This window comes from Grampus griseus (assembly GCF_964374135.1).
Source record: "Grampus griseus genome assembly, chromosome: 3".
NCBI classification, from domain to species: domain Eukaryota; kingdom Metazoa; phylum Chordata; class Mammalia; order Artiodactyla; family Delphinidae; genus Grampus; species Grampus griseus.
In genome coordinates this window covers 157,597,252-157,741,430 of record NC_139019.1, presented here as the reverse complement: position 1 = coordinate 157,741,430, position 144,179 = coordinate 157,597,252, and the positions used below count along the sequence as shown (strand labels likewise).

General features: G+C 41.2%; 2 protein-coding genes and 1 pseudogene across 8 annotated transcripts; 1 reads left to right on the top strand and 2 right to left on the bottom strand.

Moving 5' to 3' along the window:
* Nucleotides 1–16,548: 16,548 nt before the first annotated feature.
* Nucleotides 16,549–19,689, top strand: LOC309819940 (UDP-N-acetylglucosamine--peptide N-acetylglucosaminyltransferase 110 kDa subunit-like; the record flags this gene model as incomplete). The annotated part of the gene is made up of 2 exons (XM_082650374.1): nt 16,549–19,211; nt 19,467–19,689. The coding sequence occupies 2 exons, from the start codon at nt 16,549–16,551 to the stop codon at nt 19,687–19,689; spliced, it is 2,886 nt and encodes a 961-aa protein (XP_082506500.1).
* A 12,129-nt stretch (nt 19,690–31,818) lies between these two features.
* On the bottom strand, nt 31,819–46,113 carry LOC309819939 (ferritin light chain-like; annotated as a pseudogene). Its single transcript has 2 exons — nt 46,054–46,113; nt 31,819–32,355 (listed from the first exon to the last, which is right to left on the bottom strand). The product of its transcript is annotated as a ferritin light chain-like (transcript).
* Nucleotides 46,114–48,980: 2,867 nt separating this feature from the next.
* On the bottom strand, nt 48,981–139,771 carry LOC309820495 (uncharacterized protein). Of its 6 annotated transcripts, none has more exons than XM_082651288.1 (8): nt 139,654–139,771; nt 135,061–135,142; nt 133,022–133,112; nt 125,944–125,986; nt 77,605–77,715; nt 57,035–57,178; nt 52,852–52,941; nt 48,981–49,216 (listed from the first exon to the last, which is right to left on the bottom strand). In XM_082651288.1, exons 3-8 carry the CDS (start codon nt 133,101–133,103, stop codon nt 49,171–49,173), a joined length of 516 nt encoding a protein of 171 aa, XP_082507414.1. In that variant the 5' UTR covers nt 133,104–133,112; nt 135,061–135,142; nt 139,654–139,771; the 3' UTR covers nt 48,981–49,170. The 6 variants fall into 6 exon arrangements, 5 of the variants coding, with proteins under 5 accessions (XP_082507414.1, XP_082507413.1, XP_082507417.1 ...); XM_082651287.1 differs by lacking the exon at nt 125,944–125,986 and adding an exon at nt 89,085–89,136; XR_014296519.1 differs by lacking the exons at nt 52,852–52,941; nt 125,944–125,986 and adding an exon at nt 121,344–121,472.
* Between the last annotated feature and the right edge of the window lie 4,408 nt (nt 139,772–144,179).

The window sequence follows — 144,179 nt, the reverse complement described above, 5'->3', positions numbered from 1 at the left end:
TCTTTTGCTTGTTTACTGACCTTTGTAGTGCATTTTGCCATGAGGAAAATTTTAATTCTTATATAATTAAATATATCCTTTTTTCTTTGTATCTTAGAAAGGTATTCCTCATGAATAATTTATTTCAAGTCTCCCAGGTTTCTGATACTTTTACACTTTCATTATTTTTTAACTTTTAACTAGTTGCTGTATCTAGAATTTAGTAATTCTATGATAGCTATATTTTCCCACTTTTGTTGAATAATTTTTGCTACTGATCCAAAACGTGAATTTTATTTTAATCTCAATTCCCTTATGCTCTTGCATCTAATTTTAAGATGCTTCCTATTCCACTGGTTGTTTTGTCTATCTAAAACAAAATGCTACCTTAAAAATAATGTAATTATAATATAATAAATGTCATTAGTAAACAGAATACAATATATAATAAATAGCATAATATAAAATAACAAAATATAATTTACCATATAACAAGGTCAAAGGGGAGCAAAAGTATACAATCACTTGAAATATCCCCCAAAAGATATTTTATAAAATTCAATATTCATTTGTAATTTAAAAGAAAGAGTAAAATAGGGATTGATGAATGCTTCCAAAATAAGAAGAAATTATATGTCTAAAAGAGAAAGAGGTAAGTGATAGACTTTAGTAACACTGGCAATAAATGCAGGACAAGATGAGGATGCCTGATATAATGTTAAAGAAAAAGTATTATGTAACGTTGTTTTTGCAGCACTGATGAGTTCAGTGAAAAGAGAATCTCATAGAAAAGAGTATCTCGTTCTTCTTAATGTATGTACACTTGTCCATTGCATGAACATAACAGCTTATTTAACCAATATGTTACTGATCTGCATCTGGATTTCTAGGTTTTCATGGAATTTTATTATGCACAGTTGCTTCAAACACTAGGACTTCCTCTTATGTTTATATCTTTTGAAAGAAACAATATCTCCACAGATGATTTATCTGTGCTGGCTGCTAGCTGACACTGGGTACTTCTCAGTTCTTCCCTTTACCTTCCTAGTCAATATGAAAAGGGAAGGCAAGAAGGTCTCCTGTTTCGAGACTGTAAAGGTAGTTCTTGGTGATAAAGTCTTGGTGGTAAAGGCTAAAAGTATTAACCCAGAACAAATGTTTTTCCAGCTGTAACTGTGTGTGATTCCCTTGGCTTGATTCCGTAGAGGATGTAAGACAAGACTGTAGAATCTGCCCTCAAAGTGCTTCCAGTAGGATGAGCTAAGTCAAGTATGGTGGCATATCTAATTCAAGACAAAATATCACGTCTCCTTTTCTCTCTTGGCAAAACTTGGTGGAGTGAATGTAGAAGTCACTGTATGCTTTAAATTAAAGCAACACAATAAATCGTGTATTGGAAGGTGGTTATTCTGGTCTCTTTGTGGAGACGAATTGGAAATTGTCTAGATGAAGGAAAATTAGGTTAACCGAAGTTAAACTCATAAAAAATTGAGCATTAATTAAATATCTGTGGTCTATGTTTCTCTTTGATCATAATTTCTCCCAATTTATAGACCTCTTTGACACCTGATTAATCCTTGTCAAAGATACAGTTAACAATGATTATTACTGTGTATTAGGTTTTGCCTGGGCCCTGAAGAAACTATCCTAAATCACCAGCTATAATTGTCACTTGATTTCCTCACAGAGAACAATCAGAACTCCTTGTCTTAAGTGGCTTGGGATGAGAAACTAGTTAGTCTCTTAGATACTGTTAGAGGACCCTGCAGAGCCCATTGGTGAAAGTTTGGAAAACACTGGGCTTCTTAAAATTGATTCTTGTAGTGCTTCAGGAAAGATCACTGAACCAAAAGGATAACGGTGTTTCTGGTTCTGTTGTTAGTGTTCTCCATGGAAACATTGCTGAAGCTTCTGGACTCAATTTCCTTCCCCATGTGTGAATGTCACTGAAAATATCCAACTCCATTCTATCCCCATGTAACTTCAGAAACTAAGCAAAATGAAGACTCAAAATTCATTTCAACTAATGAAATGAATATATAACATAGAATGGAACTGGGAAAATACCTGGTTTATATTCTGGAAAGTACCAACTATACAATTCTGGATAAGTTGCTTCATCTTGCTTAGTCTAATTTAATGCCCATCTCCCAGGATGTTATGATGATTAATTTAATATCTTTGTATAACATACAGTGTTATGTAATTTCTTCTTGTTTTTCTTGAGTAAATTCATATCCTTAAGCAACTCACTGTAAACAATAGTTACTTACTTGCTTAAATTACTCTTATCTTCTATTATCAGCTGAATTGTGTCCTGCTCAAGTTAATATGTGGAAGTCTTAACCCCCAATACCTCGTAATATGACTGTATTTGGAGATAAGGCCCTTAAGTAGGTAACTGAGGTCAAATGAGGTCAAATGGGTGGGCTCTAATCCAATATGACTGGTGTCCTTATAAAAAGAAAATATTAGGACACAGACATGCACAGAGAGAAGACCATGTGAAGACAAAAGGAAAACATGGCATCTACAAACCAAGAAGAGATACTTGAGAAGAAATCAATCCTGCTGACACCTTATGTCAGATTTCTAGCCTCTAGACCTGTGAGTGAGTAAATTTCTGTTGTTTAACCTCCTCAGTCTCTGGTACTTTATCATGGCAGCTCTAGGAAAGTAATACAACTTTTTATGGCCTCCTTGTCTCAAGTTGAAAGTTCAATATTTGGCATCATAGCTAGGAAACAAAAATATCATCTACATTCCTTGTTGTAGTCTTTTCTTCCCCATTCTCATTGCTAGTAATTTCCATATTTGGGTCTGTTTGCTGTGCCTTGTAAACAGAGCGTTACGCTAATTTCTGGTCTTACTGCTAATATACAGTAAATGTGCAGATACTGAATAGATTTTGGAGAAGTGCAGCATATAGTTGGCACATGTGTGTATGTGTGTGTATTCATATAATTTATACCTTTTCTCTATTTTCTTCCTTTGGTGTGAGCTAAGATTCTCTGCTTTTGTGACTAGTACTCCTGAATACTAATCCCTGCATTTAATTCACCAAAAATTGCCAATAATAATAATAATATGTGGAAAGAGAGAGTGATAGAGGGAGAAGAAGAAACAATCAGGCAAGGGCAGTACTGTGAATTATTAGGGTCTTATTAATAAGATTATGTTAGTCTAGAGGAAATGACTGTAAATATCATAAGTGAGCCCAGTTGGTCTTTACTGACTGCTAGACACATCCCTGAGTTCTGTTCTTACTCTCCAACTGTATGATTACTACTGTCTGGAAGTATTATTTGAACAACTAAAGTCACTTAATGGAAAAGGAATATGTCTTTAGAGAATCAACAGTAAGTTTTCTATCTGATTAAAAAGGACTGTTGACTGTCTGGAAACCTCAGTCATATTTGTAAGCAGGAAAGCATTGGCTATTAAAAGTGGATGATGTAAAGAGATGAGCAGAAACTTTGGCGATAGGTATACCTGGATTTAATTCTCACTGCTACCGCTTGGTAGCTGGATCGCCTTAGGCAAGTTTCATACCTCCCTGAAATTCACTTAATTCAGTCTGTAAAATGGCATAATAACTTATTATAGCATCCTTTTAAGAATTTTAAATCAGTTATTGAAATAAAAGTACACAATATATAGACAAGTATGGATTCCTCAATAGGTGTTTGACCTTTCATTTCTCCAGTATCCCACCCGCATCAAATAAAGAAAAATACTTTTTAAAATTTACGAATATTTCATTGTTCTAAAGTTAAAGCCATAAAAATAATCAAATGGCCTACTGTCATACCATTAGAAGAAAAAAAAAAAAGGTGTTCATGAGAGTTCCATATTAGAATACAAGTTTTCCTTAGGCACCTGTTTATGTATGCTATTCTGCTCTTTACAATAAATAATTAAATTTAAAAGACTTAATTCCTCACTTTTAAGACCTTATTAGTTTACAAATTACATATTGACCTATGCTAAATTTTATACCGACCCATGCTAATGAATTCAGTACAGAAAACAAAAAACACTGCACTCAAGCAAACTACATATATATATATATATATATATATATAAATATATATATAACTTAAATACATTTATATCCTACCGTGTCTCATAAAGCATTGTGGTAACTCACCGGAATACAGACAATCAAATATAATGGCAAAAGCACTTAATATAAACAAGGCCAAGGAAACATAGAAGATGAAGAAAAGATGAGGGAAATGTGAACAGGAGGACGTGTAGTTAATCGAGTTGTATGTTTTGACCTTAAGATTCTCTGTATGGGGACTTCCCTGGTGGCACAGTGGTTGGGAATCCTCCTGCCAGTGCAGGGGACATGGGTTCGGGCCCTGGTGTGGGAAGATCGCACATGCTGCGGAGCAACTAAGCCTGTGCGCCACAACTGTTGAGCCTGTGCTCTAGGGCCAATGAGCCACAACTACTGAAGCCCGCGTGCCACAACCACTGAAACCCCAGCGCCTAGAGCCCATGCTCCGCAACGAGAGAAGCCACAGCAATGAGGAGCCCGCACACCACAATATAGAGTAACCCCCACTCGCCCCAACTAGAGAAAGCCCATGTGCAGCAACAAAGACCCAACACAGCCAAAAATAAATACATTTATTAAAAAAAAAAGATTCTCTGTGGATAAAACAACATGTAAATAATTGGTTACAAAGCCACATTATTTGAAGGTGCCAGACTGCACATTAACAGTCTGACACAAAGGGACAGCACAGGAAAACTATTCAAAGATAAAGATTTTTAAATCTTTGCAGTTTGAAACCTTTTAGAGCAAGTATAATGAGCTCGACACACATTTCAACACTCAACATGTTAATCGCATTGTTCAAAGCATGTCTCAAAGTCATTGGATATAGTTGCTGTCTCTGTCTCTGATATGTAAAACAGATCTGTGATGTGTCAAACTCAGGAGGTATTGATATCCACTTTTTGGCATCTGAACAGCAAACTAAGTTGTTTCGCAGTGATAATAAAGAATGAAGTAAATGCAACAGTCAAATAAAAGACAAAGTACTGAGGGAATGTATTAACAAAACGAATCCAACTAAATTCTGGTGACCTGGGGCCTACGGTTGTACACACTGCATGGAAATACCCCAGCCTAAATACTGGCATAGGAGGAAGGGTACTGCTAAGCCCATCACAGTATAATCCTTTTAAATGTCCCTTTCAAGGTTGTCTCCACTCAACACTGAGTATAGGAAATCTTCCCATCAGGCAGAAACACTGGCTGCGCAATGATTGACCAAGAAATTAACACACTAATGAATAATTGATGCTAATTTATTTCTATCTCTGACAACGGGAAACAGCACACACTCTGTGTCAATGGTATGTCCTCTTTCCCACTTTTCTAAATGGTCAATTATGTTTTTCCTTTCATTGCTTTATATCATGTGTGGCAGGCATGATGGGAAATGGCTACCAATGGTTCTGTTATTGATTTCTACCTTCATTTCACTGTGGCTAAAGAAGATACTTTGTATGATTTCAGTTTCTTAAAAAGGTATTGGTACTTGTATTGTGGCGTAACATATGGTCTTTCCTGGAGAATGTTCCATGTGTACTTGAGAAAAATGTGTATTCTGCTGTTGTTGAGTGGAGTGATCTATATATAGCTGTTAGGTTTAGTTGGTTAAATGTGTTCTTCAGTCCCCCTACCTCTCTACTGATCCTCTGTCTAGATGTTTTATCCATTATTGAAAGCAAGGTATTGATCTCCAACTATTACTTTAGAACTATCTATTTCTTCCTTGAATTCTGTCAATGACTGCTTCACATATTTGGGGGGATGTTTGGTACATATATGTTTATAGTTGTTATATCTTCTTGATAGATTGAACTTGTTATCAACATATAGTGGCCTCCTTCTCCTCTTGTGATAGTTTTTGATTTAAAGTTTATTTTGTGTGATATTAACGTGGCCATCCCAGATCTATCTATCTTCCTTCCTTCCTTCCTTCCTTCCTTTTTCTCTCTCTCTCTTTCTTTCTTTTTGTTACTATTTGCATGGGATATTTTATTCTGTGCTTTAACTTTCAACCAACTTGTGTCTCTTGAAATCAAGTGAGTTTTTTGCGGACAGCATATACTTGGATTATGGATGTTTTTAAAGTCCATTCTGCCAATATTTATCTTTTTTTTTTTTTTTTTTTTTTGTGATACGCGGGCCTCTCACTGTTGTGGTCTCTCCCGTTGCGGAGCACAGGCTCCGGAAGCGCAGGCTCAGCGGCCATGGCTCACAGGCCCAGCCGCTCCGCGGCATGTGGGATCCTCCACGAACCTGTGTCCCGTGCATCGGCAGGTGGACTCTCAACCACTGCGCCACCAGGGAAGCCCGCCAATATTTATCTTTTTATTGGAGAGCTTAATCCACTTACTTTTTCAAAAATTACTGATGAGGAAGAACTTAATTCTGTCTGTTTCCTGGCTGTTTTCTGTATGTCTTATGCAATTTTTGCCCCTCATTTACTCCATTACTGACTTCTTCTGTGCTTAGCCGATTTTGTTGTAGTGAACTCTTGATTCCTTTTTCATTTCTTTTTGCATATAGTGTATTGATATTTTCTTTGTGGTTATCAAGAAGATTACATTTACCCTTCTAAAGTTCAACCAATATCATTTGAATTGAAACCAACTTCAATAGCACACAGAAACTCTGTTCCTCTACAGTTCCATTCCTCCTCCTTACATGATTGTTGTCACAAATTACACCTTTATACTTTGTGAGCCCAATAACATGGATTTATGATTATTTTATGCATTTGTTTTTTCAATCATGTAAGAAACAAAAAGTAGAGTTACAAGCCAGTAGCACAATACTGGCTTTAGTATCTGCCCATGTATTTATCTTTACTGGAGATTTCTATTTCTTTATACAGCTTCGAGTTGCTGTCTAGTGTCCTTTCATTTCAACCTGAAGGTTCAATTTAGCATTTGTGATAGGGCAGTGTTAGGAAGTTGTAAAACAAACGCCCTCAGCCTTTGTTCATCTGGGAATGTGTTAATTTCTCCCTAAGTTTTGAAACCCGTTTGGCCAAATATAGAATTCTTGGTGGACAGTTTTTTTCTTTCAGCACTCTAAATATGTCTGGCCTCTTGCTTCCGTGGTTTCAGATAGGAAATTAGCTATGAATCTTCTTGAGGATCCCTGCTTTGTAACAAATTTGTTTTTTCTTTCTCCTTTGGGAGTAAAGATTCTTTCTCTGTCTTTTGGCATCTGAGAGTCTGATTATACTGTTTCTTGTTGTGGCGTTCCTTGAGTTTCTCTTAGTCCTGAAATCAGGCAAAGATTTACAGCAACCAAACACATACTGAACCAGGGAAGAGGCAATTTGAAAATGGCAGGAAAGCTTTGTGGCATTTTTACTTGCCCTTGCCCCATCTACTGTTAGTGTAGTGGTGGTCTTAAAGTGATGGGGTCTTAATGCAGTGATAGTCTTAAAGTAGCAGCAGACCATTCGTAGTATGGGACCCTCAATCCTGCTTCAGGAGGGAGCAGAAGAGACCATACTCTCGGATTATTATGTGTATCTGTTCTAACCTGTCTGGGAGTTACCTGAAGGACTGACACAAGATGCTTATCTCTGTCTTAGCTAACCTGGAACACAGGCTGGAAAAGCAGCGGTCATTGCTCAAAAAAAGTGCAAGGTGAACTAACAAAGCACAGATGGCTGGGGCAGAAGACTGTGCATTGAAATACAATAGACCACATAAGATGCAGGAGCAAAAGTTGGGGGAGATTCTTTGGGAAGTTAGAACATACAAAAAGTACACATGTGTCCAGAGAAATTAAGAAAACCACAAGCATACTCAAGATAAGATGCATGTTCTGAAAACACCAGAGGAGTCTCTAAGCTTTTACCATGAGCTGAGCCCTGAACTCAGTGCAGGTCAGCTAAATGTTGAAGGAGTGATCCAGCAATCTGCACAATGGGGAGAGGTGTGTGGTTTTGAGTGTGCATGTGGATGTGCTTGTGTATATTTGACATCTCTTATGTCATTTAATAAAGACACCAGGTGGGCTGCTGAAAAAAGAGTGGGAAAAATCAATCCCTCACATCCAAAGGGCGCCTCTTGAAAATATGTGTGTTGTTGTAGTTATTTTGCTCTTCTGGCCTCAGAAGTTCTAATCTTAACCTTAGCCCCTCATGGAGAGAGACTTTGTAAACCAATTCCCACATTACTCATTATGTGACTGTTGCCTTAGGTGCAGGAATTCAAAGACATCTCTGTCAAAACATTAGCTAAACATGAACTAAAGGAAGAGAGACTTCAGTGCCTACATACGATAAGGAGTACACTCATTGCAAAACTAGTTTGGAAAGGTCCCTAAACAAACAGACTACTACAGCCTTCAACAATCCAAAGCCCAGAAAACCCTGGGAAAGTGGGAGAGTCTGATTTCCATAGACACCACATTATAATATTTGAAAGCCAAATGTTCAACTAAAAAACTCACAAGGTATACAAAGACATGGAAAAGTATGATCCATTTAAGAAAACAAATTAATTGATGAAACCATCCCTAAGGAAGCCCAGACTTTTCTCCATTGCATATTCTTGCCTCCTTTGTCATAGATTCATTGACCATAAGTGCATGGGTTTCTTTCTGGGCTCTCTATTCTGTTCCAGTGATGGATGTTTTTGTGCCGGTACCATACTGTTTTGATTACTGGAGGTTTGTAGCACAGTCTGAAGCCAGGGAGCATGATTCCTCCAGTTGTGTTCTTCTTTCTCAAGACTGTTTTAGCTATTCAGGATCTTTTGTGTTTCCATACAAACTTTAAAATTATTTGTTCTAGGTCTGTGGAAAATGCCCTTGATATGTTGATATAGACTGCATTGAATCCGTAGATTTCCTTGGGTATGATGGTCATTTTAACAATATTAATTCTTCCAATCCGTGACCATGGTATATCTTTCCAGCTGTTTGTGTCACCTTTCATTTCTTTTATGAGTGTCATATAGTTTCCTGGGTACGGGTCTTTTACCTCCTTAGGCAGGTTTATTCTTATGTATTTTATTCTTTTTATGCGATTGTAAATGGGATGTTTCCTTAATTTCTCTTTCTGATAGTTCACTGTGAGTGTATAGAAATACAAAATTTATATATAGAAATCTATTGTATCCTGAAAATTTACCAAGTTCATGTTTGAGCTCGAATAGTTTTTTGATGGTGTCTTTCAGATTTTCTATGTATCATGCCATCTGCAAACAGTGACAGTTTTACTTTTTCCTTTCCATTTTGGAGTCCTTTTATTGATTTATTTTTTCTTGTCTGATTGCTGTGGCTAGGACTTCCAAAACTCTGTTCAATAAAAGTGGTGAGAGTGGGCATCCTTGTCTTGTTCCTGATCTTAGGGGAAATGCTTTCAGCTTTTCACCATTGAGTATGTTAGCTATGGGCTTGTCATATATGGCCTTTATTATGTTGAGGTATGTTCCCTGTATGCCCACTTTCTGGAGAGTTTTTACCATGAATGGATATTGAATTTTTTCAAAAGCTTTTTCTGCATCTATTGAGATGATCGTATGGTTTTTAGTCTTCAATTTGTTACTGTGATGATAAGAGACCTAAGACAGCTACAGAGGCTAAGTGACCTTTCCTTCCCTGAATGGGTAGGTATCCTTCTTCTGCCTTCTAATTGAGTTAGTATCTGAGTAAAGAACTGCCAGGTGTCATTTAGTTCACAATACACTGCTGTGGCAATATAGAAATGAATTTGCCTAAGTCATTTGGCTTTTCTCAATTATAGTAAATGAATATACTGAATGAATACTTCAACGTAAGGAAATGTTCTTAAAAATATATTAATGTAGGCAACTTCAGTGGAGAACTGGAAACAAAACAAAACATTCAGGTAAAGGGCTGAAATAAAAGTACACTCAGTTGTATCCAGTTTCCTCTTGTAAATCTCTCTTTTTAATTTGAGTGGACAGTCACTTGAGAATATCTGACTTGGGGCTAAGGAAATCTAAGCCTTCTTGGCCACACTGTATTCTCTTATGTCATTTAATAAAGACACCAGGTGGGCTGCTGAAAAAAGAGTGGGAAAAATCAATCCCTCACATCCAAAGGGCGCCTCTTGAAAATATGTGTGTTGTTGTAGTTATTTTGCTCTTCTGGCCTCAGAAGTTCTAATCTTAACCTTAGCCCCTCATGGAGAGAGACTTTGTAAACCAATTCCCACATTACTCATTATGTGACTGTTGAAAAAGAGCAACCCAGCTCTTTTCCTGTGCTTTCAACCAGTTATCTTCTTCAAAAATCTGTTTGGATTGTTATACCTTAATCTTGCCTGGCAAGGGACTTATGGGAAGGTTCTTATTGTTTGAAAGTTTGGTGCCAGTATCTGCAAAGAAAGAAGAAAGATGTGTTTATCAAACATCCCAATAGTGAAGGTGTGTGAAAGCAACTTTTGAAAAAGTTAACCTGTCAAAGTTTAGCCGTATTATTACATTTTATTTTATTCATTGAAAATAAATAATTATCAATGAATCCTTTCTAGATTTTCTAGTTTCCCAAAGTTCCCTGTATTCACATTCTAAGAGGAAAAATGGTATTTTAAGTCACTGCTCTCCACCTTATATTATTTATAATCACTCCTCGTGACTTCTTCCTTCCAAGAAACGTGATCCTGAGAAGTGTCCTTTGTTTGTCTTTGTGGAATAAGTGATGAGGATGCGTCCTGGAGACCTGTGAGATGTTTAACTTGTGGCATAATGAAACTAGGATGGAGAGTTCTGGAAAGATCTGGAAAGGTGGGTGGTAGAGTGTGGCCAGATGTGGGAGAAGAGAGACGTACAGAGAGAGGGAGAGGAAATTTTCAGAGAGAGAGAATGAAACAAATAATTAAATAAGTTTTGTTGTGTGGTGTGGGATGCAAGCCTTTCTGTCCCCCTTTCCTTCACAATGTCTTTGTTAAAGATTGTGTTTTTCATTAGTTTTACTAAGATAGGATTTGCCGTTTTGTTTGGATACTGAGAATGGACCCATGGAAACAGTTACATTTGGGTTATCTCTGACTGTCTTTAATGAAGAACATAAATATTGGCCACACTATCTATGCACATGCTATCACCATGCCTTTTTTGTTCTCTGTTCATGTATCTAAGTCCTCTTCTTTCTTTAAGGTCAATCTCAAATCTCATCTGAAATGTACATTTATTCATAGATTCGACCCATAATGAACTGTCCCTTCTTTGTCCTCCTTAGGCTCTGATTATTTATAAAAACTCATTTTTGAACTTAGAAACTGTCCAATGTGATATATTAGTTATTTCACCAGCATATGTTATATCCTCAACACAATTATACGCTTTTGTGGGAATGGGATCATACATTCTGTAATTTTTCTCAGTACTTACACTTACTTTGATAAAAAGCACATTCATTCATCTAAACATCATTTATTGGGTGTTAATTAAATATCTCAACTCAGTAAATATTGTTTGAATGAATGCATGCATGAATGAGGGAGTGTGCAATAGGTAGCCTAATGTACTGCCCAGTGTGAGAAAACCAAAAACATAAACACAAAAGCAAGCCAAAAAGTGGACCAGGACTTTCTGTAAAATATCCTGCTTTTTGTTGGATGATGCCATGAAAATCAAGATGCTCCTGAAAGGTCTTAATAGCTGACCAAGAATAGTAAACAATTGAAATTCTCTCAGGCTTCTTCAACCCTATCTCTGGACACATTTATACCTCTCCGGAATGGTATTAAAAGAAGAGATTAATAAAGCTTTTATAGATGAGTTGATAAATCTCTAAAGATTTAAGTCTTCATTGCCTCCTAGGTTTTCTCTATTTTGGGTTTCCAAAAGATTTCAATAAACCACAGGATAATTAAAAATTAGACATTATCTTTCTTACCTTGACGTTTTTTGATGGTAAACACCTTTTTATTGTCTCCATAGTGCTGCCCATTTTTCACCAGTACAGTACTTAAGTGAATTTTGCTCTGGTTGGTGGGATATATAAGATGTAAATGAATTGTTTGTATATGTTTTCGAATTCTTCAGAAGGGCCTGGCCATGGAAATGCATTGAATATTACTTAAATAACTAAAGTAACTTCCTGAGAATTATTATTCTATTCTGATTAGGATACTATCTGCTCTGGTTTGTTAAAATTTCCCTTTAGAGTGGTTTTAATTTTGTTTCTGATAGGGTCCTAGGATTTATTGCCACGCCCATCCTGCATCTGTTTTTCTTTGAATTACTCTCCTTGCAGTTTCTGATTCATACAGGGCCTTACAGGTTAGTGACAACCTGGCCATCACAACGCTGGGAAGGAGAGGCCTGCTTTTCAGAGGTGTTGATGTTTTCCGTACCTGAAGGTTTTCAAGAGATATCAATCTTCCTCACCACCGCCCTTGGCCCTCTTAATGGACTAAGCAGTTCCTCATGAAATTTCTGTAGGATATCTGTACCAACTTCTCAATATTGTTCCATCCTGAGTCTATAAATTCCTGGCCTCAAGGTAATGTTAGATTTCTAGCTCCAGCCCCTATTTACATAAGGCCTATACTAAGGAACGGAACCCACAGACATCAGTCCGCTCTTCTTTCTCTGGATTTAATTTCTCTGTTACTTTCTGAAACATGCAGGTGTTCCTTTCTTTCTTTTAATCTCAGCTATGTGCTTTTAACTTTTTCAAAATTGACCCAGAATGTACATGTGTCTCCAGTAAGAGTACATTAAATTGAGCTTAGTCTGCTATTCTACTGGCATATTTGAGATCCAGATAATTTGCTACTTAACTGGATTCAATGACCTGTATATTTCAGGCATCTAAAACTCACCATGTTCCAAATTTCCCTCCTTATAGTTAGTAATTTTCTTGGGAATCTGGATGACATTAAATGGAATAAAGTTAGTGAGTGGCCCAGGAATGCCTGAAAGTTTGTTTGTCAGAGTGGCCAGGGAAAGTTAAGCAAGGAAGAAAAGCAAATGCAAAACAGAATCCCATTATTATGGCTGAGTTTACTCCCAGGATTCCATGCAGAGCTCTCTGTAGAGCTGGGTTGGGTTATAACTTATGCCAGAGCTCTACGTGGGGCTGACACCATCTCATGCCAAGCTCTCAGTTCTGGGCTCACGTCATCTCTGCTCCACTCTGTGGAGTGGAAACTTTGGAGGAATGGCCAATGTGTTCCGCGGCGTAGGAAGAGGGAACTTGTGAATGTGACTTTCTAAATTGTGGAGGAACTAACCACTGTAAATGTGCCTTGAACTATGTTGTTTAATTTGACCAGTCAGATCAATGACTTTCCCCTTGAATGAAATGCTGCTACGTATATGAGCAGAAAAACAAAACTGGTATAAGGAATAGATAGCTAGTGGGAAGCAGCCTCATAGCACAGGGAGATCTGCTCGGTGCGTGACCACCTAGAGGGGTGGGATAGGGAGGGTGGGAGGGAGGGAGATGCAAGAGGGAGGAGATATGGGGACACATGTATAACTGATTTACTTTGTTATAAAGCAGAAACTAACACACCATTGTAAAGCAATTATACTCCAATAAAGATGTTAAAAAAAAAAAACTGGTATAAGGAGATGGAGAGACTGGGAGTCTTATTTTCCCACCAATTAACTTTGCCTCTGACCATGACCTTCCCTTTGAGTCTCCTAGACCTTGGGGATGATCGCAACCCCTTGGGTTGGGTGACGGCAACCCCATCTTCACTAGAACCTCTATAGTTAACTTTGATTTTTCCCACTCCGTCTATCCATCCCATGTATGCAGTCAGACATTTGATCTTGGACTTTTCCTGACAAAATATGCTTGAATATAACCATTTCTTTTCACTCCCACTGCTACTGCTATTGTCACTGCCTTAACTAGGGCTTTATCTTTAAGTTCTTTATATAAATATATAAATATCTATATATAAATATAATATACAAATAAATAAAATATAATATTAATTCTGATGATTTTAAAGTCTTTTCTTGATAAAGACTTTTCCTGATAAACATACACAATATCTTATATAAATATTTTTGTATTATCTGTTCTTTTCTTAGAATTTTAGTCATATGATTCTATCCCTTGGTTTGTCTAGAACTTTTTGATTGAATGCTGGCTATTTTATTTGGCTTTTTTTGTTTTTCTCAGTGGAAACGTTGTTTTGCTTCAAAATATTTTATTCTACCTGGAAGTAGCAAATCTTCAAATTACAATTTTTTAAATGCTTTCAAATATCAATACTATAGGTGTCACAAAATCTAGAAAAATGACATTTAAAAATGAACTACTGCCAGATGTGTCTCTATAAAACTTTTCCCCCACTCTTTTAGCTATATATTCTTTAACTGCCTCCTCATACGACAGTTTATGTATTTTCGAAATCAAATTTTAAGAAATAAACTTTGTAGTTTTTAGACATAGATTTCTTGTACCATGGTTGATTAGAATTTGCTTCTAGTTATTAATAGTTTAGAAAAGTTTATTTCAGCTTCACAATTTATTATTGATAATGTCACATTAATTTTCATTGTTAACTTTGAGAAAACCTCTATGGATTACTTCCTCATAAGTATTTACTATTATAAATGCATTACTGATTTCAGTACTGCTATAGGTTTGTGCATTACAGGAATTCTGATAAGATACTCATTCACACCATTCCATTACACACATTGTTGATGGAGTATATTTATTTATTTATTTTTGGCTGTGTTGGGTCTTCGTTGCTGTGCGCAGGCTTTCTCTACTTGCAGGGAGTGGGGGCTACTCTTTGTTGTGGTGCACAGGCTTCTCATTGCGGTGGCTTCTCTTGTTGCAGAGCAGGGCTCTAGGCATACAGGCTTCAGTAGTTGTGGCTCGCAGGCTCAGTAGTCGTGGCTCACGGGCTCTAGAGCGCAGGTTCCGTAGTTGTGGCACACCGGCTTAGTTGCTCCGTGGCATGTGGGATCTTCCCGGACCAGGGCTCGAACCCTTGTCCCCTGCATTGGCAGGTGGCTTCTTAACCACTGCGCCATCAGGGAAGCCCCTGGAGTATATTCTTGACAGAAGAAAATTTCCGTTTTGACTAAGCATTGATGAGAACTGAATCTTTGACTTATCTTTCACATGCCTGATGATTGAAATAATTTTCCACAGAATAGCTTCTGGTTTCGTACTTTTCAGTTCTTTTTTTCTTCTTCAAACGCACATGCTTTGAGAGCTGTGAAGTGCAAGACATGGCTATATTGTAAGGTGGTTTTTGTCCTTATGCTTCTGTGTCTTGTGCTAGTTAAGTCAGTAGAGTAGTCAGTATGAGTACTGGAAGTTATTCCTGTAATGGGATAGTATATAGTCAATTACATATGGTGATGTCTGAAAATCACATAATAGCCTCACTTAAAACATCTCCTTAGGGCTTCCCTGGTGGCGCAGTGGTTGAGAGTCCACCTGCCGACGCAGGGGACACGGGTTCGTGTCCCGGTCCGGGAAGATCCCACATGCCGTGGAGCGGCTAGGCCCGTGAGCCATGGCCGCTGAGCCTGTGCGTCCAGAGCCTGTGCTCCACAATGGGAGAGGCCACAACAGTGAGAGGCCCGCATACCACAGAAAAAAGACAATCTCCTTAGCCAGATTTCAAAAAAGCCTGTGGCCATTCCAATATGATCCAACATAGCGGAATATGATAGAAGGAAAATTGGCAAAGAAAGAGACGCTGGTCTTACCTGATGGAAGTTAAAATATCTCACTTTTGACAATTTTGCAAAAACCTATAATTCCATGAACTAATTTCTAGGGTTCTTCATAGGACCTAAAAAGGAACCCATAGACTTGTGGAACAACAATAGAAGCTGCTGTGATGAGAAGCCCAGGCACCGCAACAAAGAGTAGCACCCGCTCGCCGCAACTGGAGAAAGTCTGCACGCAGCATTGAAGACCCAACGCAGCCAAAATAAAAATAAATAAATAAAGATAAATAAATTTATTTTAAAAAAAGTAATACTCAGGTTTGAGGCATGAGAAGTATGATGAGGAGAAATTAGCTAATCCTTTCAGAACTTTAAAAATATCAAACTCAGTCTGTAAGATTTTAGCATTATATACAACATCGGTTACTTATTAGTGGTTTGGGAAGGCCAATTTAAAATGTTCTGAACTTACTGTATTGAAATTCACGGCCCTAATGTTTTCCACATTGACTGTATGAATGATGAAGTAAAGTCAATCATGTATTTCCTTTCCAACTGGACAGAAAACAGAATTTTAAAAAGTGTTTGGACTACTGACTTTTGATTTCTTCTAAGGCAAGTGTATAGGTAATTTTTATTCCCTGATTAGGAGAAAAATGATGGAAGAGGGCAGGGTTAAGAATGAAGATTTCAAGAGCGTGAGAGTTAGACGACCAACCAGAGTTCCTAAGGTTCGGTGCCTGTAACTGTCGCCGCCGCTTAAGCCTGCCAAAGCAGTGGTACGGCTGCTGCCCTCATATTTGCTACCTCTAGAAACATTCTTGCCAGTAGTGGCGGCAGCGGGACTCAATTAACCTCTTTTCTCACTCTCTGCAGAAGCTCCAGATGGCGTCTTCTGTGGGCAACGTGGCCGACAGCACAGAACCAACGAAACGTATGCTTTCCTTCCAAGGGTTAGCTGAGTTGGCACATCGAGAATATCAGGCAGGAGATTTTGAGGCAGCTGAGAGACACTGCATGCAGCTGTGGAGACAAGAGCCAGACAATACTGGAGTACTTTTATTACTTTCATCTCTACACTTCCAGTGTCGAAGGCTGGACAGATCTGCCCACTTTAGTACTCTGGCAATTAAACAGAACCCTCTTCTGGCAGAAGCCTATTCGAATTTGGGGAATGTGTACAAGGAAAGAGGGCAGTTGCAGGAAGCAATTGAGCATTACCGGCATGCATTGCATCTCAAACCAGATTTCATCGATGGTTATATTAACCTGGCAGCCGCTTTGGTAGCAGCAGGCGACATGGAAGGGGCAGTACAAGCTTACGTCTCTGCTCTTCAGTGCAATCCTGATTTGTACTGTGTTCGCAGTGACCTGGGGAACCTGCTCAGAGCCCTGGGTCACTTGGAAGGAGCCAAGGCATGTTATTTGAAAGCAATGGAGACGCAACCGAACTTTGCAGTAGCTTGGAGTAATCGTGGCTGTGTTTTCAATGCACAAGGGGAGATTTGGCTTGCAATTCATCACTTTGAAAAGGCTGTCACCCTTGACCCCAATTTTCTGGATGCTTATATCAATTTAGGAAACGTCTTGCAAGAGGCACGGATTTTTGACAGAGCTGTGGCAGTTTACCTTTGTGCCCTAAGCTTGAACCCAAATCATGCAGTGGTACGTGCCAACCTGGCTTGTGTATACTATGAGCAAGGCCTGATGGATCTGGCAATAGACACCTACAGGCGAGCTATTGAATTGCAACCACATTTCCCTGATGCTTACTGCAACCTAGCCAACGCTCTGGAAGAGAAGGGCAGTGTTGCCAAAGCAGAAGATTGTTATAATACAGCTCTGCGGCTGTGTCCCACCCATGCAGACTCTCTGAATAACCTAGCCAATATCAAAGGAGACCAGGGAAACATTGAAGAGGCAGTTCGCTTGTATTGTAAAGCATTAGAAGTCTTCCCAGAGTTTGCTGTTGCCCATTCAAATTTAGCAAGTGTATTGCAGCAGCAGGGAAAACTGCAGGAAGCTCTGATGCATTATAAGGAGGCTGTTCGAATCAGTCCTACCTTTGCTGATGCCTACTGTAACATGGGAAACACTCTAAAGGAGATGCAGGATGTTCAGGGAGCCTTGCAGTGTTATACTCGTGCCATTCAGATTAACCCTGCACTTGCGGATGCCCACAGCAATCTGGCTTCCATTCACAAGCATTCAGGGAATATTCCAGAAGCAATTGCTTCTTATCGCACTGCTCTGAAGCTTGAACCTGATTTTCCTGACGCTTATTGTGATTTGGCTCATTGCCTGCAGATTGTCTGTGATTGGACAGACTATGATGAGCGAATGAAGAAGTTGGTCAGCATTGTGGCTGACCAGCTGGAGAAGAATAGGTTGCCTTCTGTGCAGCCTCATCATAGTATGCTCTATCCTCTTTCTCATGGCTTCAGGAAGGCTATTGCTGAGAGCCACGGGAACCTCTGCTTGGATGAGATCAGTGTCCTTCACAAACCACCGTATGAACATCCAAAAGACTTGAAGCTCAGTGATGGTCGACTGCGTGTAGGATACGTGAGTTCTGACTTTGGGAATCATCCTACTTCTCATCTTATGCAGTCTATTCCAGGCATGCACAATCCTGATAAATTTGAGGTATCCTGTTATGCCCTGAGCCCAGATGATGGCACAAACTTCCGAGCGAAGATGATGGCAGAAGCCCATCATTTCATTGATCTTTCTCAGATTCCATGCAATGGGAAAGCAGCTGATCGCATCCATCAAGATGGTATACACATCCTTGTAAATATGAATGGTTATACCAGGGGTGCTCGAAATGAACTCTTTGCTCTCAGGCCAGCTCCTATTCAGGCAATGTGGCTGGGCTACCCTGGGACCAGTGGCGTGCTTTTCATGGATTATATCATCACTGATCAGGAAACTTCACCTGCTGAAGTTGCTGAGCAGTATTCTGAGAAACTGGCTTATATGCCCCATGCTTTCTTTATTGGTGATCATGCTAATATGTTCCCTCACCTGAAGAAGAAAGCAGTCATCGATTTTAAGTCCAATGGGCACATTTATGACCATCGGATTGTGCTGAATGGCATCGACCTCAAAGCATTTCTTGATAGTCTCCCAGATGTGCAGATTGTCAAGATGAAATGTCCTGATGGAGGAGACAACGCAGACAGCAGTAATACAGCTCTTAATATGCCTGTCATTCCTATGAATACTATTGCAGAGGCAGTTATTGAAATGATTAACAGAGGACAAATTCAGATAACAATTAATGGATTCAGTCTTAGCAATGGACTGGCAACTACCCAGATCAACATTAAGGCTGCCACTGGAGAGGAGGTTCCCCGTACCATTATTGTAACCACACGTTCTCAGTACGGGTTACCGGAAGATGCCATTGTGTACTGTAACTTTAATCAGTTATATAAACTTGACCCATCTACTTTGCAGATGTGGGCAAATATTCTGAAGCGTGTTCCCAATAGTGTACTGTGGCTGTTGCGTTTTCCAGCAGTAGGAGAACCTAATATTCAACAGTATGCACAAAATATGGGCCTTCCCCAGAACCGTATCATTTTTTCACCTGTTGCTCCTAAAGAGGAACATGTTTGGAGAGGCCAGCTGGCTGATGTCTGCTTGGACACTCCACTCTGTAATGGACACACCACAGGGATGGATGTCCTTTGGTCAGGGACACCCGTGGTGACTATGCCAGGAGAGACTCTTGCTTCCTGAGTTGCAGCTTCCCAGCTCACTTGTTTAGGCTGTCTTGAGCTTATTGCTCAAAATAGACAAGAATATGAAGACATAGCTATGAAACTGGGAACTGATCTAGAATACCTGAAGAAACTTCGTGGCAAAGTCTGGAAGCAGAGAACATCTAGCCCTTTGTTCAGCACCAAACAATACACAATGGACCTAGAGCGGCTCTATCTACAGATGTGGGAGCATTACGCAGCTGGCAACAAACCTGATCACATGATTAAGCCTGTTGAAGTCACTGAGTCGGCCTAAATAATGACTGTGTGCACAGGAGAATTACCCTGTACCTGAGCCTCAACCTTCTGGGGGAAAGGGAACTACTTTTTCCTTATCTGTACAATACCATGCTGCAGATGGGTGACAGACAATGATAAGAAATAGCCCAGCCAGACTTGCTTCCTGCATGATCACGATAGGGAGAGACACAAGAGATGGGAAACTGCTGTTCCACAAGGAGTCTCCATAGAATTTTGCAGCAGCCAGATGTCTGGAAGGTCTGGAAGGTAAGTCTGGAAGGTCTGATCTCCCATGGTCTTCCATGGGATGGATGGTTAGTGTGGAAGGGAGATAGAGATTGCCCAGCCGTTTTGTGATTATCATGGATTGATTGAGTCTTCTGAATTAATATTTTTCTTTACATTTTGGGTATCGGAGCTTTTAAAAATGTTTGGTTTCAGGTATTTTTATTCATGTGAAGTGTATATGATTCTCTTGAGATAAGGTTTTAAGCTGAAATATTCCTTGTTTTAGTTTCTGAACTCTACAGATAAATGGGGACTTTGCTGGTGTAGTCTTTTTATAAACCACTTGAGCCTATGTCAGTCATTTTAGTTTCTGACATAATGTTTGGAACTATCAGTGCTTTGTTGGTTTATAGATGATGGCTTAAATTCTTTTCCTGGTCCGTTTCCTTCTTCCCTTCCCCCCACTTTAAAAATTCTCCTGTAACTTGGCTAACAAAAAACCAAGTCTGATTCAAAACCTCCCAGAGTGTTTCTCTTAAACGCATCATCTGGTGCCAAATGAAGATCCTTAGGAGTGATTATTAATTCTGAAGGGCACAGTTGTGGTACTGTCACTGATGATAACGATAATGGATTTTTGGCCTAGAGTTGTGACCTATTTCACCAGTGTTTTACCGTTGACTGCCCCTCTATGCTGCTTCCAAAAGTGATAGTGTGTGTTAAGATTTTTACGTTCACTTCTAAAGTTTGTTTTTTTTTTTAGTGAGTCCTGTTCTTCCTTTTTCTTTCAGCAGAAATGAAATCCCAGGTAAGTATAAGTGTTCAAATATTTGATCAGTAAGTCACAGTTATCTCCAGTACATTAAATAACTTTCATCAAAAAACATGTTATAGGTAAAAAGCTCTGAAGGACCAGCTATGTATATGATAATTATGTTTCAGACTTTCTACGGTATTATATATAATAACGTGTCTTCTGGACGTGGTCTTGAAGTCTTTATGGATCCAGCCTCAGTAGTAGTGAACTGCACTGCTACTTGCTTTGGAGTACAAATTAGACTTTAGCCCTCCTGGAGGTTGAGTTTTTGGTATTGAAAACCATAGGAATGAAATTATTGTATTTCAACAAAGGATCGAGGGCTTGAGGCTTAAACAAGGCAACATATGTGAGGGAAGCAGTCAGCCTTGAGGGCAGGTAAGGACATGCCAGGCACGCGGCCGCTGCTCGAAGGGACTGTCCCTACTTCTTCCCCTCCTTGTTCCATTCCATGGGAGATAAATCACCAGGGCCCAGAGATCAGAAAGAATGTAAAATGAGACAAGCAAAGCTGTCTCCCCCCTGCACATGCAGGTTATTTTTGATGCTTCTGGGTTTATGGGTTTCCTCCTAGGGAAGTTAACCTTGAGCCGAGACAGTCTGTAGGTAATGTAAACCACCATCTGGCAGCCTTCCGATTTCTAGTCTAGATAATCTGCAACTGTAGCGCAATAAAATTTGCCTTGCAACCATCAGTTGTCTTGGTCCTTCTGACCCCATCCGTCGGTGCTACTTCAGTTCCTTACCCCTTCCCTTCTGACCCTGGGCGCTGAGATCCTCTTTCTCCGGCTGGTCCGCAGCAAGTGGCACTCGAACAGGGACCTGAAGCGTGAAGGCAATTAAAAGAAAAAGAAAGTGCAGGTAAGAGAACGCTTATGCAAAATATGTGTGGCCACCAGGAAAAGTGAAACTAATAGAGACATAAGGCAATAGTCAGTAAAATAAGATGGAGCAAAAGGGCTCAAAGGTGTATGAATTATTTGCTCAGGTTTTGCTTTTGATGCTTAAAGCTCGGGGTAATAAAGTTTCTACCTCACGGTTGACTGAATTTTTACAGCATATCCATGGTGTATCTCCCTGGTTTCCTGATGGCGGCTCTGTTGACATAGAAATCTGGCAGAAAGCTGGAGAAGATTTAAAAAATTATTATGAGTCTCGAGGGCCTACTCATACTCCTGTTGTTACATATAGTTTGTGGAATCTGATAAAAATATGTTTAGATGCTTCTCATGATAGTGTTGATTTGAATGTAAAGTCAGAAAAACATAAGCCTCTGACAGAAGGAGAGACTGTATTATCAGCTACTGTGTCGCCACTTCCTAAACCGAAAGAGCTAATTAATTTAAATAGTTTAGATGAAGAGGAACATTTTGACTTAACAGATGAGGCTTGTAAACATAAAAGAGAGAACTATCCTGAGGATGATTTTCTAATGGCTGTGATAGATAAGTCAGTGAAAAAGCTTCAGGTTAATAAGGACTGTCTTCCTCAAAAATCTACATCTGTAAAAATGCTCAGTCCCTTGCAGCGCGCTGTACAAGGAGCAATAAAACGAGAAGATCCTATTTTCTGTTGTCCCGTCATAGAAAGACCTGGTCCTAATAATCCTCAACAAGCTACTAGGGAGCATCAGGCTCTCCCTTTGAAAGTTTTGAAAGATTGAAAATCTGCCTGTGCTCAATATGGGCCCACTGCTCCTTTTACTGCTGCTATGGTTGACAGGAGAAGCTCTTCCCCCCGCTGATTGGAAGTCTATTGCACGAGCTTGTTTAAATGGTGGAGATTATTTAATATGGAAGTTTGATTTTTATGAACGGGCTGCTGAACAAGCAGAAAAGAATGCTGCCCATAATATTCCAGTTGATTATCATATGCTGATTGGGGAAGGACAGTATCTTTCTTTACAAGATCAATTAACTTATCCCTTTGTTGCTTATCCTCAAATAAATCATTTGGCATTACAAGCCTGGAGGAAATATCCTTCTACACACAAAACAGGATCTTTCAACAATTAGACAGGGACCTGATGAAGCATATGCTGATTTTGTAGATAGGTTGTCACAGGTGGTGGGGAGACTCATTGTGGACGGACTCACTGGTACAATTGTAGTTAAGCAGCTTGCTTTTGAGAATGCTAATAATGCATGTCAGGCTGCGATTCGATCTTGGAGAAAACGGGGAACATTGGAGGATTATATTCGCGTTTGTGCAGACATTGGGCCTACTTCTATACAGGGTGCTGCTGTGGCTGCAGCATTAACTAAAGTGGGGTTCAAAAACAATCAAAAGAAAACAAAGACTTGTTTTAAATGCGGAAAGGCAGGTCATTTTGCTAGAGAATGTAGATCTTTTAATTCTAACCCTAGTCCTTCCTTCCCTACTCAGAAACCTCCAGATGGTCAGAAAATCCCTGGTTTATGCCCTAAATGCAATAGGGGAAAACATTGGGCACAAGATTTTTGCTCAGTGGCCCACAGGGATGGGCCACCACTGTCGGGAAACTCCTCCCGGGGCCTTCCCCGGCCCCAACAAATAATAAGGGCAATGTCTGTGTATCCTCCTCAAATTATCAATCAGACATTAACCAAAAACAGAAACATACAATATCCTCGCTCTCCAGAGCAACACCAGGAAACGCAGGACTGGAGCTCAGCACCTCCGCCCGATATGTATTAACTCCTGAAATGGGTCCTCAGGCCCTCTCTACGGGCATCTGTGGACCTTTACCCAAGGGTTTGATGGGACTATTATTGGGAAGAAGTAGTGTCACCATGAAAGGTTTAACTATTATGCCAGGAGTCACAGATTCTGACTACGAAGGAGAAATAAAAGTCATGGCACAAACTATTAAAAATATAATAACTATTTCTCCTGGTGGTAAAATTGCACAATTGCTACTTTTGCCCTTTGAACCTCATGGACAAATTTTACAACATCAAAAGAGAGAAACAAAGGCTTTTGGATCGTCTAATGCTGCCTACTGGATTCAGAAGATAGGGAAAGAACGTCCAGAAATGAAATGAACCATTAATGGAAAGGTTTTTTCAGGTTTGTTAGACACTGGAGCTGATGTCTCTGTTATGACGCAGATACACTGGCCTAAACGTTGGCCCATTAGTCCTACTATTACAGAACTTCACGGAATAGGACAAAGTTCTTCTCCTATGCAAAGTAGTCAGTTTTTATTATGGCAAGATAGTGAGGGCCATTCAGGATACTTCCAGCCTTATGTTTTGCCTGGGCTGCCTTTAAACCTCTGGGGCCGAGATATATTAAAAGAAATGGGAGTATTACTTTATAGTCCAAACTCTCAAGTCTCTAATATGATGTTGGATCAAGGATTTCTTCCCACAAAAGGGCTGGGAACAAATCAACAAGGAACTGTCTCTCCTATTGATGTGAAAATAAAAAATGATAGACAAGGTTTGGGTTTTTCTTACGGGCCTTGGATTCTCCTCCACTCACTGCTGATCCAATTACTTGGCTGACTGATGACCCTGTATGGGTGGACCAATGGCCCCTCACAAAGGAGAAATGAGAAGCTGCAGAACAATTAGTACTGGAACAATTAGGGCATTTAGAAATTTCCAGTAGTCCTTGGAATACTCCTATTTTTATTATCAAGAAAAAATCTGGAAAATATAGGTTATTACAGCATCTAAGAGCTGTTAATAAAACTATGCTAATAATGGGAGCTCTTCAACCAGGCCTACCCTCTCCAACAGCCATACCACACACTTATCATCTTTTAGTTATAGATTTAAAAGATTGTTTTTTCACTATTCCTTTGTTTCCTGAAGATAGAAAACATTTTGCTTTTAGCTTGCCTGCCTTAAATTTTAAGGAAGCCATGAGGAGATTTCAATGGAAAGTATTGCCTCAGGGCATGGCAAATAGTCCTACATTATGCCAAAAATATGTGGCTCAGGCCTTGACTCCTGTGAGAAAAAGGTTTCCATCGTTATATCTCATACATTATATGGATGATATACTTTTAGCCACTGATAATATTTCTTTATTAGAGACTGCTTTTCAATTTTTACAACAGTCCTTACAATCATTTGGCTTGGTCATTGCCTCAAAAAAAATTCAAAGACAATCTCCATTTTTATATTTGGGAAAATATATTGATAACACTACTATTAGGCCTCAAAAACTGCAAATTCGAGTTGATAATTTAAAAACATTAAGTGATTTTCAAAAATTACTTGGAGATATTAATTGGCTAAGGCCTTCCTTAAAACTTACTACTGCTCAATTACAACCTTTGTTTGATATTCTTAAAGGTGACTCAGATCCTTCTTCTTCACGCTCTATGACTCCAGAAGGATTTCAAGCTTTACAAATAGTCAATAGATCTATCAGTTCTACACAATTAACTAGAATTCATACTCACCTTCCAATTTTCTTAATAATTTGTCCAACTCCTCATGTGCCTACTGCCGTCTTATGGCAAACTGTTGGAATTATTGAATAGATTCATATGAAAACTACACCCTCTAAAGTTATTAACCCTTATTATGAACTTACTAGTAATTTAATAATGCAAGGTAGAACTAGATGCTTACAACCTATAAGTATAGAACCTTCTCAAATTATTATCCCTTATTCAGTTAGTCAACAAAATTGGCTTTTTCAACATAGTAATGAATGGGGTCTTGCTCTTGCAGGATTTTCAGGTACCTTGGAATGCCATTACCCTGCTGATAAATTGATCCAATTCAGCAAACTTAACTCATATCTTTCCTTCTATAATTAGGCAACAGCCTGTTCCTCATGTACCTTTGGTTTTTACGGACGGTTCTTCTTCAGGAGTGGCTACTGTAATCATTGACGACGGAACAAACCTCATTCAAGAAACTTCCTTGACTTCAGCTCAAAGTGTTGAACTGTATGCTGTCATTATGTCTTTTAAACATTTGCCTTCTATATCTTTTAATTTGTTTTCTGATAGTAAATATCTTATTAGCTTGTGATTTCTTCTGGAGACTGCGACCATAGGACATACTAATGACCCTGAATTATCATCCTCTTTTCGTTTGCTTCAACAGCTTATTCATTCCCATGATGGTCCTGTTGCAGGTCTGTATATCCGTGCTCATTCTAACTTGCCTGGTCCATTGACTAAACTTAATGCGACTGCAGATGTTTTAACTCGATCTAAATGTGATCTTTATCCTGTACATTTTCCTCCCAAGAATAGAGTTGAAGTTACTTCTCCTCCTCAATCTCTTTTCCCTAAAGAGGACATGTCCCAATTTACCATACTCCTCCTTTCCGTTCCTCATGCTGTCAAGAATGGCTAATGTACTGCATTCATTATCTTCATACTCTTGATACTCATGGTCCATGTCCTGGACACCCTCATATTATGTTAAGTTATGATCAAACTGCTTCACAAGCAGCACAGCCGTTGCACGCTTTACATCGTCAGTCAGCGGCTACATTACACACACCATTTTCCCTTACTGGTGAAGCCGCCCGACAAATTGTTTAGCAATGCCCACAATGCTTACCTCACCTTCCTGTTCCACATTATGTTGTTAATCCTCGTGGATTATTACCTAGACATTTATGGCAAATGGATGTTACTCATATCCCGTCTTTTGGGAAATTACAGTTTGTTCATGTCACTATCGATACTTATTCTGGTTTCCTCTGTGCTACAGCACAGACCGGAGAAGCTACTAAACATGTTATCACTCATTTATTACACTGTTTTGCTTTCATGAACCTTCCCAAAATTATTAAAACAGATAATGGGCCCGCTACTTTTGCAACATTTTGTAATTCATTACAAAATTACCCATATTACAGGCATTCCATATAACCCTCAAGGACAAGGTATTATAGAACGTGCAAATAGATCTTTAAAGCTAACTATTGAAAAAATAAAAAGGGAGGAATTGTATAGAACAACGCCACATAACCTTATAAATCATGCTCTGTTTATTTTAAATGTTCTCACTGTTGACAAATTTGGCTGCTCTGCAGGGGGAAGGTTGGTGGCTGAGCCAAGATTGGCCTCTCAGTCTCCGGAGGTCCTCTGGAAAGATCCGTTAACCAGCACTTGGCGTGGTCCTGATCCTGACCAGGATCAGGATTTGGGGACGTGGTCACGTGTGTATCTTTCCCAGATCAGCACCTGGACCTTGCTGGTTTCCTGAGCGCTTAGTCAAGCAAATAGATGGCTCGCCACAGCTCACAACTAGTTCAGAAGATGAAGAAGCTCTGCACCTCTCCGGAAATCTGACAGTGTTGATTCAGAAAAAGAAGAAGAAGAGGAGACCACTTGCCAGGACGACTCAAAGGAGTGATGTTCCAACTTGGGGACAAATTAAACAACTGGTTTCACGAGCTCAAGAGTCAGTGAAACAACAGAATAATCTTGTTACACCTGTAACTTTATTTTTGGCTATGTTGGCAACCATTTCATGTGTTCCCTCTGTTAATGCAGCAACTTACTGGGCCTATGTACCTGGTCCTCCACTATTACAACCCATATCTTGGTCTGAAGCAGAGTTTCCTGTATTTTACAATGATAACTGTTTATGGGCCTCTTATTGGGAATATAAAACAAATCAATATGTCTGTAAATTATACTAACTGGTTTAGTACCCATCCTGTCTGTCTTAGCCCATTGAATCTGGAAACTGGACATGTCAAGGCTATTAGTTATGAGCATACAGATGTTTATGAGGGAACGGATCAATCAATTAGTTTGTCAGGCTCTCCAGGCATCCTTCGTTTTACAGGAACCAACATTACTCTTACATGCCCGGCTACCAGCCGACGAGAGGATCTTAAGGATACCATCATTTGGTATAAAATGGGCAAGCTATTAATATTAGAGGTCAAATCTCATACGCCTCACCACTTAGGGATTCCGCTATTACTATAGCCAAGGTTACAGGTGAAGATTCAGGAAATTATTTCTGTATGAAGCGTTTACTTGGAGGACAAGGGATACTTATAGCTGGACATAAGGTTACTATGCTTAACAGAAAATCAAAAAATCAGTTGCCTCCCCTTATGACTGTTAACTTTCCTGGATCCACTTTTGAACGTTGCAGTGCATCTTGGAATAATAACCAAATATGGTGTACTATAGATTATACCAAGGTGTCAATTCTTATCTCTTCTTTTCCCTTCATAGATAGGTTTATCACATTTCAAAAGAACTGGGATATATGGAAACTAGCTCTATCTTATTCCAATACACCTGTTATAACTTGTGTTGCTCCTCCATATACACGTTTGTGTGGTTCTATTAACATTGGTAATTCTTCCAAAGGAGGATATAATATTAGCTGTGTTAATTGTACTTTTAGCAGTTGTATGTTCCCTTCTGCAGGAATGCAATCTGTGCTTATACTAAAGCAACCCATGTATGTTATGGTGCCTGTACATCTGAGAGAACCTTGGTATGAAGATACTGGAGTACAGGCATGGGTGGAACTCTCTAAAGCCTTGCATAGAAGGAGACGCTTTCTTGGGTGGCTAATAGTAAGTTTACCTGCCTCGGCTGCTCTGTCTGCTACCGCGGCTACTGCCGGTCTTGCTCTTTCACAGAGTATTCATCATGCTCACTTTGCTAATCAGTTATCTCAACATAACAGTCTTGCTTTATCTTTACAAAGTCACATATATTTACGGATTAATAACAAGTTAGATGAATTTAAAAACGCAATTTTGGGGATTGGAGATCAGATAGAAGCATTAAAATTGAGGATGCGTTTAGCTTGTCATGCAAAGTATACATGGATGTGTGGTACTCCTTAAAAGTACAATGACTGTATTTGGGAATGGGAAAAAGTAAAAATGCATCTGCTGAGTGTTTGGTCAGATAATAATATTAGTCTTGATCTTAAGAAATTAAATGCTGAAATTCAGGATATACAAAATACACATCTTGATGGTATTTCGCCAGAAGATGTAATTCAAACTTTACTGGATCATTTAAAGTGGTTAAACCCTCAGTCTTTGATTACCGGAAGGTTGTCAGGATTTATTACCCTGGCCATAATTTGCCTATTATTGATAATAATCTTCTCATGTCTGTTTCGTATCCTCATGCAACAGTATACTACTCTGGGCACTAAACTTCATGGAATTATTTTGCAGCAAAAGTTAAAAAATAAAAAAGGGGGACCTGTGGGAAGCAGTCAGCCTTGAGAGCAGGCTACGGACATGCCAGGCATGCCGCCGCTGCTCGAAGGGACTGTCCCTACTTGTTCCCCTCCTTGTTCCATTCCATGGGAGATAAATCACCAGGACCCAGAGATCAGAAAGAATGTAAAATGAGACAAGCAAAGCTGTCTCCCCCCTGCACATGCAGGTTATTTTTGATGCTTCTGGGTTTATGGGTTTCCTCCCAGGGAAGTTAACCTTGAGCCGAGACAGTCTGTAGATAATGTAAACCACCATCTGGCAGCCTTCCGATTTCTAGTCTAGATAATCTGCAACTGTAGCGGAATAAAATTTGCCTTGCAACCATCAGTTGTCTTGGTCCTTCTGACCCCATCCGTCGGTGCCACTTCAGTTCCTTACCCCTTCCCTTCTGACCCTGGGCGGTGAAATCCTCTTTCTCCTGCTGGTCCCCGGCACACATGAATATATGTTTTTGTCTTGCTGTACTGCACCTGTGCTGTCTAGTAACAGATATTTTGTCTGCTAGTAGTGTTCTAGATTATGTCTTTCCAAAGCGCTGAGGCAGTGCACCTATCCTGTAGTTGCAGCTGATGTCTGAATGTAGCCTAGCTGACAAATTATTGATTAATAAGAATTTGAATTTCTGAAAGATTTGTACTGTTAACCAAAATCTGAGCAAGGAGTCTCAAATGTAATTCTTAGCCAGAATTACATGTTAATGAACCATTTAACAGTGTGAATCAAGGAACATCAGTGTAAGGATTTCTTTTAATTTATTTTTTACCTGCTTGAAATATCAGTTAAAGTTTGCCAGCTTGGTTGCAGATGAACGGACGTTGGAAGTTCACCAAACTACTTAATGTGGGATAGGATAATAGACTTCCAGCGCCCTCAAGGCTGTGACCTTGCAGCCATTTTACATAGCACATCCTCCTCCTATAGGGATGAACCTTTCCCTGGCCCGAAAAGTAGCAGCTCTGTTGAAGCTTTGCTTATTGTAACAGGCTTTTGTTTCCAGGTTACATGTCTGTGGAAGACTTAATTCTGAATAGAGATATAGATATTACTGGAAACTAATTGTTTTTTCTATTATACTCTGATTTATCAAAAAAGTAAAACATTTAAACTGTGCTACAGAAATTCAGAAGTTGTCTTGCAATCTTTAAACAATAAATGAATGAGTTGCCCTTAAAAAAAAAAAAAAGGATTAAGCATTTAAGCTCTTGGTCCCACATCAGACAAATTTTCCTATACCTTCTGTCAATATTGTTAACAGAGACTGTTATTTTATTAATCCTTATGATCCCATGATTCTTTCTTTCATGTTTCCGGGCACAGCAGGTGAGAGAGTGGATTTGTTAAGCTGGGTGGGTTTATCCTTCTTTTATGCGTTCATTCAATTTTATGTTCATTTACTTATTGTACACACATGGCAATAGAAGCTGCTAAAGCAATCATTGCTATTCTGCAAAACAACAAGGCACAGAAGCAGATGTCTTATTTCTGAGATTTCTCCCCGCAGGATTATTATGATTAAAGATCCTTTCCCCCACTCCCTGGAGAGGACAAGGGGCTGCTCGCTGGAGGAATGGCTCAAATATCCCCCCATTATGGTAATCCACCCCAGGGGCAAACCACACAAGAATATTATGAATTTATTTTATTTTTCTATCCTTGCAAAGGTAATACTCAGCTCATTAGAATATGAAAACTATACTGTCAAATTTCAGAATTACATGGATGAAGAAAATCACCAAAGTGGCATCATATCACGTGTGTTATAGTTGTATTTACTATATTGACTATATTAACTATGTTGTGTTAACAATATATTGTATAACTATATATTGAAAAGGCAAAATGCTGTAACTTATTTCAGAGAAAATAATTATGTTGGCAAACCCCAAACTGTACATTGTAGACAGGTCCTAGGAAAAGAAGATTTAATTCATAGTGGACAAGAGGTTAGCTTCTGTTTTCAGCCATGTGCTATTTCAAGAATTAAACGTCATGAATAATACAGGATATAAGAGTAATAGTCTAAAGACGGAAAAGCACATTTTGATTAGGAAAGAGAATTTATGGCTTAAGTCTTTTTTTTTTTAAGGAAAACTGCCTTATTACTATGAGATAAGAAAATTGTTTCCTTCTTTTCTTCCTTGCTTCTTTTTCTTTTTTTTAACCTTTTTAATTTTGGATATTTGACCTCTAAGCTGAGATGACTGAAAATGCCTCCTCTGGGCATCAACCTTTTTGAAAGACTTTTTTTTCCCCCTCCCTAAGGGCTATTTGTCTCTTGGAGGCATTGCCTACATTACTCACCAAGAGGCAAGCATTTGTCCTTGCACTAAATGCTGACATCTCCTGATAAGAGGGAAGCTGCAAAGTAGAAGAATTGAAGGTCAATATGTTGAACTTATCCATGAAACAGAAACAGACTCACAGACATAGCACACAAACTTGTGGTTCCCGGGGGGAAGGGGGAGGTGGGGGAGTGATGGATTGGGAGTTTGGGATTAGCAGAGGTAACCTATTATATATATGATGGATAAACAACAAGGTCCTACTGTATAGTACAGGGAACTATATTCAATGTCCTGTAATTAACCATAATGGAAAAGAATATGAAAAATTATATATATGTATAACTGAATCACTTTGTTGTACAGCATAAACACAACATTGTATATCAACTATACTTCAGTAAAATAAATTTTTAAAAAAAGAAAAACATGAATATATATATACACACATATATATATATATATTTCTTTTTTTCCTCTTTATTCTGTTTGTGTTTCAAATAGGCTTTTTTTTTTTCCTTCTGCAAAAAGCGTTATTGTTTCCATCTGGTCCAAGGCTTGGGAGAGGGCTCCAGGGCGGTTACAAAGCTGCCTAGTAGCTGCAGAGCAGGGCTTCAGGCGGAAGCTCTGATGCCAGAGGGGCTCCTCAGAGGCGGCTGGACTTCAGAGACTCCTGTTTGTGCTCGAGGGTGAGCCTTTCAAAGAGATACTCGCCCAGCACAGCCTGCGGACCAGCCAGCCTGCGGTCAGGTGGTCAGGTGGTCGCCCATCTTCTTGATGAGTTTCACCTGCTCCTCCAGGAAGCGGCTCTCCAGGAAGTCACAGAGGTGGGAGTCTGCGCGGACGGAACCCAGGGCGCGCAGATCTGATAGTGCCTGGTGCAGGCTCTTCTCCCTAAGAATGGCGGCTTCCACAGCGTCCTGGGTTTTACCCCACTCATCTTGAGAAGGCTTCCGCGCATCCTGGAAGAGGGCGCGGCCACAGCACTGGTTTTGCATTTTCAAGAGACGCTGGGCGCCCTCACACTTCTCCTCAGCCAGTTGGCGAAAAATGTGGCCCACACTGTCCAGAGTCCCATTGTTGCTGTCGAAATAGAAGCTCAGAGAGAGGTAAGTGTCCCCAGATGCATGTTGAACAGGCGGTGGACGGCGGCCTCCACCTCGATGGAAGAATTCTGACAAACCTGGGAACTCGTGGTTGATCAGTGATAAGGAGCTAAGCTCAAAAAACGGTGTTGGCCTGTCCTGGAGGCTGGGGATAGCTGAGTGGCTGATTCCAAAGGTTGCGACAGGAAGAAAGGTTGGAGGGTGGTCGGGGGCTGGAGCAAGGAGCGTCCCTGGGTCTGTTCATTCCAAACACTGTTGAAGCAAAAGACAGAACTGCAGGACTGCCGAGCGCACTGCCTCAAATAGGCTTTGATATAAATGAACAAGAAGTCCAAGCGAGGACAAAACTTACCCTTCCCCCCACCAAAATAGCTGGCGATACTAGAATCTAGACCTGAGAAGGGATTCTTCCATTACTTTCTGAACATTCCAAGCCACTAGAGCAGTGGTTCTCAAAGTATGGTCACCTTGTAACCAAGCAGTACCCTATGGGGCCTTCCTAGGACAGACCCATCCCCCATATCCTCTGCTGTAGTTCCTCTCTGAAATACTCAGATAATAGTATCTCAGGCATATTTCTTGAGTTTTCAGATGCTAAAAACCACCACCCAATGGAAGAAATTAACTCCTTGATGATCATGAGCATGTAGCTCCCAGACCTTCTGGCACCTAAGGATGGATAATGTTACCTGCCCTGTGGCCTCAACATAACCAATCAGAGGATTGTGCACGAGCTGATCACATTCCCTGGGACGTCCCTCCCTCACCTGGCCTTTAAAAATGCTTTACTGAAATCCTTTGGAGATTTCAGGGTGTTTTGGAACACGAGCCACCCCTCTCCTTGCTCGATCCTGCAATAAACCTTTCTCTGCTCCAGACTCCAACCTTTAGTTTTGTTTGGCCTCACTGTGCTTCAGACACACGAACCTGCATTCGGTAACAACCTGACCAGTTTTACCAGCGTCCCCTGATAATGTGTCAAATATTCAAGTTTTAGGGCCCTGTCCCAGCCCTGTGGAATCAGCAACTCTGGTGGGGCTCAGTGATCTCTGTTATAACAGGCCCTCCAGATGATTTTTATTCACCTTAAAGTTTGAAAATATCTGCATTGTCAGCTGGCCAAAGCTTCCACCAGCAGGTGAAGGGGAGTGGTGCCTGGAAAAGATAGGGACCAGCCAAGGCAAGTACGGCAGCATTTGCCGTGGTAGTAATGGAGAATGCCTTTTCTCCACTGGTTGGCACAGACTAGGATCTGGGAGCAGTGGCAGGGTTATTTAGGGTGCTTTACATTTCAATGTAGAGGGACCGCTGTCCTGGTTTGCCAGGGACTTCCCCTGTGTGAGCACTTAAAATCTCATCCTGGCAAACCCCTTAGCCCTGGGTTTGAAAAACGTAGGGAATAACATGAAATTTAGGGGAAACATGATCTAGGTTTTGGGCAAGTCACAAGTGCTAATTAAAGCTAAGCAAGTATGGACAACATCTAGCGTTCTTTAGCCCTTTGCGGGGAGGTAAATCTGATTGGGTGGAAGGACTTATTGTTAAGAGATCTTTGTAGAAACATCCCCTTCTGCTTAGTCCGCTGGTTCTCAGTTCTGGCTAGACATTGGCATCGTCTGAGGAGATTTAAAATGATTTTATTGGTCTACGATGACCAACCGTCAGTGTGAGGGTTTTTAAAAAGTGCTTCAGATGATTCTAATGCACAACCATATTTAGGTGCCACTGCTTAAGCTTTTGAACCGCTGCTGCATATTTGCACCTCATCTTCCTATGAGAATATCCAACTGTAGTTGAGGTTTGTTTTTTTTTCTTTTTCTTTTTTTAACTGTCTTATTATAAGATTTACTGTCTTAAATAAGGTTGAATGTACAGAAAATCTTGCTAGTCCATCTGGTATAGCTGGATACTTAGAATAATATCATTAAGATATATACCATTTAAGTATTGTGACTGGCCTTATTTGAAATTAACATATGCATTGAATTAGTATGTTCTCTTTTGAAGTTGTTATGTTGGGGAGCTATACCTCTAATCTGCCATTGCTAAATATCTGGACACCTCTTGTTAGGAATTGCTTTTAGAAATCTTTAGGGATTAAAACCAAGATTGCTGTATTATTTGTACTGGAACCACAAAAACCTCACAGAGTTCCCCCGCTGTACCTTCTACCCCCATCTCTAACCCTTGGCAACTTGTAATCTGTTCTCCATCTCCACAGTTTTGTTATTTTAAGAATAATATGTAAACATAATCATGAATTACTTAATCTTCGGAGATCGGCTTTTCAAAATTTTTCCCTCGGCATCATTCCCTTGAAGTTCATTTCAATTTTTGCGTATATTAATAATTTGTTCCTTTTTGTTGCTCGGTAGTATTCTATCATAAGATTTTATCACAATTTGTTTCAACATTCATCCACTGAAAGACATTTGGGTAGTTGCCAGTTTTTGGCTATTATAAATAAAACTGCTATGAACATTTATGTGTAAGTTTCTGTGGGAACTTAATTAAGTTTTTGTTTCTTTTGGATAAATGCTCAAGAGTACAATTACTGCGTTGTAGGGTGAATCTACTTTTAGGATTAAAAGAGACTGTCAAGCTGTTGATCAGAGTGGCTAAACCATTTTATTTTCCCACCAGTGATGTGATATAATTTTTCTATGTACTCGCCAGCATTTGATGTTGTCCCTATACTTTAATTTTAGTTACTCTCTGACATCTCATTATGGTCTTAGTTTGCATTTCCCTAATGGCTAATGATGCTGAGCATCTTTTCACGTGCTCCTTTGCCATGTGTATATTCTCTTCCATGAAATGTCTGTTCCTGTCTTCTGCCTATTTTCTAGTTGGATTTTTTTAAGTTGTTTGGAGAGTTCTTTGTATATTATAGATACAAGTCATTTGTCTCATATGGGATTTTCAAATATGTTTTCCTACTGTGTAATTTGAGTTTTCATCCACTTAAAAGGATCTTCTATGAAGCATTTTTTGTTTGTTTGTTTTGTTTTGTTACGCGGGCCGCTCCGCGGCATGTGGGATCTTCCCGGAACTGGGCACGAACCCGTGTCCCCTGCATCGGCAGGCGGACTCTCAACCACTGCGCCACCAGGGAAGCCCTCTATGAAGCATTTTTAACTCATTTTGATGAGATCCAATTTATCAGTTTTTGCCTTTATTGATCATACTTTTGGTGTCAAGTCTAAGAATTATTCCCCTAGTTCTAGATGTCAAACATTTTCTCCTATTTTTTTTCTAAAAATGTCCTGCTTTTACATTTAAGATTATGATCCACTTTGATTTAATTTTTGTGTAAGGTGTGGAGGTTAAGGTTCATTTTTTGTTTGTTTGTTTTTGTCGAGGGATGTCCAACTGTTTCAGTACCATTTTTTGAAAAGTCTATTCTTCCTTGATAGCTTTTGCACTGCTGTCAAAAACACGTTATATGTATTTATGTCAGTCTATTTCTGGGTTCTCTATTCCATTCCATTGATCTATGTATCTACCCTCCATCATTACTGCAAAATCTTGAAATTGGGTAGATTAATTCCTCCCATTTTCATCTTCCTTTACAAGTTGTTTTAGCTCTTCTTCAGCCTCTTCTTACCATATAAATCTTAGAATAAGCTTGTCTATATCCACAAAAACCTTGAGGGCATTTTAAGAGTAATTGTGTTAAGCCTCTTAACTTGGGGAGAATTGACATCTTTATCATGTTGTGTTTTCTAATCCATGAACAAGGTATGTCTCCCTATTTGTTTGGGACTTAAAAATTTTTCTTCGTCAGCATTTTGTAATTTTCAGTCTAGAGGTCCTATAAATGTCTTATTGGGCTTATATTTAGGTATTTATTTAGGTCAGTTGTAAATGGCATCACATATTTTTATTTAAGCTTCTACACATTTGTTATTAATATATAATTTGATAAAATTGTGGTGATCTTGTACTCTAAATCATTTACAAACTAATATTATTTCTCAAGCTTTTTGTGGATTCCTTGGTATTTTCTCCATTTAGATTATCATCTCATCTTCAGATACAGACAGTTTTACTTTTCCTTATTCAGTATAATAGGATATATTACTATTCAACATTCAGTAGGATATGTTCCTTCCTATGCAACGTACTAGGAATAGTCCTTTTATCTTTTAAATAAACTTTTTAAAAATTTAACTTTTAAATTTATGTATTTATTTATTTTTGTTTTATTTTCTTACTAGAACCTCCAGTGATATATTTAATAAAAGTGGTGAGAGCAGATATCGGTGCCTTGTTTCTGATCTTACAGAGAAAGCATCCAGTCTTTCACAGTCAAATATAATGTCGGTATAGGTTGTTTGTAGATCATCTTTATGAGTTTCAGTATGTTCCTTTTCTATTCCTAGTTTGCTTGGAGTTTTTTTTCTTCCTTTTTTAAAATCATGAATGGGATTGGATTTTGTCAAATGCTTTCTCTGCATTAATGGATAGGATCACATGACTTTTCCCCCTTAATCTATTGGATATGGTGGATTACACTGTTTAATTTTCAAATATTTAACCAACTTTGCATAACTGGAATAAATCCCACTTGGTCATGGTATATTATTCTTTTCATATATTTCTGGATTTAATTTGCTAATATTTGGCTGAGGGTTTTTCAGCCAATTTCATAAAAAATATTGGTCTGTAGGTTTCTTCTTTCTATACTATCCCTGTCTGGTTTTGGTATCAAGGTAATACTGGCTTCATGAAATTAATTAGAAACTGTTCCCTCTACTTCTATTTCTTATCAAATCATGTAAAATTGGTGTTAATTCTTTAAGTCTTGGGTAAAAGTGAAACATCTAAGCCTGAATATTTCTTTTGGGAGTTTTTAAATGAAAAACCAGTGTTTCTAATGGTTACAGGAAAATTGAGATTATCTATTTCATCTTGGCTGAGTTTTGGTAGTTTTGGGTGTAGAAACATTGGCCCATTTCATCTACATTTTTGAATTTATAGTGTAGACTTGTTCATAGTAACTTGTCCCTCATTAACCTGCAGGATATGTCATGGTATCCCTGGTTGCATTTCTGATATCTGTGATTTGTGCCATCTCTCTGTTTATCTTTATCAGTCTTGCTAGATCTTTATTGGTTAGATTGTTTATTTCAAAGAAACAGCCTTTTGTTTCATTGATATTTTTTCCCCCCTATTTTCCTGTTTTCAGTTTCATGGATTTCTGTTTCATCTTTATTATTTCCTTCTTTCTGCTTGTTTAGTGTTTTTTCCTCTTCCTTTTTTACTATTTTAATATAGAAAATTAGATTATTGCTTTGAAATATTTTCTTTCCCAATTTAGTGCTATAAACTTCCCTTTCAGCATTGCTTTCACTTCATTCCGCAAACTTTGATCTGTTGTATCTCCATTTTCTTTTATTCTATGCATTTAAAAATTTTTCCTTGATGCTGTCTTTTTTACCCATGAGTTATTTGGAATTGTGATGTTTAGTTTTCATGTGATTGAAGATTTTCCTGTTGTCTTTCTCTTATTGATTTCTAGTCAGATTCCATTATGGCTAGAGAACATACTCTCTATGATTTTAATTCTTTTAAATCTGCTAATGTTTTTTTATCACCCAGTATATGGTATATGAGTGAATGTTCCATGGACACTTGAATATGTATTCTGCTCTTACTGAGTGTGTTCTTTAAATGTCAGTTATATCCTGTTGATTGATGATGTTTTCAGTTCTTCCATATCCTTGCTGATTTTTCTCTCTGGTAGTTGTATAAATTGCTGTGTTGAAGTCTCAAATAATAATTGTGGATTTAAAACTTTCTCCTTTTACCTTTTTCAGTGTTTGCTTCATGTATCTTGAAGTTCTGTTGTTTGGTGCACAATTTAGTATCACTAGGTCATCTAGGTGGATTATTCCTGTTATCCTTATGTAATGACCCGCTTTGCCCCTAATAATTTCCTTTGCTCTGAAGTCTACTTTATCTGATATTAATATAGCCATTCCTGCTTTTTCTGATTAATGTTCACATGATATATCATTTTCATCCTTTTACTTTGAACTACCTATATCATGATGTTTAAAGTAAGCTTCTTATAGACAGTATATAGTTGGATCATGCTTGCGATTTTTTAATCTACTCTTCCAATCTCTGTCTTTGACTTTGTTATTTAGATCATTTACTGTTAATGTAATTATTGCCATGTCAATGATTTGGTCTACCATGTTATTTTTTGTTTTGTCTTTTACCTTAGTTTCTCAATCCTGTGTTTCCCTTATTTTTCCTTCTTGTGGGTTACTTAAACATTTTTTAATAAGTCCATTTTAATTTAATTCATTTATAATCATTTGTGTATACTGTTTGTATAGTTTTCTTAGTGGTTGCTTTTGGCATTACAGTATACATATGTAATTTATCATAGCCTACTGGAATCAGTGTTTTATTACTTCAAGTGAAGTTTCAAAATTTTACTTCCATTTAGGTCTCTTAATATTCCCCAGTTTTAAAGTATGATTTTCTGTAGTATTTCCTTTCTCTACATTGAGAACCCCATCAGATGGCGTCATCATTTTTGCTTTGACCATCATATAGAATTTAAGAAACTCATGAGGCTAATGATAGTCTCTTATATTTACCCCATTTGTTTTCACCCATTCCATTGTTCCCCTTTTCTTTCTGAAGTTCCCAGTCTTCTGTTATTGTTTATGTTTTCATAACAGTAGGTGATATCTTGGATTTCCAGTGCAACTGGATATGAGTTTCAGGAAACACTGAGCCTGGCTCACTTAATGCTACTGAGTTGGAGGGTTTGTATATGTTGGGCCTGTTGGCACAGCAGATGCTAGCAGATTAGACTAATGTTGATGGGACTAGTGCCACAGGAGGATGGGTTCCCATTCAGGCTATGCTGCTGCTACAGTAGATCAAGTCCCCCTCTACCCCAAGTGTGGGGCAGTGACCTGCTGCTGTCACTGCTTTGTATTAGGCTCCTTTTGCCTCAGGTGTGTGGTGGGATCCCTTGGAAGCTGCTGCTGCTGCTGCTGTCAATCACAAGGTTAAATTCATTTCAGAAATACTTAAGTGTAAATATATAGCCTGGCTCTTGTAGGACCTCTGTATTTTTTTTTATTGCTTTCATACAAATTATCCCAAATTTAGTGACTCAAAGCAACGTAAATTTATTACCTTACAAGTCTGACATTGGTCTCAATTGAGTAAAGTAAAAGTGTTGGCAGGATCGACAGATGAATGGATAAAGATGTGGCACATATATACAATGGAATATTACTCAGCCATAAAAAGAAATGAAATTGAGTTATTTGTAGTGAGGTGGATTGACCTAGAGACTGTCATACAGAGTGAAGTAAGTCAGAAAGAGAGAAACAAATACCATATGCCAACACATATATATGGAATCTAAAAAAAAAAGAAAAAATGGTTATGAAGAACCTAGGGGCAGGGCAAGAATAAAGACGCAGCCATAGAGAGTGGACTTGAGGACACAGGGACGGGGAAGGGTAATCTGGGATGAAGTGAGAGAGTGGCATGGACATGTATACACTACCAAAGGTAAAACCGATAGCTAGTGGGAAGCAGCCACAAAGCACAGGGAGATCAGCTCTGTGCTTTGTGTCCACCTAGATGTGTGGGATAGGGAAGGGAGGGTGGGAGGGAGATGCAAGAGGGAGGAGATATGGGGATATATGTATATGTATAGCTGATTCACTTTGTTATGAAGCAGAAACTAACACACCATTGTAAAGCAATTATACTCCAATAAAGATGGTTAAAAAAGAAAAAAAAGTGTTGGCAGAGCTACATTCTTTTCTGGAGGCTCTTAGGGGTGTTTCTGTTCCCTGGACTTTATCCGCTTCCAGCGGTCACTTGTAGTCCTTGACTCAGAGTCCCCTTTCTCCACCTACAAAACCCAAAATGTTGCATCTCTCTGATTCTGCTTCTATTAGGACATCTCTCTCTTTCTCTTTCTACAGTTGGGAATGGTTTTCTGCTTTTAAGGACTCATGCAATTAGATTTGTTCCATGAGGTAATCCAGGATAATCTTTCTATCTCAAGGCCTATAACTTCAGTCATATCTGCAACGTCCTCTTTACCATGTAAGGTAACATATTATTGGGTTCTAGGGATTAGGGTGAGGGCATTTTTAGGAGCCATTATGCTGCCTACCACACCCTTAACAAGTGACCTTGAGAAAATTACTGAGACTTTAAAGCCTTACTTTCCTCAAACATAAAATGGAAAGAAAGATAACTAGTTAATATCATGAAAGTGAAACAGTATATATGAAATTAACTAATTCAAAAAATAAGATTTCTTCTTTTTCTTTATGATTTGCATGATTCTCAGAGTTCAGTTACTTGAAGAGTTCCTTTTTCTTAAACAGAACTAAGGAATTTCAGGGTTCAGGTGCTGTAAGATTGTCTGAATTATCTGAGTAACAATTAGCTAAGCACAGGTGTAAAGCATTTGATTTACTCCCTGGTGTCCTTTATCTTCTCATCCCACTAAATCCATATGCCTTGTCTAGCTCCAGCCAGTAGAGTCAGAGCTTGTTTTACTGTTTAACTAAAGTTCAATTTAAATTTGCTCTACATCTCCAGATTCTCAGCCCTGGTTGCATATTATAATCACCTGGGGAGATTTCAAGACCTACTTGATGCCAGAGTTTTACCTATCATGGGTATTTGAGGAGGGACCTGGAATGAAATGCTCTAGCTTATGGTTTGGGGAGCCAAATCATAGTCTACACTGAGCCAAATCATTTGCGAGATCACCTCTAAAAAGCAATTTATCTGTGGTGACTAATGCTCTTCCTTTGTCAGTATGCTTGTCCCTCTTTGGGGGAAAAGAAGAAGGGGAAAAAAAACCCAGCGGTTGGGCTCCCTGAATTATAACCTGATGCTGTGGAATTAGTGTTGGCTCAGAGCGCACATCTTCGGATACCCATTCTCTCTCCTGCTTCCTTGCATGAGCTTATATCCTTGGGCAGTTTTTCATCCACCACCCTCTTTTGCTTCTAATCTTAGCAAGTAAAGTCTCCCCTTAATGAAAAAGCATTTCATGAGACTTACTGGGAGCATAGGTCTGTTCCAGACCTATCCTATGTTAGCTAAAGCAGATATAAGTGATGTATTTTTGGCATTCATCCTTGTGGGTTGGAGAGAGAAGACAGAATTGTATCCTTTAGGTGTCATCTGACTGGGCAAATGGGCTCATTCCCTCTACTGCCTACCATGTAAAATACTGAGGGTGTTACCTCTAGAAGGTATCTTCTAGGTATCAAAATAGCTCAGATAAGTCATATTTCTCAGTAACAGGTGACAAAACTATGGCTTAGGTGGTGAATTTTCCATGTCAATTTGTCTGGGCCACCATGCCCAGTTATTTGGTCAAATATTATTCTGGATATTTCTGTGATGGTGTTTTTGTGTTTTTTTTTAATTTTTATGTTTTATTTATTTATATTTTTGGCTGCATTGGGTCTTCGTTGCTGCACGTGGGCTTCCTCTATTTTCAGGAAGCGGGGGCTACTCTTTGTTGTGGTGTGCGGGCTTCTCATTGCGGTGGCTTCTCTTGTTGCAGAGCATGGGAGCTAGGTGCACGGGCTCAGTAGCTGTGGTGCATGGGCTTAGCTGCTCCATGGCATGTGAGATCTTCCCAGACCAGGGCTCAAACCCGTGTCCCCTGCATTGGCAGGCGGATTCTTAACCACTGTGCCACCAGCGTAGTCCCTGTGATGGTGTTTTTGGATGAAATTCATAATTAAATTTGTGGTGGACTTTGAGTAAAGCAGATTATCCTCCATAATATGCATGGGCCTCATCCAATCAGGTGAAGCTCTTAATAAAACAAAGACTGACCTCCCTGTCGCAAAAAGGAATTCTGCCAGAAGACTTACAGAAATTGAACTGCAACTCTTCCAAGAGTCTCTAGAAGCCTAACCTGCAGATTTTGAATTTACCAAGCCTCTATTATTGTGTGAACCAATTGTTTAAAATCTCTCTCTCTTTCTCTATCTTTATATAGATATGGATATAGATCTAGGCATCAATATCGATATCTAGATCTATATCTGCCAGTATATATGGGCACATTGTATACACATGCTGTTGGTTCTGTTTTTCTGGAGAACCTTGACTAATACAGTGGCCCATATAAATAAAAGGACGAACCCAAGTTCACCCAGGTAGAAAGTAGTACAATGAGAACTGGAACTTAAGGCCTCATGACTCATTCAGCTGTGAACACTGACCCAGAACTGGCGTCCGCACACTCTGGCCCACTGATCAGATCTCGCTTGACTCCTGGTTTTGTACCTAACGTTTGGCTTGAACACAGCCGCATCCATTCATTAACGTATTGTGCATGGCTCTTTCTGTGCTACAGCAGCAGATGGGCAGTTGCAATGGAGACGTATGGTACAGAAAATCCAAAATATTTACTATCTGACCCTTTACAAAAAAGATCTGCTGACCCCTGCTCTACGATGCCATCTGATTTCTGATAGCACCGAGGAGAATAATTCATGCACATTGGGATAGATTGTTAATCTCATGTCCTCCTTAGGTCAAAGATCTCTTAAATGCTCACCCTTGCAATAGCCAGCTTGGGGAGCACTGTCTGAGGATGCAGAAATATTTCTTGCCAGGTCTTTCCAATCCACACTGCTCCCTGACTATGGTTCTTAAAACCTATTTTTTTGGTAAATTTTTATTGGAGTATAGTTGATTTACAGTGTTGTGTTAGTTTCAGGTGTACAGCAAAGTGAATCAGTTATACATATACACATATCCACTTTTTTTTTTTCTTTTTTCAGTGCGCAGGCCTCTCATTGTTGTGGCCTCTCCCGTTGTGGAGCACAGGCTCCAGACGCGCAGGCTCAGCGGCCATGGCTCACGGTCCCAGCCGCTCCGCGGCATGTGGGATCTTCGCGGACAGGGGCACGAACCCGTATCCCCTGCATCGGCAGGCAGACTCTCAACCACTGTGCCACCAGGGAAGCCCCACTTTTCCAAATAGCCCATTACAGAGTACTGAATGGAGTTCCCTGTGCTAATAAGAAGAGCAGGTTCTTATTAGTTATCCATTTTATGTATAGTAGTGTGTATATTTCAGTCCCAATCTCCCAATTTAGCCTCCCCGCCACAATCCCCTGGTAACCCTAAGTTTGTTTTCTACGTCCGTGCCTCTGCTTCTAAAACCTGTCTATTTTAACCAACTACCACTCATTGCTTACTGCCTCTGGCTTCATGTACTTGATAATAAATCTACTTCTTGTTCTATCCTGGATGACATGTTCCAAGGACTGAGATAATATCTTATTCTACATAATTTGTCCTTGATATTGTCTATCTTGGGGTGTTCATCTATGTCCCAAAGAAGACAGTCACTCTGTCTTCTAGTACTACTACTAATACCACATTTTATGGCATGAATTTGACCCAATGCACTGAACTATCCCTTTAGAAGCTGTATGCAACCTGTCACTGGGTTTTAGCACAGGGGTAGGACTCAGATGAGTGATCATATTTAAACAAATCTACTTGACCAGAAACTTTTTGTCTCACCATTTATTACACAAGTAACTTCTGTCTTTGCATCTATGATGTAAATATTTTTAATTTCCTAAATTATCTGAAAAATTATTTAGAGCTTCCGTTTCAGTAGGCATTGGAATTGCTGTGTTATGACTATTTCATTATTTTATTTCCAAATTTTAAATTAAGCTTCAAGCTTTGGCCAAGAGTAGACAGGAAAGGGCTTCAAAGAAATGAAGAGTGGGAAAGACTTCTGATGCAAGGGAGACTTAATAAAGATTTGATTTTGAATCAATAATTTATAATAAAGGTTTGAGTTTGAATCAATCATTTATGTCATTGCAAAATAGCTCCCTGGTAAAATTCCATTCTTTGGTAATCATTAAGTACAGAAATTAACAATCAAAATATGCAGTGATCTTCTTCATTTTCTAAAAACAAACCTATATCTAGATGAGAGGAGAATTCATCTCATAACTCAGGCTCTGGACTTACGACTCCAAGTCCTGTCTTCTTTCAACCGTACCTGCTAAGTTTCTGTCTGACTTCTTGAGCATGAGGTAATGGCATCAGCTTTCATCCCCTTCCTCAGTATATAGCTTGGTGAGTATGAGTAAGGGATCTAAAACTTGAGAACTTGGGTTCAAATCTTGACTCTAAAATTTACTTGTTGAGTACTTTTGAGCATGTTATCTGTTTTTGCCTCAGTTTTCTCATCTATAAAATAAAGATAACATTACTTCTCTCAGGGAGTTGCTATGAGGGTTAAAGAGAAAATTCATACAATGCAAGAATTTATCAGTTCTTGGAACACAATAAATACCGAAAAATAATGTTAGCCATTATCAAGGCCCCCTCATTTTATGGATAATATAGATTATTTATATAGGTCTAATATTTACATATACATAAACATTTTGTACCTATGTGTGTGTATACGTTCTTCTTAGAAATTGAGCAGTCAACATTCACATCTAAAAATCTGTGCTCTGTGAAATGTAGAGCTCCTGTGTACAGACACAGTGCTATAGTTATCTATTGCTACATAATAAAGAAGTCCAAACTTAGTGGTGAAATAAACAAAAATTTTAATATGTGCCCAGATTCTGTGGGTCAGCAATTCAAACAGTACACAGAGGAGATGGCTTGTCTCTACTCCATGACTGATGTCTGGAACCTCGGCTCATGAGGATTCAGATGGCTGGGGCTGGAATCATCTAGATAATTTTAATTCACACGTCTGGCCCTTGAAGACTGGGCCCAACAAGGACTGTTGACTGGAGTGCCTATAGATGGCTGCCCATGTGGCTTGGACTTCTCATAACGTGGTAGTTAGGATTCAAGATAGAGTATCCCAAGAGAATGAGTGTCCAGGGTTGAAGCATTCCACGAGAATCATGCAAAAGCTGCATGACCTTTTATGACCTAGTCTTAGATGTTACATAGCATCATGTTCATTATATACTATTGCAGGCGTTGGAGACCTTTTTCCATAAAGTGTCAGACAGTCAATATTTTAGGCTTTACAAGCCATACAGTCTCTTTTGCAACTACTTAGCTCTGCTGCTGTGATGTGAAAACAGACACAAACAATACATATACTAAGGAACATGGCTGTGTTCCAATAAAGCTTCATTTATAAAAGCTGGTAGAGGCCTAGACTTGGCCCACCAGCCATAATTTACTGACCCCTGCTCTATTGTTTGAAGCCATGGAAAGCCTGCCCAAATTCAAGGGAAAATGCTCACATCTGGATGCGAAGAATGGCAATGAATCTGAGACCCTGTATTAAAACCACTACATATGGGATATTTATAAGAGGATCTGTCTGCATACCTTGTTGCTCCCATGTATGGTGGATATGAGGTATTGGGACATCTTACATCTCTGTAAGCCTGGGTCAGGGTCAAAGCTGGAATCTGAACTCAATGACCTTGATTTCTGGAATAACTGGTAACTCTAATTATGATTTGCTTACACTCCTTACCCCAATAAATATACCACAAAAGATAGATTTCAAGTAAACAATTGCTTTATGGCAGATTTTTATTAAGTCTCCATTGACTGAATTATTCCATTTTGGTTGGAAAGCATGAGTTTTTTTCTTTCCTAAAGAGATCTGCAACTTTTCAGATGTGGCATTTCATTCTACTGAGAGGATGATGTAGGTTTTTATAAATGGAAAAAGCAGGGCAGGCTGAGTTCACTCAGATCGTACTAATGCTTACAGGAATTACCGAAACTGGAACACAGGCTTCCAGGTTTTCCTGTCCTGTGCTCTTTCCTGTAGGTGCCATTGTCTGCTGGGTCTGGCAGTAATAATTTCTGACCTTTACCTCTCTACGCTATTGTGAAGTGGTTTTGGGCTTTGTTAACTTTCTTATGAGTGTGTACTAAATTGTGTCCATAAAGTAGGCTGAATTCCTCAGGGAAGGATGATAGCTGTTACTGTGTTATTACTGCAAATGTTGTGTTGGTTACCTTTTTTTCTTTTCTTTTCTCCAGTTGTATCCTGAACTTAAAAGTTATATTATCCGAAATGAAAGATGTGCATCTGGTAGAAAAGACTAATTTAAGGGATGAAAATTCCTGATGATTGCTTCAGTCAACCCTTAATACACACTGAGCTTCATTAGTAAATAGACAACTCTCAGACCATTCCCTTGGAAGAGGTCGCATAATCAGGCTTTGTGTTGATTTCGCATTCTGTTCGGTAGAGACAGACAAATTAGAATAATTAGCTGGTACAGGAAAGCACAGAGAACTTTCTTCTGTTTTTGTGATGCATCCTGTAATAAGGGTTGAAAATGAGACTGGAGGTAAGAACGTGAAACTCAAAAGAGCAAAGGAGAGAGGATATTGTTTCTTTGAAAATATTCTTTCAGTGTTGGCCCAGAAGAATATGAAGCTGAGGAAATTTTTTTTATGATGATTTTTGTGTTAATGATGTGAGTGTGGAATTAGTAAGAATCAGAAAGCAAGCATCCTTTTCCACCACGGACTTGGGAGCAAATGAAACCATAAATACTCCCCGCTCTTGGAAACCCTTTTGGAGCAGTAATCAGAGAAGGGTAAAGGCAGAGCCTCAGGGCAGAGGTGTTCAGAGCAAAGGGATAGGAGGAGAACAAAAGGAGAGTGGATATGTTTAGAGCTGTCATTTTGAAATTTACCTGCTTCTGATTCAGTGCTGCTTTGCTGCTGTGTTGGTCCAGTGGAAATCCTCAAAGCAGGAGCAGCCGTATTTTAAAATAATGTTAGAGCAAGTGACTTTAATCCAGGTCTCTTTAGCTCAAGAGCACAGAGGAGAGTATGAGGAAAGAATGAGGCCACAAGGAATTGTTCACTGGGTAATTTTCCCCAAACCTCACTAACTGGGAGAAACTGACCACTGGATTATATGCCTTGAAGGAAAGCAAAAATGTTGAAAGCAAGGAGTGTGGAGCTTGTTTAGAAAGCAAGCTGTATCATTTGGTCACCTGCTGATGATAATAGCATTGGCTGAGACCTGACCGTTTACAATGAACGCACTTCTGTAGGTAATAAGTTCCAGGAGGGCCTGAACTGAGTATGTCTGTTTCAGCATTTAGCATCGTCTAGCATCTGAGAGGCCGGTACATTATTGGCATATAGTAGACTTAAAAATGAATATTTGTGGATTGTCTGAATGAGTGGATGTGTGTGACTCACCTCCTATTTGCAGGTCCTATGCCCTGCAATGGATTTTCAGTGTCAGGTTGTGAAAGTATTTATGACGGGGATTGGCATTGTTCCCTATCTAATGGATAAAGATTACACACGAAAGGACTTTACATTGACATCCCAAAAGCCTCATAGAAATTACTTAACAAAAAAATAAAATTGGATTCTGTATAATTTCTAATTTGTAAGCTGGCCAGAACACTGGTATTTCAGCCAGTCCTCTGGTAGTTCCGATGACGTCCCCATGATCACCCAGGCATAATCAGAATGGCTTTAGGAATTGGGAGCCAAAATGTTCCTCAGTATTTACGGCTTTGCTAGTCCATTTAAGAAAATGGACTATTGAAAAAATAGCTTCAGACACAATATGGCATTTTATGATTTAGCATGAAATCTGAGAAATATAGAGGTTATCTGAAGCCTGCAATGGTAACGTTCCCTCTGCTATTGAAATTATTGTCTTTCAACAAAGATTCTACATCACTAATGCTATATATATATATTTTATGATATTCAGGTTAATTTCCAATTCTAAGGAAGTAATTGGTTGGTTGGTATGAGAGATGGTGTGGCTTCCAAAGGTGAAAAGTATTATTTTGTTGTAATTTCCAGCTACCTAAGGATGGGAGAGGCCCAGGACACTGCAGTCAGTATATTATGTGGAGCAGGTTATATTGTGGTTTATTTATGAACTTTTACATGTTTATTTTCTTCTGTGCGGTACGCGGGCCTCTCACTGTTGCGGCCTCTCCCGTTGAGGAGCACAGGCTCCGGAAGCACAGGCTCAGCGGCCATGGCTCACGGGACTAGCCACTCCGCGGCATGTGGGATCTTCCCAGACTGGGGCACGAACCCGTGTCCCCTGCATCGGCAGGCGGACTCTCAACCACTGTGCCACCAGGGAAGCCCACGTTTATTTTCTATGCAAGTTTGTGTGCTCCTTTTTGAGTTTTGGTAGATAAGTGTTTTGTAACTTTGGAATACTTGGAGTTATATACATACATATATATATATATAAAACATATATATATATATATATATATATATATAAATGTAGTAGTTAAAGCCGTGGAGCGTGTACTAGTCTTCCTAGGTTCAAATTCTGGCTTTACCCTATGACTTCCCTGTGGCTTCCTCTGCTCACCTATTAAAAAGGAGGATAATAGGACGGCTGTGGTGAGTTATATACTAAGCGCTATTAAAGCATTTGCTATAATGATCATGTATACTCGAAGGCAAGGAACTTGCCTCTTGATCGTCTCTGTATTCCTAGTGCTTAAGAATTCCTAGTGCTTTCCTAGTGCATTGTCTTAGGATAGAGATAGCTCAGTATAGTTCTTCTCACTATAAAGTACTGTTACGTTGAAAGTCTTTGCTTGTGTACTAATAATCTATGATATATCTGCTGAGGACAAGGAAAGGAATGGTTTCAAAAGTGCAATGGATAACAAAAGATTGTATGATGTAATGCCTTTATTATGTAATTATAAAACTAACAAATGATCGTGGTAGAAAATTTGAAAAACTAGACAAAAGAGAGGTCAACAAAATTTGGAGTAACTTTCAGAGTGTAGAGTTGTCCATGAATATTAGTGCTTTCATATTTTCCAGGACTTTAAGTAGACTCTGCTTCTTAAGAGTCTATTCATGATATTTTACTTTAATGATGTTTTCATCATGGGGTCACACACACACAGAAATCTGTCAAAAAAAAAAAGGCATGTAAATCACTGATGTTTCAGATAGCCACATGAAATAGTGAGAAAGGTCAACAAGCTGAAAGAATGTGGAGTAGCATCTCCTTAATTGCTTACATAACTCTGATAATTACCTGTTTGTGGATAAAGTTATTAATGGGGAATCTAATTCAAGAAAAATGTATGAACTTCAAGCCTTCTCGAAGCCAAGTATTTCTTTCCACAAAAGGTTACTTTCCACGGCCATTCTTCCTTATTACCAGACAGGGAAAGAGTATTGTATGGCAAAGGATCTTCCTGAAGGAGGGTGCTTCCCACACTGATTGTGATAAATGACTTCGGAATTACTGTTGCTGTATTACCAAAATCTTAAACTAGGATATTTTTGACAAATGCGGTCCTTAGTTAATTTTTAGAGCTACAAACTGTCAGATGGCTCTGAAATAACAATTGTCTGGCTATTCTTCAGGGTGATCACAATATGGTAATGACCTTGAGGTATCACTAAAAAGAAGGAAGGTGTGAGTCTTCCTTTGGTGCCAGAGTGAAATGCGAGTTGGAGTTGGAGTTGGAAAAGAGGCCCACAACCAAGTGATAGAGAAGGAAATGTGAGGTCGTTAGTGAAAAACCAGGTTGAAGTTAAGGTGAGGAGGCATGAGGAAATGGTCAACTGTTCCAGTATTACAAAGATCATCAAGAAGCATATCCATGAATGTGGTTTGTATTGCAATCTGCTGAAAAGGAGACAAATATCCTGGCCTGGCCTGCATGGAGATTATATTTTATTGATTCTGATAATAGATTATTGTTGAAAAGGGCCTCCTATAAATTATAACCATGCAAAGGCAGCAAGATAATTTTTTTTTCTTTATGTATGTGTTTCTCATTCCTACTCACTTCTCTCTTAGGGGAAGAGAAAATCACACACACAAAAAATGTCAAGTCTCAGCTATTCCTTTTCAAAATAATTTTTTTCCAAATTCCAGTGGAGGCAATAGGTTAACTGTTAAGATTTGTAAGGCTCAGAAAGCTAGATTTTTACAAAGTGTAGCGAAATTTTATTACATAAATAATAGCTTTGGAAAGAATATGTGGTGATGCAAAGTTGGAAAAAGCTGTTTTTTCTTCCGTGAATGGCTTCCCTGTGTTGGGAGAAGAGGCAGAGAAGAAATCAAAGTAATTAAACATGGGGTGAGTTTTCCTGATAGGGGACTCTAGTGCTTTAAAATAGACTAGATAATCCTAGGGATAATCTGAGGGTAGAACAGACCAATGCCTCATTTCCAATCTGGTACCCTGGAAGAAAACAGTGTATTTCCTTTGAGGTCTTGAGAGGTTTTTCTTCTGCTTTGTTTTGGTTTTGGTTCATTTTGTAATCAACCTTATTAAGGTATCATTTACATACAATAAAATGCAGACATTTTTAGTCAACGGTTCAGTGACTTTTAATTAATGTATACATTTGTTTAACTACCACCCCCATAGATAACAATTCTAAAACCCTAGAAAGTTTCCTCCAGGCTTTTGCAAAAGTATCCCCATCTCCCACCCCAAGGCCACCACGGATCTGTTTTTTATCTTTAGAGATGACTTTGGCCCAGTTTACAATTTCATGTAAGTTGAATAATACAGTAGGTGCCCTTCTGATCTGGCTTCACTTGCTCAGCATATGGTTTTTGAGATTCATTCATGTTGGGATGTTTTAAACCAGGACTTTAGCCTGGGTGGCTGATGTTGTCTGAAGGCCCCTATAGGTACATCTGAGTCTCTAGCATTGTCACTGTCTGTTCTTGGCTCCGTATTTTCAACTTTACTAAGAAGCACAAGGTTGAAGTAAGGAAGATCATTGTCAGTATAATGGAGGTGAAGTGGGTTCTGTTATATAATATTCTCAGCATAAATTGATCTGCTTGGAATCATTGTGTTGATAATGGACAAGGATACTCTTCCTCCAAAAACCTTGATACTATAAAACTTCTAAAGGACGCTGTCCTAGGACTCTTTTAGTTTTCATGTTTTGGGAAACATTTCTGGAAAATTCAAATGCTCGCAATCTGAAAGAAGCAATTATTCACCTGAAGGCTGACTCTGCTAAAGTTGAGTTGTCCGACCTTTACATGCTGATAGAACCCAAATAGCCTTGCAAAACAATGCTCTCTTATTGGGTATAAGCATATAGATTGTTTAAGGTGGACGTGTATATGCAGTAAAGTGAAAAAACAAAGAATCTTTGAGTTTCCCTTGCTGGGTTTATTTTTTCACTTCAGTTTCTATAGCATATGCTAATAATTCAGGGTAACCTCAGGTTAGTTTTAGGTCCACTCTTTACATAAATGTTGAAGTACTCCATACCCACCTTTTTTCTACCTTCCTTCTTTTCTTGCATCTTTCCTTTCTAACTTCTTATAATCCATTATACTTAATCCTGCATTTGCTGAGGTGGCAATTAGTGTAGGAAAATTGAAAGCACTGTGAAATTTTGCTGTTCAGAATGCATGTTGACCAAATTCTATATTGAGAAAAGGTCTGGATTTACCCAGAGTAACCCTTTCTCAGCGTCTTTGAATAAAGGGCATAGAAACTGGGCTATATATAGTATCCTGACAGGTATGTAGAATTCATAGCAATTGCCTTAAAGAGCTTACCTAGCATAGATGCATATGAATGCATTTAATGATTGCTTTATTGGCAGCAGTGCCAACATACGCAGTCTGTTGGGTTTTATATCATTCTCATTACCTGCTGTTTACCACTGTATACATTGCTAATGGCGTGGTTTCTATGGCTTGTGAATTTCACGGCCAAATAATATGTAATTTATTGCACACTTTAGTGTAGAAGATGGAGACTCCATAACTTTTCGTGTGCTCTTTGCCCCTTTGGAATGTATTACACTGCGATCAGTCAAAGTAATAAATTTATTTCAAATGTGCGTGATAGCTAAACATCAATTAGGACTGATGGGCAATATTTCTGCTTCCAGCAAGATAACAGTTTTTAAAGACTAAGCCATTGAACGTGGAGTCACTGAACATGGGAGTCAGTTCACTGGCATCCTTCTTAGAAAAATAAAGAACAACTTGAATTGGATTTGTGTGGCTTATTCAAGTAGTAACTAATCAGCTACATCTTGGTGAACTTAATTTGTCACAATTGTTTGGTATTTTATTAACTCTCTTCCCCTTCTTCCCCCGACTCTCAAGAGAACGGATCATGGGTATCTTAAAACATACTAAGTCGTCTTCCATCCCTCTTAATCTAACTACAAAAGCACATTTTCCTTATCCAATGCAACTTACTGTCTTTTAGAGTAGCTGTGGTTTTAATTCTCTACAAAATTAAAACCAGCAAAGAGAAACATTTTCAAGGAGCCACACATTGTAGAGCTTTAGAAAGAAGACTTTAGAATTAAGGGCAACTATATCAATTTATAGCTAAAGCACCTGAGGCCTAAAGTAGGAAGGTAACCATCCAGGTTAGGGAAGGGGTGGAAGATCAGGTTTCAAGCTGAGAAAGAGTCTAGAGGAATTCAATCTGAGCAGGTCAAAAACTGAAATGAGGCCACGAATGTTCTGGGAAGGCTGGCATCTGGCCTCAAGTGTGGGATTCAGACAGGGAGTGGGCCCGGGGGGAACTGACCTTCTGGAGTAGGCAGAGAAGTCCACCTCATCTCCGGAAAGTGCCACTGACATCGGAGTTGAGGGGAAAGAGCAATGATTTTCAGTCCACCTGAGAAAGCAGGCCAGTCTGATTAAATCTGAATTTAGGCTTATTTCAGATACTTCTTGAGAAAGAACTTGGACAAGAGCAAGTCCCACGCAGCCTCTTTTAAATCCATGCCCAGTATTTTCTGGTGGAGCTGCTAAACCCTCCAAGTGACTCCAGTATTTTAATTTCACTCTGTATTTAATTCCGACAGTTCTATGATTGATTATTTAATGGGCAAATAAGTAGGGTCACAGAAGAGTGTGAATGTATTTTACAGGATGAGGATGGGCGGAGTGGAGCAGTCTGGAATAGGACACCAATAAAAAGGGATCTTGGTAAAGAAAAACGTCTATTAGAAATGGAGAGGAATTCGCAAGGAAATTAGTGCCTGACACCACGCCCTTCTCTCTGCATGTTTAGAAGCTAGTTTCTAATTTTATTTTCATAGGAGATGTCCCTGTGATGAATTCTCTTTTACCTCCACACCATTTATCACATGGACATATTGTGAAGTTTGTGTGAGAGAAAGCAAGTATTAGAATTTGTCCTGCAAGGAGCTATAATCACTTCCTGGAACAATATAGCGTAGAAGGAAAAGGAAAGGAAGGTGGAAACAAAGGAGAAAGACAGCTAATGATGCTGGAGTCTCTCGCTAGGATTTGTGGTATCTCTTTTTGAAACTAAGTACAGAAAGTCAGAACTTGACTGATTGTTTCTTGATCACGGTTTGTTTTCAGTTTTGCTTTTTTCTTGCTCTCTCATCAGTTATTCCAGCCATTGCTATGTCATTTTCAGTTTCAGTAAGCATGCCTGTCTTGTTTCCATTCGCATTATTCATGCAAACGTTGATTGAACTGATGACCCCGAGTTATCAAGGAAACATTAGATACACCAGTGGATACATTTCTTAATTTTAGGAAAAAATTACCGAGTGAAGGTTAAAATAACTCCTCTTCAATTTGTCATTTTAAAAATACTTCTCCTAACATACAATACTTCATTGCCTAACAATGCCAGATAAATGAAGAATTCCTATGTATTCATGAATACAGGCTAGTCTGTATATTTTTTGGCAGGTATGACCGTTACCGAGGGTAACGGCCTGGTTTGCTGGCCATGTCCTGTCTCCTAGAAAGTTGTAGTTTCTGTTGTCTTTCAGTTGGTCCATTGGATATCAGAGGTGAATTTATAAAACTATACTTCCCTTTACACTTAGTTTTTTCTTTTGTTTTACTTGAAGTATAGTTGATTGACAATGTTGTGTTTCAGGTGTACAGCCAAGTGATTCAGATATATGTATTTCTTTTTCAGATCCTTTTCCATTATAGGTTATTACAAGGTATTGAATATAGTTGCCTGTGCTATACAGCAGGACCTCGTAGTCTATCTACTTTATACATAGTATACACTTACTTTGTGTGATCCACGCTGGTCAGACCACATGATTATTTTCACTTCTGATATAATTTTTTCTGGTCCAACCTCAAATCTTTGATAAGATATTTTTTTAGCATGTGTGTGCTCTAAATCCAACAGTAGTTATTAGAGATATGGTTTTGCACTAGGTATTCTTCGTTCTTTTGTTCTCGGCCAACCAACTGAAAGTTAGCTTTTATTTTCTGGTTGGTTTGCTAGATGTGTCTGACTATAATAAAAGTCTTACATTTTGCCTCATATCTTAAAACACAATCTGAATTACCAATGGGTATTGTGCTATACATAGGCGCTGTGATATAAATATAGTTTCTAACTTCAAAAACATATAGCCTAGAAGGGAACACAGACACATATGCAGCAATTATGGCAACTGCATTTGTTTACTAAGTGAAATAGTACTCAGATGGATAAAGTGCTAGCAAGCCTTGAACAGCCAAATCAGCTTCAAAAATAGATGTGCAGTTCTTTAAAAATCTTTTTAACATTTTTCCAGCTACATGTAGAATATAACTTAGCATAAAAACGGTATGGGTTTTATTTTAAGTAATTTAGCATTTTGACATCCTCATAATGAAATTAAATCCAGAAGGAGGTTTCTCTCCATGATCTCTTGAAATGGTCCTTGATCATCCACAATATTTCCCATCATCACAAAGGTGGTACCAAGGGCAGAAAACTCCAGCATTATTAAAGTTTCATAAAGCAAAGTCAATTTTAAGAATATAATGTCCCCAAACTGATAAAGGTCTTGACAGATAATTTCAAGGGAAGCATAAATTATTTTTTGTTTGTCAGAGGGCAAAAATATTTAGGTTGAGTTAATGAATGGTAGAGTTTTTGAGTGGAGAGTGTCCTTAAAATATTACGTAGATCTGTACTGTCAACAGATGCTAGCCACGTGGCATTATTTATATTTAAACAAATTTAAAAATAAGATTAAAAAATCAGTTCCTCAGTTGCATTTGCCATATTCCAAAGATGTTTATTAGCTCCATGTAGCTATTGAATACTGCATTGCATGGTACAGATATAGAATATTTTCATTATCACCAAAAATTCTATTGAGCAATACTAAAATTATACCCAGATATTCACAGAGAAGGCAACCAAGTCTCAAGGAAATACTTCCCCAAGATCACCCAGCTATGTTTTTAAAGAAAAAGAAAACGACACAAAGGAAATAGTAAGAGAGGCATTAACGAAACCCAGTAAGTTTCTGGAGCAGTCAAAGTAGGGTTTAACATTGCATACTTAGCTGTTAGCAGGGCTGAAGCTCTTGATGGTTGCTAAGATCTACCTGCCTGAATTTGGACATTAGCATTTTATGCGATGAATTAAAAGCAAAAAATCATTTCAGCGAATGGCTACCAGCTCCATATTTTTAGCCACTGCCGTGCTTCCAGGTTATGTTTATCACTTTCATGTACAGGGCACCACTGTGAGATGTGATGGTTTATCTGACCCCAGAGAAATCAAGAAATCTTGTGGGGGTTATGGCTATATTTGAAAAGGTTGATTTTTAAATGCATCATGCAGACTGGCCCTGTTTTAAAAGGGATTCCTGCCATCAAATAATCAAAATGTAAACTCCCTTCTCACCTTGCAAAAGTCAAAGATAGCCCCTGCATCTTTATTATTTCGTTGAAATCCAAATATTATTTTTCCATTCTCTAACTTGTTTTCCTCACAGTGTGATCAACTATTGCCAAGGAAGGAAAGGTTAGATTTATCAGTCAAAGTTTCCTAAAGGCCCCCTATGTAACTGAACCCTCAGGAGAAACAATCGTCATGTATTCTTTTTCTGTTGTTTCAGTATCTTCGTAAAGAGTCATTTCAATATGTTTGGTTCTGTAGCAGAGGTTCTGTGAAGTGCTTATCTTCCTCAGAGGTCCAGAAACCCTCGAGTCTGTGGGTAAAGATGGGTAAGGAGAGAGAGGGAAGGAGGCTAGATAGAGGCTCAGTGCTGAGATAAGGACAGTGTTCTAAAGCCTCCTGGGGGTGAGGCTGGGGTGCACAAACAGCCACGACTAATCTAGACAGAAACTGAATAATCAAGGGGACGACCAGTGTGAAGTCATGTGGTCACCTCTCCCTCTAGAAATAAACATTGCCTTCAGTAAGTCTCCCCCCTGCCCCAGAGGAGCATTAGGAAGGTCTGGAGAGGGGGATTATTGGCAGAAATGGGAAAAGCAGGTTGAAGGGATTGGCCTGGAGCAGAGAGCCCAAGAAACCCAAGCCAGTAGATGGAAGGCAGACTTTTCATGGAAGTCTCCAAGCCCACGTCAAGTTCTGGGACCACCAAGTACAAGTCAAAGAGTGCTCATTTAACCCCTTTGGGCCCCCACGGGAGTGGAGGAAGGCTGGACAGAGAGGGAGAAGGGGCCATTGAAGGTACAGTATTTACTATGGGATTTAACTCCTCAAAGGCCTCCCAGTAGCTTCAGATCTGCTCAAGAATCCTTCATGTCCTGCTGGTTTGCAGCGAGTGGCTCACAGCTTCAAGGCCTCCTCTGCCAGATGGAGAACTATTTCAAACATCCTGCCTCTATTTTGTACTGTAGCGATGCAGACCGGAAACCTGACCCCATTTTCAGGTTCTAAAGAGAAATTCTAAGTACCTGACAGACTGAGGAACATGGTGGCTTTTATTTAAGATGTGGAGATAGAGAGCACATACCTGGACTTGGGCCTGCAGCAGCACCAAATTGCACCAAGAGTTCCCTTTATTTTCTCTCGCATCTCTGTTCCTCCTTTTCTCTCTGCTGGATTAGCCATGGGGACTCCAAGTTCTTCATTGTGTGGTCCTGGTACCAAGATTCTCCTGGGAATTATAAAGCTATTCACCTTCTACATCGAGCACTTCTTATTTTTTCCCCAGCAACGTAAGTCATCCTTAAGAGGGGTCAGGGTGCTAGCTCTTAAATGTATTTTAGTCATCCCTTTGTACATTCTCTTTCTTGGAGACTGCTCCTGACATGGTGTTCACCGTGCTCCCAGCTGGCCTCCTGAAGCTCTGCCCTGCCTTCCCCAACAGGTACAGTTCAGGAGCTGCCTACCTCAGGGTGATAGGTTATCTTCTAGTTGCTTTATTCCTTTCCGTTTTACATTTAGAGAGTATAATTGGAATACATAAACTTCTCTGTGACCACAGCTTTATTTGCAACCCACAGGTTTTGTTATGGCATATTTTCATTATCATTCAATTAATAAAATTCTAATTCCCATTGCGACTTTATCTTTGACCTACATAATGATCAGAAGTATGTTTTTAATATCCATCTATTTGGGAAAATATTGGTTATATAGTTTTAGATTTCTTGCTTATTCGAAGTCTTGTTTTATAACCAGAATATAGTCAATTTTATAAATGTGCCACGTGCACCTAAAAATTTCTGCGGGATATATATATTCCATCATTGTTGGTGCAGTGTTTTATGTAAATTTAGGCCAAAGTTTTTAATGATGGTATTCAGATCTTGTATAATCTGCTGATTTCTTGTTGTGGTTCTATGATACTGATCTAGGTAATTTAGATTTTTCTATTTCTACTTAGATTTTTGGAATTTCCCTTCATATATTGCATTGAAGTTTAGATTTATAATATATTCCTTGTAAAGTAACAGTGGGTTTTATTATCCTGCCTTATCGCCAGTGATACTTTTTGCTTTCAAATCTATGTTAACATTAAAAAATCTTCTTCAATTTTGCTTATTGTTGTTATGCCATAATTGTTGAATCGTTTCATTTTCAATCTGACTCTTGTCTCTTGTAGGTGACATAGAATTAGGTTTTTTGTTTGTTTCAATAATCCTTGTCCTTTAATTTGAGTATTTACAGTTAATGTATTTTCTTACAGACCGTATACTCCTTGTTTACTATTTGTCCCACCTTGTTATGTTCCTTTTGCTCTTCTTCCTTTGAGATTTCTTCAAATTCCATTTTCCCTTATATTAGCTTGTTACTTTTACATAAGTAGCAGTTACACATGTACCATGACTTATTAGCTCTTTTACTGCTTCTCAAGCAATGCTGAGATCTTAAATTTCTTTTACTACTTTTTCCTCTTCCATTTGTTTTAATGCATTCTAATTTTTGATATATTTTATTATTACCCTTTTGTGTTGTTAGATTTTATTTAGGTTTATCCACTTATTTATCCTTTCTGTTATACATAATTCTTTATAAAGTCCTTATTTTCATCTGTGATAATCTTCCTTCTGCCTGCAGGTCTCCCTTTATAATTTAATTCAGTCAGTTCTGATGAGAAAATATTTTCTAAATTTTGTTTGTCTGCAAATTTCCTTATTGCATCTTTCCTTCCAAACAACATTTTCTCTGCCTCTAGAATTCCCAATGGGCAGTTCTTTTCTTTAGCACTTAAAAATGTTATTCCATTATTTTCTAGTATCCATTCAGTTTCACTGAGAAGTAAACTGTAATCTTAATCCTATTGTTCCTTTGAAAGTAATCTCTCTCTTTTTCATCGGGCTGCTTTTAAGATGTCATGTTTTTCTTTGCTATTCATGAATTGTACTGTGGTGATCTTAGGTGTGGTTTTCTTTGTATTTGTTCTTGTTGCATTTTTTTAGTGCTTATTGAATTTATGGCTCCATATATTCCTTTTAGTTTTAGAGAACTCTCAGCTGTTAATATTTCTGAAATATTGTTTTCATCCCAATCTCTGTCTCCTTTTTTCTTTGGACTCCAGTTTACACATATGATAAAAATGTTTACTGTGGCCCATATGTCTCAAATGCGCTTATGTGTACTTTTTATTCTTTTCGTTTCCCGTGCTTTAGTCTTAATATTGTTACTACTCTATCTTCCAGTTCACTTACCTCTCTTTACCTGTGTCCAATCCACTACCGAGTTTTAAATTTCATATAATTTTTAATTCTATCAGTTCAACTTCAATCAGTTTCTAGTTTCTAGTTGTCAAGTTAAATTCTTCACCTTGTCATCTATTTTCTTGAACTTGATAATATTTACCAAAATATGTATGAAATTTAATGTTTAGGTCATCTATGATTCTGATTCTGTTTTGTTTTTTATTCTAATTCTCCTTTTCTTGGTAGTCTTGGTGGTTCTTCAGTGAATACCAGACTTGGGATATGACAAGTTGTAGAGAATCTGAATGACATGACAGTTGCCCTTTGGACAACCTGGGTTTGAACTGCACAGATCCACTTATACATGGATTTTTTTTCAATAAGTAATACAGTACTACATGATCTGTGGTTGGTTGAATCCTCAGATTCAGAACCACAGATAAGAAGGGCCGACCATAAAGTTATATGTGGATTTTTGACTGCACAGGGAGTCAGCGTCTCTAACTCCTACATTGTTCCAGGGTCAATTGTATTTTCTTGAGGAGAGAATTTCCTATTCTTAGGTAGGGAGCAGAGGGGAAGATCACCTCAGTCACCTGGACCAACTTCATACTCATTTACCTTCTTTATAAGGTTCAAAGTAGATGTTGCCTCAACCTTCCTAACACACAGACACACACACACACACACGTAGAGACTTCCAATGTCCTAATTCATATCATTAGTTTTCCATTGGGCCACAAATCTTTCATAGGTTCTGAACCCCAATTTTGTCTCTTCAGCATTATGAGCCAACTAAGTTTTTGCTTTGACTTCAGTTAGCTTTTGTTTGACTTCTTAGCATCTTGTCTTGTCTACCTTTTATACATGGAAAATACTGCAAGGGAACACTGTTGCTGAATGCAGCTCCGTTCTCTGCATCTTTACTCTCTCTGTGATTTTGGTCCTTAAAATTCTAGCTGCCTTGTTATTTCTCACTTCCAACTCTGGTTTCCTTAGTCCTATGACATTGTCCTAAGTTCTACTGGCTTTTCTACCTCTTAGGAGCCACATTTGGTTTCTCAGACTTTTGCTTTTCATCAGTAGTTTCTAAATGACTGGGCTAGAAACGCATGTGCAGAATATTGTTCTCACTTCAGTGAGTTTCTTTCTCTATTTCACTTTTCTAGGTCATGGCTACCTCAGTAGCTTTCTAACGCTCACAGTCAAATGTTGCTTATGATTTATCTGGCCTTTCTAGTATGTCTTCCTAAGGTAAACTGACATAGTTGGAAACAGAAGTTCGTACCCACCATTTAAAAAATTCTGTTTTGTCTTTCTATGAATTCTCGTTTTGTCCCATCTTCTGTCACTTTTTCCTACCCAAAATTCCCATTCTCACAGATAGATTATTTTAAGATTAAAAATTATTATTAAGCTAATATGTTAATTTTGAAAGGAATTAATTTTGCTTTGAACAAGAACACAGATTGGTTAATGGAACATGGAAGAATCCTTAAGACCTTTTTCATCTCTAAGAGTAGTATCCAACCATCGGTACCATCATAAGTTTGTCAACTATGGAAGAAAGCAGTCTTTATAAAATCAGCATTTTTTTTATTTTTTTAATTTTTTTGGGTGTCACCAGGACTTGCCTTAGACCACAACTCCTGGCAACACCAAATATAAATGAACCCTGTTACCCATGCGCGTTTACTTGGCTCTGCCACCCTAAGATTGGCCTCCTGGCTCCTTAACCCCAGGGGACTCTAAGCCCTGGGCCACATTCTTGAACCCAAGCCCTGCTCCTCTGTCAGTGGGCAGAATAGTCCTGATACCCCCTGGACCAGGGACTGGGCACATGGCCCACGTCTGCCACCACACGGGTCAGGGCGAGAGGGAAGAGGGACCTTGACATTCTCTTCTGGTTTCCCTCTGGGGCTTGGAGTCAGATCCAGGCAAAGACCCCTCCCTTCCGTGTGGAGCTCCTGGCCCCTCATTGGCAGCGCCCAAAACCTGCCTCTGGGGAACCCCTCATTTTGCTCCTTTCTTTGGCTGAGGGTGCTCAGGAAGGAAGCACTGCTGAGACCCAGAATCCCAGGCCAGAAGATGCCCAACGAAGTAGGCTAGGCCAGCCCCAGGACATGATACCGGAACTCCCTCCTAAACAAGACTGAACTCATCACACAGATGGGGAAACTGAGGTCGAAGAGGGCAACGGCTTACTGGCGGAGCCTGGAGCAGAGTCTCTAATGGACACATTCCATGTTACCACCAAAACATGGGATTTCTAGAGTGCAGCTCAGCCCGTGCTGACCCCCCCCTCTTAGCCTGGCCACCAAGGTCTCGCCTCCATAATCCCATCCCACGACACCCCCTTCCTGTGTCCCGCACAACAGCCGGATTAGACCCCTTGCCCTCAGGCTGTCGTTCACAGGGCTCCTTCTCCCACCTCTGCCTGCCCAAGTTCAACCAGCCTCTTTAGGGTCCGGCTCAATGCCAGCTCCTTCGTGAGCCACCCAGAGCCCTCATGCGCCTCTAACCTTCCGAGGTGCTTTTCCTCCACCCGCATACCCCGCACTCTGTTGTCCACGTGAGCTGTGGTTACGGTGTATGAGCTTCCTGAAGCCGCAGACCACCTCCCCTCTGGGCCCCAGCACCTGGCGCAGTACCCAGCACTCAGTAGGTGCTCAGTAAAATCTCCTCCTCATCTGATGCCCTGCCGTGTCCTACCGATAACTGACAATAATGGCTATTGTTTATCGAGCATATACCATAAGCCCGGCTCTGGTACTGTCTCCCATCCTCATGTGATGGACCCAGGTCACAGAGGTTGTGTGAATTTCCTGAGGTCACAGCTCTGGAACTGGAACCCCACTGGTTCTTGTGCCTATATGAGTCTCCTTTCCTTCCCACTCACCTCTTCTAGGTCAGACCACCATCATTTCCTCACCCTGTCCTGTCACTAAAGACTTCCCATGACTCCTTGTGGCCCACTAGACAAAATCTAACCCCCTGAGCATGGCATCTAAACTCTGTGACATCTGGCTTCTTCCCTCTTTGCAGCTTCTCCTCTAGTCTCTGAGCATCATCTCAGTTTCCAGCCTACTGTACCTTGATTTACTTGTAGGCTCTGCACATGCTTTGCCCTCTGCCTAGAACACCGTTCCCCTACTTTTCCTCCTGTGAACTCCTACACATCTCTCAACATCCAAGATCAAGGGTTACCTTCCATTCTAGTCAGATGAGACAAGCAGCAAACGAATTGGACACAAAATTGAGAGCTCTACGAGGGAAGGACCTGTGTCATCATAGTATCCCCAATGCTTAACCCATAATCAGTGCTCAGTCAACATTTGTTGAATGAATAAATGAATACTCTCTATATTCTTGTTGACTAAACGGAGAAATGGCAAAAGAATACAAGGCCACAGTATGCAGGGCTGGAGGTGGAAGGGAAGAGACTGAGGCCAGGAAGGCCAAGGCCATGGTGGAGTACAGTGACAAGTACTTCAGGGGCTGCTCTGCAGCAGAGCCACGCTCTTGGCAGAGGGAGTGTTTGTGAGAGACAGAGGAAGGAAAGTGATGGTGTGAGGGAGGCTCTGAAAGTATGTGTGTGTGCACACACACGCGCATGTGAGAAGGCGGTGGGGATGTATGCGGGGGAGTGTGCGTGTGTGAGTGTGCTGCATTTGTGAATCAGTCTGAGAGCGGTGCTGAGGAAGTATGTGAAGGAGCGCGTGTACGTGGCTTGTGGGTCTGTGGTGGAGAGCCCGTGCGTTCTATTTGTGCATGGGGGTCTGCGTGAGAAGGCGAGGGTGTGGGCCACGAAGGCTGTGCCGGAGGTTGTGCATGTCTGCGGGGCGAGGGGGTGGGGACAGTGATTGAGAAAGACAACAAGGAGGGGACACCTGAGGGGGGTGTGAGGGAGAAACCGTAAGTGTGCGGGCGTGGAGGGTGTCGTGAGCACGTGCAGGAGGAGACGGTGTGACCGTGAGTGTGCATGACGCAGAGGGTAAGGTAGGATGTCAGGGCGCTGCTGAGGGTGTGGCTGCATGGCCTCGGCCACGGGCCGGGAGCCAGAGGTGGGGGCTGGCCCTGGGCCCAGGGTGGGGGGCTCTGACCGAGCAGAAGGTTCCTCAGAGTTCTCCCTGGGGCCACGGGCGCCAGATCACCACGTCCCCAGGTAGAGAGGTCGAGCAGGAGGCCCAGATGTGTGTGTGTGCCTCACATTTTGTCCACAGCAAAACCTCTGGGCATTTATTTGTCTTTGTCTGTGTCCGGGTGTGCAAGCCTGTGCTTGTGTGCGTGCTGCCGGCTGTGTGTCTGTGCCTGTCTTTGTCTCTGTATGTATCTGGGCCTTTGTCTCAGTGTGTGTGGCGGTTGGTCTAGGCTTGCCCACAAGACTGTGTCTGGGGTTGTGTCTACGTGTATCTGTGCCTGTGGGGCACCGGGCATCCTTGATCTGTGCATGTCTAAGTAGGGCTGCGAGCATCCCCCTGGACCGCCTGTTTGTATCTCTGTCTGTGTGGCCTTAGTGTGAGTGGGAGAACGTTGTGCTTTGGAGACTGTGGACCTAGATCTCGGTGTATCTTTAAGTGTGAGTGTGTGCTTGTGTATCTGCATGTGAGAGTCTGCCATGCGTTGTAGTATGGAAATGCTTATGTGTGTCTGTGGAAGGTGCGTTTGTGAGACCAAGGATCTCCGTGTGTCTCTGTGCCTCTGTGTGCGTATGTGTGTGTTGGGTGTGAGGGGTTTGTCACAGACTGGTGAGCAAGTTTATCTCAGACTCCGTGACACGTAGAATAAAATCACGCTCCCATAATGGAAGAGAACCAACTCTTCACCCTCCGCCCTGGGGGAGCCAGTGGGGGCCAGGCTTAGGCCCCTATGCAGGGCCCCCTGTGGCCTCAGCACCCTACCCCTGCCTCTCCTCTGGCACACCAGGCTCATTCTGCCTCCAGAGTGCCTCAGTGCCCACTGCTGGCTGGGCTAGGCTCCAGGACATGTGACGGAGCCTTAGAGGCCTGTCCTGGGCCCCCCAGCCCCACCCACTGCTGAGGAGGGCCCTGCCCCAGATGGGAGGGCGGGTGCAGGAAGGAATCTTTGGGCCCCTCCTCCTCCCGGAGGGGAGAGATGAGCTGCAGGCCCGACCTGGATCTTCCATCTCTCAGCAACAAGATTCCTAGTGAGCAGGCTGCGAGGCTTGGCAGGGCGCCTGCCGGAGACCCGCCCTCACCCGCCAGGACGCCTGGGTCCCCAGGGCCGGGCAGCAGCGGGTTCCCTGGGGAGCTAGGAGGGCCCCAGAACTTCAGGCTACAGCTGCCCGGGACTATGGGAAAGCCAGACCCTTCCAGGCTCCCACCCCCAACCACAGACGGCTCCTCAGCCCCCCAGGCAAACCTCCACCCTTCTTCTGGCCTCTCCCCAGCCTCGGCCTTTGCTTCAGAAAACAGACCAGCCACCCAGCACCACCCACTCCCTACCTGAGCCTCAGCGCACACCCAGCCTGAGTTCAAGACCTCACCTCTGGGTTTGAGGGCTCTCAAGGCCAGGACTGTGCTGCTTATCTCAGAATGGGGCTTCTGAGGACGGGGCCATGTGTCCCGCAGCTGTGAAATCCCTCTTGGTCTTAGCACTCCTTCCTGACTGAGCAGTCAGGCACCAGGAGAGGATTTCAAACCCAAGGCTGGGGAAACTGAGGCAGTGAAGCTCTCTGCCCTGCCTACTGTTATGAATCAGAGGCCAAATCCAGTAGTCTAGACACACAAGTTCTTAATTCTGTCCAGCGGCAGTGGCTGCAACTTGTTCTTCCCCATAGGGGGTGCAATTTCGGGGGGGGGGAGGCATCGGTTGGAGGGAGAGGGGAATGGGCAGGTGGACCCCCCTCCACCCTCAGACTTGGATGAGCAGCCGGAGAGCAGGTTTGGTAAGAGATTAAGGTCGAGGAGAAGAGAACCCAGACGCTCCAAGATTTATGACCCTAATTCTTCTCCCTTAAATTCCCCTCCAAGCCCCCCAGCCCTAGCCTGGTCCCTCCAGGGTCATGCTGTGGCCCCAGGCCAATGTCAAGGCCTTAACGCATCCATCAGTTGTTGCCAGGGAGTTTCCACCCCAATGGGTCCCAAAGGGAGGAGATCAACTGACACTACGGGCCCAGACTGACGGGAAAGGGGCATGGCCCTAAAGAGGTGGCCAACAGCCCCCTGCACCCTCCCAGGATGTAGGGGCTCACAACCTCCAGGGAAGAAGCTAGGCTGGTGGGTGGGGTCCAGGAGGAGGTGACCTCCCAGCTCTGGCACCACTCCCAGCCCCGCCCTTCCAACAGGCCAGGAGACCTGGGCTCCCACGGGGCCCTACAGCTTACAGGGTGTGTGGCCTTGGGCCCTTGTTGCTCCTCTCCAGGCCTCAGCCTCCCCACCAAACAATGCAGGAAGTGGTCTGGATACCCCAGGCATCCCCCTTCAGCTCCGCTCCCTCAGTGCTAAGCCCTGCCCTCTCTCCAGTCCAGGGGTGTCACCTAGAATCTGGGCCAGATGGGGTGAGGCTTTGGCAGTTAACTGGAGGAGCCCCTGAAGCCACCCAACTCAGAGCTGAAGAGCGTATGCTGCTCACTCCTCCACCGCACATCCATTTTCCAGAAGAGTGAAACTGAGGCCCTGAGAGAAGGTCGGGGTCTGCGCCAAGACCTGAGTGTTACTGGTGGGATGGTTAAGAGCACGGGCTCTGGGGACAGAAAGACTTAAGATTAAAATGTCAGCTGCAACAGAAACTTGTTACGTGAAGTCCCTTGCCTTCTCAGCCTCAGATTCCTCATCCATAAAATGGGCAACAGTGCCTCCCTCCTACGACTGCTGAGTTGAAATAAGAAAACGCATGTAAAGGGCTCGGCCAGTGTAGCAAACGCTTGGACAATGGTAACTATCATGACTGTGGGTAGTATTAACACAAAGCCAAGTGGCCGGGGGGAAGGGTAGGTGGGGTCCGACCTGGCTCATCCTCCAGACCAGGAGGGCCAGCCAAATTCCTCAAAGCCCCCCAGCTGTCTCCCCTCTTCGTTAAAGGCCTCTCATTAGTGAGCCTGGGCACCTGCCCCCCCACACGTAATAAGCCTCATTAGTATCTTAGCCCCAAGCTCTGAGCCCAGAGTCTGTGCATGTGCACACGCGTGAGGGTGGGGGGCTGCGACAGGCCACCAGCCAGGAGACAGCATCCCCGCCAACCACACCCCCTGCCTGTCATCAGCAGGGCCCGTCACCACCCAGCTTGTCACCTGCCTGCCTCGCACCCGCACCACCTGTCACCCACCCAGCTCGTCACCCACCCAGCCCATCACCTGCACCACCTGTCACCCACCCAGCTCGTCACCCACCCAGCCCATCACCTGCACCACCTGTCACCCACCCAGCTTGTCACCCACCCAGCCCATCACCTGCACCACCTGTCACCCACCCAGCCTGTCACCGGAGCTGCCTGACAGGCCTCTGGGTGGGGGACAGGAGATGGGGAGGAGAAGACCACAGGGGTGTGGAGCTGGGGGCCCCAGAGACCCTGTAAGACCCCCACTTCAGCTCGGCATCCTGCAGCATCGCCATGGCAACGTCTTGGCCGCAACCACTTTCCCAAACATCCCCCCCCCGCCCCCCAGGCCCTGCTCTTAGCTGAGCTGAGGCTGAGAAGAGCCTTGACGGACAGTAGAATGGGACAGGAAGGAGGTGCTCATCAGCTGGCTGGCCTTGGCCATCCCTGCCCTCTCTGGGCTTGGTTACTCCATCTGCAAAATGGAGGGGCTGGAACTAGGGAGGCCCCTGTACAGCGGGTCATCCCTTCCCAGCCTGGATTTGCTGAGCCAGTGGCCAGTTAACCTGTGAAGGCTGGTGGGGGCGGGGTACAAAAGGACAGGGGGTTCTGGGTTCTTCCACACTCCTTTGCCCTGGCCCAGCTCACACAGGCTGGGCCTCTGGCCCAAACTCACATAGCAAAAGAGGAGGAGCAGGCTGGAAGGCAGAGGGGCTCTGCCACAGGACTGCCAGCTGGAGATGATGCCACAGTGGGTGACCCAAGGCTGAGTTGGCCCCCACCTCCAAGTTGCATTATTTATAAAACCCAGAGCTCCTAGCTCAGCAACAGCTGCGGTGCCGCCCCTCCAGGGGGCACAGGCAGCGGTGGAAGGGTGGTGCCTCCCCGGGGGAGCCCCCTGGGGTCCCGGGCTCCCTCCACAGCTGGCTGGGGCAGGGGCTGAGGTGGGAAAGGGGCAGCTGCACCATCCTTCCCCTCCCAGCCCCCTCTCCTCTCCTCTCCTCCAGGCAGGCAGATGGCGATAGGATTACTTCTGCATGACTGCCCGCTCCACAGGGTTCCAGAGACCCTCCTGCCTGCAGCAATCTAAAATTCCTGTAGCCCGGCCTCTCTCCCCTTCTCCCCACAGTGAATGCTCCAGCTTCTACCACAGTGTGCCCGCGGCCGCCACCACCACCAGCGAGCTGGCCGGGGCCCCAGGTCCCCGGAGCCACAGGCAAAGGTAGACCCAATCTCGGGGTGTCCCTCGGAACCCTCTGAGGCCCAGGCCCTGGCTCATCCCCTCCGGCCCCTGGTGCCCGTCCAGCCCCACAGGGCAAGGCTCAAGCTGGGGTCGGGCCTGCCAGCTGTGCCAAGGAGGACCGGCACATACGTGCAGACACACCTGGTGGGTCCTGGCGTGCCTGGCCACATCCTCTGCTGCCAAAACCTGGATGTCCCCACCTCTGCTCTAACCGCCCCCTCCCTAACCTCACTAATCCTTGCTACCCTGGGGTGGGCAGACAGCTGGGCCAGGCCAGCGCCTGTGGCTCCCCAGGGCACAAGAAGCAGGCAAGAGATCGATCCACTGAATTTTTTAAGGCTCTAATGAGCCTGCCTCCCCAGACTTGGGGCCTGGGACACAGGCGATCTCTCAGGGACCCCTCCCTCAGCATTGCAGTTGCCTCCTCTTTCAGGTCTAGGGGGTCAGGGCACCTTTCTAGGAGCCTTTCCCCCAACAAGAGAAGAGGCACGAGGGGCCCCTGGGAAAGAGATGGGATTGGGGGGCTGTGACCAATACCCAGAGGCCCCCCAGTCTCCCCAGCCCTAATGCAGGCAGAAGCAGCTCAGCCTCTAAATCACTCCCCTCACGCTGCCCTCTGAGGCGGATTCTGTGCATCTGTAATTAGGGGGTGGAACAGATGGTGGAGATTCCGTTTAAAATCATGCATCTAGTAAAGTAACCTTCACTGTTGGAACTGACTCCCAGGGAGACCAAGCCCCAAGCCCGGATCTGGGGGTGGGGTGGGAGGGGAAGCATGTCAAGCCAGCACCTTCTCCATCTTTTTTCCTGAAGCTCCAGACCCAGTGTCCCCCTCAGGTGAGCCCAAGAAGAGGGGGATTTGGCAAGCACCTGAGAAAGTGCAGGCTGGGGGTAAATCCCCCTGCCCAGAGCCCCCCCCCCCCCCAATACACGACAGAGTCAGGGCATGGCTGGGTACTCAGAGTTCTTGGCTGACACACCAGGATGACCAGGTGCCAAGAGCCCCCAAAGAGGCCCCAAACCCCCAAAGCCCAGGCCAGGGTGCCCAGAGCACAGGGTCTTGGGTGGGGCAGCTTTGAACCAGATGTACAGCCTCACTGTCCAGGAATGAAAGGCCTGGGGCAATGAGGGGGGGTGGAGATGCCTCCCCAGGCAGAGGAGGCTCTGGGAAGTGGGGGAGGACCAGGCAGCCGAGAATGAGAGAGAGCACGGAAGAGTGGGCCAGTGTGTCTGCAAGGCTGAGGCTATCTGGGGGGAGTTTGGGGGAGGGAGGCTGGAGAGGACAAGGTGGGGTGGGGGAGCGGTGATGGAGAGCGCTGAGGAGGGAGGCTGTGCTGGAACGTGTGATGGTGGGAGTGCGGCTGCAGGGTGAGGTGTGGGCGCAGGGCGGAGCTGCTCTGAGGGGTGACTGGGCTGGGGCACTGTGTGTTTGTGTATGAGTGCGGGACTGGTGTTTGGAGAGGGGTGGGGCTGTCCCTGGGCCCTTGGATGGCTGAGGAAAGTACTGGAGCTGCAGCTTGCTGGGGAACACACAGAGGACTGCTTGTTTGCGGAGGTGCTGGGATCTGGGGGGCGGGGTGCGTGTGCGGGATGCGCATGCACGTGCACGGCCTGGAAGGTACGAGAAGCTGAGGGGACATTACTGTTCAAAGATGCACCGTGTCTGTGTGTTTGAGGTAAATGGTGTGGCTACAGGGGTGTCCTCCTCTGCGTGGGTGTTGAGGCGGTGTGTGTACGTGTATGTCGCGGGGAGAGTCTGGAAAGGTGTAGGGGGCTGTATCGGTGTGTCTGGGGACGTGATGAGCTGCAGCGGAGGGAAACGCTGGGGCCGTCGGGAGAGTCTGTGGGTGTCTGGTTAGGTGCTGGGACTCTGAGAACCTGAGTGTGTGGAAGGTATTAGGGCTACAGTAGGGTCCTGGGTGTATCTGGGGAGGTGCTGGGATTGGAGGAAGAGTTGATCTGTTTCAGGATGTGGTAGACCTTGTGTGTGTTGGGGTGTCTGGGGGTATATTGGGGGTCATAAACATCTGGGTTTTGGTTAAGTACTAGGGCTGTAATATGTGTTTGGGTGGGTAGGCATGTGGTGGTTGTGTGTTTGGGGGCGTGCTGGGGCTGTGTGTTTAGGGGTGCTGGAGCTGTGAGTGGGGAAGTGGTTGTGTATTTAGGAGGTACAAGGGGCTGGAGTTGGGCCCCTGTGCCCAGACAGGTGATGGGGCTGCGGGGTGAGGGCGGGTGCCCCTCTGAGGAGGTGAAGGGCAGAGTCCTGGCCTTTGCTCGGGCCCACCTGCGGGCTGTCCGCTAGAGCCCCTCTGCCGGTGGTGCCCGCCCACCCCCAGACCCCACGTCCGGGTGTCGAGACAGGCAGTCCGTCTGTCTCTTCTTGTGCCCAGGCCGAAGGAGCAGTGCCGCCTCCTCGCTCCCTGGGGGGGCGGCAGCAGATCCCAGCCCACCCATCTGCCTTCAGATGGTCGAGGCAGGAGCCTCCACAAAGCTGCCTGGGGGGCATCCCTGTGTTTGAAGAGGCACGGGCTGGGGGGTGGGGGGAACTGCACAGCAAACAGTCCTCGTGGAGGCTCCTTTGAAAACCACTGACGCCAGGAGAGACCAAGAGGGAGGACAGGGGCGGGTTTGTCTGTCCTCGTACGTCGTGTGGGTCAGCACCCAACTGTGTGCCTTGGAGCCCCTTCGCATGTGTTCATGCCGGTGGCCTCTGTTCACGCAGCATCCTTGCCTTGGAAAACAGCCCTCCAACCCAGGCTACGAGCTCACAGCCTCACACAGCTACCCCCTCATCCATGCACCCTGCCTACACTACACTCACATGCAAACATCTCCCACACCTTCACATCTGCAGAACACTGCACCCTGGTACACATGCCCCTCAGCCCCAGAGTCCCAGTCCTTCACATGTGTACGCCCATGACACACACCCGCACACTGCAAAGCCAGGTACAGCCACATGCACCTGTCACATATGCATGCCTCCACAGAGACATACCCGACAAGTAGCTGTCACACCCACACCCACACACTCCACACACCTTGGGGAGTGGATCTCCCTGTCACACCCATATCCCACCTCATATGAACTCACTCTCTCTCATACACATTGTAACAGACACTCACTATCCCTTATACCTGTACATACGCGCACATGTTTGTACACGTGCATACACACTCTCACCAGCTCTCAGCTCTTTCACACCAGCCAGTTTCTCTGTGTCCAGGCCAGGCCCTGCAGGAAGGCTGCCACCAGCTGAAAGTGTCTCCTGCCTCCCTGCCCTGCCAGCTAGGTCAGAGTGGGGGGCATACCCCCCCACCATGGCTCCCTGGGAACCCTGATCTTCCCCTCCAGAGAGAAAGAGTCCTCTCTCTGCTCTGGGGTGTCTGCCACTGTTGTGTGAGAGTGTGACTGTGTATGTGTGTGTATCAACATGTTTTGAGAAGCCACGATGAGGCCTGTGTGTCACTGCCTGTACGGGTAAGAAAGCATAGGGACAGGTTCACTGGTTATGTTTGTGAGATTCAAGATGACTGTGAGAGCAGAGACATGTATGCCACAAAATGTGTATTTGTGAGTGTGTGTGAGGCCAGGCCCCTGTGGACAGGCGTGAGTATGGGGGGGTGCACTTACACAAGGAGACACACAGTGAGTGTGAGTGGGGAGTGAGTGGGAAGTATTCTGGGATATTTTCTGAGACAAGGGGTATGTACATTTGTGAGTAGGGGTCAGGGCTAGGAGAGGCACCCTCCGCAACTCCCTCCCCCTACAAAGAGATCAGGGGAAAGGGGTCTCTGGGATCTGGGGGGAGTGTGTGTGTGTGTGTGTGTGTATGTGTGTGTGTGCGTGTGTGTGTGTGTGTGTCTTCCTCTCTCTCTTTCTCCCTGACCTCTTTAGCAGCTGGAAACTGAGCCGGGGGTGGAAGGAATGGAGACTTGGCTGTCCTGGGGGTTTGGGGAGGGAAGCAGGAGAAAACACCTTCCAGATTCTCATCAAATCCTTGTTTGTGGTTTGTAGCCTTCAGTCTCTCCTCTCTCTTTCTCTCGGTCTGGGTTTCCCCCTTTCTTTATCTCTTCCTGCCCCTCCCTCTCTCCCCCGTATCTCTCCTTCTCCCATCTCAGTCACCTTGTCTCCCCCCTTGGATCTCCCTGTCTCCAAGTCTCTGTCTCTGTCTGTCTGTTACTCTCTCCCCAGGCCCTTCCATTTTTCTGACTCCTGTCTCTGCCAGCACCTCTGTATGTCCGTCTCTCCCAGTCCTGGTCCATCTGTCTGTCTCTCTCCATCTGCCTGTGCGTGGGTGTCTCTGTCCATCTGCTCCGCCACCCATCTGTCTGGTTGTCTGTGCTAGTCCTTCTAAGGGTGCCCACTCGCTCACCAAGACACCCTCTCCCAGGTCAGCAAAGGCCTCTCCTGGCTCAGGGGGCGGGGAGGGGGTGCAGAGCTGCAGCTTCTGGAAGCTTCAGTAGCAGCTGGCTGAGCTGAGAGTTCGGGGCCAGCCAGCTGCAGAAGTGGCCCCTCTCCTGGGCTCCCAAGCCAAGGACCCCAGAGCAGAGAGAGGAGAAAGCAGGGCCTCACTGCAGCTCAGTCTGTGTGTGCGCGCGTAGGCGGAGGCAGGGGGCCTCACTTTGCCTTCACTTCACCGTTCCCCCCAAAGCCAGGCCCTGTAGGAGAGGAAGCTTCAGTGCCCACCTCCCTCATCCCCTCACCAATGGAAGAGATGCTGGGGATCCAGGAGGGAAGGGCTGGGGGATGCCAGGCCTTGGACGAAGCCATAGCTTCCTGTCAGATGGGTGGGAGGGGGGCTCCTTCCCTCCTCCCTCCCAGGCAGTCCCTGGGGATCCCTCCAGTGCTGGTCCCAGCTCCGGACACGAGGGGCCCCATAGGCAGTTCTCACCAGCTCCCACAGGGACCATTCCTACCTCCCAGCTGCCCCAGAGCCTCTGACCCACAGGGATAAAGCGGAGGGGGGTGGATCACAAGGGTGTCTCCTCCCTCCCCAAATGGAGGTTGGCTCTGGACATCTGGAGTTCGTGGCCCTGTCTACGCCCTGGCCATCCTGAGAGGCCCCAGGCAGTCCCCCTACCATTGCCACCGGCACCACACACACACACACACACACACACACACACACACACACACACACACACACACACACACACACACACACACACACACACACACACACACACACACACACACACACACACACACACACACACACACACCCCCACCCCAGCACTCGTGGCCCACCACCGCCACTCCCTGGCCCAGCAACTCTGAGGGCTCGAGAGGAGCCCTACCGCGGAGACCTGCACCCTACACTGACTGGTGGCAGCCTCCAGCAGGGCCCCCGGCACAAAGCCAGCAGCTGGAGGAAGTACCCCCCAACACTTCCCAGGAGGCTCTGTTCCTCCCTCTCTAAGAAGAGCTCACAGTCCAAATCCCACAATAGATGGGGAAACTGAGGAAGGGATGGGATGACACAGTCAGTCATTCTTCCTGAGACCCTGGGGTGGGGCCATAAATGAGGAATAGGGAATGAAAAGGATGCCGCAGGGGCAGAATCTGGCTCCTTCCTGACCTGCCACGGGCAAAGTCCATGTTGGCTGCACAGCCCTGCACAGCCCTACCGCTGGGCCAGGGCCAGGGGCTGGCTCCCTCCCTCCAGAGCTCTCCTTGCCCCTGGCTGGGCCCCCTCCCTCTCCTCACTTCTGAGCAGCCCTCCCTGCCCTCTCCCTCCCAGCTCTGGCTCTCTCATCCTCAGCTCTTGGAAGCCTGACTCACTGTTTCCCCTCCTCTCTCCCCTCCCTCCCTCTCTCCCAGCAGCGGCGCCTCCCCCTCCCCTGGGGGGGCTCTGGCCACAAGGGTGCCCGCCTGCTCCTCTCCCCAGGCTCTGGCCCCCTCCGCACCCAGGAGGCCCCCTGCAGCTGTTCCAGCTCTCTAACTACAGAGAGGTGGACGGAAAGAGCCTAGGTCCCAGGCAAGCAAGGGGAGGGGGCCCCTCTAGACTGGATTTCCTCCTGTCAATCAAGGTGGGGGGGATCCAACCGGATGACACCCCTGGTGTCTCTAACAGTCCTAATGTTCCCCGCTTTTAAAAGCCCGGTGCCTCCTGACAGAGCGCCCACAACCTGTGGGGTGCTGTACCTGCCTCAGGCTCCGCCCCCAGGTCCAAATAAGAGGTCGGCTCTGTTCCCAGACATTTGGGGAGTGGGGAGACACTGCCCTGGGGCAGGAGCATTAGTCAAGTGACCCCTGGAATCCCCCTGTCTCCCCGTTCTCCCTCCTCCTGTGGGAGAGCTTCCTTCTCTCTCTCTTCCACCTGTCCTCCCTTTTCCCAGAGACGTTTGCTTGTCTCTCCTTCAGATACTATCCTAGCAGCAATTGATCTTGGGTGAGAGGCTCTCAGTGCCCGCTCATTTTGGGCTGTGGGGTGGGGAGTGGCACATGCCTAGGCCTTCTTGGTCCCCTGGATGCCATCTCCAGGGGCTGTGATCCTGGCTCTTCTCCTTGACCGTTTTCTCTCTCACCCCCTCATCACTGGCTTCTGTCACCATCTTTTCCTCTTTCCACCTCAAGTCGGGCTCTCTGGGTCTCTTTCCTCCCCACCTCCCCCAGCTCACTCCCTGGGGGGCCCATCTGCTGACATTAGCAACAATGTTACCGTTGCTCCCCCCCTTCAGTTCCCAGCTCCACCCCATCCTGGCTTCCCCCTCCCCGGCTCTGTCCCAAGAGACCCAGGGGACCCAGAGGCAGAGCTGGGCTTCATCCCATAATGGTGAGTCTGCTTGACCTCACTAATCACACCAGAAGTGCCTGGGCATCTGGTATGAAGGCATGGCACCCTGTGGTCTTGGGTGGCTGGCCTGAGGCACAGAGCTCTGTATTCCACAAACCAAAAAAAAAGAAGTTGACTTGGGGTGGGGCAGAGCAGAGAAGAGGGGAAGTGAGGGGGATCAGGTTTGCCTGGAGGAAGCCCCCGTCCAATGGGGAACAGAGGCAAGAGGAGGTAGTGGCTCGAGCCAGCGCTCCAGGCTGATTGAGAACAAGCATGTCCCTCTGGGGCTCTGCCGGTCCAGATCAGCCCCCCCTAAAAAAAAGGTCTTCTGCCAGGGACAGTTTGCCCCGCAAGCCTCCAGCACAGCCACACCAAGCAGGTAAAGATCCCACGTCTCTGTCTCTTAATCTCCTTTAGAATCCAAATCCATCCTCCCTACAGTACACCTCCACTTAGCTCAGCAGGGGGTTCCATAAGCCTCCCTGCCCCAATCTAACCAGGTGGAATGGGAGGGGACAAAGCCCCCCAGCTCCCAAGCCCCCTCACCAAAGGCCCCATCAAGGGCTGGGGAGCAATGCAAAACAATCCTGGAACCCACGCACCTTCAAACCGAGAAGCAACCCTGTCCATCCACAGCACCTGGGGGTGCTGGGGCTCCCTGCCCCCACGACCCTGTTCCAGACCCCCCAGCCCAGCAACCATCATAAACAGCAAGCTCTTTTTCTTTATGACACCAAATTCCTCCAAGCCGAACAGCTCCTTCCATCACTACCTCAGCCACAGATCACATTAAAAACTCACAGAGGGCAACTTAAACACATCACATTTGTTTCTCTCTATATTATTTCAAAAGTAACGGCATTAAAAATGGATTTTACTACAGAAAATAAATATCAACACATGGGCCGGCAGCCCAGGCAGGGGGAGAGAGCCCACCAGGAGAAGGTCCCTGAGGGCTTGGGCACAGCTTAGGCACTGACCAAGGAGGTGGCTGAGAGGACAGACTACACCTGGGGTGGGGTGGGGTGTGGGGGGAATGCCTGGGGAGGGGGCAATGCCCGCCCAGCTGGGCACCTGCCCCAATGCCAGACCAAGAGGGACAAGAGTCACTGGTTTGAACTGGTCCCCCAAAGCTCATGCCCTCACTGATCTTTGCAACCTCTGGAGGGTAGGAGCTCCCGGGCAAGAAGTTCACTAGTCTCTAGGGGTTATTCCAACTATTGACACAGCAGAAGAAAAAAATGAATTCAACTTACTATCCAGTTTGATTTTCCATTACTATAAAAATATACATCTGCTCAAAGGAGGGAGATGGCAAGCTGCAGGCACATGCCACCTGGGGGTGTCCCCCTGCAGCTCACCACCACAACCCAGCCTGCCCCTCCAGGCGGCAGGGGTGGGGGCTGTGTGTGGGTGGGGGACGACCAACTGGTAATCTGTCACCTACAGCCCCAGCTCACACAGCTACACACACCGGGCCACACGGAACGGGAACAAGCCAACAATAGAAAAACCCCAAATGCTCCTGGCAGGACTCTGCCCACGCCCGGGCGCATGCCCCCGCTGCGCCGGTGGCAGCAGCGGACAAAAAGTGGCCACCCTGACCCGGAGGCAAAACTTCTCCTCACACCCTGAGCTCTGCCCAGGGAACTGGGGCCAAGTCCCACCTGACACCAACTGGTCCGGCGGGAAACGCCTGCCCAGCCAGACAGGCACAGGCCCCCCAAGGGTCCCTCTTTGTGCTCAGGGGCCAGGCTGGTGCAGCCTGGCCCTACCTCCCAGGGTGACGCCTGGGCCCAAATTCAGCTGGCCCTGCCAGTCAGGCACTGGTGCAGAACGGAGGGCACCAGGCTCAGCCCCTCCCAGCCCAGCCCCAGGGCCCCCAAGCTAGGAGGGAGGGGGGACTCCCCACCCCTCCACATCTGGCCCTGGCCCCCAGGGTCTGCGGTAGAGAATTCCCGCCCTCGCTTCTCTCTCTCTCCCTCCTCCCTCTCAATGCCCGCTGCCTGTCTCAGGGACGGCCCCAGCTCCCGCCTCCGGCCAGCAAGGCCCACATCCATCCTCCCTCAGCTGGCCCCTTTGCCTGGCAGGAGGCTGGGGGGTCAGGCTGCTGGGGAACCCCTCCAGCTCCCATCAGTCTTCATCCCCAGCCCCCAAACTCTGGGTTGCTGTCCCTTTTCCTGTAGAACAGGAAACAAGGTTATTTCCTAGACTCAGAGCCAGCCCTCTGCCCCTCTGGCTCTGCCTGGGGACCAGGACCCAGCAGGGGAATGCGCCCTTAGCCAGAAAGCAGAGGGATTCTGCAATTCACCCCCAGCTACCGGCCTAGGGGGCTGACAGCTGTCACTCAGCACCCCACCCCCTGGGGAAGAGGGGGCCGATTCAATCAGAGCCTCAGAGGAAACGCATTGATAGGCGATTATTTATTTATTTATGCAAAAGTGAGCCGACTTTGTTCGCCAGGTAACCGGGCACGCGGCCCAACCCCTACGGCCCTGGCCGCCCCCAAATCCCTCCTCCGCCCCATACCCGCTCCGGGTCATTAGGTCCCCGCCTCTCAACTCGCAGAGCACCAGCAGAACCTTGGGATTTGGGGGTTGAAGGGGAGGGGCTCCTCCCTCCGCAGTCTCCCCCTTTCCCAGGGCCGTTCCTAAAATCCAGCCTTGTTCTCCGGTCCCACGGTCCCCCCCTTCACCCACCCCCGCCACACACTCAGCAAGCTGGAGAGCAAATTGCAGTTTTAAATCCAAAGACGGAGGGAGGGGGAAGGAGGAGGGGGCGCGGCGGCAGCGCTGGGCGCGCACCTCGCCCCCGAGCCGGGGGAGCCGCGGGGCGGCCAGGAAACCCGGGAACACCCCCCTCCCCGCGCCCCCTTCTCGTCCACCTCCCCCTCCCCCTTCCCGGCGCTGCCTGCCAGGCTTCGAGCCGAGCCCAGCCGAGCCGCGGGCCCCGGTGGAAACAAAGACCGATCGCACCGCGGGTACCGCAGCCACGGGGTCTGGCGGACCGGACCCGGGCGCGCGGAGGGGGCGCAGAGCACCCCCGGTGCGCTGCACAAAAGAGCCCGGCCGGCCCGTCCCCAGCGGGGGTCTAGGGCTGGGGAGGAGGCGCCACTCACCGGAGTGCTGGGCTGCCGGCTCCGTTGGTCCGAGCCAGGCGAGGGCTTTGGGGGGCGTCTGTCTTCCGGCCGCGGCAGCGACGCGGGCGCTCGGCAGCTTCGCCGCTCACCCTAAAATCGAGATCATATTTCCCTTTGAGTCATAACACTATGATAATATAATCTCAGTTATGGTATAAAGCAGGTAACTGAGTTGAGAAGCGTACTGAGTTTGAGGACATATTGACTGATTCATTCCACAAATACTTTACTAAGGGACTATGCTAAGGGCCTGGGATCCCATGAAACAAAATGCCAGCAGAAGTGAATCTCTTTAATGAAGCAAAGTATGTGGAAGGCAAATCATTAAATGCTTACTTACAGCAAAGCATGCAATGTATCCTGAAATAGGATATATAAATGACTATATGTCCAGGGCTTGCCCCAAGAGCAAGTCTTCTCTAAATGGATTCTTTTCTTTTCTCTTTCTTTACCTTGTCTTCCCCCCTTATACCTCTACTCTCTGCTTCAGTGAAAGATATTTCTCCTTTCCACTTCTAGCTGAAAAAAAAACAAGTCTCAGGTGTCAATTTACTATGTAACTGTGGGTCCCTCTCTGTATTACAAAACAAGACTCAGGAGACAGTGAGTCCTGATATCATGACCTCCAAAAGGGTCACAAGGGATCTCTGAAAATTTCAATCGTTTTAGTCTTTTCTACATCTTTTCCAATGATTCAGGTATGGAGGTTTCTATATCTTGGGCCTAGAATTCCTTCTACTGAGTGGCGAGTCGATGTGGTTTTAGTGCTTATATCCTATAAGTTCTTTTCATTAGTGTCTTATAGCCTCCCAAAGTGTTTATATATATATATGACTGGCCACCATTTAAAATGAAAAAAATAATTTACATTGCTACTTATCCTCATTGAGTTGCCCATTTAAGAAGCAGAACTACACTGTCAGAGCATCCACTTTTGTAATACCTTAGCCATAGTATTTTAACATATATAGTAGTTCTCAATATTTACAGTGTATTGGAAGCACCATATAGGAGATATATAATAGGAGATATATAATAAATATAATGTAATATATGTAATTGCTTTAACATATGTAATTGATATTAAACATATTAAACATTAAATATATTGTATATGAAATATAAGCTGGAAGCTAGGAAATCCAGGGGTGTAGTTTTCAGAACTGACGTAAGCCACAGTCAGAGGGCAGGGGATCAGATCAAACACTCAGGCAGAGACAGCAAATTCTCCTTTCCTCTGACTTTTTATTCTTTTGGGGCCCTCAAGAGATTGGATGAGGCCCACCTACACTGGGGAGGGAAATCTGCTTTACTCCATCTACCAATTCAAATGCTAATCTCATCTGGGAACAGACCCACCCAGAAATAATGTTTAGCAAAATATCTGTGTATCTCAGGATATAGTTGAGTTGACACTTAAAAATTAACCATTACATTCTGCAAACCTTACAATATACCAATGCCTCAGTCCAACCCCCAGATATTCATATTTAATTGGTATAAATTACAGGCTGGGCTTTAAGATTATCAAAAGCTCCCCAGGAGATTTTAATGAATCACCAAAAGTTAAGAACCATTAACATCATAGAACATTTCTTTCTTGATGAGAAATCAAAATGCTTCTCACTTTTAGCGTTGATGCCCTGGGAGAGATATTATCTACCTCTGTAAGGTGCCTTCAGAGTATCCCACTGTACCCCATGTAGTCAGTATTTTCAAACAGGCCACTGCAAACATGTGCCTCCAAGTCTGGTCAAAGTGAATCCAAATATTTTTCCCCAATATGGTAGTAGATGGGCAGAATTTCTTTTATGATCACCACGTTGTATGGTAGGCATAATTATTCCCATGTAGAGAGTGAACTGAGATTCAGAGAAAAATAGGGGTGCATATTGCCACAAAGCTAGCAAATGTAAAAAATTAGGAAAAGGTCAAGTTTTCTGATCCGAGTTAAATAAGTAGTAGGTATCATTATTTTATTTATTCCACAGATACTACTGTCAGGGGTGAGTAGAAAAAAAGCAAATGAATAAAAACGTAGTCAGCCTATGAACGGGAAGATTAGCTAGCATCCTTCACACAAAAGACCTGATATGTATCGGCCACTAGAGAGGTTTAGTCAGCTCTATTTACAGTCCCATAAATGGAAAGAAGCATCATGACAAAAGGAAATTCTATGAATCCAGGAAAAAACACATCAAATTAAATAAATAATTCACAGGCAGAGCAAAGATTACAGAGTTGGCTCTGATAACAAAGTATCTAAAATAAGTGGTGATGTGTTTCTCCAACCACACAGGCTGCCAGTCCAGGTGCAAAGGAAAATAAATAAAACTATTATAGATCTAGTAAAAGTTAAACAGACAATAAAAACCAACAATGGCGATGAATTTTAAGTTGGTGATTCTTTGAACAATCCTCAAGAGATTTCATTTGCTCTGTTAACGCAATGTCAAGTCCATTTTAGAAATAAAAGAACATTTTTCTGCTTGCTAGAGTTTAGACATAAATCCTCACACTGTATTAAATCAAGATGCTTCTAGAATCAGAGCTAAAGATCATCAAGGATTATTAAAGAACTATAGTCACTCCCTCATTTTACAGGTGAGAAAACCAAGGTGGTAAATGATTGTGTGATGGGCTTAAAGTCCACATGATTCCCATCAGTGGCCAAAACAAGATTAGAGTGCAGGTCTCCCATTTCCTCTTCACTTAATTATTCATCATTCTTTAGTCATTTTGAGCACAACTAGTGCACTGCTGTTTGAAACCTGACCTTTCCAATGGCAGTCAAAATGCCATACTTTAATAGTGCTTCCATTGTCTTTGACCAGAATATTAAATAACTGGCAATCACGTTCTGAGCTTCTTTCCAGATGAATTATACGTTAAGCTCTATTTCAATATTGATTTGTAATATACTTTAAAGCATGTTGATCTTCCTCTGGTCTCTTCTTACAGTTCTGAGCTACATGAATGCTAGAGTTCCTAAAATTTGTGATTTTCTGAATGGCCATCTCTACTGTGTCCACCAATCCAACAACAGTCACTGCTTGTTGCTAGACAGCAAAAAAAAGTTAATAAATTTACAAGTGAAATCCTGTGTTCATTTTTTTTTTAATGAAAAACAGAAACCTATTTGATTTACAGTCTAAACCCTAGAAGCATACATAGGGCTTAAAGAAATGTATGATTCTTCTATGGAATATTGGAGAATTCTTGTTTAATCGATGGAAGCACATCGTTAGTTTACTCAGCTCCCTAAAAAGGTGGAGGACCTCCCTTAAAAGAAACAAGTGACTATCTTAGTTAATGTAAATAGAAATGCATTTCCAGCTTATTTATGGTTGTTCATTTCTATACCATACAGTGGCCTGTTTCTCAGGATATCAGTATAAAAGGCAAATTGATAGGTGAGAAGGATAAGTGGTATAATAAAAAAGTTAAAAGCATGGGCTACATGACATGGACAAGTTACTCAGCCTTTCTAATCTTCCATAGGCACATCTATAAAACAGGGAATAAAACATATTACAAAGAGATATGCTTCTCCTCCCACCATGCTTTGGCCTTCACATGTTTGGGAGGCATAGGAGATCCAGTGCCTTTCCCCTCCATCCTATTCTTGGAAGAGGAATTGTTAATGTTATTGGTCAGTAACCAGAACATCTATGGAGCAATGGGTAGAATTATTACATTTGAAAGGGACAAACGTGTCACATGGTTCTGTCCCAGTAGCTCAGCTTATGATTCACAGAATAAGGCATGTTAGCTTAAGCTTGTCCCATGACCTAGTCATCTGTGATTTGGGGGCAAGAGAGAGAGAGAAGGAAAGCCTCAATTAGAATTCCAAAATGAAGTAACAGCGACTAGCTCACTAGTAATAAATAATACTTTGGTCTTTTCTGATTATTGTTTCTTGTGTATGGATCCCTTGGCAGGAAACTTAACCACCCACTTCAGAGGTCTGTTATGAAGTCCGATATGGTATAAAAAGTGCACAGTGCAGTGCCTCAGATGCAATAAGCTGTCAAAGAATATTATCTAGATGACCTTGGATTTGCACTTAAATGTTTGTTATTAAATCAGTTTGCATGGGACTAGTATCCAGAGCCTCAGGATAAAGTAGATTCATGTGAGTTAAAAAATGAAAAGCTCTCTGAAATTCTAGATGGCAGGTCATGCTAACTCAGGTAAGTGGAAGCTGGTGGCTGGGCGTTCCCTCAGGACACGTGTTTTGATGGAAAGAGGACTCAGGGTGTAGAAACCAGCTTGGCAGTGGATGGTAAACCATTGCCCAGCACATGCTGTCTCCTGTTAAGCAGAAGGCTCTCATGCAAATTGCTTTCTGAATCGTTAGCTGTCGGCAACCCTCATCTCTCCTCCTGCAGCTGTTCTTTCTGATTTTGCCTGCAAACTTTTCATATTGGGCAGGCTCCCAAGCCAAACAAGTTTCCCCTCTGCAGGCTTTGTTCCTGGGGGCGAGAAGTGAACCTCACAGATAAGTCAAAGTAAGGATGCACCATGGACTAATACACACTGAAGGAACAGACTCCTGTAAGCTAAGGTGATGAATGCCTTTGAAAGTAATTTTCATGCGGCTTCCTATGAGAATGTCAGCCAGGCTCCAGAAGTTATATGCTGCAATTTTAAAATTATCTGCCTCTGTAGACTTCTAAAGCTTCTATCAGCTAAGAAGTATCTTTTTTAAAAAAGAAAATATTTTTATACAATTTTCAAGACTACTTTCCATTTATTACAAAATATTGGCTATATTCCCCCTGTTGTATAATACATCCTGGAGCCTACTTTACACCAAATAGTTTGTACTTCCCACTTCCCAATTCCAACTCTTAAATTGCCTTTCCTCCCTCCCCCACTGGCAATTACTAGTTTGTTCTCTATATCTGTGAGTCTGCTTCTTTTATGTTATATTCACCAGTTTGTTTTATTTCTTAGATTCCACATATAAGCGATGTCATACAGTATTTATCTTTCTATGTCTGACTTGTTTCTTTTAGAATAATGCCCTCCAAGTCCATCCATGTTGCTGCAAATGGCAAATTAATTTCATTCTTTTTTATGGCTGAGTAGTATTTATATATATATATGTATGGAAATATATAAATTTAAATTATATATATATATATATATATATATATATATATATAATCTTCTTTATCCATTGATCTGTTGTTGATGGACACTCAGGTTGTTTCCACGTCTTGGCAATCGTAAATAACGCCTCTATGATGCTGCGAACATTGGGGTGCATGTATCTTTTTGAATTATAGTTTTGTCTGGATATATGCCCAGGAGTGGGATTGCTGGATCATATGGTAATTCTATTTTTAGCTTTTGAGGGACCTCCGTACTGTTTTCCACAGTGGCTGTACCAATTTACTACATTCCCACCAGAGGAATGTGTGGGAAATCTCTGTACCTTGTGCTCAATTTTACTGTGAACCTAAAACTTAATTAATTAATTCCCAGCAGCATTAGCAAATAAGACCATGCATTTTTTAAAAATCTTTTTTTAAGGCATAGTAAATATTTGCTGAATAAAATGAGAAACTCTATCTCGATTGGGTGGATTAAATCAGCAGAAACTAAGCTTCACCTGTGATTTTAGCAGCTGAACTGTTGAGAAATTCAAAGCAGAACAGGCACAAGTCCTCTCTGAACAAGGTAAGGTACAAGAAAAGGAAGGATGGATGTTGTAGGCAAACCATAACACTCTATCATGGCTAAATATAATATCAGGAATTAAATAACTTGAAATCATATAAAAATTTCCTTTACTCATATGCCCCCTCCCGCATAAAGTGGAAGGTGAGCACAAATGTAAATCAAGCAGGCAGAGGCTCCCACTATCTTATATATGAAATCAAAATTTTAAAGTGTTTTCTTCAGAATCCCTTTTGCCTGGGTGCAGAAGAAAAAGTAGCTGATCCGTGCACCCAAAGGTAAAATGAAAAATAGTAAAAGAAAGTTTTTCTACATTTTTGAATTTAAAATCTGAAATACATTTCCTTAACACTCTTCTTATTTATACCCATGTACCTTAAAAACCAAAATTAAAATTAAATTGTATTAGAGCAGAGGAGCAAAAATTTCCAGCCAATCCAAAGGTTAAGTGGTGCCTGATACACTGTTGGAATAAAGTTACGAATCCATATCCAGACTCAGCTAGAAAATTAAAGCGTGCTGTGATCACTCGGTACGAAGAGGGGTCATGGCAATTGATTTTATTTATACACGCTTTCATACATAATAATTTATCAAATTTGTCCTATGCCACTTTCCATGCTTAATTAATCCTCATTTAATCTCTACCAAATGAATACTGTGAAACATGTTTAATCATTATTCCCATTTCCAAGATGTGGAAACTGAGGCAGGAAGTATGGTACATCAAAATTCAGAAATTTTGTCACTCCAAATATCTCCAGGTCTAGCTCTTTAACCTGTATAATAGTCTTTTTCTCTTTTCCTTGCCGTGTGAACCTTTCATCTTCTCCCACTGTCAAATTCAAGTGTTAACTCTAACCTCTCTTGACCTCCGCTATCCACTGAAGGATGCCTTCTGGCTTCCTAGAAAAGCTTCACCATTCTTAGCAGAGTACTTGAGATCTAGCAGGTGCTTTGTTAAGTGAATGAGTTAATAAACATATAAGAGAGCATTCAAATTGCCATTTAAGGGATGGAGAAACAGGCTCTGAAAGATTAAGTAACTTCCTTCATGTAAGGGGTCAAGCTGGAATTCAGATTCTGAAGCCCAAGTGATCATCCTCAGAATAATCTAAGTTATCTTCATTGGGATAGAATACGCTCAGTCAATATCCCTCACTAGACTCTAAGGAACAAGAAGGCAGTACTAGGTACCTAATGCACTTCATTTTGGGTAAATTTTTCATTTATGCAAAAATACGTGTGTAAAGATAGACTAAAGCCTTAAGCTTTCCCTGCTGGATTCCCTGTTCAACTGTGAGTACTCCTGTGATGAAAACTCGCCTAAGGCACTGAATGACCTTGACCAAGCAGCTTTCCTTTACAGCCTCCATTTTCTTTTCTGTAAAATACTGTTGACAGGACATGTTCCACCTGCCTCATAGAAATGTGTTTATAAAGCACTTTGGAAAGCATGAAGCTTTCTTTTTTTTTTTCGGTACGTGAGCCTCTCACTGTTGTGGCCTCTCCTGTTGCGGAGCACAGGCTCCGGATGTGCAGGCTCAGCAGCCATGGCTCACAGGCCCAGCTGCTCCACGGCATGTGGGGATCTTCCCGGACCGGGGCACAACCCTGTGTCCCCTGCATCGGCAGGCGGACTCTCAACCACTGCACCACCAGGGAAGCCCAAGCATGAAGCTTTCTTCAAAAGCAAGCAAGTATTTTAAATGTCAGTATTATAGGACTCCTTAAAAGGAGCCTTTTTATGGTGAAAAGAAACCTTAGCTTATCAATTGTGCAACTCAACCACAGAAAATTTAAGGCGGAACATGCATAACACAATAATAATTCCAAATAAATCCTTCTAATAGTTAAGTAAAGAGAAGTCAAAATTCTTCTCTGGACTATTTTGATTTCATACAACGGGCATCCCTTTAGAAGTTATGGAAGTTCAGATACAGAGCCTCAAACTCTAGATTGCAATGCGACATTTGTTTCTGAACTGCTGCTGCCAGTCTTGCTAACAGTTCACTTGCAATGTAATATATTACTGCATTTCATTTCTAGGCAAGAACATTATTTACTCACAGGAGAAATACTTTCCTGAGGAAAGACTGTCTTTGGAAACTTTCAAGGACATTTGAGAAATGCTTCAGCCCAAGCCACAAAATTATGAGCATGCTTTTGTGCCTCTCTGTTCCCAGGGCACCATTTTTAAAAATCTTTCATTTAAGTTTATTGCAAGCATCCATCTTCCCTTTCCAGAAAAAATAGCAATTAACACAACTTCATTGATTTCAGTTTTCCTAGGTGTCATTTCATAATGCATATATTGTACGCAGTTCACATCATCATTTTCATCGCTTTCAACATTTTCCATGTTGTCTCCCTACCTGAATTGTGACTTTTTGTGTGGAAAGTTTTATTTATCACTTGCATCTTACTTTGAATAAATCTGAAATCAACATTCAGGATTATTTAATTATTTTTATTTTCTTCAGTATGTTTCTAACTTAGCAAACTATGGGTAAAAATGCCATGTAACAACAATATGTAATATTTACATAGAGCCCATGTAGTGAACATAGTCCTAAACTCTTACCAAATCCTCACCAGACCCTATAAAGTAGGTACTATTAACCTTGTTATTTGATAGATGAGAAAACTGATGCATAAACTGGTTAAGTAACCTGTCTGAGGTCAGATAGCTAGTGATTACTTTCCCCATCACCGCCACTGTTTAGTTAATGCGTCCTTCCCATCTCAGTTCAAATGGCACTGACACCAAAAAAGCCTTTCTCTGACCTCCTGAAAATACTGGGTCTCGTTGCTTTTACAGCATATGTTTATTATTCATTTCACATATTTGTGTGATTAATTATATTTGAACGTATTTTTCCTAAGGGTAACCCTAGTCCAGCTGTGCTTTCCAAATTATGAAATCCAGGACTACGTGGGCTATGTCTGCTTTGCTTATTACTGTAGTTTCAGTATTTGGTGCATGGTAAGTATTCAGGAAATGTGCTGGATGGATGAATACAGGACTTTGTAAGAACAAATAAATAAATGACTGGATCAATAAATTTGGTTGATCATAACATAAACAACAGTGCCATGTTAAAATTTTTCTCTGGGTCTATACACAAACTCTTCTCAGACAGGGTTCCTGTTTGCTGTCTACACCACCAGTTGGAAGAGAAAAAAGCCAATCAAGGTCTGACTTCATTATGTGTACAGGCTGAAGCTGATGCATTAGGTTGAGAGACAGGGTGATTTAGGAAAATTTTACTTCTGGCTGAACTATATATAGAACCAAGTCTTACGTAATAAAAAAAAATCTACTTTTAATACGTTTGTGTGAAGAATGAAATAGGAGCATCAAGCCCATTAATTGTGATATTTAATTATATCGTCCCATTTCCACATTCATTTCCATGAATTTGGATGCCTTTAGGTCAAGCTAACCCAAGCATTTACACCACCATGATAAATAGTGAAATATTAATGGATACACAGAAAGAAACTTTCCCAAATTTAGCAGAGAACACATTAGCATGAACTTGTAAATTTAACATTCAAGTTCATTGGCGCGCAGAGAACCAAGTGACTTTTGTTAAAGTAGGAAAATTTATGACTATGTGAGGAGATGAACATTGAGAAAGTGCTCCCTATTTTAAAACCAGGACATTAGAAATATTTTAATGAATTTATATTTGGCATATCTGCCATCTAGGTGACAGTAAAACTCAATATTTATATATCAGATTTTTAAAACATTGTGCATATATACTGTATACTGCTACAGAATATAAGTTGCCCCCAAATCTCCAAGATACAATATGGGATCAAACAAACAAACAGAATGACAAGAAAAACCAACTGTAATATTTTGACACCTCTTAATTATTAAATAATTATGTTTAGAGAAATAGAAGTTTAAAAATTGTGCTCTGAAGAGTATTTAAAATATGGATGAACCTTCAAGATGGCAGAGGAGTAAGACGTGGAGATCACCTTCCTCTCCACAAACACATCAGAAATACATCTACATGTGGAACAACTACAGAACACCTACTGAACGCTGGCAGAAGACCTCAGACTTCCCAAAAGGCAAGAAACTCCCCACGTACTTGGATAGGGCAAAAGGAAAAAGAAAAAACAGAGACAAAAGAATAGGGATGGGACCTGCACCTCTGGGAGGGAGCTGTGAGGGAGGAAAAGTTTCCACACACTATGAAGCCCCTTCACTGGTAGAGACAGGGAGCAGTGGGTGGGGGGAAGCTTTGGAGACACGGAGGAGAGCACAGCAACAGGGGTGCGAAGGGCAAAGCGGAGAGCATCCCGCACAGATCGGTGCCGACCAGCACTCACCAGCCTCAGAGGCTTCTCTGCTCACCTGCCAGGGCAGGTGGGGGCTGGGAGCTGAGGCTCAGGCTTCAGAGGTGAGATCCCAGGGAGAGGACTGGGGTTGGCTGCGTGAACACAGCCTGAAGGGGGCTAGTGTGCCACAGCTACTTGGGAGGGAGTCCAGGAAAATGTCTGGATCTGCCTAAGAGGCAAGACACCACTGTTTCGGGGTGTGCAAGGAGAGGGGATTAATAAAGCACTGCCGAAACGAGCTCCAGAGATGGGCGCGAGCCGCGGCTATCAGCGCGGACCCCAGACACAGGCATAAGATGCTAAGGCTGCTGCTGCAGCCACCAAGAATCCTGTGTGAAAGCACAAGCCACTGTCCACACTTCCCCTCCCGGGAGCCTTTGCAGCCCGCCATTGCTAGGGTCCCAAATTCCAGGGACTTCGCGGGAGAACGCACGGCGCGCCTCAGGCTGGTGCAACATCACGCTGGCCTCTGCTGCGGCAGGCTCGCCCCGCACTCCGTACCCCACCCTCCCCCCGGCCTGAGTGAGCCAGAGCCCCCGAAGCAGCTGCTCCTTTAACCCTATACTGCCTGGGTGAAGAAAAGACGCCCTCAGGTGACCTACATGCAGAGGTGGGGCCAAATCCAAAGCTGAGCCCCAGGAGCTGTGCAAACAAAGAAGAAAAAGGGAAATCTATCCCAGCAGTGGAAACCTGAATAGACAATGAATCATCCCAAAATTGAGGCGGTGGACTTTCTGTGATTTTGTCTGTATAGCTTTGCTTATACCATTTGTCCTATGGTTCTGTCTGTACGTCTTTTGTTTTTCTGCTTTTTAGTATAGTTTATAGTGCTTGTTATCATTGGTGGATTTCTTTTTTGGTTTGGTTGCTCTCTTCTTTCTTTCTTTCTTTCTTTCTTTTTAAAAATTATTTAATTTTAAAAAATTTTTAATATATTTTTATTTTAATAACTTTATTTTATTTATTTTTTTCTTTCTTTTTTTCTCCCTTTTGTTCTGAGCCGTGTGGCTGACAGGGTCTGAGTGCTCTGAAGGGTGTCAGGCCTGTGCCTCTGAGGCAGGAGAGCCAAGTTCAGGACATTGGTCCACGAGAGACCCCCCCCAGCACCACATAATATCAAAAGGCGAAAGCTCTCCCAGAGATCTCCATCTAAACACTAACACCCAGCTCCACTCAACGACCAGCAAGCTACACTGCTGGAAACCCTATGCCAAACAACTAGCAAGAGACGAACATAACCCCACCCATTAGCACACAGGCTGCCTAAAATCATAATAAGGTCACAGACACCCCAAAACACACCACAGGATGCGGTCCTGCCCACCAGAAAGACAAGATGCAGCCTCATCCACCAGAACACAGGCACCACTCCCATCCACCAGGAAGCCTACACAACCCACTGAACCTACCTTAGCCATTGGGGGCAGACACCAAAAACAGCAGGAACTACGAACCTGCAGCCTGCAAAAAGGAGACCCCAAACACAGTAAGTTAAGTAAAATGAGAATACAGAGAAATACACAGCAGATGAAGGAGCAAGGAAAAAACCCACCAGACCAAACAACTGAAGAGGAAATAGGCAGTCCACCTGAAAAAGAACTCAGAGTAATCATAGTAAAGATCAGCCAAAAGCTTGGAAATAGAATGGAGAAAATACAATAAACGTTTAACAAGGACCTAGAAGAACTAAAGAGCAAACAAACGATGAAGAACACAATAAATGAAATTTAAAATTCTCTGTAAGGAATCAATAGCAGAATAACTGAGGCAGAAGAACAGAAAAGTGACCTGGAAGATAAAATAGTAGAAATAACTACTGCAGAGCAGAATAAAGAAAAAAGAATAAAAAGAATTGAGGACAGTCTCAGAGACCTCTGGGACAACATTAAACACACCAACATTCGAATTATAGGGGTCGCAGAAGAAGAAGAGAAAAAGAAAGGGACTGAGAAAATATTTGAAGAGAATACAGTTGGAAACTTCCCTTATATGGGAAAGGAAATAGGCAATCAAGTCCAGGAAGCGCAGACAGTGCCATACAGGAAATATCCAAGGAGAAACATGCCAAGACACATATTAATCAAACTATCAAAAATTACATACAAAGAAAAAATATTAAAAGCAGCAAGGGAAAACAACAAATGACATACAAGGGAATCCCCATAAGGTTAACAACTGACCTTTCAGCAGAAACTCTGCAAGCCAGAAGGGAGTGGCAGGACATATTCAAAGTGATGAAAGGGAAAAACCTACAACCAAGATAATTCTACCCAGCAAGGATCTCATTCAGATTCGAAGGAGAACTTAAAACCTTTACAGACAAGCCAAAGCTAAGAGAATTCAGCACCACAAAACCAGCTTTACTACAAATGCTAAAGGAAATTCTCTAGATAGGAAACATAAGAGAAGGAAAAAACCTCCAATAACAACCCCAAAAGAATTAAGAAAATGGGAATAGGAACATACATATCAATAACTACCTTAAATGTAAATGAATTAAATGCTCCAACCAAAGGACATAGACTGGCTGAATGGACACAAAAACAAGACCCCTATATATGCTGTCCACAAAGGAACCACTTCAGACACATACTAGGGACACATACAGACTGAAAGTGAGGGGATGGAAAAAGATATTCCATGCAAATGGATATCAAAAGAAAGCTGGAATAACAATTCTCAAATCAGACAAAATAGACTTTTAAAATAAAGACTATTACAAGAGACAAAGAAGGACACTACATAATGATCAAGGGATCGATCCAAGAAGAAGATATAACAATTGTAAATATTTATGCACCTAAAATAGGAGCACCTCAATACATAAAGCAAATGCTAACAGCCATAGAAGGGGAAATCAACAGTAACACAATCATAGGAGGGGACTTTAACACCTCACTTTCACCAAAGGACAGATCATCCAAAATGAAAATAAATAAGGAAACACAAGCTTTAAATGACACATTAAACAAGATGAACTTAACTGATATTTATAGAACATTTCATCCATAAAGAACAGAATACACTTTCTTCTCAAGTGCTCATGGAACATTCTCCAGGATAGATCATATATTGACTTGTCACAAGTCAAGCCTTGGTAAATGTAAGAAAATTAAAATCGTATCAAGTATCTATTCTGACCATAATGCTACAAGACTAGATATCAATTACAGGAAAAAAACTGTAAAAAATACAAAAACATGGAGGCTAAACAATATGTTACTAGATAACCAAGAGATCACTGAAGAAATCAAAGAGGAAATCAAAAAATACCTAGAAACGAATGACAATGAAAACACGATGACGCAAAACCTACGGGATGCTGCAAAAGCAGTTGTAAGAGGGCAGTTCATAGCAATACAAGCCTACCTCAAGAAGGAAGAAACAACTCAAATAAACAATCTAACCTTACACTTAAAGCAAATAGGGAAAGAAGAACAAAAAAACCCCCAAAGTTAGCAGAAGGAAAGAAATCATAAAAATCAGATCAGAAATAAATGAAAAACAAATGACGGAAACAAGAGCAAAAATCAATAAAACTAAAAGCTGGTTCTTTGAGAAGATAAACAAAATTGATAAACCATTAGCCAGACTCATCAAGAAAAAAAGGAAGAAGACTCAAATCAATAGAATTAGAAATGAAAAAGGAGAAGTAACAACAGACACTGCAGAAATACAATGGATCATGAGAGATCACTACAAGCAACTCTATGCCAATAAAATGGACAACCTGGACACACAAATTCTTAGAAATGCACAACCTTCTGAGACTGAACCAGGAAGAAACAGAAAATATAAAGACACCAATCAGAAGCACTGAAATAAGACCGTGATTAAAAATCTTCCAACAAACAAAAGCCCAGGACCAGATGGTTTCACAGGCGAGTTCTAGCAAACATTTAGAGAAGAGCTAACACCTATCCTTCTCAAACTCTTCCAAAATATAGCAGGGGAGAAACATTCCCAAACTCATTCTACGAGGCCACCATCACCCTGATACCAAAACCAGACAAAGATGTCACAAAGAAAGAAAACTACAGGCCAATATCACTGATGAACATAGATGCGAAAATCCTCAACAAACTACTAGCAAACACAATCCACCAGCACATTAAAAGGATCATACACCATGATCAAGTGGGGTTTATCCCAGGAATGAAGGCATTCTTCAATATATGCAAATCAATCAATGTGATAAACCATACTAACAAATAGAAGGAGAAAAACCATATGATCATCTCAATAGATGCAGGAAAAGCTTTCCACAAAATTCAACACCCATTTACGATAAAAACCCTCCAGAAAGTGGGCATAGAGGGAACTTGCCTCAACATAATAAAGGCCATATATGACAAACCCACAGCCAACACCGTTTTCAATGGTGAAAAACTGAAACCATTTCCTCTAAGATGAGGAACAAGACAAGGTTGTTCACTCTCACCACTATTATTCAACATAGTTTTGGAAGTTCTAGCCACAGAAATCAGAGAAGAAAAAAATAAAAGGAATCCGAATTGGAAAAGAAGAAGTAAAGCTGTCACTGTCTGCAGATGACATGATACTATACATAGAGAATCCTAAAGATGCTACCAGAACACTACTAGAGCTAATCAATGAATTTGGTTATATAGCAGGATACAAAATAAATGAACAGAAATCTCTTGCATTCCTATACACTAATAATGAAAAATCTGAAACACAAATTAAGGAAACACTCCCATTTACCACTGCAACAAAAAGAATCAAATACCTAGGCATAAACCTACCTAAGGAGACAAAAGACCTTTATGCAGAAAACGGTAAGACACTGAGGAAAGAAATTAAACATGATACAAACAGATGGAGAGATATACCATGTTCTTGGATTGGCAGAATCAACATTGCGAAAATGACAATACTACCCACAGCAATCTACAGATTCAATGCAATATCTATCCAACTACCAACGGCATTTTTCACAGAATTAGAACAAAAAATTTCACAATTTGTATGGAAACACAAAAGACCCTGAATAGCCAAAGCAATCTTGAGAAAGAAAAACAGAGCTAGAGGAATTAGGCTCCCAGGCCTCAACTATATTACAAAGGTACAGTAACCAAGACAGTATGGTACTGGCACAAAGACAGAAATATACATCAATGGAACAGGATAGAAAGCCCACAGAGAAACCCATGCACATATGGTCACCTTATTTTTCATAAAGGAAGCAAGAATATACAATGGAGAAAAGACAGCCTCTTCAATAATGGTGCTGGGAAAACTTGACAGCTACATTTAAAAGAATGAAATTGGAACACTCCCTAACACCATACACAAAAATAAACTCAAAATGGATTAAAGACCTAAATGTAAGACCAGATGCTATAAAACTCTTAGAGGAAAACATAGGCAGAATACTCTATGACATACATCACAGCAAGATCCTTTTTGACCCACCTCCTAGAGAAATGGAAATAAAAACAAAAATAAACAAATGGGACCTAATGAAACTTAACAGCTTTTGCACAGCAAAGGAAACCATAAACAAGATGAAAAGACAATCCTGAGAATGGGAGAAAATATTTGCAAATGAAGAAGCTGACAAAGGATTAATCTCAAAATATACAAGCAGCTCATGCAGCTCAATATCAAAAAAACAAACAAGCCAATCCCAAAATGGGCAGAAGCCCTAAATAGACATTTCTCCAAGGAAAATATACAGATTGACAACAAACCCATGAAAGGATGCTCAACATCACTAATCATTAGAGAATGCAAATCAAAAGTGCAATGAGGTATCACCTCACACCGGTGAGAATGGCCATCAGCAAAAAAATCTACAAACAATAAATGCTGGAGAGGGTGTGGAGAAAAGGGAACACTCTTGTACTGTTGCTGGGAATGTAAATTGATACAGTCACTATGGAGAACAGTAGGTAGGGTCCTTAAAAAACTAAAAATAGAACTACCATACAACCCAGCGATCCCACTGCTGGGCATATACCCTGAGAAAATCATCATTCAAAAAGAGACATGTACCACAAGGTTCTTTGAAGCTCTATTTACAATAGCCAGGACATGGAAGCATCCTAAGTGTCCAGCGACAGATGAATGGATAATGAAGATGTGGCACATATATACAATGGAATATTACTCAGCTGTAAAGAGAAACGAAATTGAGTTATTCATAGTGAGGTGGATGGACCCAGAGTCTGTCATACAAAGTGAAGTAAGTCAGAAAGAGAAAAACAAATCCCATATGCTAACACATATATATGGAATCTAAAAAAAAAAAGAAAGAAAAAATGGTTCTGAAGAACCTAGGGTCAGGACAGGAATAAATACGCAGACATAGAGAATGGACTTGAGGACACGCGGAGGGGGAAGGGTAAGCTGGGACAAAGAGAGAGTGGCATGGACATATATACACTACCAAATGTAAAATAGACAGCTAGTGGGAAGTAGCCACATAGCACGGGGAGATCAGCTCAGTGCTCTGTGACCACCTAGAGGGGTGGGATAGGGAGGGTGGGAGGGAGACGCAAGAGGGAGGAGATGTGGGGATATATGTATATGTATAGCTGATTCACTTTGTTATAAAGCAGAAACTAACACACCATTGTAAAGCAATTATACTCCAATAAAGATATTTAAAAATAATAAATAAATAAATAAATAAAATGTGAATGACTGTTTTACATGTGGTTCATCACAAAATCATAAAAGTGCAATTCTCCATTGTATATGTTTAAGAATATATTCATGATGCTGACTAAGGTCCTCATATGACTGTGGCTTTGGTCTTGAAACATGTAGAAATTTTTTCTTGAATTTCTATCAAACACAACTACCCAGCTGCCATTAACAAGTGATGTGCAAAGTCAGAGAGGGTCAACGCTTGTAGGATTAGGTAGGATTAGGGAAAATTTTCTCCATTCTGTGAAGTGTCAAAGTCATTTATTGAACACCCACTAAGTGTAAAACAGGGCAGGATACTAAAATACTGAAAAAATGGACAACATATACTTTAAGTTTTCAAAGAGGTGATACTGACATTAAAACATGTGAAAATAACCAACAAAATGAAGAGTGCTATACTATCATTTTAGATAACAAATATGTGAGTTAAAATACATTTCTATGTGATCAAATATAAGCTGTTATTATTAAGGATTGACAACTATTTTTGTATTGAGGAGAACTGTATTGAAGCAGCCTATGAACTTATTAATGGTTTACTGATTGATTGACTTATAGATCTTGGAAAGCAAAAATTTTCTTAAGGTCAAGTTGTAAAGGTAGGAAAGTAAAGACCATGTAGGATTTAAGATTGTGAAGAATTTGAAAGACTTCCTAGGCAGACGAAATAGGGATATATTGGAATATAAGGAAAAGAACTTGTACTCCAGATAAGTGAATGCAGTTGGGTGAATGGATATTTGCTGTATGAAAGAAGTGGGGAGAACTACTGGAACTGGATTTTGGTGGATTAGAGTATGAGTATCTTGAATGCCAAGTTAGGGGATTGAGATTCCATCTGGCAGGCTGTTTTTGAAGGATGGCACGCTCAGGAAGCCAGGGCTGAGTAGTTCATTGCTAGTCATAGTCAGGGACTCAATCATTCAGCCTGGTTGTCTAATTTTTCTACTGCAGGAAATTCATCTGAAGAAAGGTTGGGTGGAAGACTGTGACGGGCTGAAGACCACTTATCCTTACCCTTACTACTAAAATCACTAAAATGCTAAACCTTTAATGGAACAGCCTTCTGGCTTGACTAGGAACACTACTTCACAAAGAAAGGATGAAACCAAAAGGTTTATCCAACTCAGACCTAGAAGTGGGGAGAATGGTGGGAAGGCTGCAAATAGTCAATCATTTAATACTGAATGGAGAATTAAGGACTCTAGAACTAACCTTTGGAGAAAAGTAAGAACAGAAAAGGTAAGATTTGGAACACTCATTATTATTCCTGTTTTCATATAACAGGGTTTCTTGTCATCCAACTATTCGTTATCTACATCCTAATTTTAAGGTGTCTATAGATTCCAGCCCTTCTAAGTCAGCAAACTGCTCATCCTGTTTCAGAAAATTACTCACTGATGGATTCATAACATAAACATAATACCGTATAATAGAAATAAAATTCAAATCAACCTTAAAGTGAAATTCTGAATTTTAAAGATATAATATCATGAAGCCATTGTAAATAATACCAGAGATCTGCTGGGTTAAACATACAAAGCCATTGATAAATGAGGATGTGTAGTTAACAATTTTAAAAAGAGATACAATAGAAGTAAAAGAAAAAACAATTGAGTATCAAATAATTAAGAATTGGAAAATTCTTGGAAATTTTTGGAATAATAATTGGAAAACTGTTGAATTTTTACCAGAATTAGCCTGTTTGAGCTGCTAACATTGAACATGCAGGGAAGGACAGTTTACTGTCCCATAAACCAGTTTTGCTGAAATAATCACTCAAAACAAAATGTAATTCTTTTTTCTTAATTGTAGCACTTGTGCTTAATTAAAATTTAACCTAAATTTTACTGGCTATAAGAGAAAATATACTGGATTCGTTTATATAATAACATATTTTGACATAAATTTCAAATGAAAATTATTTTCAAATGTATTTTCAATTACTCTTCAGTCACTATTTACAGATGATTTGAAGTATATAGATTTTTTTTTCATGTACAAATCATCCTTGAAAAATAAGGATTCTTTTACTTGAGTAGGACTTATCTTAATCCAGAGATCAGATCTAGGTCCAATAGACAAAATTTTAAAACTTAAAATTTTCTAATAGTAAAAGGCACTTAAAAGGTTAAAACCTCCTAACAGACCAGCATTCTGACTATAGAATCAGCTGATTTATGGGTAGTGAGCATTTTGTTATCAAAATACTCATCCACAGCTGAGTGAGCCTATAGCATGGATACATGGTAGATTTCTGTACCAGAAATTGGATGAGCTTGTGTGTGGATCTCCTTCCAAATGCTAAGATTTCAAGGGCTTAACTGAGACCAGAACAGCATTTTCCAAAGTTGCTAGAAACAAAGAGTCCTTTAAAATGTTCCACTGACAAAGGGTTGTAGAGCCAAAGAAAGTTTAAAAACACTTCAGACCAAACTCTACTTAACAGTGAAATTCACAGAGCACATTATAGCTCATTCCACATCTCAAAAGTCCTCCAGTCACAAAACATGTTTAAATTTCCTGAACCCAGGATTTCTCAAGTTTATTTTACTACAAAATCCTTTTTCTTACTTTTCTTTTCTTTTTTGTTGACTTCACATTCACTAATGTCCCATGGGAGCATAGGTGCTATTCAAAATATTTAACACACCTCAAGTGAAGGCACTAAACAATCAGAAGGCTGTCTGACTAATTAGACTGACCGTAAAACTAGTGTTCTTTGGATCACTATTTAGAGGAAAAATCTGGTTTAAAACTGAGATCTTAATTGATAATCTAATGCCATCAATCTGCAAAGTTGCCTTAATTAGTAGGGTTTTTTTTTCTTTTTTTCTGGTTACAGTTGCTGGACTTAAAATGTAGCTGATAAAATGTAAATCATTTCAAAAAGGTCAAATGTATGATGTCACATGTTCTCTAGCATCAAATCCATTTCACTAAGTCTAAAATAATCTCTTTCAAGAGACGCAATATTTTTTTAACCCTGGAAGGTTCGGTTCTAACCTTAAAATAACTTAAAGACACTTTTCAAAACTAAACTAAAAATTGAAAAAATAAATAATAAGTAGAAAAGGGCAAGAGCTAAAGTAAGAGACATTTTCACTGGCCATTAAAAAAATTCTCTTCTTAAATCTGATTTTTAAAAATTAATAGAAAAGACTGGCAATTAACTTATTTTCCCTGGTGACTACTGCCTGTTTGGGGTGATACAAACATTTACCTAGATAACTGTGCTTTAGGAGTAATAAGATTTATATTTTTGGTCTCTGTCCCAGTTTCTGCCACAGAGTTTCTAAGACCCTTGGGATTTCCTAAGTGATGAGATGATAATGGTGTCTTTTGTTATATTAACAAGGTGATCTTTAGAAAGCACCTAAGGATGGGAGCCGGCAGCCTGTGGAGCCAACCTTGTGATTAGAAGTTGGAACTTTTGGTCCCACCCCCTTGCCCTCAGGGCAGGGAAGAGCCACTCAAGACTGAGCTCAATCGCCCATGGCCAATGAGTTATTCAGACACGCCTGTGTACTGAAGCCTCCATAAACCCCCAAGGACAGGGTTCAGGGAGCTTCCCAGTTGGTGAGCACATGGAGATTTGGGGAGAGTGGGCTCCATGCTTTCTCCCCATACCTCATCCTATACATGTTTTCTATCTGGCTGTTGCTGAGTTTTATCATTTTATAATACACCGGTTAATCTAGTTAATAGAATATTTCTGTGAGTTCTATGAGTCACTTGGGCAAATTAATTAAAGCTAAGAAGGGGGTCGTTGGAACCTCTGATCTGTGGTACAAGGGTCAGAAGCACAGGTGACAACATATACTTGGTGACTGGCACCTGAAGTGTGTGTGTGCATTCCTGCTAGACTGAGCCCTTCACATGTGAGATCTGATGCTATCTACAGGTAGATAGTGCCAGAATTGAGTTGAATTATAGGACACCCAGCCGTTTGAGCACTGCTACGCTCTCTCATTGGAAATGGGGTGCTCAGGACCACTTAATGCTTTCCAGGCTCTGGCTTCTGTGAATTCATGACAACAGTAACCTCTGAAACATACACATGTACCTTTGCCACAAAAAACTTCTGATAGACACATAAGAAATTAATAAAAGTTGCTAAGAAAGGGGGTAAGGGACCTAACGTTGGTTGGATGAGGGGGGAAAATATTCCAGAAGGAATTACTACTACTATTTATCTTTTGATAGTATGTGATTTTTAAATATGTGATCTCATTAGATTTTCCAACTACAAACAAGATAATTATCTTTTTTTTAAAAAAAGGCGGAAGAAAATGTAGTTTTATATACTTCAGAAAAAAGAAAATTGAGGGAGGATTTGATTATAGTGTTCAGTAGGCCAAGAAATGTGAATAAAGAAAGAATTACTATAAAGGGGCCAGAAAAATGATTTAGGAGACAAGACTTTAGGAGACACTTTCTGATAAGCAGAGCAGTAACTCTTGCCCATTTCCTTTGTTTTTGGCCACGAATGGTTAAAGGCTCCTGTGAGAGGGCTACAAGGGGACTAGTGTCCACATCAAGTGGATAGCTTAGATCCTGATACCAGCTACTGGAAATTATCCAGGGCCCAGGAAAGAAGTACTGGTAAGCTGCAGTTGCCAGCACGGTGCTTGGTAGATGTAAATATTTGTGGGTCTGCTAAATTAATGGTAAGACTATAATTCATAATATCTTGCACACAAACTAGATTGGCAAGTTTTCAGTGGATTACTTTATTACCATTCAGAACTCAGTTAGATGGAACAGTACGCCTCAATGATTGAGAAATCAATCTTCCTCAATCTTCATGTGTCACCATCTGCAAACATTGCTCTCTGTCACAGATTACCTGCCTTCAGCTATGGATGAGACAGTGAGATGCATTCCATTCTCCTCTTCCTGGACACACAGAACAATGACCTTTTCTAACCTCCCTTGGAGCCAGGCAGAGGTCAAGTTTTTGCATTCTTGTTGAAAGGGTATGGGTCTACCACTTTCAGGCCTGGCCAGGAGATATTATGCATGATTGCCCATGTTCCCTTGTGCTGTAGTTTAGGTAGTCATGCATTTAAGACAACACCTCAAGGTGGAGGGGGCATGGGTTCCTGATTCACTACTTGAAAATAATCTGCTAAGAATGAACCACCTAATTCACACTGGTCTCTGACAAGAGAAATAAACATTTATTAAGTTAAGACACTTGGCTTTCAGGAGTGTTTGTTAGACTACCTAGCATCAATTACCTTGAGTAATTCATTGCTAAACTGGTACACTGGTAATAACCACGGACTAGTGATGAGTCTACTTAATTCCAATCCTCTCCATTTCTCATTGCTGATTTACTCTATACTCACCAGAAATTATTTTTCATAGGACTTCTTGATGACCATGTCAGTCTAGAATTACCCATAGTACCTCTATGTCTATCTCTTCCTCCAATTCAACTTCCCAGTAGGGGACCTGGCATTACCCCTCTGTGTAGATACAACCATGGAGGATCAGGTCCTAACGAGATCGTATCTAGAAGGGCCCTGTTCTGCAAGGTTTATGGTTTATTTTGCTATACCTTGGATTCATAGGTTGGTTTAAAATTAAAAGTGACATGATTTTTGAAGGTTGAAGCTGAGTGGCTGAACCAAATTTCTATAATCAAGTTAACATATATTTTCCCCCTGAGTCTGTACTAGGTCATTTCTTAAAAATTATTTTTTCTATCCTATGAATCTCTATGTTTACATAAGCATTAGCTATTATTCCCAACATCTATGTTATGGACGGAAAATAGGATTCTTCTCGTGTCCCAACTCAAATCAAACAGTAAAGCATTGTTTACATTATACAAGGTTTACATTGCACAGGACTGTTTATATTCCACAAGGATCCTGAGGTCACGTCTAGACCCAATGGGAAAAAATGTCATAATAGATTAGTAAGGACTGTAATGAAGATGGAAGGGGAAAGTGGTGGCATATGTGCTAGGCATTTATTTCCCCAACTGAGGTCATTTCCTTGTCATGTATCACAATGCTACTGTAGTTGCTCATGTGCTGCAATCCACTGCCCCCCCATCCACCCATCTAACATTTTTGAGGACTTAATCTGTGCCAAGGACTCTACTCTCTGCCTGAAAGGCAAGTGAAAAATACAACCCAGGTCTTTCCTGAAGGAGCACATAAAGGAAGACTGATCTCTGAATAGTAAGTGACACAAGATAATGGCTGAATGGGTGGTTTCTTTTATCGTGCACTTGCAGGATAGAAAGCAGAGAGAAAAATAGCTCCAAAGAGTTGGACAGTTATATTATCATTGATTTTCGAGTGACCACCAATTAAAGGGCATGCTTAGCAGCTAGAAATGAGGACCTCATTAGATGACTACAAGAGCCAGACACTCTCCCCTAAACTCTCAGTTCCATTTTCATTTCATGAAGAGACAGCTTGGGAAGTCAGAGGTCACGCTCTTGTATGTCCACAACAGGGATGATTTAAGGCACCGGTAAGCTCCTGCTGAGCTGCCACCTAAGGTCATACGACTGTGAATCATGGCGGGATATAATGACTTGGGCAACATTCTTTCCTGCAAATACGTACAAGATGGATGATGAATAGTATTGAAGTATAATATATGGGGCCGATCATGAATTTAAATTCCCTCAGAAATAGAGGAGAAACAATTAGCAAAGGGCATTCTTGACTTCATTGAGCAGCAATGCCTCTCTGACTCCTGAGACACTCATTTTCAGCAGTCAGGCCACAAGACGTGTCTTCAATTTCTGCAAAATCTAGTTCTAGCTAGATTTTGGGAACTAATGGGAACATGATCTTAATGGATGTCTCATGTTTCTCATGCAGTGTGGCTGTGGAAGTTTATGGGATGGAGTCAACAAAAAAGACAGGTCCTTTTTTACAGCATTCTTTATATCTGTTCAATCTTGTCACTACCATAGTGTCCTACTAAAAGGACGTTTCAGGGACTGTGTGAGGCCTGGTACGGTGCGTTTTTATAGTCAGAGTGGGTCAGCGGATGGAGAATCACATGAGAGAAAACAAGAGGATGAGGTGCTATTCCTGGCTCCGGCTTCACCTCAGAGAATGACCTTGGCAGAAGCACTTAACCTCACTTTGAATCTTTGAACTTCAGTTTTCTCATCTGTGAAATGAGGAAAAAACATCTGCCCCTTTACTCCCTCTCAGGATTGTTGGAGGATTAAACAGATCAGGGCTATAACCTGAAGTACGGTGAACCCATGAGGAAAAAAGTTAGACATCACTTAACTATATAATATTCTTTTTAATCATTACTAATTTCCAAAGGTGAAGAAAACCTTGTTAAAAAATATATGTAAGCTGATTGTTTTTCTGGAAACAAAATAAAGGCTCAACTAGCAACCCTGCATTAAAAAAGAGAACCTGAAATGCACATTCCAAATCTACTTCGAGACAGAAAGACCCCCAAATTCCTTCCAGTTTCCTAAGATTTTTCCACTATAACTTTTTTTCATTATTGTCTTCTTCATAAAATGTTAGTTATATTTTGGGGTTATGCTATTGCATAGTTTAGCATATATAAGGAAATCGTCTTTCCAATTCACTAATAAAAAAGGGAGTACAGGAGAGAAGAAGAAAGAGAGGGAAGGAGGAAGGAATAAACAGAGAACAAACCCACGTGGCTGAAAGAAACTGACCTGAGAAGACAAAACAATTCATAATTTAAAATACTATATAATACAAATGAAGTTAAAGATGTGTTTGCCCAGAAGAGGACTGACTTGAAGTAAACTGATATGATTTTCTGGATAACACCCTGTATTTCCCTGCTTTAGTGAAACAGTCAGTCATAGAAGAGCTCTATCTACGGGGAAATTATGAAAGAAATAATCTTCATTTCTCCATGATTCTTTAATACCAAATTGGACTTTATTCCTTCTTATTTCTCTCTCAAACTCCACTCTTCGACATAGAAAACAGCATTCTGGAATGACTTAGAATTAGAGATCAGTCAATATTTCATGATTTTAAGGTTCTTCATTAGGAACAATGTGAGTTTGGGCCCAATAATCCTAATCCTAGCTTTTTCTTTAGTTCTATAGTTCTATTAGGCCATGTTGTTAGAGCACTGTTTACACTTATTGCCAATAGTCTCTGGATTGGAGGTCAAACTGTCACTTACCTTCTTCAGCATACCCTTCAATGATTAAATGCCCCCAACGACTTTAAAGAATCATTTTCATCTTGTAAATATTTTTAAATTGACATCTTAACTTCATAGTTGCTTCCCTTGTGAGGGAAAGAGACTAGGGTGATGGAGGGTTTTTGCTTCTTACTTTGTATTTTTTCAAGTACTTATTACTTTTTAAATTAAAATCAAGGAACCAGCACAAGAATGCTAGTAAGGTATGAGTGAGATGTAATGCTTGGTGTGCATAAGGCTTCAATAGTCCACTGTGAGAGTGCAGCCTTTTGAACAACCTCAGTGATAAGCGGGAACCACTTGTCCAAGACTATTTTATTTAAGATGCAATACTCATTTCTATTCCCTTCAATATATTTTAAGTACCCCAAGCTAGAATAATGGGGCTAGAGGTGCAAGAAGAATATTACACCAAACAGGGGCAATATAAAATAACATTACAATCAAATTTTCCTTATTAAAAATATAAGTCAAAAACCTAAATACATTATTATTCCACAGAGTTTTAGGGTATATTAAAATCATTGTGATAGGATGTTTCAAAAATTATGGTACAATCCCCTTCTGACACCCTCATTCCTGAGTCACCACTTCAGCAGGACTGGGCTTTGGCATACTCAACCCACATGATGAGACAACAGCAAAAGAGCTTGATGGCTCAGTTGCCGAGGACTAGCCCACTAGGTTCTGAAGACAAGTGGACCAGGTGCTCCCACTGTCCAAGCCAACCACCGAACCTGTGAGTGAGGCTGTCTCAGACCAGCTCTCATTCAGCTGATCCATCAGTTGACTAAAACTGCATGAAGGAGCCCAGATAAAACCAAAAGTAAAACACTGCCCAGATGAATCCAGTCCCAAATTGCCAAGTAATTGCTATTTTAAGCCACTAAGTTTTTTTTTGTTGTTGTTTTTTATATCTTTATTGGAGTATAATTTCTTTACAGTGGTGTGTTAGTTTCTGCTTTATAACAAAGTGAATCAGTTATACATATACATATGTTCCCATATCTCTTCCCTCTTGTGTCTCCCTCCCTCCCACCCTCCCTATCCCACCCCTCTAGGTGGTCACAAAGCACCAAGCTGATCTCCCTAAGCCACTAAGTTGTGAGGTGGTTTGTAATACAGCAAAAGCTAATCTATACTATAATACAATTTGGTCAAGTGGGTTTATCCTTGAGAATGCAAGGTTGGTTCAGTATCAGCCAATCAATTCATGTGATTCACTGTATTAGTTAAATAAAAGGAGAAAATCATATCATCATTCTTTTTAGGTAGAGGAGATAAAAAGCATCCCATGAGGTTCAAAATCTATTGGGTAGGGTAAATTTTATAAAACTAGATCCAAATAATAACTATCTTTCCTTGATAAAGGCTATATACCAAAAATACATGGCACATGTATACATTAACAAAAATTATTATACTACTAATTTTTTAAAAAAATTAGCATTTCCTTTAAGGAGAGAATTGAGATAAAGATTTCTAACATTACTGGTCTATTGGAACTGACCTTTTTGGAGCTGTGTATTGAGAGAAATAGAAAGAGAGAAGGTTTAGAAGAATATAGATAAAAATGTCATATTTATAGATTGTTTTGATTATGTATGTCATTGGAAACACAGGAAAATCAATAAGATATTAAATCTGAGAAAAGAGCTCAACATAGGGGCTGGAAAAAAATTAATACACCAAAATCAATTGTGTTCCTCCATAGCATCAATATCTAGATACAATACAAGATGAATTTACCATAGTAACAAAACCTATAGAGAGTATGGGGTTTCACCTAATAAATTATGCAGAAAATCTTCATAATGAAAACTTTATTAGAGGACACATGAGTAAAAGAAATATATATCACAGGTATGGATGAGTTGACTTACTATAATAATATAAATGTCCTTATATTAATCTATAAAATTAAATGCAACTGTAATAAAAGGCCAAGCTCGTTTGTTTGTTTTTTTTGAGGGACAGCATAAAAAAGTGATTCCAAAATGTATCTGGGGGACTTCCCTGGTGGCGCAGTGGTTGAGAATCTGCCTGCCAATGGAGGGAACATGGGTTCAATCCCTGGTCCAGGAAGATCCCACATGCCACGGAGCAACTAAGCTGGTGCACCACAACTGCTGAGCCTGCACTCTAGAGCCCATGAGCCACAACTGCTGAAGCCCACGAGCCTGGAGCCTGTGCTCCTCAACAAGGGAAGACACTGCAATGAGAAGCCTGTGCACCACAACAAAGAGTAGCCTCCTGCCGCACCGTTCGCTGCAACTAGACAAAGCTCACATGCAGCAATGAAGACCCAATGCAGCCAAAAAAAAAGAGCAGATTGCTCTATCTCCTATAAAAAAATTAAAATAAAATAAAATGTATCTGGAAGAATAAAGTTCTCCATACAGCTAAGGTAGTTTTGAAAAATAAGCTCAAAATGGAGACTGTGCCCTACACATTAAGATATATTGGGAAGTCATGATAGATAAGAACTGTGTGATGCCCTTGGAAGAAACGGCAAACAAGAAAACAAATCAAACAGGTGGCCTAGAAATAGAGCTATATACAGATAGGAAGTTGGCACATGAAAGAGATGGAATCATAGTCCAATGGAGGAAGTTGAATTACAGCTTTTGGGGAAACAGTCTCATTTTCAAAAGAGATATGAGACTGGATCTTAACCTAGTGATATCACTTATGTTGTACCCAGTCCTATATAGCTCACCTAATCTTCACAAAAAAATCCACAAGGCATAAACTATTATCCTCATTTTACAGGTGGAAAAACTGAGGTATGAGAGATAAAATGACTAGCCTAAGAAGTACATGGTGGAGCTGGAACTTAAACCCCACAGAAATCATTCTATTAACCATTATGTTATATAATTCCACCTAATGTACAAAACTAAAATACAATAGTTTTAATATCTAAATGTGAAAAATAAAATCTAGAGAGAATAAAAGAAATTGCAAGGTAATATATTTGTGATTTCAGGGTAAGAGATGAAATAGATCTTTGAAAAATAAAGAAGCATACATTGTATGAAGCAAAAGTGATGAATTTAACTATATATTAAAATTATAAATTTATTAATATAAAAACTGATTTAAAAAAATGGGCAGAAGAGCTGAATAGACATTTTCCCAAAGAAAACATACAGATGGCCAACAGGCACATGAAAAGATGCTCAACATCACTAGCCATCAGGGAAATGCAAATCAAAACCACAATGAGAGATCACCTCACACATGTCAGAATGGCTATCATAAAAAAGAACAAAACTAACAAGCCTTGGCGAGGATGTGGAGAAAAGGGAATCCTGGTACACTGTTGGTGGGAATGTTAACTGATGTAGCCACTAGAGGGGTGGGATAGGGAGGGTGGGAGGCAGACACAAGAGGAAGAAGATATGGGGACATATGTATATGTAAAGCTGACTCACTTTGTTATAAAGCAGAAACTAACACACCATTGTAAAGCAACTATACTCCAATAAAGATGCTAATAAAAACAAAAACAAAACAGAACTACCATATAATCCAGTAATTCCACTCCTGGGTATATATCTGAAGAAAACAGAAACACTGATTTGAAAAGCTGCATGCACCCACATCCAGTGTTTATAACAGCATTGTTTACAATAGCCAAGATATGGAAGCAACCTCAGTGTCCATCAAGAGATGAATGAATAAAGAATACGTGCCATATGTACACAATGGAACACTGCTCAGCCATAAAAAATGTTAAATTTTGCCATTTGCAACAACATAGATGGACCTGGAGGGTATTATGCTTAGTGAAATAAGTCAGACAAAGACAAATACTGTAATGATATCACTTATAAGTAGAATCTAAAAAATAAGACAAATGAATGGATACAACAAAACAGAAACAGATTCACAGATATAGAAAACAATCTAGTGGTTACCAGTGGGGAGAGGGAAGCGAAAGGGGCAAGATACAGGCTGGGAATTAGGAAGTGCAGACAACTATGTATAAAATAAATGAGATACAAGGATATATTGTAGGGCATGGGGAATATAGCCAATATTTTATAGTAATTCAATGGAGCATAATCTATAAAAATATTGAATCACCATGTTGTACACCTGAAATTAACATAATATTGTAAATCAATTATACTTTAATAAAATATTAGAATTTTATGTACAATAAAGGATACCAAAGTCAGACTGAAAAACAGTTGATGGGTAGAAGACATATACATTATCTAAAACCCAACAAAGGACTCAACATCTGAATACAAAAACTTCTACATCTCTAAAGACACAGAATACTCAATAGAAAAATAGGCGAAGGTCATGATAGGCAATTCATAGAATGGAAAACATGAATAGCAAGAAAGCATATGAAGACCTAACTTTTCTAGAATCAGAGCAATGCAGAATTAAAACACCTTACTTCATATGAATCCACACATGCCAAATTTCCAGAAGTTAAAGTGCAAATTATGCTGTGGAGCAACTCCGCCTGCGCACCACAACTACTGAGCCTGCGCTCTAGAGCCTGGGAGCCACAACTACTGAGCCCGCGCGCCTAGAGCCTGTGCTCCGCAACAAGAGAAGCCACTGCAATGAGAAGCCTGCGCACCGCAACGAAGAGTAGACCCCACTCGCTGCAACTAGAGAGAGCCTGAGTGTAGCAACAAAGACCCAATGCAGCCAAAAATAAATTGATTAATTTTTAAAAATGCAGATTAACAGCATGTGGTGACAAAGGATATGGCAAGAGAGAAATTCCAAGTATTGCTGGTGAAGGGAAAATGGTACAGCTATTCCGGGGAGGAATCTGTGAAATAAGGCATATATATGACTTCTACCTCAGCCATTCCACGGCTGCACTGTTACTCTGCACTGTTACTCAAGGGGACATGTGGAAAGAGTGTATTAATGCTTTATGGTGGACATAAAGTGTTGAAAATAGCCTAAGTATGTATCACCAGGGTAATGGATAAGCAAAACATGGTATTAACATATGGTGGAATATTAGACAGTGGCCAGAAGCAATAATTTCTATGGAGCAACACAGACAAATTTTAAAACAATAATTTTGTGTAGAAAAAAATAAAAGAATAGCATGTGATTTTTAGTCGATACTACTTTTGCAAAAATTAGAAAATACAAAACAATTCGGTATTTCAAATATATACATATGTTTAAAATAACTATGAAAGGTGAGTTGGGAAATTACATATTAAATGGCCCAAATGGTGCTATATAGGGGAAGATAAAGGAAATAAATCTGGCAGAGGAACGTCGGGGCCAAAATCAGTCTTAAAAGTATTAGAAAATAGAGTGACCATACACACTGATGATAGAGTGACATGAACTGAGGCATATGGTCCCTTTTGAGTAAATGCCTTAAATACAAACTAAAAAAATAATGTCATAAGATTTACAAGTACTATAAAAATATTTAGCATTATTGCAGTAGATCGTAGAAATATATAACCTTTCAACTTAAATAAAAACAAGACTGATGAAATATCATCTTTGTTCCCATGTCATCCATGCTAAGGAAGAAATAATAAATCAGCTTTTAAGATAGAATTTTTTACAATGAGAGAAAAAAAACAAACAAAAAGAAACCCTAACTGTTTATCCCATGAAGGGAGAAAAAAACAATTTGAAAAGTCAGAGTAGAACTCTCTGAGGACAATATTTAACATCAATTTTTGTAAAACAGAATTTTAAGAAGCTGGTTTTGAATTGTTTATAGAGTTTCTAATTGGCATGCTGAGGAAATAAATACAGGGTCCATCTTAATCCAGAAGCAAATAAAAAGTTCTGACTCTTAAAATTCTAGGCTCTAGAGTAGGTGCGTGCTAGTGTGCTGGTGTGTATGTGTGTGTGTGTGCACATTTGCTGTGTGTTTTCAATAAACTCAAGAGTACATAAGGGTGTATGTTATTACATTGTAACAATTCTTGAGCAAGTCTATCTGAAGGTCAGTAGCAAACAAGTAGATGCCGCTTGGGTGGCCCCCCAAACTCTCAGTAATGCGCAGATCTGGCTTGGCAATCATGTTCTGCTTTTAGACATAATGCATTTTTATGTTCTTGTTAGCAATGAAAGACTAACTTGAATATTCTGCAACTGATGAAATGGACAACAGAGCAGTAACCTAGAGTTTACAAGTATTTGGGGCAGTAAAACTTTAGTTCTAGATTTAACTTGGATTTTAGTCCTAATTTAACTTGGATTTTCTACAACGCATTTTTTTCTATAAACTGGAGGTATATACCACCATAATCCTAAAAAACCTGTGACTTTGGGCTTCAGGGGTCTAAGCCTTCTCTCTAAGTGACTGAAAGGTACAACTGGATATTAGACCTGTCTAAAAATTGTCCTTTTCTGTCCTCACATACAAGGGTTCAGCTTGATTTTTGGATAGCTGTCATTAAAAAAAAAAAAAATGTGCAAAGAGCTAATGCCTTTTGCTACAAGACAAAACAATTTCTCCTGGACATGCAGTAATAGGAGGCAATGCCATGTGTTGGAAGCATGCACATATTTTATGATAGATATTAATCTGGAGGTTAACAGCTAGGTGCTCTGGTTGAAGTAGTTTATTTCAAACACACATATAATGTTAACCCACTTTGTAACAAAGCCTTCAACATTTCATATGCAAATTCGTTTTTCTTTCTAGTTTAAGCCCAAGGAAATCCCTATAAATCTTGTCTCCAAAGAGAAAATATAAAGAATTCATAAGATTAAAGAGTTCTTATCAATTGTATAAAAACCTAGAAATGTACTAACTAGATAAAAATGTAGATGTCTAAGAGAACGTCCAACAAATAGAGAAGTAGAGGACTGCACTGAGATTGCAATCCTGAGAAAACTACATTATTTCTAAATGAAGAAGTAAAAGGAGATAGTATAAATTAAAGCCAGAAGAAAAATTTAAAACCTACAAAAATACGAGTCAATACAAAGTTAAAAAGCCATGAATTTTACTATATACCCAAAGGCTTCACAAAAGATCTCATGAATATCACAAATTAAAATAAAACAAACAAAAGCCAGAAATATTGTTTTCCCCAAATTGTACTACTACCTGCTTATTGCTTCAGTGGTAAGAAGAAAAATTATCTTCAAATAGTTAAATTGTATACCTACTTATATTTTAACTCTTAGGTGGATCTTAAAGAAAACTTGTTGATTGTTGATTGTTTATTTTGGAATCTGCTAGGAAATTCCTATTTAATTAGATAAATCTCCTTAGATAACTCTTAAATAAAAATAGATGCAAATATAGTATGTTTCATATCATTCATTTTAGACCTCTAAGAGTTGGAAAAGCTCAACCTGGAGAAGAAACTAGTTTTATTGAGGGAAGAAACTACTTTCCAGTTTAGACGAGGAGGGATTATCCCATTTCTGTAGAGGAAGCAATCAGGAAGATACAAAAAGAATGATCCTTGCCTAGTGCTAAGGCCAGAACTACTGTGCATATTGTACCAGATCTTGTAAAAACAGCCACTGTGCTGGCACTCACAGGCCTGGGTCATGGTGTGTTCAACAATAAAACTTTGTTCCAAAGGATGTAACTCCTTCGGGCCAAAAAGCTTTCACCTGTATTATTCCATTACCCTCACTGTTTTGTTATGGGAAATGCATTTATTTTTTGAAATGACATTGAAATATATCCTTAAAAGAACACTTTAGGTCTCAACAAGATTCTCTTCTCTTTCAGCCAACACATTACCTTTTAGAAATCAACAGTCTACTTCTTTCTTTAAATCATCACATTTCAAAGCTGTAGCAGCTAATAAATGTTAATATGATTTTTCCAAAACTGCAATCTCCCTAAATTTCTATGCTGTCTTCTTTATCCTGTCTTTTCAAGGTAAAGGTATCGTTCCAGTTTTCTTAGCATTATCAGGATTATGGATTTTGTTCATTGTTAAAGTTCGTTATTTATGGACATAAGTTAATGTAAATGCAAAAATATCTCGTATTATTCACAAGCTGGCTGACTTAAATCACTCGCTCTTAAAGCAACTTCACTGCTCTCCAATCTGTTCAAATGCACGGAAATATAAATTCAGGATGATGCGGCTTTTCTGCAATGCTTTCTTTTCAGGCTGCAGTCTACGTGACAGCGTTATACCTTATCCTTGCTGCGGTTGTTGTTCAATCTATAAAATCTCTCTTGAAGACCCCCAAAGCAGCTTGTAATTTAAACTTTTACTTTTGGTGACTCACTGTTTTCAAATTGCCATCTCTGACCATATCCCCCTTCCAGGGGAATTTATGCAGACTCTTAACCCATAATTGCTTTACTCTTTACCTCTATTTCTGGGTTCTTAAATTAACTGTTACATCAGTGTTCTTCATTACTCAAATTATTTTTTCTTAGGAACTTTTCCTGGAAGTAAGTTCATGCTATTTTTGACAAGCAAACATCTGACCTCTGAAAGAATTCTTATGGAAATGGGTTTATATCCCAAATGCACCACCAAAAATCTTTGTGACCTTGCATAAACGTCCCTTACCATTTCAGGCGCTATCTTTGCTTGACTCCAAAGGGAACTGATTAAAACTATGAGCATCTAGCTGTTATGCACTTTTGTCTCAGTTTGGTCAATGAAACTCTCAAAAATCCATCAGATTTTCAATATTTTTATCATTAGCCTGTTTGTGTAAAATAAGTTACCATTTATGGAGCCAGTGTTCTCCTTTATTCCGGCATCCAATTATTGTAAATATTTCTCATGGACACATTCTTAGAAGGCCTATGAATAACCTGGCCTCTTACTGATTCTCCCTTTTGGAGTCTTACTAGCCAGACTTCCCCAATAACTTTCAGAGAGAGTTTTCCCCCTTTCCGGGTCTTCTTTTTGACTTCTATACGCCATAGAACTTTCTAAAGTCATCACACCAATACTAATATTACCACATACTCTCCAAAAAGCTCCAAGCTGTTTATGCCTATTCATTAAGTTAATACTTTATCAAAACTTGTCCAATTGAGTACTTTTAGCACAGATATTTTACACATTTTAGCACAGACATGCTCTGTTTCAGGCTGACAGATCCATTAGGAATTAACTTTCTGGTACATTTTCCCTCTGACATTTTCCTCACAACTGCGTTTCCTCATAACTGAGCCATCAGTTATCTCTTGCCTATAGAAAGGCAGATAAAAGAAAGCTAAGTGAGAAAAGATATGTAAATAGACTAGCACAATATTGGACACATAATAAGTATTCAATAAATGACAGCAAGTATTCTTACCCTTATCCTCACATTAGTTTATATGTATTAAAAACTGATTACTGGACTCAACTCTTACTTCCATTTCTCATTAGATCCTCACAGAAACCTTGGAGGAAGCGAGGTTTTATCCCCATTTTACAGGTTGGGAGACTGCACCCTAGAGGGCTTAAGTACCTTAACGGAAGTCATATAGTCAAGAAATAAGCCTATATTTGTCACAATCACTTGCCCATGCTTTGACGTGACACCACCACCCATCATTTACCCAGCTTCACCAAGGTACTACTAAATTTCTTACTCTTATTCTCCTCTCTTTGCTTCATACTGCCATTGTCACCAGCCCAGTCAAATTCACTTTTAATTTTCCAATGTTAATGAAGGGAGTAGAAGGTGGAAATTGAGGTTAAAGGAGGAAACTTTAACGTTATTCAAGGATGACTTCATCTTAACTTCCAGCCTTCGTCTACCCATTCTCTGCTCCAGTCACACGCAGAGTATTTGCTATCTCTTCCATAAGTTTTGACTTTTCTTGTCTTTATGCCACTTTTCTTTTCTCCATTTGCAATGAATCTCCCTTTCCCTTGGTTCTTCACCATTTCTTACTCCATACTCTCCATTAAAATTCAAATCTACCTTTAAAGCCCAACTCATATACCAGTTCTGTCCTGCAGTCGCCTGGATCTGCCAAGTCAGAACTAACCACTTGCTCCTCTGTGCTCCTGCAATGGCAATGATGTTAGAAGGGCGAGTGATTTTACAGCTCGCTCACCACCTGCGGGAAATATGTCCCATTTGCCCTTCCACATCCTTTCTCCACCCAACTCTATATGGATGGCTTGCATGGCCTATCTTAGTAAGTGTCCTTGCTCTGGTTTCTGTTTGGCTCACCAATGAAGAGTACCAATAGAAGATTGTAGGGAATGAAGGAGGGGAGTGAAGTTAGGGTATTAATTCTTGCCAAATTGCTGAGAGTTGGCTGCATCCCCCAACTAACGTATAGTGCTTCTCTGTGGGGCATCACAGCATCTTTGGGGAGGACTCTCTCTCCAGCAAGGCTTCCTTTCTCTTTCATCTCCTATAAAGTAGCCACACTTTTACTGAACCCAGGGCACTACACTATCTCTTGATTCTCTACATTGGGCTCAATTTATCCTTATTGATGTACCCCTGATTTCCTGCTGAGACCCTGTCTGATGAACTTCGTAATATGCTCTTCTAAGCTGTTAATTTTACAAACCACATTATTACACTTATTAGAAGAATGTCTTCAGGATGTGTCAGTAAGCTCTGATTGATGATAATGGTAAACAGCTAGAATTTATGGAACATAAAGTATGCTTTGGTTACTCTCTTGAGTACGCCGTGTGCATTATTCTAATTAATTAAAATCACTATTAGCTAAGCAAGGCACACAGATGCTAAGAGGTTCCCAGAAGTAACTTGCTCATGGTCACCCCAGTGTCTCAGTAGTGTTTAGGACTCAGATCTGTCCAAAGCCTAAACCTTAAGTTCTAGGTCTAAGCAGTGGGTCTCCAACTTGAGTATGCATCAGCATCACCAAGAGAGCTTGCTGAAACAGGCAGTGGGCCCCACCCCCAGAGTGTCCGAGTCTGTAGGTCTGGAGCAGGGCCCAAGACTTTCACTTCTAAAAATTCCTACGTGCAGCTGATGTGCTGGTCTGGGTACCAGACTTTGAGAACCACTAGTCCAGGCATTTTAGGTCCAGAATTTCAGGTGTTAGAATAATTTTCTGGTGATAAATGTCGAAAAAAAAGCACTGCATTTTCCTGTTTGTAAGGAGGTAATACATTCAATCTTAAAGAGTCAATAATGGGGCTAAGTATTTAAGAAAGAAGAGTTATTCTCCAGGAAGATGGGAGGAGATGGACATTCTAAGGACAGGAATGCCCTTTCAGGAAACTTGCAAAGGGAACAGAAAAATAACATAGTAAGATTCTGCTGTCCAGTGTTCACAGAACATGAGTGGGATACCCTTGACTGTAAAATGGGAAGCCAACTTTTGCTCACCATATACATACCTTACTCAGTACAAATGTTTATTAAGAATCTCCAAAAGCTAGACACTAGGCATCAGGGCTACACTGATAGAGCAGATAAAGTGCCTGGCCTCACGGAGCTTGTGCTTCAGAGGATGTACATCAGCTAGACAGACTGAATGATGGATACTATATTGGGTTCACACTTCGTCTCAAGAAAAACATATATCCATAGACGTGATCCAGGAGTCAAGTGGCAAAAGACCTAGCCTCAAAGTGAGTGTTAATTTCATTAAATGGTAGGTAAAAATTATTTTATATGCTGAGATAGGCTCTGCTTAAAAGACACACTATTCCTCCAAACGTATTATTCAAGCAAGCTTATAAACCTGTGACTTTTTCTAGGAGAAATGTTGCCTTCTTTCCCAAGAAGGGAGCAGTAGGGGTCGGGGTGGAAATAGTTTCATCATCAGAGGCACAGTCTCACTACTACTGCTCAGCTCCAATTCGCAACCTTCTGAATGGTTTCCAGACTAAGTAATTTAGCAAAGTGATGAAGAAAAAATGGCCCATTAATCTTATGATGCGTGTTATAACTTAACTCTGGGTTTAGCATAGGAAAAATATTATTTGCATTGATTAGGAATATGCTTTATGGCTGCATATATTATTCACTCTGAACATTCTAAAATTATTAGCTGGGTTGACATGATGAACTGCACAGGAGTACTTCTAGATGACATCTCAATGTCATGTGTTACTCACATCATATAGGTCTACGAATCAATATGTATTTTACTCAATATGAGATCTTATTCCAAACACCAAAATATGCCTGTTTTTATTCGATGGTTATCATCATGAAACTACCAGCTAAATATCATTTAGAAAATTCAAAGCAAGTAAATTACTGTATTAACTGTCCAACTATGATTATGACTTTCCTCCACTTATAGCTGAACCTAATATAATGATCTGGTCAGTCTGACTAGAAGGATTTATTCATTAATTTACTCAAATGTTCTGAGGTATATTTTGAAGGACTTAAATTATGGTCTGGTTTGTAGGATCCAACAGTAAGGGTGCAGGTTTATCTCCTACAAGCTCTGTGACCTTGCCCAAGTGACTTAGCATCTCTGAGCCTCACTTTCCTAATCTGTAAAATGGAAACAATAATAGAACCCAAGTTGTAAAGCTGAAGGAAAAAAAGTAATATGGTAATGTGGCACAAAAGAGCAGTTACGCTGATGGTCATTATTTGTGAATACTGTTGCTAAGATTATTGAAAACCTGTTGTGTGTTAGGTGCTGTTCAAGAACTAGAATTTAAGACTGTTCTTTACCTTTATCCCAGTTTTACCTGCAAAGTTCTGCCATGCACTGGAAAAACATACTGGTATTTCTAGGGAAGGGGACCACTCAGGTGACATTTTTGTTTCACCAGGTATATAAAGTATACAAAGGTTATAGTGTATCTTTTGAGTCCTTTGGACGTCTAGTTACCTTTCACTAGAATGATTCTAGTAGATCCTGATAGATACCTGAGACAAGGTCAGGTCAGTGATGTTGGTACCTTTTCTGGCTTAAGAGCATAGGGCAGAAACACAGGAAGAGAGGTCTTCCTTTTCCACTCCTGTTACTAAGACCCCTCTCGAATAATGACAATCTGAAACAGATCACTACATTGTTGCATGTTGTAGAATCAAAGCAGTGTACAAAGCAAAGAGCACTGGCCTCCATTATACGTGCATTTCACTTGAGATTCACTTTTCTAGACCATGGAGAAAGCAGATGTTCCAACACTTTCCAGGTACTGGAATATTACAAGCTGGCCATCTCCACCACTGCATGTTTGATCACACTGTTCCCTGCAAATGGAATGCTGTTCCATCAAGGTCAGATTGACCAGTGCAAATACCTGATTTTATCGTACGGTCAGAACCAAATTAACTTACTGAAATTCTGCCCAGTTCAGGGTCTACCTTCTCTGTGAAACCTCCTGTGAGATCCCAAGTTACAAACACTCTATCTTCTTCAGAAGACATTGTATACTATATAAATAGTAATTTACACATAAATATATGTATATGTGTGTGTATTTCTTTGTTACATTAAGTTATAACTCCTGTGGTTTCTCTTCTTAACTAAACTGGACCCCCTTATCATCACAGTGGCCATGTACATCATTGTATCCTCCAAAACATCCAGATAATAATATCATGGATTCAGTATATAGTTGTTTAATAGAAAACAATTAACTAACCACTGCAGAATACTAGTGTCTCTCAAGGTGTGTTCAGTGGATCATAAATCCTATGAGACAGTCCATGAAGGAAAAGATTTCAAATAAATTTGGGACCTGTTGTCCACTACATCTCCTTATCAGAGACTCATAATTCACAAGACTCGTAAAAAGCTCTGTAGCAAAGAAACTGTTGACTTAGTTTGACCCAGTATTTCTCTTACAAGAGTATCAGTTCTGGAGGTCAAGGACATTTTCCACCTCTAATACAACATCTCTACTGCCTAGTAGAGTGCCTGGCACTTAGTAGACACCTAATAAATATTTGAATAAGTTTCAACATACATTCCCCTTTTAAGCTATAGAAGAAAAACACAGTATAGAGTAGATTTTGATTTACTTCGGGAGAATAATAATATGAATAGATAAATTTACACAAATCATTTTAAAGTATACATATTTGATAATACTTTTTTCCACAAATCTACACAATTGCACATTTAGTGGTGATAGTAAACGAACTACATTTGCTTCTGAAAATTTGCTAAGAAGCATGGCTACTAAAAACTACAACTTGAACCCAAAACAACTGATTTAGTTCATTGGTCCCCACTCCTTAGCAGTTTTAATATAGAAGAAAATAGACGCATATATTTCTTTTCTGCCATAATATGACATCATATAAGGAATGCTATGTTATTAGCTAGAAATAAGATTTGCTTTTGTTATTTTAGTACATTTGATCACATAAGAATAATTCTAGATTTTTTCCCCTCCTGTGACTCTCATAGCATCCCCATCTAAAATAGACTTTGGAGATTTAGATCAAATGTCATATCAATTGTCCTAGACTGCTTACTATGTGCTTTCACCATAGATTTTAATGTCAATAGAGAAAGGAGAAGGAAAAGTCAGAGGGAAACGAAACAGGTGTATGCAACACCCCTCTCTACTACCGACATTTCTCAGAATTCTGGGGGAAGTTGCATCTATAAGGGGAAAGTTTTTCCACCATGGAACTCACAGTGGTTGAACTTCTCATGAAGAATTTTTTTTCACTACTGAAGAAAAATATGTTTGATTTTACCATAACTGAAAAGTTCTCCTGTTTCTACTTCTGAGGTTTGCCCTCAAGACTACTGTTTACCTCATGGAAGTGACTCCTATGCATGGAGGAAAAAGTGCACCATTTGAAGGAAAAGCTAAAGGAGTGATATTCAGGTAGCTCCTCATTCCACCAATGAAAACATACACATAGATTTTCCACTTTACACCTCATTTTCCACCTTATTTTCATGATTTTGAAATGAACATGTAGGGTCTGATGAGTTTGTCAATAGTCTATAATTATTAGTGTTATTAAAATAGAATACAAATGATAAGCCATATGTAAAAATGCTGTGTGAATAAACTGCTATACCCCAAATAATACAAATGAGTGAATGGCAGTAAATGCTAAGAGGGATTAACAACATAAAGGATATTAAAAAAATGATGACCGTATTTCATATTTATGTGTCTTTTTCTCTCTCAATCTTTTTTTTTTTTTTTATTGCGGTATGCGGGCCTCTCACTGTTGTGGCCTCTCCCGTTGCGGAGCACAGGCTCCGGACGCGCAAGCTCAGTGGCCATGACTCACGGGCCCAGCCGCTCCCCGGCATGTGGGATCTTCCCGGACTGGGGCACGAACCCACGTCCCCTGCATCGGCAGGCAGAACACTCAACCACTGCGCCACCAGGGAAGCCCTTCTCTCTCACTCTTACTCAACTCCTAAATAACTAAGAGAATATGCTCACAAATGGTAAGCATGTTTTGGATGTTCGATGTGTGTTTGTGGGAAAGAACAAAAAAAAACCTGCCTCAGTTAGGTCAAATATCATACAAGAGATGAATGAGATTAGAGTTGGGATTGGGATTTGTGTTAGTTACTCAATAGCTAACCAATCACAGATATGACAGTGCAGTGCAATATGCAAATATACTTTTAAACAACTTCTCTTAAGTTATCTACTGTCTGTAAAGACAATCACACTCAACTGCTCTGCACTTAACCCCAGAGCTTCTGAGTTAGAATCTGTTAGAAATAGGTACACGTTTCATTGCTTTGGCAACATTTACATGGCTCTGCATCAGGCAATACAACTGCTAAGATCACACTCTGGGAATTCAGGAAAGGCTAGTGTCCAGTTCTGGTCGTTCTACCACCCAACTGTGATCTAGGGTAAATTCCTGATAAAAAAAAGAAAAACCCTGAAGATGCTGAAACAGTATTTCCCACTTCACAGGGTTGTCATGGGGATAAAAGGTCATTAGGATAAAGTGCCTCTCACCCAGGAAACACTGATAAATGCTACTGATGCTACCATCATCATCATCATGACCGATCAAGAACATATTGCCACATGGAAATTCAACATTCCCTGGGCCATTCACAACTTTCCTTTAAAGGACTCATATTCTATGTGGGGTCTTAACACCTTCAAATAACAGAAAATACAAGTCTTTACGCCTTTTTTTCTGTAGCTAATTTTGGCATCTTTCACCTCTGTCCACTTAAGTGTTGGTTTAGCATATTCTTGTCACACAAAGAAGCTACTTCCCAAAGAGAGGAACAATGTGTCAAGTGACAAAGACATTGGGTGAAGTCTTTCACATCCTAGATTGTCCACAGTACAGCTCAGCTGGTCTCTGGGTTGGAAGGCCTGGGTCTACTTTGCTCGTCTGTTACAGGGGAAGGGACATGGTCCTTAGCATGTTCTCTGTGAAACAAAGGCAGCTGCGGGTAGAATTATAACACAAGCAGAACGGGCTTCAATTCTTCCTTCTTAGGTCTTTTTCTTCTTGTTCAGCTGTTCAAGGAACTTGCCTGCCCTCTGTCCCTGCCAGGACGATGTTACATCTGCCTGGATAAGTAGGTCACCATTGTATATCAGGAAAGGTCTTATTTGTAATCATCAGGAACCAGATACGGCTAATTTGAGCAGAAAAGGAAACTTTTGGAAGTTTATGGTTAGGTCTCAGTAACTACAAGCAGACTAAACAACCGAAAGCCAAGGCTATGCTATAGCAATTATAGGATCAGGCCAAAGTGATGTTATAAGTCCTAGCTGGCCTTGCTACCAAGCAGGAACAGGAAACAGGAGGTTGACCCAGCACTGCTGGCCTTGCTTCTTTACATCATTTATTTGTAATTCAAAATCCAAGAGAGGGGGCTTCCCTGGTGGCGCAGTGGTTGGGGGTCCGCCTGCCGATGCAGGGGACACGGGTTCGTGCCCTGGTCTGGGAGGATCCCGCGTGCCGCGGAGCGGCTGGGCCCGTGGGCCGTGGCCGCTGGGCCTGCGCGTCCGGAGCCTGTGCTCCGCGGCGGGAGGGGCCACGGCAGTGAGAGGCCCGCGTACAGCCAAAAAAAAAAAAAAAAAAAAAAATCCAAGAGAGGGATGCAGTTGGCCAACCCGAGGTCGCCCGACTGTTTTCCATCTGTAGGGGAGACTGAGCATGTGAGTAAACAGTGTATCTGACATGTTCAGCTTGTATAACGAGAGGAAGGCTCTGTTTCTCACCAAGACCCACAAAGTGGAAAATTCCCCAAAGAGAAAGGAATTTCAGATCAGATGCTTGAAAAGTTAAAAACAACAACAACAAACAAATGCAGATGTGGAATTAAAGACATGGAGTCATTAAGAACCTATATGTGGAGTGATTCAGACCTGAGTTCACATCTGGAGCAAGCTACTCAATCTTGCTGAGCTTCAATTTTCTCTAAAGGAAACAACGTGGAAGATGATATCCACATGTAACTTGTGGTACACATGAAGGAGGGTAGTACAGTATATGATGCCTGGCACATCCTATGCATTTTCTAAAACTACTACTAGTACTATTATTATTGTTACTTATTATACAATTTACTGTAGAAATTAACAGGGAGAGTATTAATAAATGTTAATACAGTGCTAAGTGTCACATTTATGATCTCAGCTAATTATTTGTTGATTCAACAAACATTCCACATATCAGAAAATAACCTGTTAGTGTATATATATATATATATATATATATATATATATATATATATTTACAGAAGAAAAGAAACCCTGAGGCTTAGAAGGTGTAAACAATATACCAAAAGTCACTCATTTAAGAGGTAATGGAATATTATTCAGCCTTAAAAAAATGAAGGAGATCCTTTCATTTGTGACAATATAGATGAAACAGGAGTGCATTATGCTGATGAAATAAGCCAGACAGGATAAATACGAATGATATCATTTATATATGGAACCTAAAAAGAAAAAAAGCCACATTCATAGAAACAGAGTAGAAAACTGGTTGCCAGGGGCTGGGGTGTGGGTGGGGAAAAGAGGGGAAGACTGGTAAAAGGGTACAAACTTTCAGCTGCAGGATGAATAAGGTCTGAGGATCTACTGTATAACATAGTTACTACAGTCAATAATACTGTATTGTATAACTAACATTTTCTGAGAGAATAGAACTTAAGTGTTCTCACCAAAAAAAGAAAAAAAGGAAAAAGGTGTCATGAGCTGTTAGATGTATTAATTAACGTGATGGGAAGGATCCTTTTACAATGCATATGTATATCAAATCATCATGATATACTCTTTAACTATCTTACAATTTTGTCAATTATACCTCAATAAAACAGAAAACAAAAGAGGTAATAAAGATGAGACTCCAATCCAGGATTATCCAGCTCAAAAAACTACACTCTTAACCATTACAATATAGTATCCGCCCATATGTTGTAACTGTAAAATGCTTCACACAAAGGAAACGTTAAATAAATGGTATTTATTCTAACTCTAATGCTTACTAGATATTAGTTATGTGGTATGCTTTACTTCTAACTACAAGGGTATAAGGTGCAAATTCTTGCTACAGAACATAAAAGCCCCTGTGGTATCCTGTACGATAAACACAGTACCTGTAAATCTCTCATCTCTCAACCCAGAGTCTCCTCAAGTTGGAGGTCTTTACCCCCTTTATAATGTGGGAATAATGCCTTTCCCACATTTGCACTGGGCATGAAAATCCATACTTCCAGGTGTACACTGAACCTCCACTTAGCTGCTCGTCACCTTGGAATCACCAGACCAAAGATCATTTATTCCATTAATATAAATGATGTAGGGATAGAAGTACAGAATATACAGAGAGTGTTGGAGGAAACCAAACAACAAGTCCTCCACTCTCAAAACAAATTTTAGAGTTCCAAAAGTAAAGAGCAATGTTTGGAAATAAAATTAAAAATGAAACTAACATCTACAATTAGCCAAGTATTTATTATGGGCCAGGCTACTTACCAGGCACTTGATAAACATTACAGCTCATCTTCCTGCAGTCCTTCAAAGCATATAATATTGTTTCTATTTCACAGAGAAGAAAATTGTATCTAAGCAGGTTAGTGATTAGCCCAAGACCACAGGGCTAGGCTGTAAGAAAAGAAGGGCAAGTTTCAGTGGTCAAAATGGTGATGGATGTTATAACTAGAAGATTATGGCTAATCAAATAAAAATATTCAAAACGGTCCTAATGTATTATTAGGATTTCTTTAGAATAACTTGGGTGCCTTAGTGAATACAGTAGTGGTAGGCACTACAGTCTCTTTAATTTGCTAATCATACAAATCTACTTTAATATTCTTGGTGACAAGGAGCTAACTACTGATAAGACAGCTTCTTCAGTTTTGGGGCTACTCCAGGGTGAAATGCCGGAACGTCTTACTGCCTGCCTGCAATGTTACCTAGTTCTACCAGGGGGAATAAAGCAGAACAAGTAGCCACTGTTCTTGACAAATGGATACAGTTTCAGTTTTTCAAACTATGAGTGTCAGATTCATTCATTGTATCAGATCGATCTGTCAAATGGCTTTGCCCATTTACTAATGGATGGCACACTGCAGACACACGTTGGGTCAAAGGACTCAATGTCACCTCATTGATACTGTCATCAATATAATTTGTATTGGCATTTTGTCTCACCCTGACTTTAAGGACTATGTGGGGAGATCCAAGTCTCCAGACCATGGACTGATCACCTCTTCTTGACACAGTATTCTCTGCTCATTTCCAGAGGGCACCAAGGATGAGCTCTTGTACTTCTGAGTCTATTCACCCTACCTGGCAACACATACTAGCTGGGCTGATTGGATCAAGCAGGAGCCCAGAGTTTAAATTTCCAGCTGCAATGGAGGAAACAGAGGCTATGCCCCAATCCCATAACCCCTCACTTCTTACTGCTAGCCTATCCTAGGCTGTTCTTGCTGATAGGAGTACTTCATGCTAAAAATTAATTTTGCTTACCTGATGGCAGTCACACAACCTCAAATGCCATTTTTATAAATAAGGCAACCACCAATGGAGTGTGATTTAGGGTTTTTTCTTCTGTAGACCCTGCCTACCCTATAAAATCTCCCATTACTGCATCATGGAGACTATACTCCCTTTCCGAGGGAATAGATTCTTTCCAACCATAAGATGAAATAAGAACTTACATTTCCATACTGCCCAAAGGAAATAAATTAATTACAAAATGCAGGAGAATGACTGATTTTCCACATTTGTTGTGTTCACTAAAGGGTTTTTGAATAGACTTGACAGTATTAAAGAAGTTCAACACACACAAAATAAAAATTAATAAATGAAGAGAAAAAAATTGCATTGACAACAAACAACAAAATAAACACATTGATATATAAAAGGTTGTTATACATCAATGAAAAATGGATGCCATAAAGTCACAAACTAAAAAGTATTAACAGCCAATAAAGATATGAAAATATGTTCAACCTTGCTATTATTAATCAAAGAAATACAAATAAAATAATTCAGGTGTCATATTTTACTGACTAGAATGACAAAGTTTTAAAAAACTTGATAATACTGGTATTGATATTGATAATACTGGTACTGATGAGTGTGTGTAAGAAACTACGTTGGATGTTAAATTCTTGGTAGAAATAAAAAGCACGGTAACCTCTCTGGAAGACAATATGTCAGTATGTACCAGAACTGACAACCAGCCATTCAAGTTCTAGAAGTCCATTCTAAGGAAATAAACAAATGCTCAAAGACATATGAACAACGATGCTTGTCTCATTGTTTAGCAAAGCAAAACAGGAATAATCTAAATGTTGAACAGTAGGGACTGGTTAAATAAATAACAGAATGCTGTTCAACCATTAAAAATGATGCTGCAGATTTTTATTAGGTGATGAGTAATCATACTTATATTACTAAATAAAAATGTTATAGAACTGTTTTGTAGTTTGATATAATAATTAAAGGTATTTTATACTTGCATTATATTTATATGCACCCCGTCACAAAAAAGTTTCCAAAGATACCCTCAAAAATGTTACAGAGATGATTTATCAGAAATGGGATTTTGAGTTATTTTTCCTTTTTTCTTTAAATCCTTTCAATTTTGGAGTTTCTGCAATGAGGCTGTATTATTTTTACAATTAAAAATATTTAAATTTACAATAAAAGGATCTAAATTCCTCCAGTTTTCCATTTATTTTCCACCCTGGCTCAGGGTATTTGTGTAAAAAAAAAAAACAAAAATATCAGCTTATTTTCTCTTTTGTATCAATCTAAATTTACTTTTCATAAGTTAACTATTTTAGGCTGGCAAAAGTTTCACACAAGAAAATTGTTAAGGTCTGAGTATTCTATTACCTTTAAAAGCACTGGAAACTTTGAAATTATTTCTTTCAGAATTTTCATATAATACTGAAAGGCGGGGGGGGGGGAGGTAGCAAAATGAAGGGAAATAAATAGTAGTAGTCAACTTCAATTAAGAAAAAGCAACAAGAGGCAGTTTGTACTCTTTTGATACGGCAGAAGCCCCATGTGTCAACTCATGCTAAAAAATGTATATATACACACACATATATATGTTTGTGTGTATTATATGTATATGTGACACACACACATAATTAATCCACAGTCTTAGGCTAATCACTCCTTGTGGCAGAAACAACGAGCTGTTGACTACACTTTAATTAGCTCCTCCAGCCTGTAGAGGCATCACTAGGACCAAGATAGGAACAACATTCTCCATCTCCACTTGCATCTGGGTATGGTTCTATCCCAAAGAATGTGACCAGAGGTGACCTGAAGAGTTTATGTCTGAAGGATAACGAGTTGATAATTGTAGCTTGCAGCTTCCTCTCTCCTTTCCTTTTTAGGACAAACGTAGAGCCACTTGATGAAGGTGGTGGGTCCCTGAATAACTGAGCAGAAAACTGACCCTAAGACCACCAAAGTCCATACTACACTCCTGAGTGAGTGAGAAATGAACTGTCCATGTGTTGCTCCACTGAGGTTTAAGGTTTATTATTTAGTGTTTAACTAACGCATTTTTTCTTTAAACCTCAGTTGCCTTCTCTGTAAAATAAAGTCTTTGAAAAGGATCCACTGTAAGTTTTTTCCCTTGCTTATGTTTTTACCTTAGTTTTTAACTCTCAGAAACATTGCGCGCATTCTACCTTTTAAGTTAGTAAGTCTACTTTTTTTCCCACAAAGACGGGTTCTTCAAGTTATGGAGAAGTCATAGCAGACTGTTGCTTCAGTTTAAGATACGCATTCACATATGAGGTGAGAAGGGTGAGGACCCAGAGAAACGCCTTTGACAGAGGGGAGTGAGAGCATACTGAAGAATGTTTAGTAATAAAGAATTCAGATGGGAGAAACGGAAGGGTTACATCTAACAGATTTGCTCAAAGGAATTCTGGAAAGGCAAATATGTGAAAATGTATAGCAAAGACATGAAATGCCTTTTGGTCCCTAAATGGATTTCATTTCAAAGACGTGCATATTGCAAATACATGTACCATAACACTTCTCTGTCCACTTCTAGAATTTTCTAAAGCCTGACAGAACATCTGCAGAGAGAGGATGTCATTCCAAGATAATCGACTGCAAGTTACTAAATTGAGATAAAAATGTCCTTAACCTTGAACAGTTTTTAAAGAGATTTTAGAAGAAAGGAGCCCTCCAGGGGGTTGTATAACTATATAATTGTACCCTTTCTAAAAGGCTATTTACAGATAAATCATGTTTCCCCTCCATTCTTTAAAGTAAAATATAGGATAGAAAAAAATAGTTTGGGGATAATATTTGTTTGGGACAGCAGGCACTGCTAATCAGTACCACTCTCTCCTTATTCCTTACTATCAGAGCCCTGGTTTAGGAGACCCTATTATCCTTAAGGCTAAGGTGGCCAGTTTAAAATCCGAGCTGATGAGATCTAAGTGCAAGTCTGCTGACCATCTGTGGTAAAAAATTTGCTCTCTGAGTTAGACACTGCCTTTTTTTTCTTACTTAATTTCTTTTTTTTTTTTCCTTTTCTTTCTTCCTGCCCAAATTGTTGGAACACTATTGGAGATTCTGGGGTCACTTTGAAGCTATGTGGACGTGCCAGAGATGTGGAAGCTGGAAGAGCGAAGCAACCCAGTCCCCTGGTGATGCCCTTCAGCAGCTGGACTAACGCTAGAGGGACTATCTCCAAACTTCCTGCTACCCGTGGAAAGTAAGGTAAATCACTCATTCACTTTCTGTTACCTACTAACTGATCCAGAACTCTAACCTCAGGGTTCTAGAACCCTTCTCAGTATCTCATAGTCATACTCATGTTCCGGACTCCTGATCATCAGACTTGCTTATAGCAGATGTATGGGGAGGGCGGGCTCTTCTGGAAGCCCTCATACTTCCTCCCCTACCCCCACCACACACAAATAATGATCTTTATGTCCACTCATCCTTCCATCTACACTCAGAGGCCAGGGCCCCCAGGAAGGCTTCACTGACAACCCTTTACTCCTCTCTACATGCAGAAAGGGTAGAGGTGTGGGCTCTGGAATCAGACTTCCTAGACTTGAATTCTTAATCTGTTACTTACCAGTTTAGGATGTGGGCAAAGTAGTTACCTTCTCTGGACACCCCTGTAAAAGAGGAACACTAAGTAGCACCTATGTACCTTACTGAAAGGATTAAATGAGCAAATGCAGGTAAAGTTCTTATAATTTTTTCTTGGGTCAATCAATTCTAGCTGCTATTGTTACCTTTGACTAATTTAGGGCAGAGTCCCTTTGCCCTCCTTTGGTTCCCTGGGCCCGTCTCATTCACAACACACACAACCGCATACTGCAGAGTTTTGAAAGGTGGTTCTCAAAATGTGGTCCCTGGGCCAGCAATATCAGCCACACCTGGGAACTGGTTAGAACTCTGGCACTGGAGCCCAGCAATCTGTGTTTTAACAATATTCTCAGGCAAATCTGATGCACACTAAAGGTTGACGACAACTGAGAACATCTGTCTCAGACTCTCCTGGAGGCATTCACCAAAAATAAGAGTTACAGGACCTTACACCTGACCAGCTGGAGAAGGGGTCTAGTAATTGCCCTGGGTATCATGCTTGTCATGATTTTTCAGCACATAAATGTTTGAGAATCACTGCCATTTTGAATGTGTGTTTCACTTGTCTGTGTTTCCAGTGGACTTTACTTCCTTGCAAGGAAGGTTTGTGAAGATTTGTTGCTGTTGTTTGCATTATTAGTTTTATTATGCTAATTCTAGAATCTCTGGTGCATAGTGCAATCTCAGGCAGGAAGTAGTGGCTCATTAAAACAGGTATCCCAAAAGTCTTAGTAGAACTTCAAGATTAATTCCTTCAGGAAGAGGTAAAATTGTCATTAGATGCAGATGATATGATACTATATAGAGAAAACCCTAAAGACTCTACATGAAAACTACTACAACTGATAAACGAATTCAGCAAGGTAGCAGAATACAAGATTAACATACAGAAATTGGTTGCATTTCTTTATACCAACAATGAAATATCGGAAAGGGAATGTAAAAAAACAATGCCTTTTAAAATCACAACCCCAAAAATAAAATACTTAGGAATAAACCTCACCAAGAAGGCAAAAGACTTATACGCTGAGAACTGTAAGACATTAATAAAGGAAAGTGAAGACGATTCAAAGAAATGGAAAGACATCTCATGTTCTTGGGTTGGAGGAATTAACATTGTTAAAACGCTCATACTACCCAAAGCAATCTACAGATTTAATGCGATCCCTATCAAATTACCCATGACATTTTTCACGCAATTAGAACAAATAATCCTAAAATTCATACAGAACCATAAAAGACCCAGAATTGCCAAAGCAATCCTGAAGAAAAAGAACAACGTTGGAGGATAGCCACTCCAGACTCAGACAGTACTCCAAAGTCACAGTAATCAAAACAGTGTGGTATTGGCACAAAAACAGACATATGGATCAATGGAACAGAATACAGAGCCCAGAAATAAACCCACACACCTCAGTTAATCTTTGACAATTAATCTTTGACAAAGGAGGCAAGAATATATAATGGGAAAGAGACAGTCTCTTCCGCAAGTGGTGTTGGTAAAGTTGGACAGCCTTATATAAACCAGTGAAGTTAGAACACATCCTTTCACCATACACGAAAATAAACTCAAAATGTCTTAAAGACTTAAACATAAGACATGACACCATAAAACTTCTAGAAGAGAACACAGGCAAAATATTCTCTGACATAAATCATACCAATGTTTTCTTAGGTCAGTCCCCCAAGACAATAGACATAAAAATGAAAATAAACAAAGGGGACCGCATCAAACTTACAAGCTTTTGCACAGCAAAGGAAACCATAAACAAAACGAAAAGACAACCTACAGAATGGGAGAAAATATTTGCAAATGATGCGACCAGCAAGGGCTTAATTTCCAAAATATACAAACAGCTCATACAACTTGATGACAATAAAAGCAAACAACCCAATGAAAAAAATAGGCAGAAGACTTAAAGAGACATTTCTCCAAAGAAGAAATACAGATGGCCAATAGGCACATGAAAAGATGCTCAACACTGCCAATTATTAAAGAAATGCAAATCAAAACTACCATGAGGTACCACCTCACACCAGTCAGAATGGCCATCATTAAAAAGTCTACAAATAACATATGCTGGAGAGGGTGTGGAGAAAAGGGAACCCTCCTACAACACTGTTGGTGGGAATGTAAGTTGGTGCAGCCACTGTGGAAAACACTATAGAGGTTCCTCAGAAAACTAAAAATAGACCTACCATATGATCCAGCAATCCCACTCCTGGGTGTATATCCAGACCAAACTATAATTCAAAAAGATACATTCACCCTGATCTTCACAGCAGCAATATTCACAATAGCCAAGACATGGAAACAACCTAAACGTCCATCAACAGATGAATGGATAAAGACGATGTGGTACATATATACAATGAAATACTACTCAGCCATAAAAAAAAGAATGAAATAATGCCATTTGCAGCAGCAACATGGATGCAACTAGAGATTATCATACTAAGCAAAGTAAGTCAGAAAGAGAAAGACAAATACCATGATACCACTTATATGTGGAATCTAAAATATGACACAAATGAACCTATCTATGAAACAGAATCAGAGACATAGAGAATAGACTGGTGGCTGCCAAGGGGGAAGCAGGTGGGAGAGGGATGAACTGGGAGTTTGGGATTAGCAGATGCAAACTGGTATATATAGATTGGCTAAACAACAAGGTCCTACTATATAGCACAGGGAACTATATTCAATATCCTGTGATAAACCATAATGGAAAAGAATATGAAAAAGAATGTATATACATATGTATAACAGAGTCACTTTGCTGTACAGCAGTAATTAACACAACACTGTAAACCAAGTATACTTCAATAAAAAATAAGTTAATTAAATTTTTAAAAAGATTAATTCCTTCAGAAGAACAAGTACTACACATTCACAGAAAAAGCACCCTTTGAAAGTTTAAATTTTTGAATTTCTTTGCCACTTCCTTAGTTTTGATCATCTTGGACAATATATTTTTAATACTGACTTTTAAAAAGAATTGTGTTTCAGTGTTTGCTATCCTTAGAGAGACAGAAACAGATAAGTACAACTAAATACTTGTTTTTCAAAAGTCTCAAAAGTATAAGGGAAATAAAAGTAATTATATCTTCAAATGATTTTGGGGTATGTTTCTAATTTCATACTTCTGATGCGATTAAAGATTAAAACTGTATTAAGACATTTGAGACATGCCGCATTGGTATTAAATGAATTTAATTTTGTGTAAAGTGGCAGAAATATTTTCTTCAGCAAACATACCTGCAGATATAAAATCACAACCATAAATCTACAAAAAAGCAAGCTATTGAATGAAATCTGATTGGTTATTTCCCTGCAGTATGGATCTGCTAATAATGTAATTTACTACTTGCTAACAGAAGCCAAAATTTAAATATACATATATATATGTGTGTGTGTATATATATCTATCTCTTCAATTTTAAATCATTCATATATATGAACAAGTATACATACACATATATAACAATTGTTCATATATATAAACAATTTAAATTAAAGAAAGTACATCTGGTGGCCTATTTTTTCCCCCCGATTTCTAAAGAACACCATATTCTATTCTAGGCAGTGGAATGTCAATCTACCTTAAGGGTTGTGCAATGAGCATATCTGAGAAACCACTGGTTTAGCCAATGATGTACTTATTGAGGGAGGCCCTAGTGCCACTGTCAAGAGCTTATCCACAGGAGAGATAAGAAGGTACTTGTTTGGTTTGTGAAAAGAAAGAGTAGTGAGGAATGGCAGGTAGCTGCAGGCTGACGACACGTGATGTCCATATATATGTAGAACCAACACGCCCATAATTGCACCCAATTTCCATACCCAAATCCAAAGCCTTTATATCATTAATCCCAGGTAAAAATGGTAAGATTCATGTGTGTTACTATCCCACGGCTTCAAGATGCCTCTAAACTCATATGAGTATGTCTTAGTTTTATCAGTGGAGGACAAACCAGGCTTCTATCACCAAGCCCCATTCCATAACAGGCAAACCAGTCCAAGACTTCTCTGAGTGCTGCAGGAGAGTCTATGGAAGGGGCGCTCACTCCACTGTGATGCCTAAAATGCCTTTGCACAGAGCAAACATTCAATACATGCTGAGTGAATGAATGAGTGAACTGGCTCATTTCAGGGAAATTCCATTCAACAGGCTGGCATTCCTTCCTACCCATCTTAACTGTTAAGCTTGCCATCAGACAAAAATTATAAAACGTTAGAGCTGAGGAAATTTTAGAAACTATCTACTCTCCAGAGGTATACAACTTTAATTTCGTGGTAAAAATCACTAGGAGTGATTTAGGAGTCTATCAGACCTGAGTCCAAATTCCACATCTACCATATTTTGGTGAGCAAATAACTACTTCTGAGGCTCTGTTCCATGTATGCATTATCGGATATCATAATAATACATACATTAATTGTATGACTATCAGGGGATGAAATGACACAATCCATTTGCCATGGTCGGCTAAGTAATTTGCACCAAGTAAGCACTCAAGACATTAGCCAATATTAATAGCGGAGAGATGAAAACAAAACTCTGGGACTGATGCCTACCCTAGCGGCCCCAGTGGTCATAATGACTGTCTTCCATTCAGCCTGCTCTCTTCTCACTAAGACTAAGGAAGAGAAGATGAACAAATTAGGAATAACAATTTGAAAATGGTTTTATACTCCCTGAATGAATGGAATTATAATAAAATGATTCATGAGTTCTGCAGAAATATGATGAGACTTTAGATCTTTATGTTAGTTCTCTACAAAACCAATTTATGGCCCTAAGATGTACCCTCCCACCCAGCCCCATCCTTACCAGGATCAAACATCATTGTAAATGGAAAAGTCAACAACACATAATCAACAAGCTAAGTTACAAGCCAGTGAAGTCTCAGGGCTTTGATAGAGAAAATTCAGATTTATCATTTTATGTAAAAATAAGATGATATGAAGAACTCAATCTAAAAAATATTACCTGGAGATCTATAATCTCTACAATAGTGCTATAAAAAGTAAAGAGCTAGAAATCTATTTAGATGGTTTTCCTTATAAGAAAGCACTTTCTGTATAACTTTTAATGTACTATTGATGAGAACAATTCAACAAAATTCAAATAAATATCTGCAGATGTCCTACGAGAAGAAAAGAACAGAGTTAGATGTGACAGGGGATAACTGGACTTCAGGATGAGTAAGACCCTATACTTGACCTCAATAAATTAACATGAAATACAGTGGATGAGTCATGTACAGAATGTCAGAATTCTAAAAGGCCAAGCTAAGTACCAAAAGGAACACGTGGGGACTCTTAAGAAGAAAATAAAATATTGGTTAGTTGATTATGAAAAGGCAGAAGGGAGTAGGTTCCCTTTGGCTGCTCTTTGAAGAGATCACTTCCTCTCCCCCCTAGTCCTGAGGCTAGGATGGCATGGGCAATAGAGGAATGTGGGGACTGAGAATCATTTCTACTCTCACCAGAGTGGCTGGAAGCAGATTTTCTTACCAGGATGTAGTAGTATGCTAATATTTAAGGGTTCTTGAGGTCAGAGAGAAGGGTTTGAATATTCTGGCGGCATCTCTTGCTGTGGGTCAAGTTTCTTACCTTTCCAACACCTCGGCGTCTTTATCTGAAAATTGGGGATGATGATAATGTCTCCCACCTGAGTGTGAGAACTATATGATACAGTGCGTACGCAGGGCTAAATGTGGTGCCTGGCAAACAGAAAGTGCTCAGTACGGCAGGCGAGTGTAGTGACAATAAAGGCAAAGATGACGGGGGTAGTGCCGGTGTTGCTTCTGCCCCCAGAACAGGCTCTGACTGGGAGAGAGTTAAAGCACCTTTGGGTTCATGGGGGTTTATATATAAGCAACGGTTGATCAATGTGAGCTGGTTGTCCAAATGATTATGTGCAATCTAAGAAAAAAATGGGCCTCGGCTCTGCTCAGCTACTTAATAATATTAGCAGCCGTAGTAGTCAAAGAAGCTAAATTTTATTACGTGTTTATATGCCAAACAACGTGCTGAACGTTTTAAAAGGATTTACTCACTTATTACAACGAGGCTATACGCTAGGTCCTGATAATGTTATTCGTCTCTTTCAGATGTTGACTGAGCCTCAGACGGGTTACAAAAGCACCTAAGATCCCGTTGTCAGTACATGACGGAAATGAGTTCAAATCCAGCCTGTCTGACTTGTTCTTAATCACTAAGGTATGAAATTAAGCATGTTGCCCTTTGCCTGATTCTCCTTCTGAGGCCTGAATATTTCACTTAGCTCTCTGAGTGCAGAAGAGAGAAAATTCTCTCTCCTTGACCCAACTTGGCATCAATATCCAACTCCCCTTCTCAAAATGGGTTGCTTCAACGAGCAGCAATGAATGCCGGGTCGTGGACCAGTCACCTTGATGACTAAGAGTCAGACACTAGGGAAAGAAAATGCTCTGTGACAAACCTACCCTTGTACAGAAACAAGACAGAAATGGGGGGACAGGGCAGAAGATAATGGAATAAGGCATAGGAAAAATAGCACCTGGCATCGTGACAGTAATAATAATAATAGTAGTAGTAGCAGTAATAGTAATAATAATAGACTTTACTATGCTCTAGGCATTGTATTAAGTGCTTGGTGTAAGTGACTTCATTTTAACATTGAAAACAAGTCTATGGGGATGAAATATTATTAACATCATTTTATAGGCAGGAGTATTGAGGTTCAGGTAATCAGGTAAATTGCCCAAGCTCATATGGTTAGCAAGTGGAAAGCAGAGATTTGAACCAGCACCTACACTCCTAACCATTATGCTATAACCATTATGCTGGAGACATAAGAATTCCAATGGTCTTTCCCCATAACCCACTCCTGCACTCCAGACTTAAATAGTCCAAGATCAAGAGAGAGCAAGCTTGGAGTTGCCACTCTTCAGTGAGTGTCAATCATTTCAAAACAGTGTATTTGCTAACAAGATGCAGTTCCTGTGATAATCTTCTCAACCAGCTATCAAGAAACAGGAAGCAAAGATTCAAGTAACAGTATGTTCCTACTTACAAGGAAGGTGGGACAGCATAGTGGACACTGGGCTTAACTGTTCTGGAAAACGTGGTCCCAGTAGGCATACACGCTGGTACATTTTCCCCACCTACCAAATACAAAAGAAGTATTTCACTTCCATGTTGCTCTTCAAAGTTCCACCTCATTCGTGCCTGTCATTCATCCTCTGGCCTCTTCCTGTCTCCACTTCTGTACAGAAAGGTGCTGAGTCTCTGCTCTCGGATACGAAAAGGGTGTGTTAGGAGAGGGAGCCGTGGTACCTCGATGTCTTTTTCTTTCATCTTAATTCTATTATGCCAACTCCACTGAACTTAATTAGAGTGAATACAGAATTACACAATTACCCTCTGTTCTATTCTTCAGATGTTCTATTTTGATAAAATTTACGACATGCTGCTCTCCCCTTGAACACCAGATGAACACTAGAAATGGATGTGTGTTGACATAAAATCTGTTATAATTACAATTAAAGTATAGCTTACATAATGTTAGTGTTAACATAAAATTATAGATGTGTAGAGACAACGTGGTCATGCATTTTTTAGTATAAGTCCATGCTTAGACCAATATCTGTTAGCGGAATGAAGATGGAAGAGAATTTTGGTTAAGCCACAAAGGCTGTTTAAGGACTTGCAGATAGCTAAGGGGAACTCAAAGACCAGTAAGATAATATTTCCCCTGCCATGTTTGCAATTGCAAAGTGAAGGGAAGATGTGAAAGTAAGTACCCCTATGGAAATTACAAGACAAGTACATTTTTTTCCTTGAGTACCTGGGTAAATGCTTAAATTCTAATGTATATCAGTGATGCAAATTTTCAACTGAGTTTGATAAATCATAAAATAATAATTATACATATATGTATATAAAACTGCATGAAACTAGACAGTTCAGAATTACTTCTAATTAAAGAGGTACCCTATGACAACTAACTTAAACCTCACAAAATATGGTTCCAAGTACCCTATCAGAGTGAAAAGTAGGAGACTGAAAGGTTTAGTGTAAATGTTTGTAGTCATGGTGTCTTAACTAAAACTACTGTGTCACAAATACTATTAAAATAATTGTGACATTTTATTCACTTTTACTGCAAACAACAAAACAAACTATAGGTATTTTTTCATTTCAGGTAATTATTTTAGCTAACAGTTATTAAATGTTTTGAGAAGACAGATGCTAATTGCATTACTTCATTTTATCTTTAAAATAGCGCTTCCATGTAATTATTCTTAATATCTCCATTGTATTAAAGTGTATCTCTAGTTTAGACCTTTCTTCAGAACTGCAGACTTGTGTACTCAGCATCTCTACTTGGACGTCACGAAAACATCTCAAATCTTATACCTCCAAAACTGGTCTTTAATCCCCCAAACATGCTCTACCCCAAACTTTTTCCATCTTAGGTGACAGTAACCACACCTTTCCAGTTCCCCAGGCCCTACATCTCGAATTCACCCTTGACCCCCTCTTCCTTTCCATTCTTGCATTCAATCTACCACGAAATGCTGTCACAACCTTCCCAATGTGCCACTTCTGAGAATTACCAGCCACTAGCAGCCTGGTGCGGGCCACCAACATAGACCTCGAGGATCCTGTAGTCGCCTCCCGAGATTCTCCCTGATTCCATTCTCTCCCCACATCCTAAAGACCACAGACAGAGCTATGCTTTTCAAACAAGAGACAGTTCATGCCACACCTCGGCTAAAATCCTGCCCCTGGCTGCCTACATTTAGAGTAAAAGACACAATGCATGTGATGGCCTCCCAGGACTTACACAATCCATCCCATCACATATCCGACCTCCAGCCCTCCTGCTGTCTCTTCCTCCCCACTGACTAAGTCAGCCAGGGTGGCCTCCTTGATATTCCTCCAAGCTGCCCGGCATATTTCTGCCTTAGAGTTTTGGGACTGGTTATTCTTGCTCCCAGGGAGTGGTCTCCCCATCATACATTCTGACAACTCCCTCACTTCAAGTCTTTGCTCAAATGTCAACTTATAAAATCCACCCTGACTACCCTATTTAAAATCAGAACCTACCTGTACACTCCTCCAGCACTTCCAACCCAAGCCTCTTCAGTGAGCTTCACATCCTTTTCCTTATCCCGTAGCGCCCATCAACCTGTGACAAAGCATAGAATTTATTTATAACATCCGTTTCCACACGAGAGTGTAAGGAGGGAGAAAGCATGCAAGAAGGAGCACGCAGGCAAAGGCTCTTGTCTAATTTATTCATTGATACGTCCAAGCATAGAGAACAGGAAGATGCTTAATAAATAGTCCTGAAAAAGATACAGATAAGGAAACTAGTAGTAAAGCTCAGAAAGTTTAAGTAACTTCCTCAAAGTTCTAGAGCTAGAAGAGGGTCACAGTAGAATTCACACTTGGGGATGTCTAACTTCAAATCTCTTAGCCTCTCTGCTATCTTTTTTTTTTTTCTTCTTCTTCTTTCCGGTACGCGGGCCTCTCACTGTTGCAGCCTCTCCCGTTGCGGAGCACAGGCTCTGGACGCGCAGGCTCAGCAGCCATGGCTCACAGGCCCAGCCGCTCCGCGGCATGTGGGATCTTCCCGGATCGGGTCACGAACTCTCAACCACTGCGCCACCAGGGAAGCCCCTCTCTGCTATCTTAAGTCCATGCAATTCAGGATTTGTTTTAATCAGTGCCATGGAAATTCTCACTCCACTGAATAGGATCACTAAAGTGTTCTCTGTCTAGATTTATATATATATTTTCCATTTAAACAAAGGAAACAGAAGAGGGGAATTCATCATGGGTTATTGCGGTAGTTTTACAGCAATTTTAGCAATAATGACATTTAAGTAATAGTGATATTTAATGATAGCATAATAATAATAAAATAATAGCTCTTAAATGTATTGAAGACCAATCACATGCTAAACTCGGTGCTAAAATATTTCCATGTATATTTTGTGAAAAATCCTTATGAATATTCTATCAGATGAGCTTTATGTGTAACTCCAACAGGCATACTTCTCTTATTCCGCTTTCAAAGATAAGGAAATTGATGAGAAGTGTGGTAACCGTTTGATCAAGATGAGACTGGTAATAAGTTGTGAGTATGAGTTTAAATTCAGGTCTAACTCCAGAATTTGATTCTCAATCCATACATGAAAATTCTGATAATTCCTTTGATAAGAGTATGTTTTCTCCTGGAAAACATCCTCCATTATGTCTGCCTGTGCTCATACCTTCAGGACACAGTCAAGTTTGAAACATGATAAAAATGTTTAAATAGTGTGCTTTAATAAATGGAAATATCTTCATCTAAACAATAACACAAAAAGGCAGGCTGAGCCCTTTGAAGTGGCTTCGTTGCTATCTTCCATCCAGAACAAGAGAAGGAATCAACAGCTGCAGAGTGAAGAAAGCATGAAACCCAGAGATGGAGGATTCTGTAAATGACCGATTACAAGACTATTAAGCCGCACTTTCACAGCAAGAGGCAAAATATTCCATTAAACTGAAAATTCTTCTACCCCTCACTCCAAGGCCCACACACATTAATGCTGCATTTATTAGGATGTATTTCCTGTGCTCTATCAACTTGACTTTCAGCAACTGTATTAATACAGTCCTTTCGTTTTGCACATATATCTGAATGATGGATTCCATTACTGGAGTTTTGTAGAAAGAGTGGAGTGAATGAAGTAAAGTTTGGGAAGAGCCATCATAATCCATAATGATGGGCACTGAATCAGGACAAGAAGAAACCTCTCTTCTCACTTATTTGAATGAAAATTCTACTATATATTTATTGCCTCTGTACAGGGCCATCTGTTGAATAATGGAAAACAAGCATCTTTCATTTGGAGGTAGGACTTGTGTGCTCAAGTTTCGATGGGCCTGCAGAATTAATCTTGTTTCAGAAATGAAATAAAATGTAATTTCTTACTGTAAGTAGATGTGGTTAAGCAACTGGCAACTTTGATGTCTTTAAATCACTGCAGTTTCAGGGTAGGAAAATCTATAATTATTTCAAGCACCTCTTTATTGGTGCAACAATTGAGCAGTGTACATAGTGGTCAACAACCTGGGCATTGTCAGACGACTCTAAGTTTGAATCTAGACTTTGCCACTCACCAGCTATGTGACTTTCAGCTATGAGAATCACTTTCTTCAGCTTTACAGTGTGGATTATTATATGCTCTTTGCAGAACTACTGTAAGAACTAAATGTATATGGGCACAGTGGCTCATAGTAAGGGCTCAAATTAGTACTGTGGTCACTACTAGTAGTATTGAAAAGAAATTAGAACTTCTATTCTTCTAAAGTGGGATATGTGTCCCTTTATCATTGTAATTTCATATCATTTTACTTTTGACCTTATAATTTAATAGCTTGATCCAAGAAACATTTAGCAGTAAATATAACTGAAAGGAGATTAACTGTCAAACATGAAATACTGTAGTATCAAGTGTGCTGGCACAATACTCTTCTCAGATAATTAACCTGTAAAAATATGTTATTGTCTTCTTTTTAATTGAGCACATTGAACATATATATTTACTGTGCCAATTGGCGAAAGGTCCATTAATTAATCAGTCTAACTATATGTTGCATAAACGACTTCTAAACATAATCGTATATGTATTTTATTTGTTGGGAAAATGTGTTTGAGATTGTTCTTTTCTGCCTATTTAAAGTAAAAGAGGGTGAGAAGTAGAGTTAGGCTTAATGTACTTTGTACTCCATTATGCCATGAAAATGCTTCTGTGCCCTGGAGACAACAACAAAAGATTTGCTTTAATGACAAGAATCAAGTATGTTCTAAAGCTTCCAGGTAGGAGGCGTATACGTTGCAGTTTATATCAGAAGTCTTTGTTCTCTCTCTCAACTGCGTCTAGATGGGAAAGATGTGGTCACAAATGCTTCAAGGTGATATAGTAAATGTTGGAAAAGAGGGGGGTAGGAGGCAGAGTTTTGAATATCTCAAACCTGAGCTAGAAGGATTTTATTTAAAGAAAATAGCGGATATGATTTTTCACTTAAGGAATGCCAGTCAGCAAACCTGACATTAATGTAGGAAATTAGCTCTTTTAGCTAGGATGCTTTCAAATGCACATGGCTGAAAACAAATTCAAAATAGTCAAAGGAGATTTAAAAACAAAAACCAAACAACAACAACCACCTCAACAAACAAGTACTAGAAATTCAGGGATGCAGCCATATTCAGATACAGTTGGATCTGGACGTTCCAGAGTATCAGCAGGGTTCCAGCTCTCTCTCCATCCCTCAGCCCTGCTTACCTCTGCAAGACTTTATTTTACAGAAAGTCTCTCCTTGTGCTGGATGGTCACTGGGAGTCCCAGAGTCATATCTCCCCAGCTTAGAAATTCCAGAGAGAAAAGACAATTCTTCCATTTTGCTCTGAGACAGAAGTCCTGGGGAGGAGTCTGATAGACTTAGCCGAGGTCAGATGCCTACCCATGAGCCAATCACCTGCTTTACTGGAGTTCAGTCCCTGGGCAACTCATCCCCGGGGCCCGTGAGGAGGCAGGATGGCATTATCTGGCAGTTCTCCAAGAAAAGCCTGCTGTTTTTGTAAGATGAAAGGGGAGAGGACATGGATAATGAAACCTGTATCTGCTTCTGTAAAATCCACAGAATCTTACTCCCTGCCCTGTGTCGATGACCATGCAGTAAGCTGACCCAGGAGGGCATTTTTCCCACAACAGTCTTTATATATATGACTAAGGAACACACTGGTAAAAGAATATGAGAGAAAGTCTGAGTATGACAAGTCAGCTAGACTGATATTAACTAAAAAAGCTGTGTGAAAAGATCCTTAAAAAGTTGCCCCCAACTCACTCAAAGTCCAAAGTTGGAGCTGGAAATACAATGTCATGGAGTTTGGATAAGAACAGGTTTTCTCCAAGCTGAACTATGACACAGAGATTAGAGACTTCTAGAAACTATACTTTTTCAAAGAAAAAACATCACATGAGAAAAATGAGGCCTAGAAAAATTAAATGACTTAAGCTAATTAATGGCAGGACTGATACTAGAGTATACTTTGTGTAATTGGCTATGGTCTTTTTTTTCTTTTTTTTTTTTTTTTGTTATCACTTCAGAACGAGACAAACTTAAAGAAAGGAAACACAACCAAAACTCAGTGGTTGGAAAAGAGATAGATGTGAACGCCCACTTGTTTCTTACGTATAAAGTTACCCCTCGCAGTGTTTTGGAGGAGAAAACGCTGGCTCTTCCCAACGTTGGTTACATACACAAAGATTCCAAAGACAAGACAAGTGCTTTGCAAACAAAGTAACTAGAACCAGCTCAGGCTTCCCCGCGCCGGGTCCTACATTCCACGGTCAGAACCACCAATTATATCCCCCCGGGGAACAAGGTGATTCAGAAAAGCTGGCGCCTTCCGAGAAGGGAGAAAACTTAGCCGGGAAGAGAGTCAGGAGGAAACTTGCTCAGCTTCTTGCTGAGGTCTGAAACGATCCCAACAGAGTCCTTAAACCCCTCAGGTTTCCCCAATCAAGCACCCTCGCCTCCAACCTGGGCCACCCCAGATCTGACTATCAGACGACAGAAGTCTGCGGACGCACGGAGAGCTGACCACCCCACGAGAGGGACCTACGCGCGGTCGCGCCCACTCACCCGCCGCTCCCCGAGAGACGGGAGACCATCCCGGAGTCCAAATTCTGGGCGTGGCAGACTCGCCCCTCTCCGGGCCCGGCTCCAGCTCACCTCGGCGCCGCCCGCCTGGGCGCCGCCATCTTAACCACGAAGGGGGCCTCGCGCCGGAGGCCCCTGAGCGGGCGCCCGGAGCGGAGCCGGAGCGCCGGGGAGCCCCAGGTCGGCGCCCTACGTCCCCCGCGCGCTCGCACCCCTTCCACGAGCGACGAGAATCCCGCACGCAGCGCCCGACCCAGGCTTCCGCGGAACCGGCGCCCCGCGCAGCCCGCACCGCGGCTCAGGCGGCGCCGAGGGCGGCCCGGGCGGAAGAGCGGGCGCGGGGCACGCGCTCGGTAACCTGGCAACGCGGAGCAACCCGGCGTCCCCGGCGAACCCCAGCCCTCCGCCGCGAGGAAGCACGGAACCCCGCACCCGCCGCCCAGCCCGCGCCGCTCTCGGTCGCTCCGCTCGCCGCTGCCCGCTGGCTAGGGTCTTTTCAATCCATGATACAACGTCTATATGTAACAAATCTGTTAAACCCTAAATGTTTATGATATTCAAGTAATCCATTATCTGAATTATTCTTGAAGATAAAACATCCAAAGACTTCTTAATTGTATGGGTATACATACATAAAATACACGTGGAGGTAACTTCAAATATAGTATGTGCCCGTCTCTATTCCTTCCCTCTCCGCTCTTTTAAAAAATGCCCCTTTAAAAATTGCCCACTCACCATCTGTTAGGTAAATTTGCTGAAACACAGTAAATGTGGAGACAGAAATTGTTACAGAGACTATTCCAAATGGCACTGACACCTGTATTTATGAAATTTTTAAAAGGGTAAGTTAGAGTTGTTTTTTTTAAAAAAAAAAAATCCCACTATAGTAACACCACATCATCCTAGGTGCCCAGTTCTATCCAATTACATAAGATGGAGAGAGAGAGAGAGAAAGAAAGAAACAGAGAGAAACAGAGAGAGAGGAGAAAGAGAAAGAAGAAAGGAAGAAAACCAAGTACTTATGTATAAAGTGTTGCTGCCAAAGTTTGAGATTATACTCAAGCATCAATGAACAGAAGCAAAACACTTACAAATTTACAAATGTATTTCATTTATGGTATGAGGGACACAGGTTTAGATTTGCAACACGCTCCCACGAGGGTCAAATTGACCACTTTTTTCTATCTAGTTGCTCTTGAGAGAACAAAACAATTGAAACAGATGCCATTCAATTCCAAGTCTATAGCTTAGACCATGTCACTGCACATGAAATATTGTTCATTCAGAGTCAGCACATAGCAAGAGTAATTTATACTCTCAGAGTGTTTGCTCTCAAGTCAATAGCAGAGAAGCCTTGAATAAAAACGTTCCCATTACTTTCCGTTGTAATAGATCTTACTTAGAGCCCATGAAACAGTGGTCAGGGGAGATTTAGTCTTTGGACACCATATTATATAATCTCTCCACTTTAAACCATCCCCCACTCGGCGATTATTTTTTAAATATGTTACTCGTAGTCAATATTAATTTACATTTAATGTTTCTTAGCATTAGGAGAGTATTATTTTGTACAGGCTCAGAAACAAATCTCCCGAAATTCCTCCCTGATGCTCCCTTCAGGCTGAAAATGGCTGCAGTGACTTAATTCTAGTTGGCAGAGCCCTGGCCACACACTAATTTCATTAGCCTCAAACTCCTGGATTTGAAAGATCCACTGAATATGATTCCTGTCCTCTGACATGTCACCTACTAACCAATTCAGTGTGCATACAGAGGAGAGAAAGGACTTGCTCAGCTCTGGCCCACCGGCAGGCAGATGAGAATTCCCAGTCAGAGACACTGTTTACATCTGAGTGGTCATTCTTGCCCGGGTCCTCATTTTCAGGAAGGAAGTTCAATCCAGGCTTTGCTGGCAGCTGCAGCATTTGTTACATCCATTACTAGCTCCTTGTTCCTTCCTGCCCCCCAGTGCTTAGCATCCCCCATTTCAGTCACTAAGTCTTCCTTCCCCCAGCCTAGAAGCTTACCTCACCATAAATGTTTATCTCAAATGATAGGTTTGGCACATTCCCCACAGCAACCCACAGGGACTGGGGAAAAGAAAACACAAATCTCTGGAAAGCTAAGAATTCAACCATTTAGAGGAGTTTCTTTTATACAGGACAGTCTTCATTGAGCTGAACCCTGCAATCCCAGAGAAGATTCACCTACCCGTTCTTTTCCTCTTTCCCTAAAGTGACTGTGTCTTTGAACAAGGGATCTGTGTTCCACTATTCTCTCTATTCATTTTGCAGGTTTACAGAGGCTGGGAAACTGGGGACTGGACTTACATGCCAGGAGCTTCTAAGATCACACGCAAAAATAAGGCTACTGGAAGAGATTGTTGGAATCTATCTCTGTATATTTGAACATGGGCAGTGGTTAACCAGGATGCTCACACCAAGCTTATATCCAGCTTGCAGCACAAGCTACAAGTTGGTGCATCCCTCCTACTACCAGCCTCTTCTCAATAAATGCAGGTGAAAACTGCGGGCTCTTTTCCCTCAGCTGTTCAATCCAACATGAATAGCTGCAATTTGCAAATTAGAGGAAAATGACAGTGTTTTCTCTAAATGGTTTTGGTCCCAACGCACACTGCTAATGCTGGCATTCAGTTCCTTTCCTTCCCAGCCCAGGGAACAGGGGAACTAAGCATAAGGCAAGCGTTCTCTTTTCTTGCAAGTGCCTCAGATCTACACACCAGAGAAGGAATCAGCTCCCCCTGGAATCTTTTTCAGCAAACACAATCCTTCAGCCTAGTTTGCAAGCTCTCTCTTGACTTTAAGATTTCACTCTTTTTTCGACAGGCAGGCCCATCTGCAAGCTCCCAAGCTCCAAGTGAAGGCACCAAAATAATTTTAAAAATGTCAAACAGCAAATGTGCCTTCAACCCACAGAGCTCCAGTAAAAATACTGTGAATTGCCCCTGTGATTCTCAGGTGACCTCTGGCCTCATCCTCCCTGCAGCGCTGCCTCCTCAGGTTCTCTAGTTTAAGCTCAGAGGTAAAGGAAGTGCTTCTGGGTTTTGCTTCCAACAACCCAGGCTCTTCCTGAAAGCATTACCTCAAAGTGAAGGCTGCCCAGAAGCACTTTTGGCCTTGTAAACATCTAGAGGTGGCATACTCAACAGGTGCTAGGGATGCTCAGAGGCTCAGAGGGGCCATACCAGGCTGCAGCTTTAGACAGGCACCCCTCCTTCTGGCACAAACACAAACTTCATACCCCTGGGTGCTGATGTAGTGACAGCTTGAATCTCACAAGGAGTCCCCTCCAGAAAGCCAACATGCTTCAGGAAAGGCATTGAGAGGGAGCCAACTTTTTAGCTACGGGGAGCATAAGGGTCAGCCAGAACATCTGGAGAAGGGACTAACTGAGCTTGGGTCCTACCAGGCAGGGAGAGAGCTGTGCATTAGGAAAGGATCACTTCAAGACAGAGATGAACAAAAAACTTGGAGATAGGGGTAGAGAAGGAAAAGAGAGGCAGAAATTGAAAGGGAGAACATAAAAACAGAGAGACAAAAAAAAAAAAAAAAAAACAGCAGGGAGAGAGAGAGACACACAGGAAGAAAGACAGAGAAACAGGAGAACCCATAGTCACGCAGACCCTGAAACTCAATTTCTTCATCCAGAAGCCATCCATCTATACCCAGGGCGGCACAGGAGCCGTGGGGCCGAGGCTGCGGGAGCAGGCGGTGAGAGAGCACTGCAGCACCGCCCACCGCTCAGCGGGCCCGATCCGCCGTCCTCGCATCTTCCGCTGTTGCCCGCCTGCACCCGGAGCTAGAGGACCGCCCGGCCTTGCTCAGCGCACCCTACTGCCTCCCTCCAGGCGCCTTCTTGTCTGGCTCTGAGAATCGTCCTCAAAACCCAGGACTGGGGTTGGGGGCTGCGTTAGGGAGGTCGTGGGAAAGGATGGGCACAGGGTGGGTGCAGAAAAAGCGACTGTGTTTCGCAGTTAGCATGAGCTCACCTCCGGGCTCTGAGCTGGCAGGCGTAGAAAGCTGATCGCCCGGCTCCTGCCAGTGGCCGGATCGCAAAGGCAGTTTAGACGGTGCAAACAACTGCCCAGAGCAAATCACCTGGGGGCACGTCTGCGGGTGGCTTCTCCCCGCTTGAGGACAGTCCCCACGCCTTCCGCCCCATGCCCTCGCAGAGATAGGTTACAGGCCAGGAAATCCAACCCGAGCGAAATGGGCAATTCACGTCCAAATGTAGGTGAAGACCTAGCCTTCGGTTTAAGAACTGCCTCCCTAAGCTCTTCTCCAAATTTTCCAAGGGAGCTGCAGCTTGTCGGGCGGCTTGGGGCAGGGAAGCTGGGGAGTTGGGAAATGCCTAGTTTCTAGGCGTCTTCTCATCTTTCATATTCCTTGCGCCTAAGTGGCTCTCACAGGAGCCCGGCACTTTTACAAGCCTGTTTTGGAACCATATTGCACTCGAATGCAAACCCGTTTAAATCATCGCCTTGTTTT

Coding starts and splice junctions, on each gene's coding strand:
- LOC309820495 (XM_082651287.1), bottom strand. CDS start 133,103: ATGTACCAGCGTGTATGCCTACTGGGACCACGTTTTCCAGAACAGTTA. Junction 52,942..57,034: donor TGCTGCAGGCCCAAGTCCAG/GTATGTGCTCTC, acceptor CTGCTTTCTCAG/GTGGACTGAAAATCATTGCT. Junction 49,217..52,851: donor TTCTCTGCCTACTCCAGAAG/GTCAGTTCCCCC, acceptor TTTTTTTGACAG/ATTTCTGTGTGTGTGTGACC.